The sequence below is a fragment of the Aotus nancymaae genome, unplaced genomic scaffold (genome assembly GCF_030222135.1).
Source record: "Aotus nancymaae isolate 86718 unplaced genomic scaffold, 86718_ANA_hifiasm-v0.15.2.pri h1tg000058l, whole genome shotgun sequence".
Taxonomy (NCBI): domain Eukaryota; kingdom Metazoa; phylum Chordata; class Mammalia; order Primates; family Aotidae; genus Aotus; species Aotus nancymaae.
The window spans coordinates 28,294,268-28,438,446 of record NW_026988472.1 but is presented as its reverse complement, the minus strand read 5'-3'; the positions used below and the strand labels follow the sequence as shown (position 1 = coordinate 28,438,446).

General features: G+C 38.9%; 1 protein-coding gene across 6 annotated transcripts; it reads left to right on the top strand.

Annotated features, from left to right (window-relative positions):
- The first annotated feature begins 36,187 nt into the window (after positions 1–36,187).
- On the top strand, positions 36,188–118,201 carry GK (glycerol kinase). 6 transcript variants are annotated; one of them, XM_012448865.2, is made up of 22 exons: positions 36,188–36,360; positions 47,314–47,387; positions 50,128–50,234; positions 58,627–58,704; positions 69,038–69,121; positions 72,588–72,664; positions 75,003–75,140; positions 77,124–77,233; positions 77,697–77,763; positions 78,773–78,790; positions 80,460–80,495; positions 80,886–80,953; positions 86,827–86,869; positions 87,937–88,017; positions 99,582–99,660; positions 100,425–100,521; positions 101,020–101,104; positions 101,627–101,747; positions 101,858–102,001; positions 104,774–104,854; positions 108,132–108,218; positions 110,128–118,201. In XM_012448865.2, the coding sequence occupies exons 1-22, from the start codon at positions 36,283–36,285 to the stop codon at positions 110,136–110,138; spliced, it is 1,764 nt and encodes a 587-aa protein (XP_012304288.1). In that variant the 5' UTR covers positions 36,188–36,282; the 3' UTR covers positions 110,139–118,201. The 6 variants fall into 6 exon arrangements, with proteins under 6 accessions (XP_012304288.1, XP_012304290.1, XP_012304289.1 ...); XM_012448867.2 differs by lacking the exon at positions 69,038–69,121; XM_012448866.2 differs by lacking the exon at positions 78,773–78,790.
- The last annotated feature ends 25,978 nt before the right edge of the window (positions 118,202–144,179 follow it).

Sequence of the window (144,179 nt, the reverse complement as noted above, 5' to 3'; positions counted from 1 at the left end):
CCCTCTTTCCCCTCCAGCCTGCTTTTCCCCTTTAAATATTGAAGCTTTCAAAAATCAGAAATTTTCCGCCTTTTTTTTGAGACGGAGTTTCGCTCTTGTTACCCAGTCTGGAGTGCAATGGCGCGATCTCGGCTCACCGCAACCTCCGCCTCCTGGGTTCAAGCAATTCTCCTGCCTCAGCCAAAAAAAAAAAACAAACAAACCCTACACTCCACTGAAACCGTTCCCAGTGGTTTTAATCTGAGGCAAAAACACCAACCTGTGAGGCATTTACTGTGTGTTGGGCACACTACTACACCTTTTAAATGTTTTGTTTCACTTACTCACTTCTAGGACCCTATGAGTTAGATACTAATCTCATCCCATTTTTATTTTTATGTATTTATTTAGAGACAGAGTCTTGCTCTGTCGTCCAGGCTGGAATGCAGTGACACGATCTTGGCTCACTGCAACTTCCGCCTCCATGGCTAAAATGATCCTCCTGCCTCAGCCTCTCAAAATCCTGGGATTACAGGGGTGAGCCACTGTGCCTGGCCTTTATCCCAATTTTAAAAAATGAGAAAACTGGCCGGCCAAGGTGGTTTACACCTGTAATCCCAGCACTTTGGGAGGCTGAGCAGGTGGATTGCCTAAGGTCAGGAGTTCGAGACCAGCCTGGCCAACATGTTAAAACCCCGTCTCTACTAAGAATACAAAAATTAGCAAGGTGTGGTGGCGGGTGCCTGTAATCCCAGCTACTCAGGAGGCTGAGGCAGGAGAATCACTTGAATCTGGGAGGCAGAAGTTGCAGTGAGCCAACATTGCACCACTACACTCCAGCCTGGGAAACGGAGTGAGACTCTATATCAAAAACAAAAAACAAAAACAAAAACAAAAAACGAGAAAACTGGGCCAGGCACGGTGGCTGGCACCTATAATCCCAGCACTTTGGGAGGCTGAGGCAGGAGGATCGCTTGAGTCCAGGAGTTTGAGACCAGCCTGGGCAACATAGCAAGACCTCATCTCTACAAAGAATAAACAAAATTAGCCGGGCGTGGTGGTGCATGCCTGTAGACCCAGCTGCTCAGGAGACTGAGTGGGAGAATTGCCTGAGCCCAGGAGGTAGAGGCTGCAGTGAGCCATGATAACACCACTGCACTCCAGCTTGGGTGACAGAGCGAGACCCTGTCTCCCAAAAAAAAGAGGAAACTGAGGCACAGTCCTACAGCTGATAATTAATAAAGCCAATATTTAAATTCAGTTCAATCTGATACCAGAATTTAAGATAGGCTATCTTGCTAATACCTCTTTAAATTACGTTGACATTCTTTTTGGTCTTTTGAGCAGAGAGATTTAACTGCTCCATAAATAGTTAAATTTTGAGAAAAAAATGGAAAGTGTTTTGAAAGAAAAGTTAAGTCAGATCTCAGACTGACGTGGGAAACTGTTATGTGTATGAAGTGCTGCATTAATTAATGTACTCCAGTAGCTGAGATTTTATTTTATTCAAAGAGGATGAAATCTTAAATTGGGAGATGAAATTTAAAATTTAAAAAATCATGATTGTAGCCTATACTTGGATCTATGCCTAATAAAACAATCAAGTATGACTGAAGCAAAAACAGTTTACACACCTTTTGTGATTTATTGGTTACTCAAAGGGAGCCCAGTCTGTAGTGTGAAAAGTGAATTGCTGCAGAGATGAAAAGAGGTGTGTCTAGAGGAAGCCCTTATAGCAGTGTTTTGTTCCTGCTAGGTCTGAGCCTTTGAATAGATCCTGAAACAGTGTATCAAATCCTCTCTCAAAGCACCATTATGCGAATGAACAAATAATTCATTGAAAAGTAAAACTAAACTAAATAAAGATCCCTGGGAAAAGGAAATGAATCCTCCAGAACAATGTATCCAAAGCTCAACTAGGCTAACATAATTCTTAAAGTTCTAGGTTTTAGGCCAGTTCTATTTGTCTATCAATGCAGTATTGAATTGCTGACAAATTAGGTAGACACAGTCTCCACTCACAAGCTGCTGTTTATAAACACCAGATGTTTCTGGAACCACCACTTCTGCTAAAAAGGTGTAACTTCCCTTGTAAATTAGTAAGAAATAAGAATCGCAAAAATTGGAATATATTCTCAAAGTATTCTTGAAATTGCGGGATAACTAATAACAAGTATACCTGTCTTTAAAGTTTTGCAGATAAGCAATTCTATGAATATTGAATTTTTTTTAACCTATAAGAAGATATCATTTTTGATTTATTTTCTTTTTGGAATGCCTAGGTTCAATTTAAAGGATCTCTGCATGAGATACGCCAATTGATGTCAAGGTTGTTTTTTGAAAAAATTTTAATTTCACTGCTTTGCCATTCCTCTGTGTGTGTATACACACTCGCTAGTGATTTATTTTCTTAGAATAGAAATATGAATATCATTTAAAAAAGAGTTGCTTCTGCTAACCTTACAAAATACATTTAATTTGCTGTTTAGATAAAATAGCAAACTTTCTCAAACTTGCAGATGCCTCTTGAGCCTTGGATCTCCACTTCTATTTGCTGCATTTCTGAGTCTCTGTTATTGCTATTTAGTGTGGAAACATACACGTTATTTTGGCTTATGATTCAGAAAAGACTGGATTTTTTAAATCACGATTTCTCCAGAGTGCACATTAATAATGCAACATTTGAACTTCTGCTTCTAGTCAAGATGGAGTAACAGGGACCAAATTTACAGTGACAAAACTGTAAAACAGCAGTTTTCAAGACATTGGACGTTGGGCAATGGACAATAATCCCTGAGAAACAGGAAACAAACTAAGTGAGCTCTATAATTGCCCCAGGCGATTGTATCCAATTATATATAAAATGGCTAATACATCATGAACAAGTGAGGTTCATCCCAGGAATGCAAGATTGGTTTAGCGTTCAAAACTTAATCAATAAAACTCTCAACAGACTAGGAATAGAAGAGAACCTCCTCAACCTAATAAAAGGCATTTATGAAAAACCTAGTGTGAACCTCACACTTAATGGTGAAACACTGTTTTCCCCCTAAGATCGGGAACAAGGCAAGGATCCACTCTCACCAATTCTATCCAAAACTGTTCTGGAAGCTGCAGCCAGTGAAATAGGGCAAAAATGAAAGGCATTCATATTGTAAGGGAAGAATAAAACTGGTCTTTATTCACAAATGATATTCCTGTCTCTGCAGAAAATCCTGTGAAATCTACAAGAAAGATACTAGAATAAGTGAGTTTAGCAAAGTTGTAGGATACGAGATGAATAATCAAAAAAAAATTGTGTTTTCTATATACTAGCTATGAAAAATGGGAAATTTAAATTATAAATTATAACAATATCATGTACAGTGACAACAAAAATAGAAAATACTCTCATACCTGTAATTCCAGCACTTTGAGAGGCCAAGGCAGGCAGATCGCTTGAGCCCAGGAGTTGAAGACCAGCCTGGGCAACATGGCAAAACCCCATCTCTACAAACTCATCCAAAAAAATTTAGCCTAGTGTGGCGGTGTGCACCTGTAGTCCCAGCTACTTGGGAGGCTGAGATGGGAGGATCATCTGAGCCCAGGAGGTCAAGGTTGTTGTGAGCCATGATCACACCACTGTACTCTAGCATGGGCAATAGAGTGAGAACCCATCTCAAATATATATATATGTGTGTGTGTGTGTGTGTGTGTGTGTGTGTAACTTAGGGATAAACCTGACAAAGTGTGTGTGATACCTACACACTGAAAACAAAAAACGTTGCTGAGAGAAACTAAAGAAGACCTAAATAAATGGAGAAATATACCACGTTCGTTGATTGAAAGACTCAATATTAAAAAAAAAAAAAAAAAAAAAAAGGCCGGGCATGGTGGCTCACGCCTGTAATCCAAGCACTTTGGAGGCCAAGGCGGGGGGATTACCTCAGGTTGGGAGTTCAAGACCAGCCTGATCAACGTGGTGAAACCCTGTCTTAAAAAAAAAAAAAGAATATTGTGAAGATGTCTATTTGAAGCAAACACAAATAAGATCTCAGTATGATTGTCTTTAAAGCTTAACAAAAGGATTCTAAAATTAATATGGAAATGCAAAGAACCTAGAATGCTTCAAATAACTTTGAAAAATAGGAAACAACTTGGAGGACTTATATACTTATTTGTAGGAGTTGACTTTGAATCGACTTCAGTAATACTACTCGACTTCAGTAATGACCCCTTATCTATGGTTTTGCTCTCTGTGGTTTAGTTACCTGTAGACAACCATGGTCCAAAAATATTAAACGGAAGATTTCAGAAATAAACAATTCATAAGTTTTAAATTGCACATCATTATGAGTAGCACGATAAAACCTTGTGCATTCCTGCCAGGGATGTGAATCATTTCTTTTTTCAGGGTATCCACGCTGTATACACTACCCACCTATTAGTCATTTAGTATCTATCTCAGTTACCAGATTGACTGTCATAGTATGACAGTACTTGTGTTCAAGTAACCTTTATTTTACTTAATAATGGCCCTAAAGTACAAGAGTAGTGATGCTGGCAATTCAGATATGCCAAAGAAGAAGGATGTATGCAGTACAAGAAGATATTTTGAATATACATGTATCAAAATATCACATTGTATCCCATAAATACGACTATTATGTGTCAATTAAAAATAAAATACAACTTTTAAAAAGGAATATTTTGAGAGAGACCACATTCACACAGCTTCTATTACAGAATATTGTTATAATCATCCTACTGTATTATTAGTTATTGTTATTAATTTCTTATTGTGCCTAATTTATAAATTAAACATTATCGTAGGTATATATGTATAGGTAAAACATAGTATAGATGAGGTTTGGTACTATCCATGGTTTCAGGCATTCACTGGAGGTCTTAGAACATATACCCTGAGACTAAGAGCAAAACACTCTATATAATTGTAGTTGGTATTGGTGTAAAGATTGATAAATAGGTCAGTTGATCAGAATACAGAATCCGTAAAGGGACACACATCAATATAGTCAATCAGCTTTTTACAAAGGTACAATGGCAATTCAGCAGAGAAAAGCTAGTCTACTCAACAAATTATGCTGGGACAATTGGATGTTCAACCATATTCTAAAAAGCAAACTTCAATTTACACTTTGCAATATATACAAAAATTAACTAAAATTATATCAGAGACCCAAAGGTAAAGTCTATAACTATACAATGTCCCAAAAAAAATAAGAGAAAATCTTTGTTACATTGGGTTTGGCAGTGCTTTCTTAGATATAACATCAAAATCATGATACAGAAAATAAAAGAAATGGTAAATTGGACTTCAACCAAATTAAGAGCTTCCACTCCTCAAAAAAATACTAAGAGAATACAAAGACAAACCACAGACTGGGATAATATGTATGCAAATTGCAAATCTGATAAAGAACTAATATCCAGAATATATAAAGATCCCTTAAATCTCCTTAAGAAAACAAACAATTAAAAATGGACAAAAATTTTGAATAGACACCTCACCAAAGAAGATATATGGATGTCAAATAAGCATATTAACAGAAGATTCGACATCATTAGTTAAGGGAAATTGCAAATTAAAATCACAATGAGCAACTGCTATGCACCTATTAGAATGTCTAAAATTAAAATACCAAGTGTTGGTAAGAATGTGGAACAACTGCTGGGTGCGGTGGCTCACGGCTGTAATCCAAGCACTTTGGAGGCCAAGGCGGGCAGATCACCTGAGGTCGGGAGTTCAAGACCAGCCTGACCAACATGGAGAAACCCCATCTTTAAAAAAAAAATTAAAAAAAAAAAGAATGTGGAACAACTGAAACTTTTATGCATTTCTGGTGGAAATGTAAAATGGTACAACCACTTCAGAAAACATTGTGCAGTTTATTAACTAGTTAAACATATACCTAAGTATTTGCCTAATGAAACAGAAATCAAAACATATATACACAAGTTTTGTATGCAAATGTTCACAGTAGCTTTACTAGTCAATAGCCAAAAACTGAAAACATCACAAATATCCATGAACAATTGAATGAATAAAAATTATGTAAGCCAGGAATAGTGGTATGTGCCTGTAATCCTAGCTACTCAGGAGGCTGAGGTGGGAGGACAGCTTGAGCCCAGGAGTTTGAGACCAGTCTAAGCAACACAGCGAGGCCCCCATCTCAAAAAAAAAAATTATGATGTTCATGCAATGGAATATTACTAAACCATAAAAAGGAATGGGATTCCTTGTTCCAAAATGATGGTATAGAAGCAAACTTGCTCATTCCCCTCCCCACAGAAAATAAAAAACAAATATACATTGCCAAGATTACCACCAGAAACATCCCAGATCTCACATATGAAGATGAAACCGTTTCCAGGGCAGCAGAGAAGTAAAAAAACTTTGAGCCGACGGTAAGAGAATCAAACTTCAACATCCACAGTGCCCTTGCCCCATTCTGCCTGGCACCAAGTGTATAGAAAAATTTCCCCCAACTCACTGTTACTACACTGGAAAAAGTAAGATTGAGGTGCACAATCAACTTCCCCACCATCTTAGGTTCCCAGGCAGGAGACATGCTTCTGCCTTAACCCACTGGAAGCATTGCAAGTGCCTGAAGGGAGAAATATTCCTGAGGAGAGGCTACGACAAAGGCGGGAGGCAGGACTGCCATCTCCATCCCTGAAAAGTCGTAAACAGGAGATGCAAAATCAGAGTGGCTGCTCAACTGCACCATGCTGTAGGAGGTTCATCCTACAGATCCCCTGGGCATGACCCACTAGCCAGCCTTCCCAAAATGCTGGGATATCCGCTTTGGGACCTCCGCCATTTGGGTTGGGCAGTGCTCCGATTGTTTACTAAAGCAGAGGTGAACCTGACCTTAAAGCACCACCTAGAGCTGAAAGCAGGCAGTGACCTAGCAATAAACAACTTCTAAGCAAATATTTCCAGTTTTTTAAAAAAGAACAAAAGCCAGACTAAGAAGACTGGAATAAATAATTCATCCTTCAATGCAAAGACATAGACATATAAACACCAGAAACAAAACAGGGAACCATGACTTTTCCAAATGGACAAAGCAAGGAACCAGTAACTGACTGTAATGAGATGATGATACGTGACCTCTCTGACCAAGAATTCAAAATAGTAGCTTGAAGGAAACTCAGTGATCCCTAAGATAACAGAGAAAAGCAATTCGGAAACTTATCAGGGAAATTTAGCAAAAAGGTATTGAAATAATTTAAAATAAAAACAAATCTTGGAACTGAGAAATACATTTGCTGAACTGAGAAAAGAATGGATTAGCAATGCATACAACATGGATGGATCTCAAAATAATTTTTCGGTGTGATAAAGGTTAAACAAAAACGAGTACATGCTATATGATTCAATTTCCACAAAACTCTAGAATATACTAATCAATAGCAGGAGAAAACAGATCAGTGGTTGCCTTAGAATGGAAGATGCAGGAGAGGATTACAAAGGGGTATGAATAAGCTTTTGGAAGTGAAATGTTTGTTATTTTGATTTAGGTGATAATTTCATGAGTGTACACAAATATCAAAACTCAGCAAATTGTATACTTTAGCTATATGAAGTTATATTCAAAGTGTAATTATATGGACATTATGCTTCAATAAGGCTGTTTAAAATAATATAAATTTTTGTTTTTGCAATAAATGGGTTTATTGTATTCTAAAACATAAATACTCATTGTTTTATTTTGTATTTGGCTTCAGTGCAAAACACTCATAAGTAATGAACAGAATGAGGGACACGGTCAAATAGCAGCTGCATTGTGTGTTAAAAAAATATAAAAATAACTTCAATCAAGTAAAAAGAGTACAGAAAGTGGAAGCAATTTTATAAATAAATGCTGGTCACTCTCAATTTCATAAATTATTTCTAATTGTATTTTGTTACTAGCCTGTCTTGGTTTTTGAAGTTTGAGATTATATCATTTAAAATTTACAAAACAGGGAAATATACACGCAGCATATCTTAATGAGGAAGAAGATTGCAATCATTGTGACCAGACATTACCAGATAATGTATCATGCTTTGTAATGTAAATTATGGCTGAGAGAAGGCAAAATGCTCTTTTAAAGTAATTCAGAAGGGTTCTAGCTCCCAATAAATAAAAGGACAATGGAAACAATGGATTTTTCTTAAATAACTTGGTTTTTTTTTTTTGCCTCTTGTAGATAAAGTTTTAGAAGAAAATTAATTTCTGTGAAGGCAGAATGTGTTTGCTCTCAAATTCTCTAGAAGATCAACTAGAACCCCTCTTCTTTATGTCCCCCTTCCCTATGACCCTCTTCCCATAATTTGAACTACAAGGATCTAAAACTGCCTGCCTTGGAGTAGTGGTAACTGGAAGGAGGTAAAAAAGACATTGAAATAAGGGGTACTTGAAGCTACAAAATCTGCAAAGCTCCAAAAAAGACTGATGAGTACTGTGATTTAATTATTTCTAGTGGGAGATTTGGCAAATACTTAGGGAAGGGCCTTGACTCCTTTCCCGGTGATAGTTTGGGTGTTTATCCTGGCCCAAATCTCATGCTGAAATGTAATCCTCAGTGTAGGAGGTGGGGCCTGGTGAGCTGTGTTTGGATCATGAATTGCTTGGGCCATCCCCTTGGTGATAAAACAAACTCTTGCTCTGAGTTTACAGATCTGGTCATTTAAAAGTCTGTGGCACCTCCCAGCGCTCTCTTTCTCTCTTGTTCCTGCTTTCGCCATGTGAAGTGTCTGCTCCTGCTTTATCTTCCAACATGAGTAAAAGCTCCCTGAGGCCTCTCTAGAAACCAAGCAGATACCAGCAGCATGTTTCCTGTAAAGCCTGCAGAACAATGAGCAAATTAAACCTCCTTTCGTTATAAATTACCTAGTCTCAGTTATTTGTTTATAGCAATGCAAGAACAGCCTGGTACACCACATTAAATCAAAGAGGATAAGATAAAGAAATGGGTTGAGAAGCATATCAATTTGGGTTCAATTAGGGGAAAAAACACACAAAGAAATGTTATTATAAGCAATTATTGGCCAGGCGCAGTGGTTTATGCCTGTAATCCCACCACAGGAGGTGGAGGTGGGCGGGTCACTTGAGGTCAGGAGTTCGAGACCAGCCTGGCCAACATGGTAAAGCCCTTTCTCTACTAGAAATACAAAAATTAGCCAGGGATGGTGGAGGGCACCTATAATACCAGCTACTTGGGAGACTGAGTCACAGAATCACTTGAACCTGGGAGGCAGAAGTTGCAATGAGCCAAGATTGCACCACTGCACTCCAGCCTGGGCGGCAGAGTAAGACTCCATCTCAAAAATACAAAACAAAGCAAAAAAAAAAACAAAACCGATTATTAACTATAACAGAGGATTGGAGAAATGAGAGACCACCTAGCAAAAGGTAAGGTGAACGCTACAGTTGATAAGAATAGCAAATGTAGAAGTAGACACCACCTAGTCCCAAAATAGAGTTCCCAAGGAAGATTACCTCACCCAGGGATGAGATCCAGATCTCATCAGCAAGTCATGATCATGACTCACTGACAAATAAGTTGTGATGTCTCACCAGCAGAACTTGCTGATGTTAAATAAAATTTATGGAAGGCAATTGATTTGGACAGAGCTGCTGTACTATGCCCCAAGAGACCAACCCAAAATGGAGTCACTCATGCTAAGGTTCCATGTAACCAAACTGAAATCTAAGCTGTTTACTTGTAAGATTTGACCTTCCAAGAAATCAGGAAATAAATGAGAGCCAAATCCCCAAACAGGCCAGTTTTCTAAAACAAAAACAAAAACAGGAGATTCACAACAACCAACAAAAAGGGGCCAAGGCAACCTGAGCCATCAGGATAAGAAAATCCCCTCTGCTTAACTCCTACAAAAAAAGTAACCTGTTGTTAACCAATCCACCTTTTGCACTATGCTGCTTCCTTGTTCCTGCCGAAGTTACAAAAACTGACTGTTAAGCCGGAAGCGGTGGCTCACGTCTGTAATTCCAGCACTTTGTGGGGCCGAGGTGGGTAGATCACAAGGTCAGGAGACCGAGAACATCCTGGCCAACCTGGTAAAACCCCATCTCTACTAAAAATACAAAAATTAGCCGGGCGTGGTGGTGTGTGCCTGTAGTCCCAGCTACTCAGGAGGCTGAGGCAGGACAACCACTTTAACCTGGTAGGTGGAGGTTGCAGTGAGCGGAGATCACGCCATTGCACTCCAGCCCAGGTGACAGTGCAAGACTCCGTTTCAAAAAAAAAAAAAAAAGGGCTTATATCCAAAGACAGGCAATAACAAATGCTGGTCGGGATGTGGAGAAAAGAGAACCCTCATACACCGTTGGTAGTAATAAATTAGTACAGTCACTATGGAGAACAGTTTTCAGGTTCCTCAAAAAAGTAAAAATAGAGCTACTGTATGATCCAACAATTCCACTGTATATACTCAAAAGAAAGGAAATCAGAGTATTGAAGAGATAATTGCACTCCTATGTTTCTGCAGCACTGTTCACAATGGCCAGAATTTGAAAGCAACCTAAGTGTCCATCAACAGAGGAATGAATCAAGGAAGTGTAGTACTTATACACAATGGAGTACTATTTAGCAGTAAAAAAAAATGAGATCCTGTCATTTGCAACAACATAAATGGAACTGGAGGTCATTCTGCTAAGTGAAATAAACCCAGCAAAGAAAGATAAACATTGCAAGTTCTCTCATATTTGTAGACTCTAAATATCAAAACAATGAAATTTATGGACATAGAGAATGAAAGGATGGCTACCAGAGGCTGGAAAGGATAGTCGGGGGTGGTGGGGACCAGTTACCAATGGTTAATGAGTACACAGAAAATAGAAAGAGTGAATAAAATCCAGTATTTGATAGCACAACAAGGTGTCTATAGTCAATAATTTGACTTTACATTTTAAAATCACTAGAAGAGTGTAATTGGATTGTTTGTAACACAAAGGATAAATGCTTGAGTGGATGGATACCCCATTCTCCATGATGTGATTATTACGCATTGCATGCCTGTAACAAAATATCTCATGTACCCCATAAATGTATGTACCTACTATGTACCCACCAAAATTCAAATAAAACGTTTTTAAAAAATAAAAAATTTTAAAACGTCTAAATTTAAAAATAAAGAAAGACAGTGGAAGATGGAATAGTAAAGTCAATTAATGATTGTAAATAGTGAGCTCTGACTGGGCACGGTGGCTCACACCTGTAATCCCAGCACTTGGGAGATCGAGGTGGGTGGATCATGAAGTCAGGAGTTCGAGACCAGCCTGGCCAACATGGTGAAACCCCGTCTCTACTAAAAATACAAAAAATAAGCCAGGCATGGTGACAGGCACCTGTAATCCCAGCTACTCAGGAGGCTGAGGCAGGAGAATAGCTTGAACCCAGGAGGCAGAAGTTGCAGTAAGCCAAGATTGTGGTGCCACTGCACTCCAGTCTGGGCGATAGAGTGAGACTCTGTCTCAAAAATAAATTAGTGGAGAGAGATCCAAGATGGCTGATGATTAGCAGCTCGGGCACGTACCTCCCAGTGAAAGCGCAAAGAACGAGAGGATGCCACACTTTCAGACGAATATTAGTTGCTCACGGACCAGGAGATTCCCAGTGGAAGAGCTCCACGGGTCGCCAGGGCGACTCTTGTGGCCGGCGTGGCGGTTTTGCTGGTGCCTTAGCACGCCAGTTCTTGGTGCAGAGTCCGGAGATTCCCGGGCAGAAAAGCACCATCAATCTTAACACCGCTGTTTTGGCCGGCTCAGTGGATTGCTCAGATTTCGGCGCAGGGAATCAACAAGTTGGACGTCAGAGACCCAGTTAGAAAGTCGGTAATTATAAAGACGACAGACAGACAAATATATAATGAAGGGAAGAAACCAGCGTAAAAAGGTAGAGAATACTCAAAATCAGAATGCCTCTCCCTCTACAGGGGATTGCAATTCCTCATCAGTAACGGAACAAGGCTTAATAGATTACACGTGTGTTCCAATAACAGAAGCAGGTTTCAAAACGTGGGTGATAAGAAACTTCGGTGAATTAAAAGAACTTGTTCTAACCCAATGCAAAGAAACTAAGAACCTTGAAAAAAGGTTTGATGAAATGTTAACGAGAATGGACAATTTAGAGAAGAATATAAGTGAATTGATGGAGCTGAAAAACACAACACGAGAACTTCGCGAAGCATGCACAAGTTTAAACAGTCGAATTGATCAAGCAGAAGGAAAGATATCAGAAGTCGAGGACCAGCTCAATGAAATGAAACGAGAAGACAAGAATGCAGAAAAAAGGATGAAAAGGAATGAGCAAAGTCTCCAGGAAATATGGGACTATGTGAAAAGACCTAATTTACGTTTGATAGGTGTACCTGAATGTGATGAAGAGAATGAATCCAAGTTGGAAAGTACTCTTCAGGATATCATTCAGGAAAATTTTCCCAACCTGGCAAGGCAGGGTAATATTCAACTCCAGGTAATACAGAGAACACCACAAAGATATTCTTCAAGAAGACCAACCCCAAGGCACATAATTGCCAGATTTATTAGGGTTGAAATGAAGGAGAAAATACTAAGGGCAGCCAGAGAGAAAGGTCAGGTTACCCATAAAGGGAAACCTATCAGACTTACAGCAGATCTCTCAGCAGAAACCCTACAAGCCAGAAAAGAGTGGGGACCAATATTTAACATCCTTAAAGAAAAGAACTTTCAACCCAGAATTTCCTATCCAGCCAAACTAAGCTTTATGAGTGAAGGAAAAATTAAATCTTTTGCGAACAAACAAGTACTTAGAGAGTTCACCACCACCAGGCCTGCTTTACAAGAGCTTCTGAAAGAAGCACTATACATATAAAGGAACAACCAATATCAGCCTTTCCAAAAATATATCAAAAAGCAAAGAACTTTAACACAATAAAAAATTTACATCAACTAATGGGCAAAACAGCCAGCTAGCATCAAACGCCGGTATTAAACTTATATATATTTTAATTGGATAAAAAGCCAAAACCCATCGGTATGCTGCATCCGGGCCCATTTTACATGCAACAATACACAAAGACTCAGAGAGAAGGAGGAAGATTTACCAATCAAACAGAGAGTAAAAATAAACCAGTAAACAAAAAGCAGGAGATGCAATTCTCGCCTCTGATAAAGTAGACTTTAAAGCAACAAAGATCAAAAGAGGCGAGGAATGACATTACATAATGGCAAAAGGATCAATGCAACAAGAAGAGCTAACGATTCCATAGATCAATGAGATAGAAAATTAACAAGGATATTCAGAACTTGAACTCAGACCCGGAACAAGTAAACTTAATAAACATTTATAGATCTCTCCACTTCAAATACACAAAACATACATTACCACCTCACACCTATTCCAAAGGGGACTATATAATTGGAAGTAAATCACTCCTCAGTAATCGCATAGCATTTCATAGGTTTAAATTAAATATTGGTTGGCTGTTTGTTTGTTATCTTCTTCCCTTATTCCTTCCTGACTACATCATTAAGTATAATTATCAGTATAAAAGAGGTTTTCAATACCCATTACTAAATTGCATTCTAGCCTGGGCAAGAAATCAATACTCCCATTCTCTCTCCCTCTTTCTTTTCCTTCTCCCTCCTCCCCATTCTGTCTCTCTCTTTCTCTTCCTTTTTCCTCCTCCCTATTTTCCTCTCAAAAAAAAAAAATAAATAAATAAATAAATAAATAAATAAATAAATAAATTAGTGAGCTCTGTGGGTGTAGATGGTTTTGGTTGTCATCCACAAGGGCTCTTTCTTCTTGATGATCATAAAAAAATTCAAGCATGGTATGTGGCAAATTATTCTGTACACGAACTGATCATTAACGATTTCAATATTAAGACCAATGTTAGCATATTAACTCTTATTTGGAGGTAACAGAACTTCCTATGTGTTCTTCATAGACCAGCTCACTGAATCATCATACAACTCTATGTGGTAGGTACTATTTTCGTCCACATTTTATACATAGTGAATTTACACATGAAAAGGTTGAGTAACTTGCTCTAGGTCAAATGCAGTGGGCAACTGAGCGGGAATTTGAACTCAGGCAGTCTGATTCCAGAGTGCTTGCTCAGGACCAATATACTAATTGTTCCATGTTAGGGTTTTTCAGCTACCTTTCCCTCAATTCAAGTGCAATTCCCGTAATTCAGTTCAGCAAGGTGATTTGCCCAAGGTCATTCAGTTAAGAAGTTACGGCCTTAGAACTAAGTTTTCAGACTACTTCACCCAAGTAATGTTTTCCCTGCCCTTCCCTTGGTCTTCCATAACTCTTACATTTACAAAAAACAATTCCCAAGTCCATTAAATATTGCCCAGCGAAGACAAAAATACACACAAAAAACTAGTTCTTTATTAACTTAAGTTAGAGGTCTCTGGAAGGTAGAGCACTGACTGAACTTTGATCCCTGCTATAAAATGCAAAGTGAGAAAGATGCAAAATTTTTATGTTCTCACAGCTTTGAAGTGGCTTTGCTAAACAATCTTCATTAGGAAGCAACTAAGAGTAATAATCCCTTACTTAAAACAAATATTTGACTCTTATAATAGAAATGTAAACACAGCAATGATTTGTGATTTCTCAATATGTTCTTCTTCGCTAAAGGGCATTTAACTGGTTTTGATCTGTAGTCCGGATAAATGTACTACAAACTTAAAACTTCCAAAAATAAGGATACAGACAAGAAAGATAAGCTATCAAATAAACCTCATTAGAATAAGAGAAAATAAATCATGGTACCATTAAATTTCTATTTCTAAAGTTTTCTTTCTATTAACTCAGGAAATACAGCTTTATAAAAGTCATTGGGATTGGCCTTTGGATTGTAGAAGAATAATAACACCTGTCTTTCAGTTGCTGCACCCATTTTTGTGAATTCTGAAGTTGATGGGCAAGTTGGTTTTCAACTCTGAGTAAAGGAAAAGATAGGTGTTGTAGGGTCTCGGAAAATGATACCTCAAAATGAAGGTCTCAGAGACAGTTATCTCTAACTTTCTCCTGCCCTCCTATCTCTGGCCTCTCATTCTCCCCCAAGGCTAGCCACAGAAAGTAGAATCCCTCTTCCCCAAGGTGAGTCAGAAGCCAGAACCCCTTTTTCCCAAAGACATCCATAAAACCTAAAATTATTACTCTTTCTTCCTTTCTGGTGGTAAAAACTGGCCATAAAGACAAACTATCTGATCTACCTTGTCTGATTGTCATGAGACCCCCCAGCCAATTCCAGAGAAGACCTGCCCCATACCCAGAAGGAAGAAATGCATGCTCAGAGGCCAAGAACAATCTAGACAGACAGGCCTTACTGGGTTTCTCCACCCTTTTCTGTCCAATCATATTTCTACGCAGCTATCTGTACTTTGTTGAACCTCAGCGAATGGACAGTTTCTCTTATATCTGAGTTTTCATTTTGAATGCTCCCACGTTCATGTAAAATTATGATCAAATTAATTTGTATCCATCGTTTGTCAGTGATTTTCAGCAAACCTTCAGAGGGTGAAGGGGATGTTTTCCCTTGGTCCCTACAGTGTGCAACTTATAGACAATTGCCAATGAAAGTATTGCCTTTCTTTGTTGTGCATTTCACAACCAGATTAGGTAACTTTTTCAGGGTGTGCCATCAGCAGCGACAACGTATTTAAGTAACATGCTAAGTACACAAGGATACTTGGCTTTTTGCTTACTGTGATTTGAAGTGGACTTTGTTGCTTCCTGTCTTTCCTAATGAAAAAAGAAGACAGAGAGAGGTAGGAGGTGACAGGAATGTTCTTATAGGTCTGCTTGGAGAAAGGCATGAACGTGTTCCCTATTCATCTCCCCAACCCAACAGCCACACCCACATTACATAAGAAGCTCCATTCAGATGAAAGAAGCTCTTTATATTGCCTTGAAAATGACACAATAATTGTGTGTCTCTCAGCTGCCTTTCCCTGTATTTACATGCCCAAAGCCATGCAAAATTTCCACTCCTAATCCAATCCCAAGCCCTTCCACACCTTGCACTTATTCTTTTGATGCCGTTTCCTTATGAACCAACCATTGTGGAGGTTGTCACCTAGGTCAAAACCAGGTTAAAAAAATACTATGCTGAAGAAAAAACACTTGTGAAGCAGCAAGTCAATATTTGCTGAGAGCCTGTTATGAGGCCATACCTTTACTTAATGCCAGGTAGACCAAATACAGGAAGTGCCTTGCTAAACAGGAGACTAACTCTGTCCTTTGCCAACAATGAAGGATTCTCCTACGTGAACAGCCACCTCATTCTTAAGTTTTGCCCATCCCTCCAAGATACGACAAGCCAGAATTCTGTCTCTACCTTAAAGAGTAGTATTTCTGGACTTGGAAGTTCGAAGATCTGCACTTAAGTTCTGGCTTAGTTCCCTAATAACACATATCAACTCTCTAGGTTCTCTAGGTAGGTCACTCTTATTCATTAGTAATCTTTCATTTTGATTCATATTAGCTTCACTTTGGATGATCATTTTTTCCTGATGTTTTCAAATTCTGGGTTGGATACTACTAATGCCATGAAATCAGGAGGGAAGATTAAATTTAGGAGAGAAATATATAATCGGTCACGAAAAATGTGCACGGTGGCTCACGCTTGTAATCCCAGCACTTTGGGAGACTGAGGCGGGCAGATCACGAGGTCAGAATATCAAGACCATCCTGACCAGCATGGTGAAACCCCATCTCTACTAAAAATACAAATAATTAGCCATGGTAGTACGTGCCTGTAGTCCCAGCTACCCAGGAGGCTGAGGCAGGAGATTGGCTTGAACCCGGAAGGCGGAGGTTGCACTGAGCCAAGAGAGATCACGCCATTACACTCCAGCCTGGGCAACAAAATCGAAACTCTGTCTCAAGAAAAAAAAAAAAAGATAATAATGCACAGCCCCAGAAAAGAATTTTAGATGTCTCTGATCTTTTTATGTATTTTCACATTATAATGTTTTAACTTTTTAGTTAGATGCTTCAAATAAAGTTACACCAAAATTTTAAATAAAAGGGAAATCTTCATTTAAAAATTACTTGTTATTGGCTGGGCACAGTGGCTCATGCCTGTAGTCCCAGCATTTTGGAAGGCTGAGGCAGGAGGATCACTTGAGCTCAGGAGTTTGAGACCAGCCCAGGCAACACAGTGAGAACCTGTCTCTACTTAAAAAATATGTATATATATTTGTTATTTAGCAACAGAGTCCCTTCCAACACTATTGTATATATTTTATGAAGCTGGTATGAAAGTATGTGCAGTATTGAATTTTACTTAATATTACTTTATATATTTATTTATTTATTTCTATTTATTTTCACATATTAAATGGTCCTACTTCCAACCTCCCTTTAGCTGCCATCTTTCGCCCCATGTGTGTGCACCTAATCTCAGCTGGTCCACCTGAAACCCCCTGAGCACCAACCCTAGTCCCTCCAGCGGCCCCTTATCCGCTCTGAAAAGATGAAAGAAACAATCATGAACCAGGAAAAACTCGCCAAACTGCAGGCACAAGTGCGCATAGGTGGGAAAGGAACTGCTCACAGAAAGAAGAAAGTGGTTCATAGAGCAGTCACCGCAGATGATAAAAGCACTTTGATTCTCCTTAAAGAAGTTGGGGTAAACAATATCCCTGGTATTGAAGAGGTGAATATGTTTACATACCAGGGAACAGTGATCCACTTTCACAAACCTAAAGTTCAGGCATCTCTGGCAGCGCACGCTTTCACCATTACAGGTCATGCTGAGACAAAGCAGCTGACAGAAGTGCTACCCAGCATCTTAAACCAGCTTGCTGCACACAGTCTGACTAGTTTCGGGAGACTGGCTGAGGCTTTGCCCAAACAATCTGTGGATGTTGCCATGTATGTACCTATGCAACAATCCTGCATGATCTGCACATGTACCCCAGAACCTAAAGTACAATTTTAAAAAATCAGAGAGAGAAAAAAAGAAGCACATATCAACCATATCAACCAATTAAAAAAAAAAAGAAAGAATGTAATATTCTTACTTGATAATTGCAATTCCCACCTCTTACTGAGGGTGGCAGTGCTGGTCTCTATAGAGACCAGGATTATTGGAGTTATAGCAACCTTAATATTTGTTACATTTTACAAAACCCTTATTACCGTTCTTAAATATTTTATGTGGTATGTGTTTTTTGTTTTTGTTTTTTTGAGACGGAGTCTAGCTCTGTCATCCAGGTTGGAGTGCTATGGCACAATCTCGGCTCACTGCAACCTCTGACTCCCGTGTTCAAGCAATTCTCCTGCCTCAGTCTCCAGAATAGTTGGGATTACAGGCACCCACCACCATACCCAGCTAATTTTTGTATTTTTAGTAGAGATGGGGTTTCACTATGTTGGTCAGCCTGGTCTCGAACTCCTGACCTTAGGTGATCTGGCCGCCTCAGCCTCCCAAAGTGCTGAGATTACAGGCGTGAGCCACCATGCCCAGCTGGTATGTGTATATTTTTTAAGCATAAATAAATGAAATAAAACTTTGTTTTGTATTAGAATGTGGTACTATTCATTTTTTTTTTTTTTTAGACAGAGTCTCACTGCGATGCCCAGGCTGGAGTGCAATGGCAGGATCTCAGCTCACTTCAACCTCTGCCTCCCAGGTTCAAGCAATTCTCCTGCCTTGGCCTCCCAAGTAGCTGGGATTATAGGTATGTGCCATCATGCCTCGCTAATTTTTTTGTATTTTTAGTAGAGACAGGGTTTCACCATATTGGCCAGGCTGATCTTAAACTCCTGACCTCAGATGATCCACCTGCCTCGGCCCCCCAACGTGCTGGGATTACAGGTGTGAGCCACTGCACCCGACCAATTCTTTTTTTTAAAAGGCATGTCATTGGGGTGGCAATGGTAGTGAGGTTAGAATTTCAGTCAGGTGATTTGTGCAACTCCAATTCTTTGTACTTACTTCCTATGTTATGACATTTCTGTTGGCTACCATCATTGCATCCACATTAGTTCTTTAAGTAGGTTAGAGGTTATCCTAAACCTCCCCACTCTTATTACCTATGTGAATGACGGTATCGACCATTGAAAGCAGAGAAGAGTTCACAGGAAGGGACTGAGGCACTCTAGTCTAACTACTAAACATTGGTTTCTGTATATTTTATTAAGTAGAGTTAGCCTTTGGGCAAAAACTGTGAAGTTTATATCATTTTTACTCTAGCTCCTAACATTTCTCCTGCAGCCTCTGCTTGACCTTTTGCCCAATTCTCTCCTATTGGGGAGAACCAGATCTGAGAGGCAGAATGTAGAGGAAAGAGCACTGCTTTGGCATCAGAAAACCTATGTTGTCATCTTTATTCTGCCACTTTGATTTTGATTTACTCCAGCTTAATCAGTTAAACCTTGAGCTTTGGTTTCTTCATTTATAAATTGGGGTCAATGATGGCTAATTGAACATTGCTGAAAGACATAAAGAGGAAAGTATTTATATAATTTATATATTTAGATTACTAATTTATCAAGATTTAAGCATAATGTTTAATGTATTGCTCCTAATGACAATTTGTAAGTAACTCCAGGGCCCTCGCACATGCTGCTGGCTGTGTTGGAATGACTCTGTCCTTTACCTTCAGGACTCTGACTCTGAAAGACTGCTTAGAGTTTTCTCCTTAGTGATTCCCATGGCATATATGCTTCCTTCTGTTTGCTCTTTACCATGTGTTACAATTCCTATTTACCTGTTTACATCTCCCTCTAGAGCAACCAGAGTCTTCAAGAGCAGAAACTAGCCTGTCATGGTGGCTTGTGCCTGTAATCTTAGCAAGTCGAAAGGCCTAGGTGGAAGGATTGCTTGAGCCCAGGAGTTCGAAAGCAGCCTGGGCAATGTAGTGAGACCCTGTCTCTACAAAAATAGAAAAATTAGCTGGGCCAGGTGGCTCAACCTGTAGCCCCAGCTATGCAAGGGGCTCAAGTGGAAGGATCGCTTGAGCCCAGGAGGTCTGCATTGAGCTACAATCACGCCATTGCACTCCAGTCTGGGTGACAAAGTGAGATCCTGTCTCCAAAAGCAACAAAACAAAAAAACAAAAAAAGAGACAGAATGTGCATCTTAATAGGTTTAGACAAAATACAGGATGCCCAATAGATATATAATATAGAAGGAAAGTAAGGGGAAAGGATGGAGAAAGTAAGTCCAGGTAAAATGATAATACAAGGCTGACTATGAAATGTGCTATGGGAGTTAAAATAGGAACAGGTCATACTAGCTTGGGGAATCTACTTCATAGAAGTGAAGGCTGGGTGTGGGGGTTCATGCCTGTAATCCCAGCACTTTGGGAGGCCAAGGCGAGCAGATCACCTGAGGTGAGGAGTTTGAGACCAGTCTGACCAACATGGTGAAACATCGTCTCTACCAAAAATACAAAAAAAAATAGCCAGGCCTGGTGGTGTGTGCCTGTAATCTCAGCTATTCCTCGAGAGGCTGAGATAGGAGAATTGCTTGAATCGGGAGGTGGAGGTTGTAGTGAGCTGAGATGGCACCACTGCACTCCAGCCTGGGTGACAGAGTGAGACTCCATCTCAAAAAAAATAAATAAATAAAAAAGAAGAAGTGGAAACGGAGATAGACCTTGAAGAATGAGATAATTTGATAGGCAGAAATTGGAAAGGCAGCATCCCAGATGGAGAGAACACCACAGTCAAAGGCACAGAAGGACAGAGCAGGATGTCTTTGGAAAATGGAAACTATTCTTTTCTTTTTTTTTTTTTTTTTGAGACGGACTGTTGCTCTGTCACCCCTAGGCTGGAGTGCAGTGGTGTGATCTTGGCTCACTGCAACCTCAGCCTCCCAGGTTCAAGCAATTCTCCTGCCTCAGTCTCCCTAGTAGCTCATGCCACCACACCCAGCTAATTTTTTGTATTTTTAGTAGAGACAGGGTTTCACTGTGTTAGCCAGGATGGTCTCGATCTCCTGATCTCTTGATCCACCTGCCTCAGCCTCCCAAAGTGCTGGGATTACAGGCATGAGCCACCGCCACTGACCGAAAATGGAAACCACTCTTACTGGCAGTGGGTAAAGTACAGATGGGGAAGTTGTGGGAGATGAGGCTGGAAAAATAAACAGGAGCTTACTCTGAATTCAGAAATGAGGAAGTTTAAACAGCTCACAAGCTGCTTGGTCTATATGAACTTCTCCTAAGTGCTCAGACAGAGCTCCTCTCCCGTTTCTCCTAATACAATCAGGTTATGGCCTCCTTTCCTCCATCAGTAACTTGCTTGCATCAGGAGGCTTTCCCGGAAGGAGAGTAAACCCCTGCACATGACTTACTTTTATTGCCTCTTCCTCCTACCATCAGTTTACACGTATTGGGTCTTCTGACTTTGTAACACTGATTTCTTAAATAATCAGGATCAAACAAAGAGGCATGGGCCTGATCTGAATTTTATTAAAAATAGTTACAATATCTTTCACATGATCCACACATGACAAATTAAAAGAACAGATAAGGTGTAACATAATGAATTGACAACCAAGTCATTTAGATAATAATATGGTCAACTGGGATGGGGCAGGCGATGGCAAATTTACAAGACAGAAAAGCACTGTGACCTAGCAGGATCAGTACCATTTTTCTGTCAGGTCCTGAGGACCTTCAATAACCTTGTGTCTCCGGCCTTACTGAAGCCTGACCAAAGTGCATCTTCTGGATTCTGAAGTGGTCTTTTTCTCTTGTTCTTGGACCACTGCTTGCTGTCATGCTCACACCTTGCCATGACCTCTACTGTATTGGTCTGAGCTATAGCCATGTAGCTGTGTTGCCTTCCTGATGTGCACAGCAGTTTTCTCATCCCAGTGGATACAGCTTTGCCCTGAGTTACTTGGCAGGCTAGCTCTCTGCTGTGGGCCATGTTATGCCTAGAGATTTCAGCTATGATACCATATTGGAAATCCTGGAATAATAGTATTGATCCAGAGCAAGCCCTTGAAATTCTGTAGTTTCGACTGCTTACAATCTTGAAAGCATTCTTATAGACAAATCAGTGCCTCTATCCCCTGGATCTATTTCTTCTAGCTCTTTGGCATTAGCCACTGCCACTACCATCTCTGCTGGTCAAAGGATGAACATTCAAGACCTGAAAAGAAGGTGTGCTAGGCTGCATTATTGGCCCTAATTCTTCAGCCCTACCTTCATGTAGACACTGCCATGGTCGCATCATGGATGAAGAGTATTTCCTTGCTCCTTGTCTTTGGGCCTAGCCATGTAACTTGCTTTAGATAATGATATCTGGCTGGACACAGTGGCTCACGAATGTAATCCCAGCATTTTGGGAGGTTGAGGCGGGCGGATCACCTGAGGTCATGAGTTCAAGACCAGCCTGACTAACATGGTGAAATCCTGTTTCTACTAAAAATAAAAAAAAATAGCTCGGCATAGTGGCGGGTGCCTGTAATCCCAGCTACTCAGGAGTCTGAGGCAGGCGAATCGCTTGAACTCGGGAGGCAGAGTTTGCAGTGAGCCAAGATCACGCCATTGCACTCCAGCCTGGACAACAGAGTGAGACTCCATGTCAAAAAAGCAAAAAGGAAAGAAAGAAAAAAGAGAATGATATCTGAAAGGAAGTGTCAGTGTGACAATTTCAAGCCTAGGCCTTAATACGCTTACATGTTTCCTCTTGTTCTCTTGCACTTTTGCCATCACCATGAGAAGAACATACCCCAAAACAAGCTATCTCACTGGTCCAAAGAGAAAAACACTCATAGGGCCGGGCGCGGTGGCTCACACTTATAATCCCAGCACTTTGGGAGGCCGAGGCGGGTGGATCACGAGGTCAAGAGATTGAGACCATCCTGGTCAACATGGTGAAACCCCATCTCTACTAAAAATGCAAAAAATTAGCTGGGCTTGGTGGAGTTCGCCTGTAGTCCCAGCTACTCGGGAGGCTAGGGCAGGAGAATTGCTTGAACCCAGGAGGTGGAGGTTGCTGCGAGATCGCGCCATTGCACTCCAGCCTGGGTAACAAGAGTGAAACTCCGTCTCAAAAAAAAAAAAAAGAAAAGAAAAAAACATTCATAGAGCAAGACACTCTACCCAATATGCAGCCTACAGTGAGAAAAGGGGCCATCATAGCTAGCACAGCCTGAAGCAGCAACACCCAGCTGAGCCCAGCCTGTATCAGCAGAACTCCAATCAACCAGCAGAGGTACAAGGTCTTCTTGCCCACCCCATCTGTCCCATGTCACCACTTCTCACTAGATCGGGGTGGCTACTTGACTACAGGTAGTAGGCAAATGAGTTGAGCCAGTCAGATATTCTTGAGGGTTTGTATTTGGAAACATTATAATCAATAAAGGATGGAGTCTTCTAGACTTAGAGATTGAGGTGTTATTTGGAATCCTGTACAGCTTGATGAGTAAGACAGAGAAAGCCAGACTTCAGAGGGAAGTAGGAAAACAGAAAGAGTGCTGAAAGGGTTTCAAAGGAGTCCCAGAGAGAATGAAGAATAAAAACTGGGGAGAGTACACTCAGTTCTCAGAGGCTTCCCAGCACCCGCAAACATGAAGCCTGGCTGAGCTGCAGGTCTTAAGTCTAAAAACTTTCCTGTTTTAGTATCAAAACCATCTCTTACTTCACCTGTGTGCTCATGTGCATGCAATCACACTCACACACACACACACACACACACACACAGAGAGTTCGATTTTTTTTTTTTTTTTTTTTTTTTTTGAGACAGAGTCTTGCTCTGTCACCGAGGCTGGAGTGTAGTGGCGCAATCTCGGCTCACTGTGACCTCCGCCTCCCAGGTTCAAGTGATTCTAACTGCCTCAGCCTCCTGAGTAGCTGGGATTACAGGCACACACCACCATGCCTGGCTAATTTTTGTATTTTTAGTAGAGACAGCATTTTGCCATGTTGGTCAGGCTGGTCTCAAACTCCTGACCTTGTGATCCACCTGCCTCAGCCTCTCAAAGTGCTGGGAGTCACCGCACTTAGCCCAGAGTTTGACTTTTAACTAACCTATATGAATTTTTTTTCCTTGCAACTGAAAAATTGACTAAGATATTTTCCATAATGGAAGAAGGGAAAAGATGGGCAACCAGGTGTATAATTGATATTCCCTCACATAGTGGAAAATGGAACTCACTGTGCATGTGTGACGTGTATCACTTAGCTTTTTCTGACTGGGTACATACACAAAAGAACATAAATCATTCTATTATAAAGATACACACAGGCATATTTTCATTGCAGCACTATTCACAGTAGCAAAGCCATGGAATCAACCCAAATGCCCATTAGTAGTAGACTGGATAAAGAACATGTGTTATATATGCACTGCGGAATACTGTGCAGCCATAAAAAGGAATGAGATCATGTCCTTTGCAGGGACATGGATGAAGCTGGAAGCCATCATCCTCAGCAAACTAATGCAGGAACAGAAAACCAAACACTGCATGTTCTCATTTATAAGTGGGAGCTGAACAATGAGAGCACATGGAAACAGTGAGGGAAATAGCACACACTAAGGTCTGCTGGTGGGGAAGGTGAGGGGAAGGAGAGCATCAGGAAAAATGGCTAATGCATGCTGGGTTTAATACCTAGGTGATGGGTTGATATGTTTACCTGTGTAACAAACCTGCACATCCTGTGCACACATGTACCCGGAACTTAAAAAACAACAAAAAATCTTGAAATTTAGGGGCTTAGAACAATCAAATATTTTATTTAGATCACAATTTTGTGGACTGTCTTGTGATGGATGGGATATTTGTGATGTTTGTGATGGCTCTTCTAGTCTAGGCTGGCTGAGCTGAGACTACATGTTCTAGAATGGCCTCACTCTCATGTCTGGTGATTGTCAAGCTGGTTTTTCTAGCAGGGCCTCAGTGGCAATGACTTGTCTGTGCTCCATGGGGTCTCTCATTCTCCAAAAGGCTAGCCCAAGCTTCTTCACATGGTGGTTTGAGGATTCCCAAAAGAACTAGGAGCCCTAGCCCTACTGAAGAAGCTCATTTTAACTCTCTGCTCATGTCATATTTACTACTGCCTCCTTAGCTAAAGCAAGTCACTTGGTCAAGTGTAGACTCAGAGTGGACGGGGACTAAGCAAGGACTTGGATACAGGGAGGAGTGAACACATTGGAAGCCATTAGGGCAACAATATAATGTACAGGGAGGGGAAAAAAATACTACTAAAGAATGGCCTGTGAGTAAAGGCCAAAGGCCAAGGAAGTGGTGTTTTTATAGGAGTTAGTCTATGAAAACCTTCAGTTTGTTATAAGTTGACCTTACACATCTTTGGAGGTCTATAAGATTTTAACTTGGGGACTCATGATTCTACAGCCATAAAAACATTAGTCTATATAGTTCTAAAACATATAATAAATACCTACAGTCTTTTCACTCTCATTGGAATACATAATCTGCCTTTCCTCCTTTAGAAAAATATAATTTCAGCAGAATTAACAGGAGAAATATTAAGAAAATGAAAATAAAGTTTTTCCTGTATACAATCCACATAACAAGCTCTCTTAGGCTTGATAGCAGAGAAGGATCCCAAATAATACAACATACATAGCAGGACGGTGGCCATGGAAGTTGGAATCCGCTGAGTGTGTAACAACTCACCTGCTAAAAAAAGAGAAAAAATTGAAAAAAATAAATAAAACACAGCTATGGAGTGAAAAACTATTTTGCCGCAAAACACTTCACCAGGGGATGCCACAGAAAGCACCAAACCCTTCCTTGAAATGGGGCTTGTTCCTTTAAGCTTTGGAACCACATAGCTGTGAATCATAAGTTAGAAGTGTTCACTCTTTTCCCTATTCCTGAACACATATTCCAGCCTGGGTGTCCATATCAGTGTGAAATTGGCAGACTAGAGATCTCCAGTGGTCAAAGCAATATGAACTCTATCTCCTGAAGAATATGCTAATCCCGAAGTATCTAACATAGGCACTATATCAAAGCAAGACCTCTTCAATAGGCAGAGATATCACCCCATTTAGGAGAAGAGAGAGTCATGAGAGGAGAATCATGCAAATATATGGTTTCCACATTGTACAAATACGAATTTACAAACAGAAGTTATTTCCTCTCTAACCAGGTTCCTCTTGCTATGTTGCCTAACTTCAAACCAACAGTTGTGAGATCATCATTTCCAGGCAGTCAGACACAAACTACAAAAGAGAAAAGTTCCATTTTCGTACTGTAATGTCTTTAACCAGCAATTAGGGGAAGGGATATGCAGGGAGGGATGGCTGTAGAGAAGTTAAAGTACATTTGAAAATGTAAACAGAAAATGTACTTGAAATTGTCCTGAATTGCACAGTTTTGGGGGTCAACTGTTTTTAAAAGAAAAAACATTATTCTACTTAAGTAAGTGATTTCATGTTGTGCCAATAGCTTACAAGCTACTTAAAATAGCCTTAGCTTTTAAAAATTAGTAAATTAAGGCAGGGCATGGTGGCTCACACCTGTAATCCCAGCATTCTGGGGGGCCAAGGGGGGTGGATCACCTGAGGTCAGGAATTTGAGACCAGCCTGGCCAACATGGTGAAATCCCATCTCTACCAAAAATATGAAAGTTAGCCGGGCATGGTGGCTCATTCCTATAATCTCAGCTACTCGGGAGGCTGATGCACAAGAATCGTATGAACCCAGTAGGTGGAGGTTGCAATGAGCAGAGATCATGCCACTGCAATCCAGCCTGGGCAACAGAGCAAGACTCCATCTCAAAATAATAATAATAGGCCGAGCACCATGGCTCACGCCTGTGGGGTTCTAGCACTTTGTGAGTCCAAAGCAGGCACATCACCTGAGGTTGAGAGTTTGAGATCAGCCTGACCAACATGGAGAAACCCTATCTCTACTAAAAAAAAAAAAAAAAAAAAAAAATTACAAAATCAACCAGGCATGGTGGCACATGCCTGTAATCTTAGCTACTGAGGAGGCTGAGGCGGGAGAATTGCTTGAACCCAGGAGGTGGAGGTTGCAGTGAGCAGAGATCACGCCACTGCACTCCAGCCTGGGCAACAAGAGTGAGACTGTCTCAAAATAATAATAATAATAATAATAATAGGGCCGGGTGCGGTGGTTTACGCCTGTAATCCCAGCACTTTGGGAGGCCAAGGTGGGTGGATCACGAGGTCAAGAGATCGAGATCATCCTGGTCAACATGGTGAAACCCCGTCTCTACTAAAAAGACAAAAAATTAGCTGGGCACGGTGGCGCGTGCCTGTAATCCCAGCTACTCAGGAGGCTGACGCAGGAGAATTGCCTGAACCCAGGAGGCGGAGGTTGCGGTGAGCCGAGATCAAACTATTGCACTCTAGCCTGGGTAACAAGAGCGAAACTCCGTCTCAAAAAAAAAATAAAATAAAATAAAATAATAATAATAATAAAATAAAAATTAGTAAATTAATATGATTGCTTTAATATGATTAAAATTTTTCTAATAAAATCTTTGTTATCATAAGCAAGGTAATATATCAATGCACATAATGTGACCAACAGTAAGAGAGGTCAAGACCAGGGAATGGAAGTGGCAATGGCAGGGAAACAGTGATGATATCTCAACCAAAGCAATGAACACCCAGTAACGTGCATTCAGCCGAGGAGGCTAAGTAGGCAACAGAACCATCCAAGTTTATCAAAATTATCTCTATGGTATTTTTTAGTACATTTTGTTTTTTAGAGCAGTTTAAAGTTCACAGTGCAATTGAGTGGAAAGTATAGAGATTTCTAGTGTACCCTCTGTCCCTGAACATGCATAGCCTCCTCTATTATCTTTTTTTTTTTGGAGGCGGAGTATTGCTCTGTCACCCAGGCTGGAGTGCAGTAGCACAATCTCAGCTCACTGTAACCTCCGCCTCCCGGGTTCAAGTGATTCTCCTGCCTCAGTCTCCTGAGTAGCTGAGATTACAGGCGTGCACCACCACGTCTGGCTAATTCTTGTAATTTTTAGTAGATACGGGGTTTCGCTATGTTGGCCAGGCTGGTCTCAAACTCCTGACCCCTGGTGATCCGCCCGCCTCAGCCTCCCAAAGTGCTGGGATTACAGGCCTGAGTCACCATGCCCAGCCAGCCTCCTCTATTATCAACATCTCCCACCAGCATGGTACATTTGTTGCTATCAACGAACGTATATTGATGCATCATTATCACCCAAAGTGCATAGTTTACATTAGGGTTCTCTCTTGGTGTTGCACATTGTATGAGTTTGGACAAATTCATAAAGACATGTATCCACTATGATAGAATCACACAGAATAGTTTCACTGTCCTAAAACTCATCTGTGCTCTGCCTATTTACCCCTCCCTGCCAACTCCTAGCAACTACTGATTTTTTTTTTTTTTTTTGAGACAGGGTTTCGCTCTTGTTACCCAGGCTGGGGTGCAATGGCGTGATCTTGGCTCACTGAAACCTCCACCTCCTGAGTTCAAGCAATTCTCCAGCCTCAGTCTCCCGAGTAGCTGGGACTACAGGCGTGTGCCACCATGCCCAGCTAATTTTTGTATTTTTTTAGTAGAGACAGGCTTTCACCATGTTGACCAGGATGATCTCAATCTCTTGACCTCGTGACCCACCCGTCTCGGCCTCCCAAAGTGCTGGGATTATAGGCATGAGTCACTGTGCCTGGCCCACTGATCTTTTCACTGTTTCCATAGAGTTGCCTTTTCCAGAATGTCATATAATTGGAATCATGCAGTATGTAGTCTTTTCAAACTGGCTTCTTTCACTCAATAATATGCATTTAAGCTGCAGTGAGCTGAGATCGTGCCACTGCACTCCAGCCCGGGTGACAGAGTGAGACTCCTCAAAAAAAAAAAAAAATGGCCACGTCTTTTCATGGCTTGATAGTTAATTTATTTTTGGCGTTGAATAACATCCCATTGTCTATGTGTACCAGTTTGTTTATCCATTTACCCAGTGAAGGACATCTTAGTTGCTTCCAAGTTTGTAAAATTATGAATAAGGCTACTTATAAACATCATATGCTGGTTTGTTTGTGAACACAAATTTTAAACTCATTTAGGTAAATATCAAGGAGTGTAATGGCTGGATCACATGTAAGAGTATTTTTCATTTTGCAATAAACTGCCAAACTGTCTTCCAAAATGGCTGTACCATTTTGCAACCCCACCAGCTATGAATGAGAGTTGTTATTGCTCCACATTCTTTCCAGCATTTGATGTTTCTCTACAGTCCTTAATCCTTCAACCTCTACCATAGACAAATTGATGACAGAGGTGAAGACTTGGGTTTTGTAGACACTGGTGAGGAATGGAACTCTGAGAAAGTAACATATAGAAAGCATGATAGAAAAACTCCCTGAAGAAGGCTGTAGATTTTATCAGTGATGGCTCAATTATTTACACATATAATGTTTATATGTTTACAGTGGCTTTGAGGGAAGTAGTACTGTTGATTGATTATAGGTTGGCTTATACTCCAAGTTCTTTTTTTCATGAATAATAATAAATTCATAAGAGACGTGCATCTCACCACTGGGTGAACAATATCATGCATTAAAATAACCTTGGACAACTTACCCTGATTCTTGCCCTCATTTTCTTCATCTCTAGTAAGTGGTACCCAATCCTGAAAGTTCTTTTCAATCCTTTAATTTGTAAAAATTAAATATACATATTTCTTCACAAAGAAGTATCCCCAAAGACAAATGTGACCTCAGTGGAATATTTCAAAAGGAAGTAGAGTTTCTCATTGTAAAGACAATTAATATATTTCAATTAACATCATTGTTTCTCTTTCTTTCCCTGACATTATTGAGTGATAAATGATACGTTTTCTTCCTACTCAAGTTTAAATATGAGGTATAAACAAATAAAATGTAATTGCCTTTTCTTTTCAATGGCATACATGTTTAGAGTCAACAAATGAATGATTGTAATCTCATTGAGATTAGTGAATTCCCTACATCCAGTCAACATATATTTTGTGCCTACTATGTGACTTGCCAAAGGAAGAAATAAATATTATTCTTTGTACGATTTGAAAGTGTGAATGGAGCACTTGAGAAGTCAGTATCCCACGATTATAAATGTAATAAAAATGTGGTAAATGAACTAAATTGTGGTTCCCTAAGGCTACATGTTTTTATCAGTATCCATATTTTTTTACTGTGTACATATAGTTGTAAAAGGCAGAAAATAAAAAGGAACACATATCTTTGGGCTGGGCACGTAGCTCACACCTGTAATCCCAGCACTTTGGGAGTGTAGAGGTGGGAGGATTGCTTGAGTCCAGGGGTTCAAGACCAGCCTGGGCAACATAATGAAACCTTGTCTCTACAAAAAAATCAAGAAATTAGCTGGGAGTGGTAGCTTGTGCCTGTAACCCCACTTTCTTGATGCTTGGGAGGTTGAGATGGGAGGATTGCATAAGCCTGGGACCTCGAGGCTGCAGTGAGCCATGATGGTGCCACTGCACTCCAGTCTGGGCAACAGAATGAGACACTGTCTTGAAAAAGATAAACAAACAAACAAACAAATAAAATAACATACGTTTTTGTTTTTCTTCTATTAGCCCCTGGAGGCTTAGAGGTAGACATAGATAAATGAAAGATAAACTAGCACACAAAAGAGAAAGCATGAGGAAAATGAGAAGAATGTGAAACTGGAAGACCAAAGGGATGTGGAAGAAGGAAATAAAACAGCTAAAGTTACCAACTGTCCATCTTGAGCACCACTTTTCCCTTAACAGATCCAATCATTACCTCAAAAGCATCGCAAGTACGATCCTTACCCCAAACCCTTATAAACAACAGGTTTTCAAATTGAAAGCTGCTCGTGCCAGGCATGATAGTTCATGCCTGTAATCTCAGCACTTTGAACGGTTGAGGCAGAGGATCGCTTGAGCCCAGGAGTTCAAGACCACCCTGGGCAACAAAATGAGACCCTCATCTCTACACACACACACACACACACACACACACACACACACTCTCACACAAATTAGCCAGGTGTGGTGGCACAACCTTGGCCTCCTTGATTCCAGCTACTCTGGGGACTGAAGTGGGAGGATCCCTTGAATCCAGGAAGTCAAGGTTGCAGTGAGGTATGTTCATGTCACTGCACTCCAGCCTGGGTGACAGAGCAGGACCCTGTCTCAAAAAAGAAGAAAAAGGCCAGGCGCGGTGGCTCACGCCTGTAATCCCAGCACTTTGGGAGGCCGAGGCGGGTGGATCACGAGGTCAAGAGATCGAGACCATCCTGGTCAACATGGTGAAACCCCGTCTCTACTAAAAATACAAAAAATTAGCTGGGCATGGTGGCGCGTGCCTGTAATCCCAGCTACTCAGGAGGCTGAGGCAGGAGAATTGCCTGAACCCAGGAGGCGGAGGTTGCGGTGAGCTGAGATCACGCCATTGCACTCCAGCCTGGGTAGCAAGAGCGAAACTCCATCTCAAAAAAGAAAAAAAAGAAAAAAAAGAAAACTTCTCAACTTGAACCAGTAGCAAGTTTTTCAAATGTTTTTGGAAAATGAGAAAACTTCTGGATACTCATATTTTTATTTTTCCAAAAGGCCCAGTGCCTTGGTTATAATCAGATATGACCAAGAATTAAATTGTGAGGAATGGAGATCACACCAGAATGTACCAATTGTGTCATTTATCTATTGCTGCATTAAAAAAAATGACTCCAGAACTGGGTGGCTAAAAACAAAAACCACTTGTTATTTCTCATGATTCTGTGGACTAGCTGGGCTCAGCTGTGGTTTGTTGTTGTTGTTGTTGTTGTCGTCGTTTTCCATTCTAGGTGCTATTGGCTAAGGTCATTCATTCAACTGGGACACCCAATGAGCAGCTGTAATCCGCTAAGAACTCTGACAGGGCTTAAATATGCAAGATGATTTCATTCACATATCTGGAAATTGGTGCTGGTCAGCTGCGGGGGCCTTAGTTCTACTTCACATGGCCTCTCATCTGCTAGCAGTTTAAATTATCTTTCTTACAGCATGGCAACTGAGCTCCAAGAGGGAAAGGCCCACTTTTCCACAACTCCACATAATACTTCCAATATTCATATCAATCCATATCTAAGTAATCATTAGAATAGCAAGGAGGGATTAAGGAAAGGCTAGCTTTCCAAGTAGACTAAACTAGAACAGATAAGTGCTACTTCTCAGGCAAATATGTGAAGACCAAGAAGCACTTCTGGGGGTAAAAGCGGGTGCAGAGATTCTCTAGGAAATTCTGTGTAACTTAACAAAAAACAGGAAAAACCAGAGGAAGAATAAGTGAAACCCCTATGGACTCTCCAAGAGGGAGGTTAACATTGATTTCCTGCTCTACCTGTCAGAAATCATCTCAGTGAGCTTTAGATGACTCAAACTACTTAATTTGCATGAAGGACTTTGATCTTCACCTCTGGATTTCTTTGGTGGAGACAGAACAGTGAGATTGCCTCTTGCCTTTCATGATTAACCATTCTGCTTGTACAGTGCTTTCTCAGGCATTACATCATTTAAGTCTCACTTTAACCCATCTATGTCAGTGACATTTTCCCTATTTTACAAATGAGTAACAAGAAACCATGGAAAGAAATGAGTTATTACTCAAGTTTATGACGATTAAGTGTCGAATGGCATGGCCAAGATCAAACCAATGCCCTTCCCTTCCCAATCCAGTGTTTTTTCTACTGCTTTGCCTTCAGATCTGGGGCGGGTGGTGAGAAGGTGAACCAGCATCCTATCTTTTTCCTTTTCTTTTGGTTTCCTAGCTAACTTCCTTCAGCTTCCCTTCCCTCAGCCTGCTGTAAAAGGACACTAGGTTTGATGTCAGGAGACTGAAATTCTAGTTCTGATTCTGCCACAGGAGGCTGGCTAGTCTTAAGACATGTGTGTGACTTATGCACTCGCGGCCTCAAAGGCCCCATTCTTGTTAATACTTCCAACTCTGTCTCAATGATAGTACGAAAAATGGAATCAGACTATCTGTTGGTTGATTTTTACATTTATATAAAGGTTTTGTACAATAGCAGCTGCTTGAAGGAGTGAGAAAGGTTAAGCAAAAGGAGACTGTCCCTCTGGGAATTAATTCCAGGATGACCTCACCCCATACATACTCACCCTCCCTACCCCGAGGATACCAAAATCCGAGAATGCTCAAATGTCTTATATAAAATGGCATAGTAGGGCTGGGCGCGGTGGTTCACTCCTGTAATACCAGCATTTTGAGAGGCGGAGGCAGGTGGATCACCTGTCAGTAGTTCGTGACCAGCCCGGTCAACATGATGAAACCCCTCTCTACTAAAAATACAAAAAATTAGCTGCACGAGGTGGCGGGTGCCTGTAATCCCAGCTACTTGGGAGGCTGAGGCAGGAGAATCACTTGAACCCTGGAAGGAGAGTTGCAGTAAGCTGAGATTGGGCCACTGCCCTCCAACCTGGGCAACAGAGCGAGACTCGATCTCAAAAATAAATAAATAAAATAAAATAAAATAAAATAAAATAAAATGGCATAGTATTTGCATATGACCTATGCAAGTCCTCCAGCATAATTTAAATCATCTTTAAATTAACTATAATGTTTAATACAATGTAAATGCTATGTAAATAGTTTTTATTTGTATTGTTTGTTATTGTTGTATTTACATTTTTTCAAATATTTTTGATCTGTGGCTGGCTGAATCCTTGGATAAGGGACCCACACATATGGAAGGCTGAATGTAATTCTTTTTTTTTTTTTAATTGCATTTTAGGTTTTGGAGTACATGTGGAGAACATGCAAGACTGTTGCATAGGTGGGCTGACTGTAATTCTAAAAAAATAAGACAAAGTGGACTTATAAGAGTTCACAGTAGGCGGGGCATGGTGGCTTACGCCTGTAATCCCAGCACTTTTGGAAGTCTGAGGTGGGTGGATCACCTGAGGTTGGGAGTTCAAGACCAGCCTGAGCAACATGGAGAAACCCAGCCTCTACTAAAAATACAAAATTAGCCAGGCATGGTGGCACATGCCTGTAATCCCAGCTACTCGGGAGAGAGGCTGAGGCAGGAGAATCCGTTGAACCCGGGAAGCAGAGGTTGCCGTGAACTGAGATCACGCCATTGCACTCCAGCCTGGGCAACAAGAGCGAAACTCTGTCTCAAAATAAAAAAAAAAAAAAAAAAGAGTTCACAGTAAATATTCAGGGTGTGGAGTGAGTTAAGATAGGCTGAGCTCAATCAACTCTTCCATCTAAGACCTTTCCTCTTATCTTTCCCTGGTCTCTGACAGGGTGCTTAGATGTAATTCCTGAAAGGCCAAATAATATTTTGGCTTTTCAGTTTGTTTTGGTGAAAGGAACGAGGATGTGGAATACACATTGTTATAGGAACCACAGGATCGACAAATTTAAGAATCCCTCATGTACATCTAGCCCAACTTATTCTGAAATGTCCCAATTCTGATCCCATTGTGCTGCCAAACAAGTAATTTGCTGTCCTGTTGGAATCTGAGAGTCAAAAGTGTGTGAAAGTTCAAACGTGGTCAGGGATTTTTTTTTAATGGATCGATGTGGTACGTTTGGTGGCTTTGTTTTTACTGCCTTCTAGAACCAAGAAAATCCTTTTCTATGTCATTCACTCAATTAATGCCTTTCACTGTTTTTAGAGGCAAGTTGGTCTAGTTCCTGCTTATATGCCTGTTTCCCTCTTTTCCTCTTCCAGGAAATTCAGAAATACTGACTCATCTTCACTCTTATATTAAAGCAAGCCAGTTTTTCAGTAGTTATTAAATCTAGTATGTCCATGAGCAGGCTTCATCTGGAACATTGGAATGTGAGGTCTAGACAGTGTTTAGGAAAATTTGGTTTCAGATCACGTGTGGTAAAACTACACAAACAGAGATGAAAAAGTGAGGTGGTGTAGAGCAAGGCAAGAAAGAAAAAAAAAAAAAAGAAAGAAATGAGGTTCCAAAACACAGAGATTTGGGAAAGGGATGGAAAGAAATGACAGTGGGTAGAACGGAGTGCTTTTGAAATTGATAGAGAGCATGGTGGGTTACAAAAGCAATTTAGTAATTTTCAAGCAGCATTTAAAAAAATGATATGCCATAGTATAAAAATACAGAATGCATACTGTGGAAGGACAAATATTGTTCTGTAAAGTTTTTCAATATATATATAAATATCTATTAGACGTATATAACATGTATTTACATGTGTAATAATTGTAACTACAAATGAGTTCCCCGCACAAACACACACACACACACACACTCAAGCTTGGATTTGTTTTGTAAACTGTTTCGCAGTGTGGGTCTAGGTTCCAAGTTTGAAAACCCTTAAAACACAGGATCCAGAAGGATCCGGGCAAGGTAAATTCAAGGTCAAGGGAGAGTCCCTTTTCTGTCCCCCAGCCATCCAAAGCAGTTAACGGAGGGAGAAGAAATGGCGTGGGGGGGAGGGGACCAAAGAGTGAGGCCAAACGTGGAGCAAGAGCGCGTCAGGACTGGGTGGTGCCGGGCGCCTTCTGCCTTGGTCGATTGAGGAACTTGGAAAGGTTGACTTTGGGTGCATTCCTTAAATACTAAACCGAAAGAACTTCCGTTTTTCTTGTCCCTGAAAAGCTTGCAATGGTGAAGGATTCGCGTTGCTCCTTGAGATGACCCTATAAAGGGTCAGTCCCAGCCAAAGGAATGATTACGATTATTACCAGGGGCCAGATGTAGCGCGGTGGGCGGGGCGTGGGAAGCGCGGGAAGGCCAGGCCGGGTAGGTCCACATAGCGACTCACGTCGTGCTCTGTACAGCCCACCGGAGGGAACAAGCGGTTATACACACTTTTGGGACCCCTATCGAGGCGAGACCCAGGACACGAGGGGAAGTGCGCTCTTTTCGCTGGCCAGGGGCGCCGTCTGCCAAAGAGCAGTACTCGTCTCCGCTCCAAGCCAAGTTGCTGAAAGGCTCGGCTTCTAGAAGCCGGGCCCCCACGTGACATACTGCGCGGGCCACCGCCTCCACTGCGCCCAGGCCCCGCCCCCGTGACGTATCACCGCCCTCTGCTTGTTCGAGCGTTCTGCTCTTTTGGGTTCGCTGATTGGCCGGCCCAGGTGACAACGCCCACCCCCACCCCCCCCGACACGCCCCTGGAGCCTTGGGGAACGCTGTGGGGGGCGGGGCCTGGGCCGGAGGGGCGGGGCGAGAAGGCTGCTCGCGGGTAAAGGGGCCGCCTCGAGCGCGGTCCGAGCGTTCAGCGGACGCGCGCGGCCTCGCTCACAGGACTCGTCACCCGCCCCTCCCCCTCCCGCCGCCGTCACCCGGGAAACCGGCCTCAATCGCCGGCGGACCTGAAGCTGGTTTCATGGCAGCCTCAAAGAAGGCAGTTTTGGGGCCATTGGTGGGGGCGGTGGACCAGGGCACCAGTTCGACGCGCTTTTTGGTGAGCCCGGGGTGACATTTGAAGAGGTGCTAAGCCGGGGCGGGAGTTGGGGGATGGAGGTGGTGGCTGTTGTGTCCCCATCCCGCGTCTCTTCAGCCTGGGACCCCGGCCGCTGGGCAAGCGAGGGAGGCCAGAACGGGACCTACCGTATTGGGGGTGCTCCACCCGGGCCTGGGGGACCTCGGCCTCTCGTGACCTCCACGGCCGAGTTGAACGGTCGCAGTTTTGGTAGCGAAGCTGGATCAACTACTAATGGGGTGACTCTTCCCCCAAATGGAGCAGGGACTGTCCGAGCATCCGCGCAGAGCGGCCCGCTTGCAGGAGGGGACAGGTAGCCACATTGACGGCTACCGCGGTCTTCCCCAGCAGCATTTGGCCTGCGAGACACAGGACGTCCTTGGATGGGGGGAAAGCTGTGTCACGGCTGTGGTAGCTAACACAGCGCCCTTTCCAGCAGTAGAACGAATAAAGTATTGGAGTGATGATGCGTTGTCATCCTCTCCCACAGAAATTGCAGAGGGTTGAATAGTGGGGAGGGTGGCAGAACAAATTAGGAAACAATCACACTACACTGCTTTTGCCAGAATATTTAATTCTGAAGATTTGGAAATTTCAGTTCTGAGACTGTCCATTATAAACAAATGATTGTCCTCACTGTGCTTCCCAGCATAATGTGAGACGGAAATTCTGTTTCTCCTTTTATTTATCATGTGTGACAGCACAGTTTTACCACAAAAGATTGCTATTTAAGTGACTCTGCTGATTAATTTTTGTGCAATTAGGAAACTTGCTCTTAAAGTGACCTAGCACTGAGTTCAGTAAGATAATTTAAAAGTAATTGAGGCTGGGCTCAGTGGCTCACGCCTGTGATCCCAGCACTTTGCGAGGCCGGGGCGGTTGGATTACCTGAGGTCAGGAGTTGGAGAGCAGCCTCGCCAACCTGGTGAAATCCCCTCTCTACTAAAAAATACAAAAAATTAGCTGGGCATGGTGGTGGGCGCCTGTAATCCTAGCTACTCGGGAGGCTGAGACAGGAGAATTATTTGAACCCGGGAGGCAGAGGTTGCAGTGAGCCGAGATCACACCATTGTACTCCAGCCTGGGTGACAGTGAGACTCCGCTTCAAAAAAAAAAAAAAAAAGAAAAAGAAAAGAAAAGGAAAATAAATAAATAAATACGTAAGTAACTAAATAAAAAGTAAAAGTAACTGAAATGGGACAGGGCTGGTGGCTCATGCCTGTAATCCCAACACTAGGAGGTGGAGGTGGGTGGATCACTTGAGGTCAGGAGTTCTAGACCAGCCTGGGCAACATGGCGAAACCCCATCTCTACCAAAACTACAAAAATTATCCGGGCGTGGTGTCATGTGCCTGTAGTCCCAGCTACTAGAAAGGCTGAGGCAGGAGAATCGCTTGAACCCAGGAGGCAGAGGTTTCAGTGAGCTGAGATCAGACCACTGCACTGCAGTCTGGGCAACAGAGTGAGACTCTGTCTCAAAAAATAAACAAATAATAAATAAAAGTAATTAAAATGAATGCCTGCTGATAAAAGTCCATGCTTTCAATTGATATTTGACCAACCTGGCAAGTTGATATAAATAATGATTATTTAGCTATTCACTTTACTGCAAATCATGTTTTCCTGCACTATTTTAGGAATAATGCAGGAAATATTTGTATGTATATATCTATACATATATACACATGTGTATATTTATACATATGCCTTATACATACAACATATATATATATATATTTTTGAGACGGAGTTTCGCTCTTGTTACCCAGGCTGGAGTGCAATGGCACGATCTCGGCTCACGGCAACCTCCTTCTCCTGGGTTCAGGCAATTCTCCTGCCTCAGCCTCCTGAGTAGCTGGGATTACAGGCACGTGCCACCATGCCCAGCTAATTTTTTGTATTTTTAGTAGAGACGGGGTTTCACCATGTTGGCCAGGCTGGTCTCCAACTCCTGACCTCATGATCCACCCTCCTCGGCCTCCCAAAGTGCTGGGATTAGAGGCATGAGCCACCGCGCCCGGCCACAACATATGTATTTTATTCAAAGTCCTGTCAAAGCTGGCACTTGACTAAAACTTGCATTTGTGCTTTGACCCTGACACATTTTTTTTGTTTAGAGTGAGAAGCTTTCAGTCTAATTTTGGTTTGAATCTTATTTAATTACTTATCCTGGTTTGAGCTGCTAACTCATAGTTCCACTGTCTCTTGCACTGTTTATCTTTTGATCACACAGGGCAGGTTTCACTTTGTCTTATATTCATAGAAATGTTTATAAGGTAATCCTGAATCATAAGTTAGAAAGTTTGCTTAACTAGATTTGATCAATACATAATATATACGATCATCATCTTCCCAACTTAAGAAAGACCATTAAGACATGTTTGAACTAACTGTGGGTTGATGTTTAAAGTCGTATTCAAGAATTGCCCACACAAATGCCTGCAGGGGCCAGGCAGGTAGAAGGGGGAAAGCAGACTAGAGAGATATCTAGGCCAAGGGGACAGTTAGTGGCTGCCAAGCAGGAACGCAAGCCCAGTGCTGCCAGATCTTCAGATTAAAAGCTGGTAGTCTAGAGCTTTCAATGGAATCTTTCAATTCTTAAATGTTGGCAATTAGTTTATAAAGCACTGTGGGGGCCAAACCAAGCATGGCGGGTGTTCTCAAGTTTATACAGCCTTTGCTCAATATGAAAATGGGTAAAATATTTCATAACTTTGTAGGCTTTCTTTTTAGGAGTCAGCTTGAACTGTCCGTGCCTTCTTTCCAACTCTTCATTATTGCTGTCCATGTAGCCCAGCAATCTTCTTTATCCACTGCAGGTTGTTCCTGGTCCCTCAGGTTTTGTTGCCCAAAAGACATCTTACTACATCAATGAAGAAGGAATTGATCAATTTCATATTACCACAATCAGTTGTTCAGTGTGTAACATGAACAACATGAGCCTTCAAAAATTGGCTCCTGTTTACTGGGCTCTGTGAGGTATATAAATAAGTTAGTCTTATTGCATATAAGCTAAGATGCAAATTCAGAAGACGCTCATTCTCATCTCAACTTTTATACATTACTTAGAGAGTAATGTATAATTTTTTACATTACTCTCTAAGTAATGTATAAAAGTTGAGATGAGAATGAGCGTCTTCTGAATAATGTATAAAGGTTGATCAGTAAAGTTGTCTGCTCCTTGAGAAGCAATTATGAAATAATGCTCTAGAGGCAAATCAAAAAACCTTAGAGATCCTGTGTGAAGTAGTGAAAAACTTGAAAATGGTTTAGCAAGATGTTTTTTCCTTTGTTTATAAGGAAACAGGTTGCTAAACTACTCCTTGAAAAATGCAGATAAAAGATTTGCTGAATAAGTGCTTTAATCACAAGGTGATTCCCAGGAGTTATTCCAGTCATATTGCTCCATGTTGTAATTATGACTGAAAAATAATTGCTTACCTTCTCAGGAAAGAATACAGTGGATAAGAGCTGTCATAAGGGAGCTTATAAAGTTAAAGATGTTTAAATAATTTCCTGGCTATTATTCATTAAATTTGCACATTTAACTCAACTTTCCTGAGACCTATAACCTCTAAGCTTTCTTCTTCTTTTTTCTCTGTTAGCAATATTAGCTTTCTCCCATAAGGAGAAAATGCTTTATTTGTGCTCTTTCATCCCGGGGAAATGCCTCTATCCCTATCCCCCTATCTGCTTCTCTACCTCTAAATAGTGACTCAACTGCCACCTTTTAGTGTAAGTCTTCCTCAAACCCTATTCAGAATTTCCCCCTCTTCCTATGGCACTTTTAAAAATCCTTCTATTAATAGCTCTGATTAAAAAAATAGCTCTGATTACCTTCCCCCTTGTATTATAATTGTATAACTGCTATACTTGGGAGCAGGGACCTCCTTTTAAGCTATTTGTCATGTTGACCAAGATGTTTCATGAAATACAAAGAGGAACAGCACTTAAAGACTGTTCAGTGAGTGTTTCGTGCATGTTTATTAAGTAGATTTTTATTTCTCTTTAATAAGTTAACTAAATTTTAATTCTGGGTTTCTTACCTCTTAAAACTTTCTTACTTGGGTACGCTTGGTTAGTTAATTTCTTCTTAAATTTTAGTAGTAGACATTTAATAGAACATGTTCATTTCTTCATCAGATTGTCAAATAATTAATCTTGGGACTTCATGCATATGCTTTGTACTAGCGGAAAATTTCCAACTTATCTGATAGGAAAGTGAATTGGGGTTGGCACATAGTAACTCAGACTGCAGAGTAGGAACTTCTTGGAAAGAGAATTAGTGTAACAGGTTTAAGGAGGGGCCATTTCTTTGTAAGTTGAAAGTTTCCGCTTAAAAATCAACTTCCTTCTTTAATTTGGTAACTTAATTTTTTCCCCACTGTGATGATTTTTTTTTTAAAGACTTGTAATGTGTTGTGACTTGAAATGTGTCAGGTACTATGTTGAGGAATTTTCCAGCATTATCTCATTTAATCCTCATAACTCTGAGACGTAGATAGTATTTGTAAGCTTCTTTACACAGGTGATTAAACTGTGGCTGAGGATTGTGCCCAAGGTCGCAGAGTAACTGGTGGAGCTAGGATTCAAGACCAGGTCTGTTATACTCTGAAGCCAGTCCTCCTGACTATTGCCTTGGGTTCCTTAGCTGTCTAGAGCACTGTGAAGGGGAGATGAGAGAGGCCACTTTCTCACCTATCTATCAAGTGTCAATTCTGATTATTGTCACAAATGAATGAATCTTCACCAAGAAAAACATAGTTATAAATTGGTTTTACAATCTATTAAAACTATTGCCTTTGAATGAGTACACTGGGTTATGATCATCTTGTGACTCAAATTCAGTGGGTCCTAGGCAGGGCTCAGGTGTGTCACTGTAGATGATGTTTGCATAAGCATTTCATTTCAACAGACAGTCCATGTAAAGAATGACTAGAATTATAGCTCAGTGCTTGTTTTGGCAGGAAGCATTCCCTTGGCTCCAGTTGTCCCATCAGGATTTCCTCTTCCTTCATTTATTTATTCAACTCATATTTATTAAGCACCCATTATGGGACATGGACTAATGAACAATAAATTTGGTAAAACTAATTTGGCTCACAACTGGAATGAGGCCACTTTTGTGATAACTAGAGTGATTCTTTTGTTGTTTCTTTTTTTCCCCACTACATTTGCTTGTTTCCTTGCCTGTCATTTTACACAAGTAGCATGAACACATTCTCAACAGAGAACTGCCACCCACTCTTGTCTTCTTGTCTGTCACAAGACTAAGTGGTAAGAGCTTTCAATTTTGAGCCTTTTGAGGGACAGAACCAGGTCTTTTTTCTTCCCCAAAGCCTGACACAGCATCTGACATGTGGTAGATACATGTTACACGAATCAGCATTAGCAGCAAGGGACCTACAAGGACTCAGGTGTATTGACTGGAATGCTTGGATCAGAAGAATAGAGAGTTAAAACTTGAGTTGTCTTGGAACAAGTCAAAATCAGAAACTATAGCTGTATTTGATGTATGTATGTGCCATTTACTACAATTTCATTTTTAAGAAAAACATAATTTCATTTGCTGTTTTCTTCTGTGGCTTGTTGGAAGATGCCTTTTCTGGTCAAATTTGGCATGGAACATACTTCCGGCTAATATTTTTATTTTCAGTCACTCACATTTATGTAGTATGGTGTTCTCAAGAGGGAGTTTACATTTCTGAATAATGTCTTATCACATGGTAAAGTTTAGTGTGTCATAAAAGAGTAGGCTAGTGGGGACATCACATGGGGAGGGAAATGAATGTGCACATTTATGATAGGATAGATGAATTAGTCATAGGATGAGTGAAGGAAGCCTACAGACAGTTACTTAGTAAAGAGAGCATTTTGGCTCTCCACAACTCTCCTTGTTATAAGGCAGAGAATACATACGTTGTTTCAGAAGCCTATTTTGAAACATTTTTTTGTTTTTGAGAGGAAGTCTTGCTCTGTCACTCAGGCTGGAGCACAGTGGTATGATCTCAGCTTACTGCAACCTGTCTCCTGGGTTCAAGCAATTCTCCCCCGTCAACCTCCCCAGTAGCTGGGATTATAGGTGTGCACCACCACACCCAGCTAATTTTTGTTTTTTTAGTGGAGGTGGGGTTTTACCGTGTTGGCCAGGCTCGTCTTGAACTCCTGACCTCAAGTGATCCACCTACTTCCGTCTTCCAAAGTGCCTGGATTACAGGCATGAGTCACCAGGCCTGGCTGAACATTTTTAAATAACAAATTTTCTTGTTTTTTCAGTTTTAAATTATTCTCCTTCAAATCTGGAATTGAGTCATAGTTTGGGCATAGAGCTGAATATAGACCTGGTGACTTCCAATTGTGATACTACCACTTATAGGTAATAGTAATAATAATGATGTGGCAATAGTAGCAGCAGTGACAGTAGTGGTTACATCTTTTGGGTGTATACTGTGTCTGCACTGAGCTAAATTCTCATCCTATGTGCACTTTCCTTGTTTCTTCCTTTTTAAATTGCCCTTCCCCCAAAACAAAATCTGGAATTGAGACATGATTTGGGTTTAGAGATGAAGATAAGACTGGCTTCCTATATTCATGATTCAGAATTAGTGATTTCTAATCCTTATTCTGTCTTCCATTAGTGGTAGTGGGAGTAGTAATTGTCATAATAGTAATTATAAAAATAGTAGCGGTAGTACTAACAATCTTAGTGTTAACAGCTTTTGGATGTATACTCTGCCTATTCTGTGCTAAATCCTCTTCAGAAATTACTGTATTATCCTTTTACAAATGGAAAAATAGAGGCTGAGTAAAAAAATGTCAAACAGCTGATGTGGGCAGGGCTGGCACTCAATGTCCTCTAGCTCTCTGTGCTTCTGGGGTCTGTATGTGCTCTTTGCCTCTACATCACATCAAGCATAACGTTCTCATCTACCTTTCTGGCCCACACAAAAGTCTGGGAACGGATCTTTTTCTTTAAGCTTATGACCTAAAATAGAAGCAACTGATTACTCGATATCTCCACTTCTTTGCCCAAGCAACACTTCAAACACACAATTTGTAATCTCCTATGCGTTCCTGTCCTGAAGCTATTATTGCTCTCACCCTATCCCTTGCCTGGGAAACACTGCCTACTCAATTGCGCTGACGTGTAGCTTGTTATCCCTGAGTGTTGCTCTTTCTCCTGCTTGTACCTCCTGAATTAATGTCTCTCTGCACTTGCGCTTCACTTCTCTCAACCCCATCGCAGCTGACCTCCTAGTGGCGGCCCCTGTATGTCTCACCTGGACTGCAGACACATTGCAGCTGCTCTTTCTGTCCCAGCCTGGCCTCCCTCTAATCCTTCCTCATCAGCAAGTACTATGCACCTTCGCCCACCTGTACACCCTGCACTCCTATGCCCACTGTCCCACATGGACTCCCTTCTGTTCAACCTGAAGTCTTAGTTTAGAAGTTATCACTTCTGAGACCCCTCCTCGGACCCCCATAATTCTGGATTACATGTCCTTTCTCCTCTTCATAGCTCTGACAGCCCTATGTGAGGCAGAGGTTGCAGTGAGCTAAGATTATGCCACTGTATTCCGGCCTGGGTGACAGAGCCAGACCTTGTCTCAAACAAACAAATCCACCCCCCCTAAAAAGTGATCATGCTAGACATTTTATAAAGCAAATGGTACAGCCACTGCTATCTTTAATTGACAATGATTTCTGAAATTTACTTGAAAAAAATCAAACTAGCATTCTTGCCTCTGGGCACTTTGTTCTAATGTGGAGTTAATTACTCTCCACCACAGAGTCTTGTGGAAACATCATTAGCCTTCTTTGTACATTTGTCTATCTACAGACAAACAAATGGCCAGAGGGCTTCATGTGAACCTAGATATATGAGGAAGAAAGTACTCTAGAACTTCATGTACAGTACAATAGCCTCTGGCCACATGTGACTACTGATTACTTTAAATGTGGCTAATCTGAATTGAATAGACTAAGTATAAAATATATACCAGATTTCAAAGACTTAGTAAAAAAATCATTAATATTTTATAATTATCACATGTCCAAACAATAATTTATAGATATATTGGCTTAAATGTGTCATTAAAATTCCATGTTTCTTTTTACTTTTTTAATGAGAAAATTTAAAATTAGTATATGGCTTGCATTTTTGGTTTGGGTTATATTTTTATTGGACAGACTACACTAAAAAAAATTTCAGGCCGAGTGCAATGGCTCACCCTTGTAATCCCAACACTTTGGGAGGCTGAGGTGGGTGGATCCCATGAGGTCAGGAGTTTAAGACCAGCCTGGCCAACATGGTGAAACCCCATCTCTACTAAAAATTCAAAAATTAGCCGGGCGTGGTGGTGGGCGCCTGTAGTCCTAGCTATTCAGGAGGCTGAGGCAGGAGAATTGATTGAACCCGGGAGGCAAAGGTTGTAGTGAGCTGAGATTGTACCACTGCACTCCAGCCTGGGCAACAGAGCAAGACTGTGTCTCAAAAAAATAAATATAAAAACATTGCAGATTCCAAAAAATATTAAATCCAAAACGTATCCCACAAACTTGAGAGTAGTGCACAGGGTCATATTCTAAACACCTAAAGGTAGTGTTGGTCTCCTAAGTTTCAGAGCTTTAATGAAGTAGGGAGGTCTAGGCTCCATCCTGGTATATCCTAATGTTGTTTGATTGGATAGCTTTATGGTCTAATAGAGCAAGTAGAATTTACCAAAATCTTTCCCTTTTCTTTATCTCTTCCAAAGATCTATGAATTCATTTTTAGCATAAGGGCCCTGACGTTGCCCTAGTTAAAACTAGGAGGTGATGAAAGAGGGGTCTCACTCCATTAAGAGCCCCATAGGTCTGCTATTGAGGTTTTTATGAATCCAGCCAGCAAAAAGGGACACCTTGTTTCTTTCTTTTTTTTTTTTTGAGTTGGAGTTTTACTCTTGTGTCCCAGGCTGGAGTGCAATAACATGATCTCAGCTCACTGCAACCTCCACTTCCCGGGTTCAAGCGATTCTCCTGCCTCAGCCTCCTGAGTAGCTGAGATTACAGGTGTGCACCACCACGTCCAACAAATTTTTGTATTTTTAGTAGAGCTGAGGTTTTGCCATGTTGGCCCAGTTGGTCTTGAACTGACCTCACGTGATCCACCTGCTTCAGCCTCCCAAAGTGCTGGGATTACAGGTGTGAGCCACCGCACCCGGCCAACACCTTGTTTTGTAACCTATAGTCCTTTAGGGGTTTGAGAGTAGCAGGGGAGCAACAGTAATATGAATAAAAGAAATACAGCTGGAGTTTCCTATTATAGTAGTTTTTCTACACGTTTCTCATTTTATTTGATAATTTTTGTCTGAATAAGTACATGTAATAGACCATATTTTTTGCACATTCAGCAAATACTTATTGAGTACCAACTCTGGGCCTGGAACTATTCTAGCTCCTAGAGATACTTCAGTGAATAAAACAGGGCAAATGGAACTGGCCTCCTGGGGACATACCCTAATGCTACGTTGTAAATCAGAGGGCTATCATATTGTGTATGATGTATGATGTGTCAAGTTAACCTTTGACTTGTAAGATACTTTATCTCCTCAAAGGACTTCAGAGTTTGCCCTCTTGCTTTCATTATGTTTATTTTTCCTCCGGAAAAGGGGAAAGGGGGTATGTGTGATGTAAAAGGAGGGAGGCAACAAGTCACAGACTCAATGCTTTTTCTTTTCTTAGTTTGCATTGAACAGGTGATTTTCTCCCACAGGAAACCTAGGTATGGAAACAGTTTACTAATTGGAAGTGACTTCACTGCTGTAATTACGGTGATTTTGGAAGTTAATTTTAATCAAAATATGCATCTTACTCTGTAAGATTAAGTACTTTGACACTCAAATATAGCTACTACAACATGGAAAAAATATATATGAAAAACTTGCTACATTTTAAAAAGTGTTATTTAAATTCTAGAGGATTTTTAGCACTAACAAAGAAGATAGCACTTTGTTAGTTTTCATCCATTGGTTTTAATGTTTTATATCAAGGGCCAGCAATTTATGACAAGCATGTCACAGAGATACTTAGCTGGATGGGGCCAAGTATATACTTATTCCTCTACTAACAGGATTCTTGCTCCACCCTTTTTTTTGAGACAAAGTCTCACTCTTGTTGCCCAGGCTGGAGTGCAATGGCATGATCTTGGCTCACTGCAACCTCTGCCTCCCAGGTTCAAGTGATTCTCCTGCCTCAGCCTCCCGAGTAGCTGGGATTACAGAAACGTGCCACCACGTCCAGCTAATTTTTTGTATTTTTAGTAGAGACGGGGTTCCACCAAGTTGGCCAGTCTGGTCTCAAACTCCTGACCTCAGGTGATCTGCCCGCTGTGATTTCCCAAAGCCTTGGGACTACAGGCGTGAGCCACTGCGTCTGGCTTTCTACTTCCCCTTTATAAGAGCTAGATGCATAGCCGCGCTTCCCTTCAAAGGAATCTACACAGTACCCATTTATGTGTCTGAGCATCTGTGACCCTTTCTGTCTCCACCTCCAGGATAAATGAGGAGTGGAACTTTATACCATTGCTATTATAGCACTGTATCAGCTCTCTTTTATTATTCTTGGTTCCCTATTCTGTAAAAGAAATCCATGCTATTAATTAATGTGTTAAATTTCCTACAACTAGAAAACCATTTTGGTTTTGTAAGGAATAGGGAATTGCCTCTTAATTTACCTTTGTCTTCAATAAGTTTCTTTTTACCTAAAGAGAAGTTATTTCTGATGCTGACTTATATCTTTTATGATTCCGTATGAAAAGGAAGTCGAACATCGTGTATAGCATTTCATCTCATTGGACTTTTCCCCCAGTGAACAAGAACTTTAGTTACTGAATAATTTTAAACATCTTTGATATCCGCCTGCATTTTTACATTAATATTGTAATGTCTTTTTCAGGTTTTCAATTCAAAAACAGCTGAACTACTTAGTCATCATCAAGTGGAAATAAAACAAGAGTTTCCAAGAGAAGGGTATGTTTCCTAATTTAATATGTAAAGACATTATGTTTGTTAGTCCATCTCACCCGACTTGCCCTGTGGATTTGTTAAGTAAACTTGACCAGACACCCTCCTGAAAAGATTTGAGAGGTTGTTACTAGTTAAGAAAATATGCAATAACTTGCTATATCTTACATGTGATAAATTGATGGCTTAGGAATTCAGTTACATACAAGCAAGGAATAATAAAGTAATAAAGCAAAAGTATTAACTTTGAAGTCATTTAGTTCTGTGTTCCTATTATTGCAAAAATGCTGCTTTGCTGATTTGAGTGTCAGGTTTGTTTTATAATAAAGATATCTGTACTGGACTCCAAACAGTAAAAAAGAAAAAAAAAAAGAAATAAAGGTATCTGTTTTTTAAAAAGTATTCACATATCTTATCAACTAATACTAAAATCACATTTTTGGGAATAGTATTCATATGTAATAATTGTGATTAAATATAATGTTAAGTATATTATTTTAAATTTAATGATGTTTATGATATAACCACTTTGGAAAACTGTGTTGCAGTTTCTTGCAAAGCTCACCATACACCTGCAGCATTTCACTCTTAGGAATTTACCCAAGAGGATAAAAGCATATGCCCATTGAAAGACTTGCGCATGAATGTTTATAGCTCCTTTATTAAAAGTAACCCCAAACTGGAAACAACCCAAATGTCTGTCATCAGTACAATGGATAACAATGGAATACCATTTTAGTAATTTTAAAAGAGTTAACAGATACTTGCGACAATATGAGAGAATGTCACTGGAATTATGGAAAATGAAAAAGTTGGATGCAAAAGAGTATATACTGCATGACTCCATTTATCTGAAATTTTTTTTTTTTTTTTTTTTTGAGACAGAGTCTTGCTCTGTCACCCAGGCTGGAGTGCAGTGGTGCGATCTCAGCTGACTGCAACCTATGCCTCCCAGGTTCAAGCAATTCTCCTTCCTCAGCCTCCCGAGCAGCTGCGTTTACAGGCTTACGCCACCACACCCAGCTAATTTTTGTATTTTTAGTAGAGATGGGGTTTCACCATATTGGCCAGGCTGGTCTTGAACTCCTGACCTCATGATCCACCCACCTCAGCCTCCCAAAGTGCTGGGATTACAGGTGGGACTGGCCTTATCTGAAATTTAATAATAGTCTAAACTAATCTAGGATGATAGGAATCAGAAAAGTGGTCGTCTGTGAGGTGTGTGATTCACTTGAAAGGAGCATGAAAGAACTTTCTGGGATGCTGTAAATATTTTGTATCTTGACTAGGGTGTTGGTTAGATGGGTATTTCCATTTGTCAGAACTCAGCAAATTGTGCGCTTTAGATCTGTGCTTTTCACTGTAAAGTTTACCTCAATTTAAGAAAGAGAGAAAAAAATTGACGTCTTACCAAATTGTATTGTCTTCTTCACAGGAAAAAATTTTCTATTTTATAGTTCCTTTGTTTAATAATAACAAGTTATTGATACGTTAGCAGCATTAGCATGACTGTCCACAAGCCTGAGCCCAGTGCAATTTGTAAAGAGTATACCTGAGTCTTGGCTAGGTGAAAATTATAAATACATAGAAGGAGACTGGGTTTTCAAAAAGAAGTTAGAGACTGGCCAGGTGTGGTGGCTCACGCCTGTAATCCCAGTACTTTGGGAGGCTGTGATGGGCGGATCACGAGGTCAGGAGTTCGAGACCAACCTGACCAACATGATGAAACCCCCATCTCTACTAAAAATATAAAAATTAGCTGGGCATGGTGGCACATGCCTGTAATCCCAGCTACTCAGGAGGCTGAAGCAGGGCAATCACTCGAACCCAGGACGTGGAGATTGTGGTGAGCCAATATGTCGCCACTGCACTCCAGCCTGGGCAAGAGGAAGACTCCATCTCAAAAGAAAAAAAAAAAAAAAAGAAGTTAGGGACAGAATTCAAAGCCCAGGAAAGGGAAGCATTTAGGTAGGCCTGAGAAAGAGAAGAAAGGCGGTTGGAATTCCCTTGCAACTTCCATATCCTAGGGTAGAATGATTTTAGTTTGCATTATTTCCACTTTTGGACTTCCTCAAATTACCATATTTCTCCTAGGCGTCTCACCCTTCTAATTTACAATTAGCCTTTCATCCTTCTGAGGCCCTGGTACCTTACCAAAATTGTACTGAGATTAGGTCTGAGAACTTGGACCAATCACTTATCTACATGAAATAGTTAGAAGAAGTTTTAGATTTTCCCCTAAATTCCAACAAAACATTTTGGGAAAAAAGTAGAAAAAGGAATAGTATACTTATTTGACTTTTCAGAATTCCTTTTGCTTCCCAAAAATATTATTCTCAAGAATAATAAATATATTTCTGTCTACTTAGAAATAACCAGTGATTAGTGAAACATGCAGATAGTTAATCAAAATTAATTAAATCCACAGGATATAAAGAAGGGGAACTAATTTCTTTTCTTATTGGACTTGGAAAAGTAATTTTAAAATAGGTAGATATTTGCTATTTGTGGCTTGCTATTAGTAGCCTCCTTGAAAATGATTAATTACTATGTGGAGAATAATAAAATTGTAAGGAAATAGGATTTTCTTGAAATCATTTCTTTAAAATGTGGAATGTAATTTGCTTATCTGATTTACTTTAATGTATGCAGCAGCCACACCCTCATAAGTTAACATTTCTATAGAAAAAAGTTACATTTGTGTTGCTTTCTTACTGACTAACGAAATGCCTTCTTTTGTTCAAAGATGGGTGGAACAGGACCCTAAGGAAATTCTACATTCTGTCTATGAGTGTATAGAGAAAACATGTGAGAAACTTGGACAGCTCAATATTGATATTTCCAACATAAAAGGTATTTTAATAAAATATTTTACCCACATGGTATGACTCTCTTAATCAAATTCATTTATTTATTTTTTCAGCTTATAATTGAGTACCTATTCAGTGCCAAGCATTTCTGTGAGAACTTGAGGATACAACACTGAACAGGAAGATTTAAGTTGTCCTCATGGAGCCTTTATTTGGATTGGGACAAGATAATAAGAGCAGACAAATATAATTTCAAATACTAGAAAGTTCCATCCAAAAACTAAAAACCAAGTGGTATGGTGGGTTGTGTGTAGAAGGGCTTGCTTTAGATTAGGTGGCCAGGAAAAGCCTTTCTGAGGATGTGACACTTTTGCTGAGATCTCAAAGGGCAAAAGGGGTCAGCCATGCAAGTGTCTAGAAGAGTGTTTGAGGAAAAGGATGTAGCACATGCAAAGGCTCTGAAGTGGGAATAAGCCTGGGACATTTCCGGGTTGGAAAGAAGGCCAGCATGTCAAAAGAAGACTAAAAATGTTGAGCAGTGAGAGTGGGTAGAGGGTTTCAGTAGGAGATCAAATTGGGGAAGTGGGTTGGGCCTCATCAGCCATATTTAGGATTTTGGATATTATTCTTAGTATCATAGGGAACCATGAAAAAGGTAAATAAGGTGACAAGGGATGACTTGCAGTATAAAGGCAACTTTCTGGCTGCTGTGTGGAGAGTGGATGGTAAAGGCATAAGTGTGGATATAGGGAGACCAGTGTGGAGGCTGCTATGGAAGTCCTAGAGAAGATGGTGGCTTGATCTATAATGGTAGCAGTGGAAGTGGAGAGAAAGGGCCAGAATTTGCTGATAGACTGGATGTTGGGGTATCAGAGAGAGTAGTCGGAGTGAGAGAAGAGATTGGTTAAAGGTGATGCTTGGGTTTTTGCCAGAGCTCCTGGATAGATGAGGATGCCTTTCACTAAGGAGAGAAAGACTAGAGGAAGGAGTATGTTGTGGGAAGGGGTATTTGGAATCCAAACTTTTCACTTGTAAAATTTCCCTGAAATAATTGCTTGAGGGTGTTAGATTGTTACAGATTTCTCTTGAAGTCCTAGTAGTTTTAATTGAGTATCTACATTTGGCCTTTCATCATTCATATAGGAAAAAAAAGTCTAACCACCCAAGATTGATATAAGAGCATAAAAGGTGGAAGTATAATTTAGAAGTTTGCTATCTACTTTATAGCCTAAAATTTTCAAGTTCACCATTCAAGGGCTGTTTTTTTCCTCTTTAGGTAGTTTGACTATAGATAGAGCAACCATCAGTTGGTGGTGGTGCCTTGATTACCATCATCTTGGCTTTGATACTTACCATAACTCCTGAGCCTTTCCCTTATTTGTATAAATTAAAACTCACTTTAAAAAAAGACTACAAATCCACAGAGTCCTACTATGTGCTAGATGTGCTAAGGATACAATGGAGCTAATGCTCAAGCATGGAAAACATGTTACTCTGATAATCACAAATAAATGGAAATGCATAACAGTAATAGAGTTATTTCGGTTATTGCAGATTTTTTTTTTTGAGATGGAGTCTTGCTCTGTTGCCCAGGCTGGAGTGCAGTGATGTGATCTCGGCTCACCGCAACCTCTGCCTTCCAAGTTCAGGCAATTCTCTTCCTCAGCCTCCTGAGTAGCTGGGACTACAGGCAAGCGCCACCACGCCCGGCTAACTTTCATATTTTTAGTAGAGACAGGGTTTCACCATATTGGTCAGGCTGGTCTCAAACTCCTGACCTCGTGATCCGCCCACCTCGCCCTCCCAAAGTGCTGGGATTACAGGCTTGAGCCACCGTGCCCAGCCTATTGCAGATTTTTAAAAAGTACAATTTGATATTTTATCAACAAGTTTTAATATCATGCACGTATTAAACCTTTCCTCCTTTTATCCCTACATCTAAGTGGAAGGGCTTCAAACTTGCTTTAGGGTTGCAGTACTGAACTTTAGATGAGTTGTGCATTAGTGATTGTTGTTGATCATTTCTTTGGGCTGTTCTTGCAGTTCTCACAGTCTAAGCAGTGCAAACAAATAATAGGCATTCAGTAGCACACACTTGTCAAAATTACCAAAGACGTAGGTAATCCAGGCAGCTTAAAGCCATGTTTAGAATGTAGAGTCCAGGGTGACTGACCATGGCTTTGACATCATTCTACCTCCCTTACAGGTAAGCTAGGCTGTGGTGTGTTAGCTTTCTGGACCCCATTGGGTGCTATTCCTTTTTCTCTTGTTTTTATGGTTTATGTGAAGATGACGCACAACTCCAGCCCAAGTGACTTGTCTTCCACTTGCACTACCTGGTCTAAGAATTGAACAGGCAGCTTCTCTATACTCCTCTGTGTCTGGCCAGTGTGAAGCCCACATCTGAGCCAAAGTGACCCAGCACTTCCATCTCTGCAGCTACCACCCTCTGGCCACAGAAGAGAACATCCCACGAGCTCCTCCATACCAGGCCAGTTGTGCTAATTTTTTTCCCAGAAAATTTATCTAGTTGGCAATGCCAAGGGCCAAGCTTTTGCTTGCCTGTATAGAATTCTAGATCACAGACTGTTAAAGCTGTAAAGGAGGTCGGGCATGGTGGCTCACACCTATAATCCCAGCATTTTGGGAGGCAAAGGTGGGTGGATCACCTGAGGTTAGGAGTTCAAAACCAGCCTGGCCAACATGGTGAAACCCCGTCTCTACTAAAAATACAAAAATTAGCTGGCTGTGTTGGTGGGCACCTGTAATTCCAGCTACTCAGGAGGCTGAGGCAGGAGAGTTGCTTGAACCCAGGAGGCAGAGGTTGCAGTGAGCCAAGATCATACCACTCCAGCCTGGGCAACAGAGCAAGACTCTGTCAAAAAAAAAAAAAAGAAAAGAAAAAAGAAAGAAAGGAAGAGGGGAGGGGACCTGGCATGGTGGCTTACGCCTGTAATCCCAGCACTTTGGGAGGCCAAGGCGGGCGGATCATCTGAGGTCAGCAGTTCAAGACCAGGCTGGCTAACATGGTGAAACCCTGTTTCTACTAAAAATACAAAAAATTAGCAGGGCATGGTGGCACGTACCTGTAATCCTAGCTACTCAGGAGGCTGAGGCAGGAGAATCGCTGAGATGCCTTCCTGAAACTCCATTCATGTGATAGAAGCAAAACACAACATAAACTGTTTCAAAATTAAGAACATAAAATTCTCAGAGATTAGATTATCTTATATCTAAAGCAATTATTTCCCTGTTAGAGAAAAGGGAAACCCACACATCCATTCCTGCACTGCCTTGTCCTACCCAACATATTCACATACATTTCTACCACCTCTTAGACTTATACTCTCAGGGACCTCAGGGGGTTTCAGGAAGGCACTTCATTCTCCAAAATGTTTCCAGCAGCAGCTATATCTCATTTGCAAGTTTTCTAACCTCAAGTACCCATCTTCCAGAGTCTGCTTATATATATATATAAAGATGGGGTTTCTCCATGTTGGTCAGGCTAGTCTCAAACTCCCAACCTCAGGTGATCCACCCACCTCTGCCTCCCAAAGTGCTGGAATTACAGGCGTGAGCCACTGCGCCTGGCTTCAGAGCCTGTTTTAAAAAGCTTTATCTCTCTTCCCACATGGTATTACTTTTTGTAGCCAGAGAACCTTCCTCTGAAGCTCTTATTATTTTGCTCTGTGTGTTTTTAGTTTTCTCCCAAAAACTGTGTTATAATTGTACATTATGATTTTAATTTTAAAAATGATACATCTCATCCATCATTCTACCAAGACAACAATTATTAACATCCTGGAGTATTTTCAAAGGCTCTTTTTTCTAAGGTATATTTTCTTAACTGCAATTATAACTTTTCAGAGATACTTTTAAGAAAAATTTAGCCAGAGATTTTGAGTGTAGCTTTTAACTAGTTTAATTTTACTACTGACACTCAGTGTAGAGAAAAGTGCCCCCCAAAAGAGAGTATGTGGGTAAAGTATGAAGCTGGTAAATGCAAGAGCAATACAGTGTGTGATAATGGTTATGATATCCATAAATGAAAGATTTTGAGGCCAGGTAATATATGTTTTATGCATGCAACTTTCATATTATCTGAAATGGTGCACATGAAGTAGAGTGGAGAATTATAAAACCTGAATGTGTTATTCTAAGAAAGAAGGAATTAAAATTAGGAACCATTAGGAATGGCACATGTGCTTAGACTAACAGTCGGAAATGTTTTCTTTAAAAAACAGAGGATTTTAGGGTAGGAATGACAAGACACTTGAACATTGAAAAAGTTCAGAGGTATCACGTAAGACTTGTGTGCCCTGGGGAGAAACAGATAATAAAGACATGTTTGTGGCTGGCAGAGAATCCTGGAAAGCTACTTCACTGGACTTTGTCTGCAAGCAAAGCAATTTTACTTGGCATGAAGGAATCCAATTAAGATAGAAGAGAAGGAAGGAATGCCCAGGGAGGAACCCGTGACTGAAGAATCAGATTGAAATAGGTCTAGATTAGATTCTGAAGATAAGTTAGAATGAGCCAGTAAAGATAGGTAGCACGAGAGGCATAGAATAGTGACTTAAGGTTTGTGAATAAGAAAGTAGCCAGCTTATTTATGGTAAAATTAACATAGTGAGGAGGAATAGGAGATTTTAGTTGATCATGAGTTCATTGTGATCCCATGCTGTAAAGTTGTCACATACACACACACAAAAATCACATTCACAATATGTTCCGATAGAGCTGCTGCAGAATTCCTTTATTTGCCTTGCTTAGCTCAGTCCCATTCTCTGAAACTGTTACTCCACTCTCTTCTCAATAATGATGACCATGGTAGCAGCAGTAGGTAACATTTATTGAGTGCTTACTGTATGCCAGGCATCTGTTGTAATATACATTTACTCCTCATTGTAACCCTGATTCCTCACTATAACCCTGTAAAGTTGGAACTATTATTCTCTCCCTTTCACAAGACACAAAACTGAGACCCAGAGTCACGCTGCTAGGAAGCACAGGAATTGGAATTTGAATCCCAGCTATCTGGCCTCAGAGCCTGAGCTTTACTGAATAATGCCCCAAACTCTCACCCCGTTTTGACAGATAACCTTACCTCCTGCTTCACGGAGTAAGTTGAGGCTCTGTGGCCTTAAATCTTCAACTTCCTGTTCCTGTGCTTAATATCTGGATCTCCTGCCAACTTTCCTTCATCACAAGGGCAGCAATAGCCTTCTGCCCTACTTGGAGCTCCTCCCTCCACTTGTGCTGGTAATCCATCCTCTCCTGTCACTACATCAGTCAGAACCAAGTCACCATTGATTTCCAGCCCCATCTATCCCCTATCCGTTCATACTCCTTTCTCTTCTTCTTTTTTTTTTTTTTTTTTTTTTTTTTTTTGAGATAGTCTCGCTCTGTCTCCAGGCGCCAGGCTGGAGTGCAGTGGTGTGATCTTGGCTCACTGCAACCTCCACCTCCCGGATTCAAGCAATTCTCCTGCCTCAGTCTCCCAAATAGCTGGGACTACAGGCACATGCCACCACGCCAAGCTAATTTTTGTATATTTTAGTAGAGACAGGGTTTCACCATGTTGGCCAGGATGGTTTTGATCTCTTGACCTCGTGATCTACCCGCCTTGGCCTCCCAAAGTGCTGGGATTATAGGCATGAGCCACCGCGCCCGGCCCCTTTCTCTTCTTTATTTACTTTTATAAACATTTTTGTCTTACCCAGAATCTCTTCCCTGTACTCTATGCCTCTAAATTTCTTTGGAGTAGAATCTCAATTATCTTTGGGGTACAGATACTGTCACCCAGGTAGTGAGCATACCACCCAATAGGTAGTTTTAGAAAAGATGTTAAAAAAAGTAAGTCAATCTGCATTGGATAAATAATATTAGAACAAGGGAGCTGATGGATCCCCCTCAGCCCTGTGCTGGTTAGAACATTCCTAGAGTATTGTGTTTTGTTCTGGGTGTACAATTTGAGTGATGTGGACACATAATTGCATGTTCGTAGGCGTGGTGATAAAGGGACTTTAAACCATGTCATGTTTAGGCGGGGTCAGTTGAAGGAAATTGGATTGTTTAGCCTAGACAGCAGAAGAGAAGACTTGAGGTACAAAAGAGCTGCTTCGAATTTTTGAAAGACTGGCATGTAGAAGAAGGATTACCCTTATTCTATATATCTCCAAAGAATATGGCTAAGATCCGGAGGTGGAAGTTACACAGAAAATGAGTTTTATTGATTGATTAATTTTTTTTTGAGACAGGGTCTCACTCTGTTGCCCAGACTGGAGTTTCAGTGACACCATCATAGCTCACTGCAACCCTGCACTCCTGGGCTCAAGCGGTCCTTCTAAGTAGCTGGGACTACAGGCGTGCACCACCATACCCCCCAGTTGTTTTTTTAATTTTTTTGTAGAAACAAGGTCCCATTATGTTGCCCAGGCTAGTCTTGAACTCCTGGGCTTAAGGAATCCTCCTGAGTAGGTGGGACTAAAGGAACATACCAGCACACCTGGATTTTTTTTTTTTTTTTTCTGAGATGCAGTCTCACTTTGTCACCCAGGCTGGGTGGCAGTGGCACAATCTCAGCTCACTGCAACCTCTGCCTTCTGGGTTCGAGCTATTCTCCTGCCTCAGCCTCCCAAGTAGCTGGGATTACAGGTGCATGCCACCACCCCGGCTAATTTTTTGTATTTTTAGTAGAGACTGGGTTTTACCATGTTGGCCAGGCTGGTCTTGAGCTCCTGACCTCAGGTGATCCACCCACCTCAGCCTGCCAAAGTGCTGGAGTTACAGGTGTGAGCCACCACACCATGCCTCTGACTAATTTTGAAAAATTTTTTTATAAAGACTTGGTCTCACAACATTGCCCAGGCTGGTCTTAAACTCCTGGGCTCAAGCAATCCTCCTGCCTCAGTCCCCTGAGTGGCTAATACTACAGTTGTGCACTACCACATCTGGCTAATTATTTTATTTTTTGTAGAGATGAGGTCTCGCTACATTTTCCAGTCGGGTAGATTTACAAAAAAAAGAAAAAACCCACCAAAGTTGTCCAATAGAGATTGCTCTGCCTTGAGAGATGTAGTGAGTGTCTTGTTACTAGAAGTGCTGTCTGGATGGTCATGACAGGTGATTCTAGAGAAGATTTGAGCTTAAGAAGTATTGTTGGTTATACAGACTTTAAGGTCTGTCCTAATCTTAAATTCTGGATCCTTTAGCTGGATCCTTTAGCCCAGTGTGTTCCATCCAGGATGCACATTAGAATCACCTGGGGAAATTTTAGGAACCCATACCAACACTCACATCCCATCTCCCAGGTCAGTTAAATTGGAATGTTTTGACCAGGGCTTTGACAGTGGTTTTTTTTTTTTTTTTTCTTTTGAGACAGGGTCTCACACTGTTGCCCTAGCTGGAGTGCAGTGGTGCAATCTTGGCTCAGTGCAACCTGTGCCTCCCAGGTTCAAGCAATTCTCCTGCCTCAGCCTCCCAGGTAGCTGGGATTACAGGCATCCGCCACCACATCCAGCTAATTTTTTGTATTTTTTTAGTAGAGATGGGATTTCACTATGTTGGCCAGGATGGTCTCAAACCTCTGACCTCATGATCCACCTGCCTCAGCCTCCCAAAGTCCTGAATTACAGGCATGAACCACTGTGCCTGGCTGGACATTGGTATTTTTTAAAAGCTCCTCAGTTGATTCTAAAGTACAGTCAAGTCTGAAAACCTCCGATTTAGCTCAACCAAGTTGAATTGAGTAAGATAGTGTGGGTTAGTGTTTACTTATAGTAACTTGCACTTCATACAGTACTTGTTTTATGTAAGTCAATATAATGTAAATGCCATTATGTAATATGTTTATGCCTTATTTAAATTCTTATGCATTGTGACATATTATTCAAACACATGAATAAAACTGAATTCCTAACAAACCGTCATATAAGGATGCTCAGCATGAAGGATTTTGTCCATAGCTATTTTCTTAAAATGTAGATATGCACGCACACGCGCGCGCACACACACACACAAATGCACACACACAGGGAGGGAAATTTCTTGTAGCAATTGGTAAACAAATGAATAAGTTGATTATTGGTCTGTTCAGAATAGTAAATTGGGTATTACAAATTTGCAAAGTTATTGCATTCCTTAAAGCAACCAGTGTGTCTTTTATTTGGGTATTGATCTGGGTCCATGTCATTGTGTGCTAGTAGTAAAGCTGGAAGGAGTATGTAGAAATGAAAAGAAACACTGGCATTGGGTATTGACTTTCTCTGGAGCCACTACAAGAAAATAAACTAATATAACTACAAATGTTTCAAATATTTTATTGACTTGTTATGTTTAGTTGTGTCTATAAATAAAGATGAGAGCTATTCTCCTGAAGTAGTTTTCTACTTGTTAAATTGTTGACGTCCTTCTGTTTAACTTTCTCTTTAAAGCTATTGGCGTCAGCAACCAGAGAGAAACCACTGTAGTCTGGGACAGGTTAACTGGAGAGCCTCTCTACAATGCTGTGGGTAAGCTATCGTGCATGGATCTCAAATGTAGGTCCTTTCTTCACGTTGCAAATGTGGTCATATTAAAATATCTTGCTAAAAAAGAATGCAGTCATGTTCCCTATAATCTGTTGGGATGGGCAGAAGAGTCCTCTAAGAAATTAACTGTTGTATATTTACAATTTTTGGATCATATATATTCACATATTGAATTAACTCTCCCATGCTCTCTCCTCTTGCTGATTGTCTTACAAATGGGTGAATTTTGCCAAATTATTTTATAACCCTTGCTGTTTGCGACATCTAAAAGAGATCTTACCTCCTTACCCTCAAAAAATTAAAATTACATATGTTCATAGTCATTTTTCTATAAAGTACTTGTGTGTTTATCTTTCCATCTAGGAATTTGAATTACTCTTCTAAGGTTATAAAAATAGAATATCTGAATTTTAGCTGCTTCTGCTATAAATGTGGCTATTTGAGCAGGAATTAAAAAACCCCAAATCTCAAATATACCACTTTTAGATATTATATCTTATTAGATGTAAATGATCCTGAGTATATTTTAGCATCATTATTAGCATATGACAGTTGTTGAACACTGAATGACACTACCACTTCCTAAAAGGAAAATTTTGTTCTAAATTACAATCACTAAAAGACTTCATTGTGTCAAATAGCAAAGCACAACTTTTTTTATCAATAAAATACTAGATTGTGGGGTGGGGAGTGGAATCAGAAATTATCAGAGAGGGGATAATTTTGGGGGAATAATCTTTATTAAAAGTTAAGGTATTTAATGTTTTTGTATTATAAGATAGCATTTAGTATATTTTCTGTATTTATGATAAAAAATTAAATTCTCAAAAAATTTCAAAGAATTACAACCAAAGATCCTTATAGTACATCTTTTCCTGTGGGTTTTTTTTTTTTTTTTTAATTCCTTGAGACAGAGTCTTACTGTTGCTCAGGCTGGAGTCCAATGGCACAACCTTGGCTCGCTGCAACCTCTGCCTCCTGGGTTCAAGCGATTCTCCTGCCTCAGTCTCCTGAGTAGCTGGGATTACAGGCACCCACCACCAACCCTAGCTATTTCTTTTTCTTTCTTTTTTTTTTTTAATATATATTTTTTGTAGAGATTGGTTTCACAATGTTGGCCAGGCTAGCTTGAACTCCTGACCTCAAGTGATCCACCCGTTTCAGCCTTTCAAAGGGCTGGAATTACTGGCGGGAGCCACCATGCCAGGCAAAAGCACATCTTTTAAATGTTTATTTTGTTCTCATTCTCATGAGTAGTTCATTTTGAATGTAAGTAAAACAGACTATTTAATGGCTAGTACTTAGGAGAGTATCCTTTGATAGATCACTGTTAGCTAACTTCCTGATCTAGTTAAGGTTTTACTTTCTTTTGTTTTCTCAATGAAAGGAAGAGCCTACTCAGGCAAACCAGAAAGTTCCAGTTAAATTCTGAGCTTTTTTTTTTTTTGACAGAGAGTCTTCCTGTTTCACCCAGGCTGGAGTGCAGTGGCACGATCTTGACTCACTGCACCTCCTGGGTTCAAGTGATTTTCGTGCCTTGGCCTGCTGAGTAGCTGGGATTATAGGTGTGCACCATCACGTGCGGCTAATTTTTATATTTTTAGTAGAGACGGAGTTTCCCTGGGCTGGTCTCAAACTTTTGACCTCAAGTGATCCATCCGCTTTGGCACACCCATCCAGTTCCAGTTAAATTCTAAACATTAAATTGTAAAAATAAAACTTTGGACTTTGAATTGTTATTTTTCAAATAATGCAACTAGGTAAGCTGAAGTTATGCTTACGGTAAAGATTTAAGTAAATGTTTTACTAGAAAATCTTTCTGTCCTGTGCTTATTTATTTCCTTTTCTTCTGCCTGAGTCCCTCTGTACCTCTCCCCAATTCTACGTGCTTTGCAGTATTAATTCAGATGTTCATAGGATATGAAGAACTCTTTTCTTCTATCCTGAGCCACATACATGTTTTGAAAACCTCTTATGTGTTTGATGTTATCCTGGGTACTATAAAAGATACAAATTATATTGGCTGTTTTTGTAAGCACTTTATAATCTAGTTTTGGAAAGAGAAAACTAGGGACCAATCCATAAAATAAAATTAGGGAATAGTTGATGAATCATGTGTTGAGAAGTTGAATAGGAATTAGAGCAAGTACATATCAGCATGGATTTTGAAGTTTTGGAATACTTTTCATAGTGGAGGTTGAACTTCATTTGGGCCTTGAAGCATATGTTGGATTGCATTAGGAAAAGAGAAAATTGAAGAATAATGTGAACAAGCTATGAAGGTGAAAATGTGTACAAATATTTTGCCAGAGTAAAGAAATGGATGACATAGGTTGACTCATTTTTTGTTTTATTTTTATTAGAACTAGCAGTGACAATAATGCTCAGTAAGTGCTAACTGCTATTACTTTGGGATTGTGCTAAGTATTTTACCCATATTCTTTAATCTCACTGACTCTGTGAAACAGATTATACTACCCCTATTTTACAAATTAATTGTGGAAAAGCTCTATAACTTGTCCAATGGCATGTAGTTATAAGTAAAGCCACAGTTTAAACATAAACACTCTCCAGCCTCAAAGCTTGTCTTCTAATTTGGATAGCCAGGGGTTGGTGAGGATATAGAGGGGGCTGAAAGCCATGCAGTGTAGTATAGACTTACGAGGCAGCTTGAGCCAAAACAGATGATAAAGGAGAGTTTAATTTAGCATCCCATGATGGTAGAATGGGTTGTTTCAAACACACCAGTATGCTGAGAACAGCCAAAAAACACTGGATGAAAATGAAACAGAATTCTGAAGAACTGGAAGGCTACCAAGGCAGTGAGGAGCAAAGGAAAGCCCAGAGACATAAGCCTGGCATTTGGAGTTGATTATCTCCCCTAGAGATATCTGTAGGTTCTGAAAGGAGTATCTGACAGGCTAAGCCACACTTTCACAGGTCAATAAAGATAAAGAGACAAAAGGTAGAGTCAGGGGCTACCAAGGGTGGGGATGAGTATTGGTAAAATCCCAGACTTTGGACTGGAACTGTGAAAGGTCAAATCCTGGAAGTGAGGTAAACCGAAAATAAATCAAGTCTCACAGGAATTGAAGCCCAGATTCAAATGATCTTTAATCCTGATTGGATTAAGATGGTCTGAGATTGCTAATGCTAGTAGCCTAACTTCCTTCCTTTCTTTTTTTTTATTTTTAATTTATTTTTTTTTATCTTTTTTTTTTGAGACAAAGTCTCACTCTGTCACTCAGGCTGGAGTGTAGTGGCATGATCTTGGCTCACTGCAACCTCCGCCTCCCAGGTTCGGGCAATTCTCCTGCCTCAGCCTCGGTGGGATTACAGTCAAGCACCACCACACCCAGCTAATTTTTGTACTTTTAGTGGAGATGGGGTTTCACCATGTTGGTCAAGCTGGTCTCGAACTCCTGACCTCATGATCTGCCCGTCTCGGCCTCCCAAAGTGCTGGGATTACAGGCGTGAGCCACCGTGTCCGGCCCTAACTTCCTTTCAGAAGTAAAAGTAAATCCTTTCTGGAGGAAGACAACATTATCTAGAGCCTCAAATCTCTAGAATTTTTCATATGCATTATCTAGTTTTCTATTAAAAAAAAATACATACAAAACGTGACTGAAAACCAACAGAAACAAGTGACATTAGAAACAGACTCAAGAAATTCACATACTAGAGTTTCCAGACTTTAAAATAGCCATAATTAATATGTTCAAGGAATTAATTGACAAGATTGAGATTGATTATCTTGGCAAATAATTGGAAGTCCATTTTAAAATGGAAATTCTAGAAGCGTATTGAGAACTCAATTGATGGAGTTTTACCATCAGAGTAGACATAGCTGAAGATGAATTTGTGAACTGGAAGAGAAATCAGAACTGGAAGAGAGAGTGAGTGAAATATTTAGACTGAAGCACAGAGAAACAAAAATTTAGAAAATGCAGAAAAGAATATAAGATAAATATGGGATAAGGTGAATATAAATTTTACCATTTGTAATTGGAGTTCCAGAAGGAAAGGAAAGAGAGAAAACGAGACAGAAATAACATTTGGCAGATAATGGGAGAAAGTTTTTCGAAACTGATGAAAGATAACAAGCTGCAGATTCAAGAAGCACTGCAATCCCTAGGCAAGATACATACACAGAAGACCATACTTATGCTAGAATATGAAGATATTAAGTTTTGAAGTAGGCTGAGGAAAAAAGATATATAACCTTCAACAGAGTTGACCCTGACTTTCAGCTAAGTTATCAATGGAAACAAAAGAAGTCAGAATGCAATGGAATGAAATCTTTATAGAGTACTCAAAGAAAGTAACTTCCACATACAGTTTTATATCCAGTGAAAAAATTCTTAGGAAATGAAGGTGAAATATGCTAGGAGTTGGTGAGGATATAGAGGTCACCAAAAGCTATGCAGAGTAGTGTAGACTTGATACACTAGGCAACTAACCCATTGTCTTAGTCCATTCAGGTTACTATTACAAAATACCCTAGATTGGATAATTTATAAACAACAAAAATTTTATTGTTTATACATTGGATAGGGCATAAAGAGGAGGGAAAAAATAAAGCAGGCTCATGCGATTTTCACCCTCAGAGAACAGAAGGAAATTAAATAATATTTAGCAGGTACCAACCTGGGAGAAAAAATGGCCTTGTTTTGGACAAGGTGAGTATTGGACTTGTAATGGAAGCTAATTCTGGGCAATGAGAAATTAGATGGTTCAAAATGTAGACTTGGAAGTTGATAACATAGTTGTGATAATCTCAATTTATTATAGATGAATTCACTATAGTAATTAATGTAAAATTAATTCAATAAAAGAGTAAGTGCTTTCCTGTGTTCTAGGTTTTGTGATGACCCTTGGCATATAGTGACAAGCCAGCAAGACCTTGTACTTGCCTTTGTGCTATGAAAACTAAGGATAGGAGTTTGGAAGCTAGAAGGAGAAAGGAGGAGAGAGAAGGAATAATTAGCTGAGAAGCCACTAAGAAATGACAAGGATAGATTCTATCTCCAATTTTATTTCATCCAGGAAAATACTCAAGTGTCATATCTCCATGTAGGTCTTCAGTTGAAAATACCAACATAATATTAAATCTTTAGCAGTTTTGTTCTAAAGCAACACAAGGTAGGATGGTTGGAAACAATGAGATTTTCACATATATTTGTCTTTGAACTTCTTTTGCTTCGTTTATATCACAGTCTGTGGGTTTTATACTGTTTTCTCTTTCTGTCTCAGTTCAGGCTGCTATAACAAAAATATTGTAGGCTGGGTGGCTTATACAGTAGCAATTTATTTCTCATAGTTCTGGAAGCTAGAAGTTCAAGATCAAGGTGCTCACACCCCTCTGGTGTCTAGTGAGGACCTATTTCCTGGTTTGCAGATGACTGTCTTCTCATCCTCATATGACAGAGAGTAGATAAAAAGAAAGCAAACTCTCTCCTCTTTTTATGACGGTACTGATCTCATTAATGAGGGCTCCACCCTCAAGACCTAGTTTATCTCTCCCGTCTCCTAAGACCATCATATTAGGGGTTAAGATTTTAACATATGAATTTGGAGGAGACACATATGTTCAGTCCATAGCAGTTTCTTCGTATGTTTTCTTCCTTCCTTGTCTATTTCTCTTGTAAATCTCTGTTACTCTAGGCCTGTCCTTTTCCTCTTCATGTCTCTGTCTTACTAAATTATGTAACAGAATATATAGCTGTATATAAGCATATATATTTTCAATAGAGATATGGTCTCGCTGTGTTGAGTAGGCTGGTCTTGAACTCCTGGCCTCAAGTGATCCTCCCATCTCGGCCTCCCAAAGTGCTGGGTTTATAGGCATGAGCCACTGTGCCTGGCCAGATGAGCATATTTATTACAGACAAGCATATGAGAGGAGCAGCTTATGTTTCCCTTTTTAAAAACTTCTATGTGGCCTCCTTTGTTTATGCCTCAGGGACACTTGTTAAGTAGTAATTCACTCACCCCCACTACAGTAACAGGAAAACCTAGATAGGAGAACTTCAGGATATCATTGGTGGCTATGGCATAGGCTTGGTGAGGTTAAAGAGTGATAAGAGCTATTTTGTTTTGTTTTTGTTTTTTGGGTTTTTTTTTTTTTTTTGAGACAGAGTTTCGCTTTTGTTGCACAGGCTGGAGTGCAGTGGCACGATCTTGGCTCACTGCAACCCTCTGCCTCCCGGGTTCAAGTGATTCTCCTGCCTCAGCCTCCCTCCCGAGTAGTTGGGATTACAGGAGTGCACCACCATGCCCAGCTAATTTTGTATTTTTAGTAGAGACAGGGTTTCTCCATGTTGGTCAGGCTGATCTCAAACTGCTGACCTCAGGTGATCCGCCCCCCTCAGCCTCCTGAAGTGCTGGGATTACAGGCATGAGCCACCACTCCTGGCTGCTATTTGCTTTTGCTTGCAATAAAGGTATGTTTATTGACATCTTTTCTAACAGATACAATTATAAACATAGAAAAAAGTTTAAGTGAGTCCATTGAGGAACAGATGGCCTAATTTAGAAGTTCTATATATTTTTAGAATTTATGTGTTAATTCTGTGATTAACAAGGTAAACATTAACGTGATATCTAAAATGGGGAAATATCACTTTGCATCGCTGCTTCCCAGCCACTGTGCCATGATGCAAGCATTTACAATAATGACCTCATTGGTGGATTGGCAAGAGCTTTGTGGCTCTGGATCTGAAGCAGGCCTTTGGCTTCTCTTGCCTCTCTTCAGTTATCCTAGTCCTCCTGGTACTTCTCTCTCTCCCTTTTAGCATTATCTTCAATATTCCCTTCCACAGGGTTTCCTCTACCCACCCACTTTTCTAAACCTTTTCCTTCCAAAACCAGCTTTTATTAATAGTCTACATAACTGGTTGTCTTCTAAGCATTATTGAAAAAATAAATAAGCCACATACTAAACTGGTCAAGAAGCACAAAACTACACAAGTAATTAAAATGCGAAGTGGGAGAAGGCTTGAATCAGTGATGTTTAGTATGTTTACACACACATTTTACTGATGCTACCACAAAAATGTTCTGTCCTAACTAGAATGGCCTAGCTGTATTTCCCCCTAATTGGCCAAGTTTGCTCACTCACCACTGCAATTGATTGGTATGCATGGTAAATATAGAGCAATATAACCCTCACTCTGGTAGCTTTCCATAGAGCACAATTCTTGATTTAACATAAAAATACCATTCATAGTAGGGACTAATCCAGCAAGGCAAGAGTCCCTGGTTTAACACTTTTAGTATATTAAAGAAAACCACCCACAAAAATAATTTCATTATCTCTGAAACATTTTTCTATATTTAAATGGTAGTGAAAATATTTTTTTCTAAGATGTTGGATTGAAAGTTCCCAATGGCACACATAAATCTTTATGCAGAGTGTTGCAATTTTAAAGATTGGTTATCGTTTTTACATTTTTTTTAACATACTGGTTTATACAGGGCCAATTATTATTTTTTTTTTGAGATGGAGTTTCACTCTTGTTGCCCAGGCTGGAGTGTGGTGGCAGCCTCCGCCTCTCGGGTTCAAGTGATTCTCCTGCCTCAGCCTCCCAAGTAGCTAAGATTATAGGCATGCGCCACCATGCTTGTCTAATTTTGTATTTTTAGTAGAGATGGAGTTTCTCCATGTTGATCAGGCTGGTCTCAAACTCCTGACCTCAGGTGAACCGCCTGCCTAGGCCTCCCAAAGTGCTAGGATTACAGGCTTGGGCCACCGTGCCCGGCGAATACTTGGCCAATTATTAAACCTATGTGATCATGTGTTGAGATCTGAACCTTGAACTCAATCCTTTTATCTTTTCTGGAACTGGCTTAAGTTTCAAAGAATCGGCAGGAAAGAAAACCATAGATGACAAACCACCTAAGCACACTTACCCTTAAACAATAAAAGTATGTTTTTTTTTAATTGGTTCTTTGTGGGAGAAGGTTTTTTTACTTTTGTAAAATCTAGAATTTTCAGCTTTATCAAGATCCACTTATTTTCCATTAAAAAATTCCATTATTACAGCATTCTTTGAAAATCTTACATCTCCCTCAATCCTGGGTAAAGAAATACTGTTGTATTTTGTAGTGAATGAATTCTTCAAATCTGGCCAAGTAAAAAGAAACTGACTTAGGTTTCAACTTTGTGTTCTCCAATCTTTAATATTTATTTTTATCCCATTAAGACTGTGATGTCAGCCGGGTACGGTGGCTCATGCCTGTAATCCCAGTACTTTGGGAGTCTGAGGCAGGTGGTTCACCTGAGGTCAGGAATTCAAGACCAGCCTGGCCAACATGGCAAAACCCCATCTCTACTAAAAATACAAAAATTAGCCGGGCATGGAGGTGCATACCTGTAATCCCAGCTACTAGAGGGGCTGAGGCAGGAGGATCGCTTGAACCTGGGAGGCGGAGATTTCAGTGAGCCAAGTGCTGCCTGGGTAACAGAGTGAGACTCCATCTCAAAAAAAAAAAAACACTGTGATATCATCATGGCTATACCTATGTAGAGGTTTAATTCTGGATTCAGGCTCTGGGAAAATCCTAGCTTTTCCACTTCCTACCATTCTGTGCCTGTTCCCTTGACAGTTAAACTGGGGGGATGAAAAGTGTAGACCTTATAGGCTTGAGGTGTAAATCAGTGAGTTCATCCATGTAGGATACTTAAACCAGGGCCTGACGGACTATAAAGCTTCAGTAATTGTTAGCGAGGGCCCCTGTTCTGAATTGGCTGATGGCCTTTTCATCCAGTAATGCTAGATGAAATGATTGGTCTATACATGATAGGTATTCCTAGGGGAAATGCAGAGCCTACCTGGGATCACCCACACTCAAGTCAGTCATTGAATTTTGGCATTTATATACCTAAGTGCTGAAATTGGTTTCAGCCCCCTCCTTTTGGCATATATGTAAATCAATCTTTCTTCCCCAACTCTCTGTTTTACTTTTGGCCCCACCTGTTTCTGAGAATATCATCAGGTGAGGGGCAGCCATCAATATAGTCTCTTCTACCTTGCAAATGACCACTTACCCAGTTTAATTAATAGCTTAGCTTTTGGCAAATGGTAAAATACCATAATTAAATCTGTTTTACTATCATGTCTCTTGTAGGAGAAACAACCTAATAACACTCTGTGTAACTGTCAGCAGTCTGTGCTTAGGATGTATTCCGTAACCTGGAGCCTCACCTTCACTTCACTTCCTATCACCGTAGCAGCCCGTGACAGACCATCTCAGAGATTTATTATTTGCCTTTGTTTCTAGTTAACTGGAAATCAGCTAGATGATTTTAGTGGGTTTTTTTTTACTTTATTTTGTTTTTTCTTCTATTGTTTTGACTAACAAAAAACTGCAAATTTATGCTTTTTTATTATTCTAAATATTTTAAAAATAATTTATTCCTCTGTACTGTTTGTTACTATGTCTCTTAACTCTAGTCCCTGGGGATTAAGGGAACCACATTTATCTTCACTCTTCAAACTTTTGTTTTTTTCCAGAACAAACTAAATCTACCAGACAGATTGGATGTGACTTTATTTTATACAAATAAGTTCAGATCATCCAAGTTGTTTTTACTAACTAACTTATTTGATGGTCTTGACCATTTAATTCCGCTTTACTTGGTGTAGATAAGGGGAGAGACATACCTTCTAGAAGTGGGCTGTCTAGTGTTCTGGACTCCCTGGCATCTGTTTTCCTTCTATTTTTTTCCTAATTACTTTGGAAGTTAGCAATCCCCTGTTCCCTCTAGACATGTTGTTCCCTTCTGTGGAGGTGCCCTTTACTCCCAGCTGTCTTACCAGGAAAGTGCTTTCTTGGGGGCCTCCCTTCCCAAAGCAGCCCTTTCATGTCTTAGAGCAGATGGCCACAACACAGACTGTAGCATGCTCCTTGCCATTCTTGTCTAACATCCCCTAGGAGTGTGCTCCCTCAGAATATCATGTATCATTTCAATTTAGTGGTCGAACGAGTAGTCATTTACCACCTGAGCCACTTTTCTAATTAGGATGCATATATGTTGCCAGGTAGAGAAGAGTCATCCTAAACAAGAAGCAGGTATTTACCTGGTCTTCGTCCAAATGGAAATATTATTGAATCAGAGATTCATACTGGACTTCCTTTGTTCCCTTTCTGCTCCGTGCCTCTGCCTTTTCTTTTTCTACACTCCAATGTGTAGAAAAGTGTTCATTCTGATGAACTTGCCCAAGTGATCTACCATTTCCTACATGGTCAACAAGAGACCTCGAACCTGGCCATCTCTAGCATGAATTGCCCTTATTTCTTCTAATGCTCCAGCTGCTCCAGTTTCTCCTGGCCCTTCAGTTCCAGTTGCCGTTGTTCCCTCTGGCTCTTCAGTTCCAGCTGCTGGTACTTCCTCAGGTATTGGTGCTCTGGCTATTGCTCACTTCCCAGCCTCCCAAGTCCTGTATGTTGGGGAAAATTGACTTCTGCTGCCAGATCTGGATCTGTCATTTCTTTTGATTGTTCTCAGAAATTACCTACACAAGGGGCTTAGTCCTCTAGCTTGGGGGTCTTCCTTTTGGCTTTTGGTCTCTTCTGCAAATCTAATTCTGCCATCTTAGCTTCTTTAATGAGTTTTCTAATTGTTTTGTTCTTAATTCAATTAATTTTAAGCATTTGTGAATTGCTTGGTAGTGTACCAACCACTGATATTTTTCTCTTTGGCAGTTTTACTAATGCATTCCATGTATTCTAACTGCCTTAACGTCTGACTATAAAAACAAAGTAATTATGACAGCTTTCTATGATCATGGAACAATGGAAGGAGAAAGACTTTAGAGACGATCTAGTCCAGCCTCCTTATTTTGTGTTTAGAGAATCCAGACCAAGAAGGGTAAAATGAGTTGCCTAAGTCACATAGCTTATTGGTGGCAAAGCCAAACTTTGAATTTTGGTCTCCCTGATTTCACATCCAATGTTTTGATTATTTGTGGTGAGGATTTAACTCTGTATTTACCACTATTGTCAGTCATAGCTGCAAACTTTCAAGTGAGGAATAAAGTGTCTATGTGGTCCTTGCCAAGGAGCAATAGTATCACAGGGGCAATGGGACTCAGGGAACCACCTGATTATCGGTGGGGGGGGGTTAGATTTTTTTTAACAAATAATTGAAACACACCTAGTATTTTAAAGAACATGCTCTTGAAAACAAGAATTTCTTCCAGGAGGCGGAGGCTGCAGTGAGCTGAGATTGCGTCACTGCACTCCAGACTGGGTGACAGCGCGAGACTGTCTCCAGGAAAAAAAAAATAAGAGAGAGAGGGAGAGAAAGAGAAAGAAAAGAGGTTCTCATGTTTTAGTATTCTACTGAATTACTTGAGATACTTTTAACAAAAGCATAGAGAGTATACAGGCTCAGGGCTTAGGCCTTGCCTAGACCTGCAACCAGAATCTTGCAAGGTAGGGCCTGGATTTTAAGGTTTTCTGGGTAGTTCTGGTATGCTTTATAGGAAAGAACCACTGCTGTATGTCTAGCAGTGTTTCTCAAAATGGGGCACCTATTTAAAAGTCAAGATTTCTGGGCCTCATTCCCAGAACTACTATCTTAGAATTTATGGGGATAGAACCCATCTTTAAGCTCCCTTGTGAATGTTATATCCATTAAAATATGAAAAAACACTGCTCTAGAATATTTTAAGTCATTAACCAAAAAAGCCTAGAGCAGTGGCTTTCAAATGTATTTGTTCATGTCCCTTGGTAAGAATTACGTTTTACATAATGATTCAACAAATCCACATAACTAAAACAAAAGTTTCACAAATCAATATTTATCTTACCCAGTGCAGCAAACTCTGATATTTTCCATTCTAATTCATCCTATTTCAATTTTTAAAGTAGGTAATTAAACCTCACTAAATTCATTTTTAAACTCATGGCTCACTGTAGTTTGAAACACTGAGGATTGAGATGTGCTTGTTAATTCTACCTATCAAAGATTTAAAACTTTTCTAATTCTTCTACTTTTTCTAGTTATTTCTGTAAGCCAGTAACACCTGTAAGGAAGGTCCACTTTTGTCACTGTCATACAGTACTGCCACTGTGCAAAAGTAGACTGCCTTTGTTCCCTGGACATGGGAGATCTTCCCACCTCCATGATGATGTCACTAATGGCTTTCAATCACAGTGTAAATGATAGAAAATTGAATTTCAACTAAATGAAGTTTAAAGCAGGGGGAGGTCTTTTGCCCATGGAAGCAGCAGTCCAAGGGTAGATAAGTTCAGGTGCTGTTTGATTACAGACTCAGACAGTATCATCTGCATCCCCCCAAGTCTGCCTTTTCTGGGATGACTCCTTTCATGAGGGCAGCAGGCCCACGTCACACACTGCTAAGGTCAACTGAGAGGAGGGACTCTTGCAGACTGAGCACACATTTCTTTGACCACATGTTCTCTCCTGATCCAGTCACTGGGGTCCAGACCCATTCCTGGAGCTGGGAGTCAGATCAAATCTCCAGCACACTACATGGCTGAGGATGAGGGAGGACCAATTTCCTAAAAAGAATTCGAAATACCTCTCTCCGACGGATGCAGGAGGAGAAGATACTAGGCAGCAAATGCAGATGTCATCTATTATAGGCCATCTATTTTCACGGTCTTTCTCTTTTCCCTCCTGTTTTCTTGGTTGTAATGAGTCTTTTCTTGCTGCTTTTCCCACCTACAGACACCAGTTTCTTGTCCTGAAGTTTCCAGTTTAAATCTTGTTGGAAGTAGCCACTGTCAAATGAAGTATGAGGCCCTCCAGGGAAATAACAGCATAAGTAATTAGAAAGAATTGATTAAAATTCACTACAGGAAAGAACTGTTTTTTTAATGAATAGAATGGAGTAATATAGAAGAATTAACCAAACTACACAATGATTGCTAGCATTCAAATGTGTGGCAGTGGGCAAGCTTGTCTAGTCTTCCTTGGAGTCCTTTAAATACACTATGCGACTGAGTCTTTTCAGGAAGTATCTGAGCACAGTCAGTGTCCTAAAAATACCAAATGACCACAAATAGATGAAGAGTTATCAAAGTTAAGTACAAAACTTAAATCTGGGAAATAAAGCTCAGCTGATTCTATTGGCTGCCTTTCAGAATTACTTTATATACTATTTAATGTTTCGTCTTCCTCAAGCCTTCTATCATGAAGCAAAACAGACATCCTTTCTACCAGGGGGTTAGAAAGTAGATGATAGCTACTTAGTAAAGATAATGTTGATCCATTAAAATTGAGATTTTTTTTCTACAGTCCAGCAGAGAGAAAGAATGATACCTTTAAAAGTTTCCTAATGATTCCAGGTCTACTTGGAAAAGATTTCAATGTAAATAAGCATTTCATACATAACAGACTGAATCTTTTGTTTCCTCAGTAGTAGAATCAAGTTCTCTACTTTGTCTTTGTCAAAAATCACTCCCTAGTTTGTTAAGATGCACACTTTATATATGGTATGATGATCCTGGGTTTTGCATTTTGTGCTACCAACTAGCCTGCCTAGCTTTTAGATATTCTCTGCCCTCATGTGTGCTTAGAAAATCTATATTCCAAACATTTTTTGTAGTTTTGTTCTATAAAAATAATACAAAATAAGCACTCTAAGGTTTGTATTATTCTCCTAACTTGGTCTGTAATTTTGCATAAAAGCTTTAAATCCTCTCATGAATTTATTTTTCTCTAACAATATGCCCATTCATTTCTAATTTTCTAATTTCTATCTCTTAAAAGCTATAGCATTTTAATTGCTTATAGAAACTAATCAGTCTTTTATCCTTGATGGTGATTTCATTAAGTTCTTACTTTTTAAATGAAGTTTTTCATGTTTATTAATTATATTTTGGTTTATAGTGTGGCTTGATCTAAGAACCCAGTCTACTGTTGAGAGTCTTAGTAAAAGAATTCCAGGAAATAATAACTTTGTCAAGGTAAGCATTTCTTCAAAAGTATACTTGCTATAAGAATGTTTTTTAAAAAATAAGAAGTTTTCAAATTTCAGTAGAAAGAAGCATCTTATGATATAATAGTTATTTGATACAATTTATAGAATCTTTTTCCCGGATAATTGAGGCCAACTCAAGTCTTTACCTTCCTCTGTTTCTTGCTCTGTGGTGGATTGGAACAATAATACCCCAAAATTGACAGGCTGGAGGAGATTATAATGCATCTCAGTGACTTAAGTCATACTTCCCAATGGGTGCTTTCTGTAATTGAACTATGCTTTCCAAATATATCCCTGTTGTTTTCTACTGCCCATCAAAGAATGTTCTGGATGCTTTTGAGTTTTTAAGCATCTAGATTCAGGGAGAGAGAGAAAGTAGAAGACACTAGCCCTTTATTGAACTCCTCTTCCACTTTGTTTACATGAAGAAAGCTAATAAAACTGCCTAATTTTCAGTCCTCATATAGATCCCTCTTCACATAAAGGAAGGGAGAGAGAATTTTTAAAATAGGCAAGGAATTTTCTTTTAGCAAGATCAAGGCCAAGTTCTTCTAGCATCTAAAAGGAAGTTCCCTTTTTGTGTGTGTGTGTTTTTTTTTTTTTTTTTTTTGTGTGTGTGTGTGTGTGTGTGTGTGTGTTTATCCCCTTTTGATTTGTCAGTGGGATGCTTATGTCATTTTCTTCTAAAACTATTGTTGAAATCCCATTAATTGCAGTAATCTGACCATTCCATCCCCCCACAATAACTTCAGACTTGTCCTGAATAAACCATTTTCTATTCTGTTCTCTTCATCACCCTGCCCAACCCTCACTCTCACCTCTAGCTGCACTCCACTTCAAGAGATGCATGTTTTTCTCTCCGATGTCATTTTAGGCAGCTTTTACACTTTCTACCCACATCATGAAAATAAGATATTATGTACTAACTCACTATTGACTTTGTGGGATCTTCCCGGGTCATCTTTTGGGATGACCCTGGGTCCTTCAAATCCAATAATATTTCCATAAATTATCTCCTTCTATTATTTTTATGCATTGATTTTTTTAAGAAAGCTAGAAAACCTTGAGTTACGATTTTTAATTTACAGTTTACATTAAAGTATTAAATCCTTTGGTTTGAGTTTTCTTACAAAACCATAGTCACAGGAGATAGGAGGGAAAAAGTTATCACTTTCTGTAGTTAGGTGATAAATGAGAATAGGGATGGGGAGGGGAAACATAGTTGTATTATTTTTGTGTATGTATTTTCTTGACTAGTTAACTTTAATCAGCCTTTATGTATAAATTTAGTGTTTAATATACTAACCACAAATGAGTTGGGTTTGACCCATTCTCGAGGAAGATTGGTAAGCACATATGTGTTTCATTTTTACCCGTTAACCTTTCTTCAGTTCACATTCCCTCCATTCAATATATTTCCTAAATTTAGGCAACAGCTGTTTTATATAGAGCAATTCTGTGTTGCTTTATGTTTTTTTATTTTATTTTATTTTATTTAGACAGAGTCTTGTTCTGTTGTCCAGGCTAGAGTGCAGTGGCATGATCTCAGCTTACAATCTCTGCCTCCCAGGTTCAAGCGATTCTCTTGTCTCAGCCTCCCACGTAGCTGAGATTACAGGTGTGCACCACCATGCCCAGCTAATTTTTGTATTTTTAGTAGAGATGGGGTTTCACCATGTTGGCCAGTTTGGTTTCGAACTCCTGACCTCAAGTAATCCACCCACCTTGGCTTCCCAAAGTGCTGGGATTATAGGCATGAGCCACTGCACCCAGCCCTGTGTTGCTTTAATTTGGCATGTCTTTGAGCTCTACTTTAGTGTCTACTAATTTCATGTTATTTAAATATGTGTGTGTATATATGTAAAATATATTATTAAGTCTTATGTGTTTTAAAACAGTTTTCTGGTTATAATCATTAGTTTATGATTTGGTATACTCTCTGATCTTTCATAGTTTATATGTCATTTTAATGGAATATAAAACAAACAGCATAGTTTTGGGCTAGGTTCTACATACAATACTAATTTATTGCGAAAATTAACATCTACATTGTCACTATCTAATTACAGGATGTTGTGTCATTTAATTTTCCCTTTACCTTGCTACGTGGATGCCCTTTGAACTATAAACATTTTGCCCTAATCTTTGTTCATGAACGTGCTTTCCTGTGCCATGAGACAGGAAAAGTATTTTTATTCATAATACAATGGGATTGTCTTTAAAGTCTTTGAATATTTTGTCATTTGTTGAGTTCTTTGGTTTGGTGGTTTTGTTTTAAACTGTTACACATTTCATTCGCTAACTGAAGTTCACAACTGTTTTAGTCCAAGACAGGCCTTCCACTTAGCACCTACTTCAGTGCAGTGAAACTTCGCTGGCTCCTTGACAATGTGAGAAAAGTTCAAAAGGCTGTTGAAGAAAAACGAGCTCTTTTTGGGACTATTGATTCATGGCTTATTTGGGTATGTTTAAATATAATGACTATATGGAGAATTTTTTCAGAAATTTTTCTAGACTGCCTTGCCTATTGTTTTCTACTAGCAGGTCAGGCTTTTTAATTAGTAGCATTATGAAGAAAACCCACTCAAGAAGCAACAGAACATTTCAGCTTCCATTCAAGCAGCATTTTCACCTACTTTCTCTTTATTTTTTCTTGTCTTATTTCAGTGAAAATGAAGGATAATTACCAAAACCATATCTCATATCTGTTATCTTTAGGATGAGTAATTCAGGTACCCTTTCTCTATTGTCTGTCATATACTCCTTTCCTACCAGCCATGTCTTAGAAGAAATAACTATTTAACAGGATAAAATACATAGAGTACTTGTTTTTTATTTTTGAAATGGAGTTTCACTCTCGTTGCCCAGGCTGGAGTGCAGTGTGCGATCTCGGCTCACCGCAACCTCCGCCTCCCAGGTTCAAGCGATTCTCCTGCCTCAGCCTCCCGAGTAGCTGGGATTACAGGCATGCGCCACCACACCCGGCTAATTTTTGTATTTTTAGTAGAGATGAGGTTTCTCCATGTTGGTCAGGCTGGTCTTGAAATCCTGACCTTGTAATCCACTCGCCTCAGTCTCCCAAAGTGCTGGGATTACAAGCGTGAGCCCCCGCACCTGGCCGAATACCTAGAGTACTTTTATCTTTTGCTTTCAACATTACGCAACTGTTTCTTGTATAATCAAGCCATAATATGAAACTAAATCATAGTGGAAATTTCTATTTAGAATCTTTTTGCCTATGCTGAACATGCAGCAGTTATCAACCTATGGCCAATCTTGTTTTTTCTATACTCACATATGCTTTCTCCCCACAGATAATTTTAAAACAAATGCCAGACATTTCATTTTATTTGTAAATATTTCAGTAAGTATGTGATGATCTTTTTCAACATTTGAGGGAATGTCAAGGAAATATTGTCCCCACTCTCACTTGCCAGATCCACAGAGCAGGTCTTTCAGAACCAATATCAGCAAGAGGCACCTAATTCACCTCTCCATGTGCTTGGCCAGGGCAGAATGTGCTTTGTGTTCATGGCCAGCCATTTTCACATGTGTCAGTCACAGCTGAATGAGTATCTTTGACAATTGCATCGAGCCAGAGTAAGGCAAGATGTGGGAACTGTTAGCTGCAGGAGACTCAAGGGAGCACGTTTTGGCTATATCCCCAGTGGATGTTGTTTATCAACCTTTGTTCCTTTCCTACCTCTTACTGCTTCCATGTAAAAGAAGGTAGCAGTGCCTCCAGTTCAGGCATGTGGGTATACCTGAGAAAGAAAGTTTAAAACCTGTGAGTGGAGACAGCATAATGCAAATTGTTATTTAAACAACAATAGCAACAAAGAAAAAACCAGAGATGACAACAACACAGAATTATCTAATATCCTTATGAAGCAGATATTTCAATTTATTTTATCTTGCCAAATTTAATAAGACTCTGAGTTTTCTAAACATAATAGGATGAAAACAAAACTGATTTTTTGTTTATCCATCAAGTAACTGGAATTGTGCTGATAAGGTAGCCACTAACCTCATTTGACTATTGAGCACTTGAAACATGATCAAATTGAGGTTTGCTGTAAGCATGGAATATACACCAGATTTCAAAGACTTAGTACAGAAAAAAGAAGGTAAAATGTCTCAATAATATTTACACTGATTATATGTTGAAATGATATTTTGGATATGTTGGGTTTAGTAAAATATGCAGTTTTAAGATTAATTCTACCTGTTTCTTTGTATGCTTTCAATATAGCTACTAGAAAATTTAAAATTACATATGTGGCTCACATTTTATTTCTGTTGGACACTGCTGTAAACTAGAAAACTAGATAAATGAAATGTTCCATTCTTTTGCTTTATGTGCTCTGCTGATTATAACCCTTAACAATATGTAAATTAAATTCCAAATAAGTACAAATTTAACCTGTCTTTTTTATTCTGTTTAGAGTTTGACAGGAGGAGTCAATGGAGGTGTCCACTGTACAGATGTGACAAATGCAAGTAGGACTATGCTTTTCAACATTCATTCTTTGGAATGGGATAAACAGCTCTGCGAGTGAGTTCTGTTTTGCTCTAAATATAATTTTCCCAATATATTACCTATTTATAACCAAAATCTTACTATTTTCAGATGTCAGTGGAGTACCAAAATTTAACTGTTGCTATTTCAACTACAATATGCAAATCAATGTTGTGCGTTTTTTAAAGAGAGACTATTGCTTATATAATAAACAGGCCAAATTAATTATTCTTCATGGAAGATTAGGTTCCTTTATAAAAGTACTTTGTTTTCTGTGTGCTTTCTAATTTTTATTGATTGGCTTGCATAAAGTTAGAATGCTAAATATCTAAGAATACAACTATGTTCTGTTGGCTTATGTTATTTATTAGTATCCAACTCCATGCTCAAAAACATCCATTTCTAATTGTTATTGATACTTTTTGCATTTAAATACATATAAATGTTTCTAGATGTCTATTCAAAACAGTGTTAAATACCCAATCTTATTGTTTTTTAGATTTTTTGGAATTCCAATGGAAATTCTTCCAAATGTCCGGAGTTCTTCTGAGATCTATGGCCTAATGGTAAAAAAAAAAAAACCTAATAATTAAAGTTTTTTTATTAGAAAAAAACTTGACTATTCATTATTCAAAAGTCAACTGTTTTGTTTTGTAACTTAAAAACTTTAAAGTCCTTCTTACCAATGGATTTGCCATTTATAAACTTATTTATAAACTTCAATTGGTTTTTCTTTGAGTATTGTTATTTTTAAAGAATTAATGGGATACTCTAACTTGGCATGAGCCAATTTATTCTTTGAATCCAAATAACCGTTTAGTAGTTGTGGTGTCTGCTTTTAATTTAGAGGAGAGACTGTACATTTAGTAATGTTATTTTTCCTGTTGAATCTCTTTTATAGCCAAACTATGTTATATATTAGATTCTTTGTCTACATGAGCAAAATTTAGCAAAGAAACTGAAAGCAAAGAGTATGTTTCTGATTTGGGAATACTAATTAAACTGGTTTCTGTAATGGACATTTTTACTTTTTATTTCATTGAAATCCAGTAAAAACATAGTTTCAGCAAAAAGTGTGCTTAGCATTACTAAGGGTCTGTGATTAAACATCAGGAATGAAAACCTCTAGGAGGAATTGCACTGGTGTTTGAGCACAAAAATCTGGAATTTATGATAAGACTCAGGAATAAGTCTGTGATAAATTACAAAACACATTACTTAGACATTTCGTGAAAGATATGAGAAACTTCCCTTATAAAGTGAATAATAATACAGATGAACACTAAATGCTCTGGATAAAGCTTAACAAGAATTTTTAACTGTTTCATTTATAATAAAGCTTTTTAAAGCAACATAGAATTTCTTAAGGGATGCATAGTCACTGCTTATCTTCAGCAAAAGTGCTTTGATCATTTCATAGCTGTCTGCAAACTGACTTGGGTCAAGGAAAAAGAAACTATGCTTGAGAAGTAGTTTCAGAGGATGGTTAGAAAAAAAACGTTGAACTGGCCTAGTTTTCTCTTGCATTTAAAATATTATGCTTCTATCCATCTTTTTCCCCCTTGCTGACTATAGAAAATCTCTCATAGCCTGGTGAGTAGGTTGCCCACCAATTATGTACCCATTCATTTGGAAAAGATACAGTGCACTTCCATTTATTTGTAGACACAAGCAGAAGTCCATTTTCTAAACATATATATCTGGAATGTCCATGATCTTCCAAATTATTATAAGCTCTGGTCAGATTTTAATTAAAAAAATTAATCTTGTTTCTTTTTTAAGAGTAATGTTCTAAAATAAAAGACTAAGGTAGTTTCCTGGAATGAGAGATTCTGATATTCTCATAAAGTACAACTGTGATGTGCTTTGGGCCTTAGCATAATAGGGCGATTAGATATAGTTTGAAATGTCTATTTTAAATGATATCTTGATTACCTTTCCAGACCAGTTAGGTGGAAATGCACTGTTACTTTTTCTGCATGCTTCATCAAGGATGCTCCAGGAGGAGCATCAGAAGTCCCTCCCTGTGAAGAAAAAAGAGCACTTTATGTGCCTGAACACACATAGTAGATCCTGTTGATAGTTTGTTAATTTTGAAAGCATAAGCAAAAACTTCTTGTAATATTTAAATATATCAAGATATATAGCCTCTAGGTTTCCTATAGATGTACTTTAAGCCTTTTGAGAAATTTACCCTTTACTTAATATCCAGATCCAGATTTTCAAATAATATATACAGTAAATAACGATAACGGATTTCGAATTTACTGGAAAACATGAAAGAAATAAAATGATACCAGCTATCTAGAGGACATTTTCTATTTTGTAGAGGGTTTCTACATGTATGTTATTATTTCCTCATTATCATAGCCATGTAAGGTGGATTCTGTTCTTGCCCTCACTTTAACAGACAGGATATCTAAACCTCCCAGAGCCTGGGAAACTTGCTCATACATGGCAGACCAACAAGTCAGGTCCAAAGCTTTAGTTTGGTGCTCTTCCTAGTACATCACTCCTACTTCAGGGATCATATTTCTTAGTTCTCCTAATTCCTTAATATCATTAAATATTGCTTTGAGTTAGTGTGCTTTTTTAAAAATTAAGTTTGTAAAGTCTACAATCAGCCACTTAAATCTCATTTTTCTTACTAGAAGTCTGGCCATCACGATCAAAATAAAAACCAGTATTTATGACATTAATTAACTGTTGCTTATCAAAATTTGAAGACAGATGTTTGCTATGAACAAATAATATTCAATACCTGAACACTCTTATGTTCAGAGCAGCTTGAGTAGAAAGAAAAGTTGCTAAAATATGACCTTGCAAAATAAATGTTTCATACTGGTTTGATAGCAATTTCAAGAATATATTAGTCATTTCTTAATAATGGCAATAATAGCAAAGCACTAATGAACTTGGGCAATCATGTAGCCCAATCTCCATTTTGTAGAGAAATAAAGTGACGTATTGAGAGGTTTCAGCGGCCTGCTAGTGGATTAATACTAACTAACTAACCAAGAGTAGAGCCCACATTTACTGGCTCCCAGTCTAACATTTTGTGTTCATTCTTCAGTGCCACATCTCTTCCTGTCATTCTAGGAATACTTGTAGTATCTGTCTCTGTATCATCTTTTAGTTGAAATACTTTCTTTGTCTTGTCTGCCTACATCCTCTGGCACGTTGTTATTTGTGTTCACTCTTGTTGCAGAGTAGAGCCAAAATTTTGTGATTATTCATAATCTTTTTTTAAAAATTTTCTTAGAAAGCTGGGGCCTTGGAAGGTGTGCCAATATCTGGGGTAAGTTTCATCACCAAGTATCTCCCCATCCCTACCCCTTTCCATGTTATGGCTTTCCTTCTCTTAGTTCATCAGTCTGCCCCTTTTAAACTAGGGAAAACAAGTAAAAGTAGCAAAATTGGCTAATTCTTGTTCTTATATGACATACTGTGGGCCATTGAGAATTTTTTGAATAAATTAATTTAACTCTCCCTTCCCATACTTATTCTCTTATATATTAACAAATGGTATTAACAAATGGGGAAAATGGCCAAATGGAGAAAATATAAGAAATGTAGACAGTTCATTCCTTGATAAATAAAAAAGAAAAATAAGTCCCATGGCTCTTCTAAAGAGGAAATTAATACTATTGTATTAGTCAGTGTTTTTTATTGTCATTTATACTTTCAGTGTTTAGGGGACCAGTCTGCTGCATTGGTGGGACAAATGTGCTTCCAGAATGGACAAGCCAAAAATACGTGAGTTTAAGAAACAGACTTAAAAACCAGTGCTGTTTTGTTTTTCCCACTTGGTGCTTTGAATGAGGAAAAGCTTTTGAAGTTCATCCAGGATGAAAATCAATAGTTTAATAGCTCCCATATGTATATATACATTTGCCATTTTTTAAATATCTTTAAATAAAATATATTATGCCATATATATGCACACTGATGAAGCTTATAAAGACCTTAATTTGTAAAATTAAGTTTTTTTAATCCCAAAAAGTAAATTTTGGTTCAAAGTATTCTTGCCTTTTTGGGGAGATTGGTGGGGTGGTGAGAGGGATGGGAAGAAGTGAGGAAGAGCCATAATGTAAACTATAATTTTCAGCATATTAAGTCTTTCTCACTAACTGTAAAGTTATATTTTTGTGGAATTTTCAAGGTTATTTTCCTAGCACTGTGCTTTCTCTCCATTATCTGAAGTTTCTCCTTCGACAAGAGAGATTTGGTGTATTTTTCTCTCAATCTCATCTTCTTACTACTCACACATGCAGAATCTGGGGCAAGCACCATATCTAAGAGTGATAAGAAGATGACTCTCACTTTACGATGAGAAAATGGATGTTCAAAGAGGTTATGTGCTTGCTAAGGTCATAGCCTTGACACAAAAGCAGAATCAGATCTCAAGCCCACACCTTCTGAGTCTGAATCTGGCACTCTTTCTTTCTGTTCCACCAATCACTATACTTATTTAAAGGTAATCTTTTAAATATTAAAAAAGCTACCTGCCAATTATATGTATTCATAAACAAAAATGAATATGCCCCAAAAGCTGAAATAATACTGATAATTATAACTCAAGCTCAGCCAGTGGCTATTGTGTTACATATAATGCTCCATGTGCTTTAAATACATTATATAATTTCATCCACATACAGATCCTGTCATTCCCATTTTAAAGATCAGGAAACTGAGAATTAAAGAAAATAATTTATGCAACAGCACACAACTAGTAAGTGGGAGATGCAATATTTGCACCTAGATCTATCTCATTCCTTAGCCAGGGTTCTTAACCTGTGTAGTATACTGCCTCCTGTGTGGAAAAGATTTCCATACAACTGGCAAGAGACTACATTTAATTGTTCTTTTCTTGAGGATTTCCTAAATGTCTCATCGATTTTAACTTTAGTGGTTAAGTTCTTCCTTTGTGAATAATGGAATGTGTAACATTTCTAGATGAAACGTTTTTGTAGTCTAGCAGGGTCAGGGGCTCTCATGCGAAAGTGTGACATTATTTGTGTGAATTTTTTGAGGAGGAGGAATGTGGACATTCTTTGCAGGTCATGATAATCTAAGGTTACATGACCAAGAGCATTTGAGTCAGTACAAGTCTGGAAACATTCTTGGAATCTGGGTTCCAGGCAGCTGAATCAAGAGTCAAGAGAAATAAGATAGAAAACTAGGTTATTTTTCTCTTTCTTTCCCCCTCTGCCAGGAACGCTATTGCTAGTAAATCAAATGTTATTTATATTTTAGGTGCCTAGCACAGTACAATCAATCCTCTGTGTCTGCAGGTTTCACATCTGTGGATTAAAAATATTCAGGGAAAAAACCCATAAAATTATCAATACAACAGAAAAATACAAATTTTAAAATACAGTATTACAACTATTTACATAACATTCATATTGTATTAGGTATTATAAGTAATCTAGAAATGATTTAAAATATACAGGAGAAGGATATATGTAGGTTACATGTAAATATGAAATATGACACCATTTTATACAAAGGACTTGAGGATCCTTAGATTTTGGTATCTGTTGGGGCAGTAGGGGACCCTGGAACCAATGCCCCCCACCCCCACCAGATACCAAGGGACAACTGTATGTGTAGCACATGGTAGATACCCAATACAATAGCCTGCTTTTCCTCTTCTCTACTCCCCTCCCCTCTAACATTATCAGCCAAATCCTTAAGTGATGAATTTAAGTTAGGGAGGACTTGTTTGAGTACCTCTGCAGCTACTGCAGATTGGAAGAGGGAAATAGCAAATTGTAAGAACTTTGATCTCATATTTATCTTCCTGAGGGAAAAGAACACAAGTATGCATTTAATCATATATAAATCAGAAGTTATGTGCCATGAGAAACTTTAAAGTAAAGCTGTTGGGTTTCAATGGGAGGAAAGAAAAATCATGAAAGATTATCTTAGTAATGAGATACTTTGAAAAATGAGCAGTATTGGAGGATACAGAAAACATTGAACAAGATATGTATGGGGAAATAGAAGACTTTGTTTAGAGAATGTAGAGAACATCAAAGTAGAGAAGTGACAAAAAACACAAGACTAGGATCATGTTGTGAAGCCCTATATTTCAGGCGAAGGAGCTTTTCTTGATAGGCAGTAGGAAACTTTTGATGGTTTATGAGCTGGTGTTCAGAGATGACTGGAGTTGTCAGTTTATAATACAGCAGTCTTGGGTAAAAGTGAGGAAAGACTAGAGGTCAACACGCCATGGAGGAAGCCACTATAGTATCCTGGTAATGAGCACATGGGCTCAGAAGGATGGGGACAGAGAGGGAGACCATGAGTGGATGTGCATGACACTGCAGAGGAGAAAGGGAAGGGAAGTAGGTATGTAATCTAGGTACCTGGACCCAATGGTTATGCTTAGCCAATATAAGGAAAGGGTCTGAGTAGAATTTTTGTTCAGAGCATGTTTGTGGTACTGGCAGACTGTATGTTGCACACATTTGGAAATGTGGAATAAGTTCAGTATAACAGTGGAAATTTTGGGCCAGGTGCAGTGGCTCATGCCTGTAATCCCCACACTTTGGGAGGCCGAGGCAGGTGGATCACTTGAGGTCAGGAGTTCGAGACCAGTCTGGCCAACATGGCAAAACCCCGTCTCTACTAAAAATACAAAAATTAGCTGGGTGTGGTGGCAAGTGCCTGTAATCCCAGCTACTCAGGAGGCTGAGGCACGAGAATTGCTTGAACTTGGGAGGTGGAGACTGCAGTAAGACAAGATTGTATCACTGCACTCCAACCTGGGTGAGAGAGTGAGACTGCCTCAAAAAAAAAAATGGAATTTCCCCTAGATAGAGGGGGTTTTGAAGCAACAGAAGTAGATGAAATTACCAAGAAAAAATATACAAGTAAAGGAGATATTTAGAAGTAGCAGGCACTGGGATGGGGAAGTCAGAAAAATAATGCAGTTATTCATTTTTTGTTATATATATGTGTGTGTATATATATGAGATAAGGTCTTGCTCTGTCCCCCAGGCTGGAGTGCAGTGATGAGATATCAGTATACTACAGCCTTGACCTCCTGGGCTCAAGTGATCCTCCCACCTCAGCCTCCTGAGTAGCTGGTACTACCGATGCATGCCACTACACTCAGCTAATTTTTAATTTTTTTGTAGAGATGAGATCTTACTATATTGCTCAGGCTGTCTCAAACTCCTGGGCTCAAGCAATCCTACTGCCTCAAGCCTCCCACACTACTGGGATTATAGGGATGAGCCACTGCACCTAGCCTGAAGTTACTCATTAGCGTGGAAATCCTGGGTAGAGATATTTATGAGGGAGGCATGGTCAGTTACACAAAACACTACTAAGAGGTCATGGAGGCTGAGAACCAAGAATGGACCATTATACATCGAAATTAGGTCTTCATTTGGTGAATTTCAAGAGCGCTCAAGATGGAAGCCTGTTTGCAAATGGTCAAAAGAGATGTAAGCAGGTAGAAAATCGAAGATAGGTGCTTTGCAAAAATACAGCCATACAGGAATGGTGAGAGAAGGACATAGTTTGTGAGGTTAACAGGATTATGAAACATATTGGGAATTTTGTTTGATTTTGTTTGTAAGTTATGGTAAGACCAGAGAATGTTTCTTTGGAGTCTGAGCAGAGAACAGATGAAAGTTGTAAAATAAATGGGGGATAAGTGATAGGCAAGACTAAGTCCTAAGAGGTTAGAGAGATTGGGATTGAAAATTTAGTTAATTTCACCCAACCTCAGCAGGGAGAAAATGACAGTCAGCTCAGAATTCAATGAAAAGCTCATCTCTGGTTCAGGGTGGGGGAGAAATTATGGATGATTCTGATTTTTCTTTTAGCTTAGCTGTATTTTCCAGTTTTTCTAGAACCTAAAAAAAATTGATTATTTGAACATTAAATTTTATTTTTCTGAAAGAGCACCTAAGATAGCTGTCTCATCTGTCCTGGGGTGCTGACTGAGTGTGATAAAGTTTTTGACCTCCTTCACAGTTTTATCGCGGCAAACCCCCCTGCCCCTGTGTGCCATCTTTGTCACACCTCTCTGGGCTGCTCAGTCCTGAACTGATAGTCATGAAGGAGAGCAAGCAACCTTTACCTTTGCAGAAGTTAGAAAAGTAAAACATCTTTCTGGGATGTTTGAACACAGTACAGTGTTCTGTGAGTACAGTGTATAGTGAGGAAGGCAAGGTAGATCACATAAATGCTGAAAGCTCCATATATGCTTGATGACGGGGAAGAAAGAACAACAAATTTTAAGAGGAAAATGCTTTCCTATGTACTGCTTTAAAAGCTGTGGCCTAAATGGCAAAGAAGTGTCTTCATATTTGCTAATATTCATTAATTGCTTATTAAGTATATGCACTTAAAAATTCACTTTTATTAAGTGCCTTGAGCCTTCTCATCAATTTTGCACTTTAAGACTCATATGCAACTGTTCAGTATAGTGTTTATATAGATGCTAAATTGGTACAGAATTCCTTTAAAAAGCACAAAATAGATAATTATCTTCCATTTTTATGAATATTTATCATAGTAGATTAACTTGAAATATATAGCTTTTTCAGTGTGTGGCAATAAAAATGTATAGTGATTTTGTGTTTTAGTTTGTAAATGTATTACCTGTACCTAGTGTTATTTGACAAGTGTCTTTACAAAATTAGATATTTATTAGTCCCATGCTCCTTGAATTTGTCACCTGCTCATCAAGTAGACCTAGAATATATTTGAGTGAGAAGAGCTAGACTATCCTAGGCTAATCCTTATTCAGAACAATGGTACCTGGAAAAATGTCAGAAAACAATTTCCCTTGGTTTTGTGTTTGTTGCACAATCAAAATGCAGCTGATGGGATCTGTTGAGTTAGTGCTGACCGGTAGTACCTTCTTCTGGGATCCTTTTGCCAACCCCTGGACTGAGCCCTGTCGTATCTCTCAATTGCTAGAATGTCACCTTGTTACCCCAACTCAGCCTAACTGTTCCTCTGTGACCCTTATGGGTATCAGTTTGGGCCACTTACCTGCCTGGCACAAGTCAAAACTACCTATTAATGTCCAAGGGCCAGACTTGCTGCAGAGTCCAAAGTTTATAATGGTAAGGCTGCCACAAAATAAATTCAGTTCTTCCGTATCAGCCATGTTACATTCAGGCTCTGATTATCAAAGATAGGCCTTAAATTGACTTCTCTTCCATGCTTTGGAAGCTACACACAGCTGGTCCAGCTACACCCTTTCACACTCTGCATCTAGCCTCCCAACCCTGCCAAAAGAGTGGTATTTCTCAGCTAAGCTGGCTGTCAGTCATGATGCTTCACTATGACATAACTTAGAATTTTTGTAATTCAGTGGTCTTTTATAAATACAGCCCTGGTCTATGACTGACTAAACACTAATACTATCCTGCATTTTTCCATTAAGATTGCAAGTACATTTCCTTCTAGGCTGATTTCTAAAGCATTATTCCATGAAGATATATGATTTTTGTTAACTTTAGGAACTTTTCTAAAATTATAATATAATGACTTTTTTGTACTAAATTATATGTCAGTTTTGATCATTTGTATTATTAATGTTTCATTATTTGCTTTCAATAAAATTGTCTTACTATTCATTGTCCCTTCAACTATAGGTATGGAACAGGATGTTTCTTACTATGTAATACAGGCCATAAGGTTGGTTTTTAAAATTTAAAAATTGATAAAAGTCTTTAAGTTCATATAAATAATGCTTAGACATAATTTGCTATTAAATTACTTTTAGTCATTAGTTTTTACTTAATCTTTATCAGGGTTTAATTTAGAGCTTAATACAAAATTTAAATGGTTCTAATAAGAACCATTTTAGGTTCTTTGAATCTTATATGTGTGTTTTTAATTGTGTTGGTGGGAAATCTAGACTGAGACCACGTCAAATTCTTAATGCAACTCTAATTTGAAATAAGGAATAATTTTCTTTTTTTTTGAGACAAAGTCTCACTTTGTCACTGAGGCTGAGTGCAGTGGCACAATCTAAGCTCACTGCAACGTCTGCTGCCCAGGTTCAAGCAATTCTCCTGCCTCAGCCTCTTGAGCAGCTGGGATTACAAGTGCCTGCCACCGTGCCTGGCTAATTTTTGTAGTTTTAGTAGCGATGGGATTTCACTGTGCTGGCCAGGCTGGTTTTGAACTCCTGACTTCCTGATCCACCTGCCTCAGCCTCCCAAAGTGCTGGGATTACAGGTGTGAGCCACCGTGCCCAGCCAGGAATAAACTTTTTATACAGCTTAAAAAAAATTTTTTTTTTAAGGAGTCTTGCTCTGTTGCCCAAGCTAGAGTGCAGTGGATTGATCTCAGCTCACTGCACCCTCCGCCTCCTGAGTTCAAGCGATTCTCCTGTCTCAACCTCCAGAGTAGCTGGGATTACAGGCGCCCGTTACTGCACTCAGCTAATTTTCATATTTTTAGTAGAGATGGAGTTTCATCATCTTGGTCAGGCTAGTCTTGAACTCCTGACCTCGTGATCCACCTGCCTCAGCCTCCCAAAGTGCTGGGATTACAGACATGAGCCACTGTGCCCGGCCATGTGTTTTTAATTCTGATCATTTTGCCTATAAAGATTTATTTTTAAAAATTGGTTTATTGATTGCATTATTTTTTTACCTATGTCATTTTAACCATTTTAACTTTAAAAAAAATGTTCTTATGTTATCTTTTCATTTTCTACTGCTGAAATCTTTTTTTTTTCTCTCCCTTTCCTACAGTGTGTATTTTCTGATCATGGCCTTCTCACCACAGTGGCTTACAAACTTGGCAGAGACAAACCGGTATATTATGCATTGGAAGTAAGTTCTTTTTAATCAATATGGATAATATGACAAACATTCAAAGCTAATGCAAATTTCAGTGTTTTCTAACACTTTTCTAGTAACTCTTCATACAAAGGACTCAAAAAATTCTGCTTTCTTGGCATTTGATTGAGTGGAAGGAACCTGAGACTGATCTGGGTGTCACCTTGATTATATTGGTTCCTCAGTTCTTATGCCAATTAATTGTGTCACCTTAGGCATATTGCTTGACAGCTCTACAATGTAAAGGTTTTTTTAAATCTCTATAAAGTTTAATTAGATTAAGGGGCTCTCTTACATTTCTTTCATCTTGAAAATTCTTTGTTTTTATAAATAAAATGCCTCAGTGTTCCAAAGAGAACCCCTGGGCACAAGAAGGCAGAACGACTCTCTTTACTTGTCTCCTCATAAAAATAAATTTTGTGTAACTTTTTTTTTTTTTTTTTTTTGAGACAGAGTCTTGCTCTGTCTCCCAGGCTGGAGTGCAGTGGCATGATCTCGGCTCGCTGCAATCTCCACCTCCCGGGTTCAAGCAATTCTTCTGCCTCAGCCTCCTGAGTAGCTGGGATTACAGGTGTGCGCCACCACACCCAGCTAATTTTTGTATTTTTAGTAGAGACAGGGTTTCACCATGTTGGCCAGGCTGGTCTCAAACTCCTGACCTCGTGATCCCACCTCAGCCTCCCAAAGTGCTGGAATTACAGGCATGAGCCACTGTGCCCAGCCTAACATTTTGATATAGAAAAGAAAGTGAGGAGATTTATGCCCCTTATCACTCAAAACATTTGTTTCAAATGTGTTTGTATGTTATAGTAGGAATATGCCAACCTAAGCCCATAGGATATGGTAAGTTTATATTAGAAACATTTATTTATAAAGTCAAAGAAATAGTATTCTTTTTATAAAATTAGATACATTTCTAATAAGCATTTCTATATAATTAATTTTGAATTGGCTACCTTATAATGCACAAGTATACAGTTGATCTGCACACTTATTGAGGCTCATGTTTTAGAGTGCCTGATGATAATTTGGTGACAAGTTCAAGACTTCTAGTTAGTTAAAATATTTTATTAGTCATTATGCCTAGCGCATGAAGAATATTAGTTTATTTATGTTTTTTCTCCCTTTTCCAACCCATAAGCATCATAATATCGACCCCCAGCCCCTTTTCTATGGATGGAAGCATTGTGAAAACTTAGCCTGTATATTAAAGGTATCTTAACACTTCTCAGAACTTAAAATCCTACAACCCTTCTCCCTCTCTACTTTCCCTCTGTGGAAAGTGCATAGCACAACACTATGCACATAGAATATGCACTTGGTAAGTGTTACCTATAATATAATAATAATATGATTCTGCTTTCTTTTTCTTCTTGCACAGGAAGCAATTAATGCTTTTTTTTTGAGACAGAGTCTCACTCTGTCACCCAGGCTGGAGTGCAGTGCCGCGATCTCAACTCACTGTAACATCCGCCTCCTGGGTTCAAGTGATTCTCCTGCCTCAGCCTCCTGAGTAGCTGGGGTTACAGGCATGTGCCACCACGCCCAGCTAATTTTTGTATTTTTAGTAGAGACAGGGTTTCACCATGTTGGTCACCCTGGTCTTGATCTCCTGACCTCGTGATCCGCCCGCCTCGGCCTCCCAAAGTGCTGGGATTACAGGCGTGAGCCACTGCACCCAGCTAATTAGTGCTTTAGAATTACAGATGCCTTAGACCTAGGACAGGCTTCAGGGACAATGGTTACCCGGTCTTAACTCTCCACCCAATATGAAAAGCCTTCTCCTGTCTCCTTACCAGTAGCCATCCAACTTCTGTCTAAAGACAGCACCCAAAATTGCTTCTTAATAACATCTCTAGCTTTGGACCTACATTGGTTGTCAAAAGTGTTCCAACATTAGAAGGCTGTGGTCAGTTTCTCTGGGTCTTCCTCCTCCAGGGTAAACTGACCCAATACCTTGATCTCACGTGGTTTCTGGATGCTTTATAGTTTTGAGCTCCTTTCATTGGGTGCATTGCAATTCATGTCATCCAGAATGAAGTATAATATTCTACATCTAATCTGACCTGCACTCAATCAATAGGGTGATTTGTGCCTCTCCTACCATAAGCACTGCTTTTGCTCCTCTAGCCTGAGAGTTCATTAATTTAGACAAATAACCCCTTCATATTATTGGCCCTGGGAGCATATGCTAAAAAACCTAGCTCATTTTCAAATGAGTCATTGTCAAACCAAGTCTGCTCTGTTCTGTATTTGTGTAGTTTTTTTGTTAAATCTAAATTCAGGTCTTTGTTTTTTCCTGTTTAATTTCATAATAGTGATTTTAGCCTATTCCTATATAGTCTGAATTCATTTTCACTCTTTACTGTTACTCTTTCAGTTGTGTCTCATCTAGAGATTTAATAAGCATATGCTTTATGATTTTGTTTCAATTTATGTAATGCTTTTAGATGCTTAGAATTGTAAAAGCTGAGAGGGACACTAGATCATCTGACAACATACTTAGTTATACCCTCGTATCCCCTTGTTTTACACATGAGGAAACTGAGATTAGAAAAGTGAAATTGGAGTCCCTTGGCCAAGTAACTTTTTATAGCATTAAGTAGCAAATCCAGGATGCAGATCCAGATGCTTGGACATGAAAGCCTTGATGCCTAGGTCACTCTGCTGTACCATTTCCTTTCTTGTAAGTCTGGAAGTTCTGAGCTCCAGTCTCCCAAGTCCAGTGTTGTTGTCACTGCATCTAGCTTATGTCCCTTCCTTCATCTGCTAATCTAGCAGTCTCAGCACAACAACAACACACATACACATACTAATATGAATTTTTTTCTCTATGTTTTCTTAATTGTTTTTACAATCAACAAACATTAAAAAATTTAAATTAAACCAAACCAAAAAACAAGGGTAGGGAATAATGCTAGACTGGTAAAACTTTTTATCAGTTAAATCATGCTAATTTCACTTGGTCATACTAATTCCTTTTTTTTTTTGTAAATGTTTACATAGTATATATTTAATAATATTGTCTTTCATCTGATGGATTGTTGTTAGGCTTAGAGGTTGGAGATATGAAAATTTTAGTCTTTATGCTCTTTAAAACCTAAAACTATAGCTACCCATCTTCAGTCTTTTAGTCTTTTTTCATTCTTCCTCTGCTGATTTGGGAGCAATAAGATGCATTTCTATGTTTTTATTTTGGTGATTTGTTTTCTTTTGTGTGTAGCCTTAGGTTGTTTGTTTGTTTATTTGTTTGTTTGTTTGAGACAGAGCTTTGCTCTTGTTGCCCAGGTTGGAGTAGTGCAATGGTACAATCTCAACTCACCACAACCTCCGCCTCCCAGGTTCAAGTGATTCTCTAGCCTCAGCCTCCTGAGTAGCTGGGATCACAGGCGTGCACCACCACGCCCATTTGATTTTGTATTTTTAGTAGAGACGGAGTTTCTCCATGTTGGTCTGGCTGGTCTCAAACTCCTGACCTCAGGTGATTCGCCGTCCTTGGTCTCCCAAAGTGCTGGGATTACAGGCATCAGCCACCGTACCCGGCATGATTTTTAAGATATTGTTTAACTGTATATTTTTCTAAGAGTATATGTCATTGTTTGATATTTTTAATCTCCCAACCATGATGAGGACCTCTAATATTTTACCCTACCACCTCCATCACCAATTGTGTTATTTTGCTAAAGCTTTCATTTCCCCCATTTTCTTAAACATACAATAATTACTACTGTTTTCTTTGCAGTCCACAGTAAATTGTATTTATTGACTTATTTTATCTATTTCTGTGTCCAGTATCATTTCTTTGGTCTCACATCTTTTTTATTCCCACCTACTTTTTTTTTCTTTTTTAATTCTTTTTTTTTTTTTTTTTTTGCTGAGGGGCATCCTTCTTCTATAGTTCTTTTACTGACAGTGTAGGATAGTAAGCCTATTCTTTTTAGGTTTGTCTTTATTTTGCCCTCACTCTGAGGATGAGTATAAAAGCCTACATTAACAATTATTTTTCCCACATCCCTTTTGGCCATTTTCGATGCTGATGAGACCTCTGCTGTCAATGTGTGGTTCATTTGCAGATAATCTAGTTTATTGTCTGGGAGTTTCTAACATTATCTCTTTATCATTGATGTTCTGTAGTTTTACTGTGATATGCCTGGGTTTGGATTTATTTTTATTTATCCTGTTAGGTACTTGGATCCAAGTCTGTCATCAGATCTGGAAAATTCTCAGCAATTACCTCTTCAAATATTGCTCCTCTACCATTACCTCCATCCTCTTCTGGAATTGATATTGGATGAATATTGGAACCTTTCAACCCATCATCCATGTCTCTTAACTGCCCTTTTATATTTTTTTAATCTCTTTGTTTCTCTGTGCTGCGTCCCTGGTGAGTTTCTCAGTATCTATCTTCCATTTCCAAATTATCTCTTCAAAACAAACAAGACAAAACATAAAAGCTTTTTTTGTATTGTGAAATAGAAGACACATACAGACAAATGCATTAAATATCAATGTACAACTCAAAAAATTATTATAAAGACTCATATAACTTGTTCCTAGAACGCTACCAATCCCAAGAACCTCTATTTGCCCTGAGATCACAACCTCCTTCCTCTCCCTGAGATAAACATAAACTGACTTTTATCATAATCACTTCTTTACTTTTCTTTGTAGATTTAACACTTAAATGTACAACCCTGATCACCAGAGTTTAGTTTTGCATGTGTTTAATGTTTTAAATATTAAAAATATAAAATATAAAAGATAAAAGAGAGAGAGAGCACGTGCTTGTATATCTGATTCACTTAGTATGTATTTTTTGATCTGGCTTCTTTTAACATGATTTTTGTGAGATTCATCCACAGTATTAGATATAGCTGTTGTTTTCATTCCTTCTTGTTGCCATATGAAATTATTGAAAATTAGAATTTATTCAGCTATTGATGACATTCGAGTTGTTTTCAGTATTTGGCTATTATGAAAAATGCTATGAACATTTTTGTATATGTCTCCTGGTGTAAATGTATTCACCTTTCTGTAGCAGTAGAATTTCTAGCCCATAGATTGTGTGTATCTTCACTTTGAGTAGATAATGCAAACCATTTTTCATGGTAGATGTAGCAAGTTATACTCCTACCATCAGTGTTGGGGAGTGCTAATGTACTCATCATCTCTATCTTGTCTAGCATTTACCGCATCTATCGCATTTTTCATCTTATTTAATATTTTCATTTATTTTATTTATTTATTTATTTATTTTTTTTTTGAGACTGAGTTTTGTTCTTGTTGCCCAGGCTGGAGTAGAATGGTGTGATCTCAGCTCACTGCAACCTCCGCCTCCTGGGTTCAAGCGATTTTCCTGCCTCAGCATCCTGAGTAACTGGGATTACAGGCATAAGCCACTACACCTGGCTAATTTTGTATTTTTAGTAGAGACAGGGTTTCTGCATGTTGGTCAGGCTGGTCTTGAACTCCCAACCTCAGATGATCCGCCTGCCTCGGCCTCCCAAAGTGCTGGGATTGCAGGCGTGAGCCACTGTGCCTGGCTAATATTTTCATTTATATGATTTTTGTTTGGTTATTTTTCACATCTACCTGATTTTGTTTCAGTTCTCTTTTCTTTTGATTCATAGTTTCATGTTTGTTTTTAAAATGGAAGTTATTTTCTAATTTATCTCTGAATACTTAAAGCATACGTCTTTTAAAATATGTGTTAGACGGGAATGAACCCTAATCCAGCTATTAAGTTTTGTTGGATTTCTTAATATAGGATTTCTTCATATAGATTAGAATTGTCACTTCCAGCCTTGTCTTGCATTAAGCCATAACCTCAGTCAGCAAATACACAGTTGCTTTTTTTTTTCTAGCATCTCTACACAAGTAAGAGAGCGCCACCTAGCCCCTGGCTTCAAGCATTGACCCAAATTCTATTTCCTTTGTCTTGCACAAAGCATTTTGGACCCCTTTCTTCTTTCTGTAGGAACCAGTTCCCAGCCACCACTTCCACTCCCTGACACATATAGAAAAATAAATCAGAAGCCATCATGCTTGTGGCTTCAGTCCTGTTTGGTTATGTATTTCCGTGTCTGTCCACATAGATGTTATTCTGTATTTGAGTCAGCATGTATTGTTTCAGTTTTCTCTTTTATATTGTGTCAGTTATCCTCTGTGGTTAGACCAAAGGGGATTTTTGCAGTAGAAACTCATTATTTCGGCTCATTTAAGCATCTGCGTCTTCTTTTTCATCACCAAGAGAACTCTTTTTCTCTCCCTGAAGCCCCTGGCAGGTGATACTAAAGCCTGACATGCTTCTCCTTTCCCTTGTTCCTCTTCTTTTTCCAAATATTGTTTCACAAAACAAAAATCCTTTTGGGAAATTTTAATATGATTATGAAATTGAGCTTACTTATCACTTGTCTATCTTGTTTACCACTCTATCCCAGCAGGCTGGCAGATAATATATACCAATTAAATATTGTTTAAATACTGAATCCTATGTTATACCATTTTTCTTCTTTTTAAATATGAGCTTCAAAGAGGGTTCCCTATATCACCTCATTGGTTTCTTTAAATGTCTCTTCCCCTATCTCTTCTTTGGTATGGCTTATGATTATGGCATTAAGATTTCCTTTTTAGAGTTTTTCATCCTTCTTGAGCTAAATACCAATTTTAGGTATAAGCCTATGTAGTGGATAACTATTGCTGTGTAACAGGATTACAACAAACTTAAGTAGCGTAAACAACACATTTATTGTTTCTCAGTTCCCATGGGTTCAGAATCCAGGCACAGCTTAGCTGGATACCCTGCTCACAGTCTCACAGGGCTGCAGTCAAGGTGTGGACTGAGGCTGTGCTGTCATCTGAGGTTTAATCTGCTTCCAGGCTCATTCAGGTTATTGGCAAAATTCAGTTCCTTGTGGTTATAGGACTGAGGACTTCAGTTTCTTGTTACCTGTCAGATGGAAGCCACTCTCAGCTCCTAGGGCTACCTGCAGTTCCCTGCTACATGAGGGACCCCCAATGCCCCTCTGCTTCCTTAAAGTCAGGAAGGGAGGGAATATATCCAGCAAGACAGGCAAAATAAATCATGTAATGTAAGCACGTACACATCACCACAAATATCCTATCACTTTTGACATGTACTGTTGGGTGGAAGAAAGTCACAGATATCACCACACTCAAGAGGAGGGGATTACACAAGGGTGTGAACATCAGGAGGCAGGGATCATGGGAGCCACCTTAACTACAAGTCTATCTGCCACAGCATGTAAACATTGTTTATGAACTTTTATAATGTTCTTTCTTGAAAAGTATACTTTCTGAACAATAAATGCTTTTTATTTTATTTAATTTTATTTATTTATTTGATGGAGTTTTGCTCTTGTTGCCCAGGCTGGAGTGCAGTGATCTTGGCTCATCGCAACCTCTACCTCCCAAGTTCAAGCGATTCTCCTGCCTCAGCCTCCTGAGTAGCTGGGATTACAGGCATGCGCCACCACACCTGGCTAATTTTGTAATTTTAGTAGAGATGGGGTTTCTCCATATTTGTCAGGCTGGTCTCAAACTCCGGACCTCAGGTGATCTGCCCGGCTCGGCCTCCCAAAGTGCTGGGATTACAGGCGTGAGCCACCAAGCCCAGCCAAATGCTTTTAATTTTAATTCCCCAACTTACTACTGAAGTATTAATGAAATCTATTACATTTCAAAATAATGTTGCCTCAATTCAACTCTGTTCCCTTTCTCTATGAGATTAAAAATGCTATAGAGTTAGACACTGCATTTGTAATCTAATATATACAAATTAGTTACACTATAAATTATATACATATAGATACATAGTACTGTAGTATACAGAAAACTCTGTTTGCTATGCCTGATAGATGATTGTAAGCAATTTAGGGTAATCTTTATTTTACATGATTTTTCTTCATACTTACCAATTTTCACCCTAACTGCCTTGTAAGCTACAATTCTACTGCATCCTGAAATATCCTGCTTTATTTTTATACTGTTTGTGGCAGTGGCATTCATGTTAAGGAGCTTTTGAAGAAAAGTGTGCCTGCTGTGACATTACATCAGATCTACTTGATTATTTTTAATTCAATCTTCCTATAGCCTATTTCTTAGCCTTGTACTTTCTAGGCTACATGTCTAGTTTTAAAATAATTTATTCCTCTTGCCCTGTTATAATTTATTATTCTTTACACCCTCTTGCTTTCATTGCATCTCCCTTAGTGGACAACTATTAGGCTTGCATGCATCTTTTCCAGGGAGTCATAACATAGAACAAGGGCTGATTCAAATTTGTAGATGATGCACTGAAGTACTGGATCTTCACACTTGGGATGTAATTTATGGTAACTTAATTGATAACAAGTAGACAGTCACCTTCTATTTATCAATGTAGTTTTTTGTTGCTATACTCTTTTCCTGTCCAGTTTTGAAGCATTATACCATCTTCCATTTTATTTCCTACCTCTGAATTCAGAAGACCACATGTCTTTTGTGAATTTAGAGGTGTCTCTCATTTTTATTAATTTCCTTAAAAGCTAAATCATACCATGTATTATATCCTGACAGCAAAATTATTTACTTCTTTCAGATAAGTGTTTTTATCTAACTTTTATTGTGTTATATTGAATCTATATTTTCAATCACAACAAAACGCTTCCATATATTCCTGATGACAAAAATTAAAACAGTTATCTCCTGGAGCTTTAACAGTGACTATGTATTTTTTTTCTTTTGTTTTAATCTAAATAATATTCTCAACCAGTTATCTCTAATCAAAACCTTGATTTTCATTTTGCTAAAATCATATTGCTTCCTCTTAAAAATATGGTGTAAGCATGTAACATCCTATCTTTTTCAATGGAAATGAGGCATATCAGCATTTGGTTTCCTGGAGTATAAAGTCCCACCAGTTGAGCCCCAAAATCACTTTACTAGACTTCTAGCACAGTGGCTTCTAAAAATTCGTAGTTTAACTCTACTTGCCTAAAACTAGTATGTATGCATTTCTTGGTTAGATGCCGTTTAAGGACAGTGTCTTCGAGAGTAAAAGGAGGAGGGACACCTGTTTTTGTTTTTGTTTTTCAATTAGGTCTAGAATTATGCTGCCCATGGCAGCCGTGGCTACATGCAGCTACTGAGCACTGGAAATGTGCCTAGTCTGAATTGAGATGTGCTTGAAGTGTGCAGTACATACTAGATTTCAAAGATAGCGCAAAAAAAACAAAATATCTCAATAATTTAATATTGATTTCATGTTGAAATTATATTTTTAATATATTGGGTTAAAGAAAATCTTAATTTTACCTTCCTTTTACCTCTTTAATGTGGCAAAAATGTAAATTACATACGTTACTCACTTTCTTTTTCTATTGGATGGCATTGGTCTAGAAAATCTTACATATTTACTAGTATTTGGCAGGTGCTGTCTCTGAATTATCTGTTTCCAAAGAAAATTTGAGAGTCTCTTTAAATCAAAATTTTACTTAGTTCTCTTGATGATCCCACTAAGTACTTAAATATGTAAATGTATCAAACTTAAGAAGTACAAAACTTTTTAAGGCAGGGAATGAGGTGTGTTAGAATCCCTTGTAAGGTATTCGTTGAATTGTTTTTGTCCCATTTTTAAAGCCTTGTCATATTTACACAGCTATGTCAGATCTGTTCCTCAAATACTTTTTATGGTTAAAAAGCCATTTTATATATGTAGAGTTACAGAGTACTATATGTATCTCTACATATATAATATAAACAGAACAATTTTGTCATTATACAGCTTTGCAGCAACATAGTATCTTTTCATAGAAGCTGTGAATGATGGAATATATCAGCATATTCATCCTGTAGTTTACTTACATCTTGACAACTGACAACAAGAAGGTGTGACCATTTGTAATTCAGTTAATAGAACTGGGTACAGGTCCCTACATTTAATATCACTGACATTTGGTTTGGAGTGACTCTGTGGAAGTAATTTACATTAATAATCTAGATGAATGAAATATCAGAGCTAAAAAAATTTTCTTGGAATTCCTCATGGTTTGCGCTGATACTTTTTTTTTGCCTTCAGGACCTTTTTATAATAGCTTTATTGAGATATAATTCATACTCCACACAATTTACCCTTTTGAAGTATACAGTCCAATGGTTTATAGTAATACTATATTTACAGATTTTTACCACCATCATCACAATCTGACTTTAGAACATTGCCATCACCTCAAAAAGAACCCCATAACCACCCCCTATCTCCCAGCCCTAGGCAACCACTGAGCTACTTTCTGTCTCGATGGATTTGTCTGTTATAGACACTTCATATGAATGGAATCATACAATATATGGTCTCTTGTGCCTGGCTTCTTTCACTTTGCATAATTTTTTCAATGCTCATCCATGTTGTAGCATGTATTAGGACATCATTCCTTTTCATAGTCCAATAGTACTCCATTGTGTAGACATACTGTGTTTTATCTCTTCATCAGTAAGTGGTATTTGGCTGATACCTTTTTAATATTAAAAAAATTAATGAAGTCAATGTTTACATTTATTAAGACCCTTCACATATATTTTCATATTGAGCTTCACAGTAGTTAGTTAAGTGTTGTCATAGTCATCCTTTTATAGGTGAAGAAATGGAGGTTCAGAAAGCCTAAGTAACTTGCCTAAGATTACACAGCAATTAAGAACTAGAACTGGTATTCAAAGCCAGTTTATCCAATTCTGAAATATGTTTTTATCCTTATTGCCATAGCTCCTAGGCAATTTTGTTTTAAAGAAAAATTATGGTCAGGTGTGGTGGCTCACACCTGTAATCCCAGTACTTTGGGAGGCCAAGACAGGCAGATCGTGAGGTCAGGAGTTCAAGACCAGCCTGACCAACATGCTGAAACCCCGCCTCTACCAAAAATATAAAAATTTGCTGGGTGTAGTAGCTCATGCCTGTAATTCCAACTACTCAGGAGGCTGAGGCAGGAGAATCGCTTGCACCTGTGAGGCGGAGGTTGCAGTGAGCTGAGATCGCGCCGCTGCACTCCAGAGACAAGAGCAAAACTCCATTTCAAAAAAAAAAAAAGAAGAAGAAGAAAAGAAAAATTACTTACTAGCTAGCTTCTTTGTTTTTTTTTCTTGATTTCCTGTACTGTTAGATATGGGAAACAGACTTGAAAAAACTTTTAATGTGGCCTTTCCCAATAATTTTATGGATAATATGGCAATATATTCTAAGTGATAACATACCTCAGTAGCTTAGCAATAGATAGAAAATTGTTCAAGATGCAAACTGATCAACAGATCCATGTCCATCTATGGGGACAAATCCAAGGGTGTGCTGAAGGGCTCACTTCTTTTCCCACATCCCATGAAAAACATTTATTAGTGACTTAGACAAAACTATGTTTGTATTAGAAGACCAAGTTTATCATATCTGTGGGAGTCCCAAAATGGAAACTGAATTCAGTCCTTCTGATTGTGTCATAAACAGAAAATAAGCTCAATAAAAACCTTTGGTACTAATAAAATATATTCTGTCTTGGATTCCTTTTTTTCTTTAGGGTTCTGTAGCTATAGCTGGTGCTGTTATTCGCTGGCTAAGAGACAATCTTGGAATTATAAAGACCTCAGAAGAAATTGGTAAGTGTGTTCTAACAAAAGGTTAGAAAAATCTAAAAAATGACACATTTCAGTGTTTTATCTCTGCAATCTGTAAATACTTATGCTTTGCCCCAAATGTAATCCATAAATTATATGGATCCCTATTATGAGTTTGACTTATACAAAAGACTATTTTGTGAAGATTTATAAAACAAGGAATTGACATAATTAGTGGTGGTTATTAATAAACTGGCAATGTAGGGCATAAAATTATCCAAGTATAAAATCGAACACTGGAGATTGCCAGAACCTGTAGATAGAGAAGTTGAGTTAAATTTATCTGATGAGAAAGAGCTTTAACTTAAGTATTATTATGGCTATTTTCAGTCTATAGCTAATTAGTTTGAACTTACCTACTCACTCTTTCATCCACTTGTTTAATTTTGCCTGAAGGTGAGACAATCAGAAATACATTTCAGATTAGGGACACACTAGAGGCCACTTTTTCATCTCCTATTCAGCAACCTTAAAAATAGTGGAAATGAGCTAGAATACCTTAAAGAAATGAATGCGGTTCCTTGATTTCTTGAGCTAGGCTACATTTTAGTGGGGGGTATTTAACGTGGGATAAATTCATGTTTGTTGATCCTACCCTACTACTGTAGTTAGCAACATTTTGCTCTACCAATAAATTGGAAACCAAAATCCCTGTTCTAATTTTTCTAATTTTTAAAATAGTTATGCTTATTTAATAATACAGAATATTTGTGTAATTTTTGTTTTTCCTTTTTTTCTAATGTTAGAAAAACTTGCTAAAGAAGTAGGTACTTCTTATGGCTGCTACTTTGTCCCAGCATTTTCAGGGTTATATGCACCTTATTGGGAGCCCAGTGCAAGAGGGTAAGTATTGAAAATATGGTGTGCTTTGGGGGATCTTGATATATTTACTAAAGCAGTTAATAACTAATTAGTTTCTTATCTATTTTCAAATGATTTTAATGTGTTGGAGAAAACCTTTTGTTTTTGGAGAGTATAATTTCAGAAGCTTTAAGCTCCAAGAAGTTATGAATTAGCTGACAGTAACCCCTGCCATATCCATATTCATGTTATTATCTTTTATCTTCAAGGTGTCTGCAAGTTGTATAGTGAAGGGACATCATCATAATGAATATTGATTCAGTTTTATGATGCCATCATCTCTTCAAATGCATCATGAACTTTTTCATATATGAATGCAGAATTGTGAAATATAAGGACTTTTGAGTTAATGATTATGTCCAGTTTTCTCTTCCTGAACATTTCTGTCTACCAAATTTGACCTTTTCATATTTGAGATATTTCAAGTTGATTGATTTGTTTATACCATTCTAATCTGAAAATCTTTTTATGTATTTTTAGGATAATCTGTGGACTCACTCAGTTCACCAATAAATGCCATATTGCTTTTGCTGCATTAGAAGCTGTTTGTTTCCAAACTCGAGAGGTAACGAATATGGGCCTCTTTTCTTGTACTTAGTTCACTTTTATCACTCTTAAGTTATATGTTATTGCCCAAGATTATTTAGTACTGAAAATGTAGTTAATAAATATTAAGCCTGCCTAAATACTAATCTAAATATAAGTAGGTGTTTCCCCCTTTTCCAGCTGTTATTACCTTCTAAATTACTGTTCCCTGTCAAGCACTGGGAATTTTGTGGTTGTGGAGAGGTTGAGTGATACACATTAGGCAAAGGACACAGCACAAACATAGGCATCAAGACAGAAAAACAGTGTGCAATATAGAGTTGTATAGCTTAGCTGAATATCAGGGTGAATACAGAGGTGTGGTGAGAGAAAAGGTTGGCTGTGACCAGATCAAAGAGGGCCTGGAAGACCAGTATAAGAAGTCTCAGTTTATTCCATAGGCTCTTGGAAGCTCTTGAGACTTTTTGAGTGGAGGATTGCCATTTTCAGAGATGTTACTATGAAATAGAGTTATAGCATTAATTGCATTGGTTTATTTAAGATTTTGGATGCCATGAATCGGGACTGTGGAATTCCACTCAGTCATTTGCAGGTAGATGGAGGAATGACCAGCAACAAAATTCTTATGCAGCTACAAGCAGACATTCTGTATATTCCAGTAGGTTAGTAAGTCTTCATTCCTTTAAACTCCTGGAGTAATGTTTCTTGTGGAAGAACTAGTTCTTTGGGCATATGTAACCACAAAGGTGTTGATGGAACTCTCTCCCCTCAGTGAAGCCCTCGATGCCTGAAACCACTGCACTGGGTGCTGCCATGGCAGCAGGGGCTGCAGAAGGAGTCGGCGTATGGAGTCTTGAACCCGAGGATTTGTCTGCTGTCACAATGGAGCGGTTTGAACCTCAGATTAATGCTGAGGGTACATTTAAAGAATGAAAGTTTTAGTGGTATACTGTGAAAACGACGTTAGTGCAAGGGAGTTTTGTTTTTCTGTTTAGTTAAAAGTTAAGGAACCAAGTAAAATTGTAAATGTTATCATTGCAGATTCAGCTACTAAGCATATTGGGCTTTACTGAATAAATGTGAATGACAGAAATTGCTTCTTATCAAAAGAACTTCTAAAATCACTTTTTAAAAACTATTCACTTTTACTGTTTATGGTCCTTTAGTGTAGGAGAATGATACTGCCACACTGTCGGGTGTAGCTAGTTAGAATGGCGTTTTTTAAAGTGAGATGGAAGATATATCATCCACTCACCCCTAATGTCTACACCAGATCATCTTTGGTGCCAGTGGCCCAGCTTTAGGACAAAATTAGCTGGGTTAAGAGACATTCTGGTAATTTTTAAGCACAGCAGGACTAACCTGATGAAGGCAGCAACAATTTAAGTAAGTGAACATTAGATAATGTGATTCACTGTGCTAACTATGCTAAGCCACAAGCTATGGTCAACACTTTTACTAAAATGCAGTGATGCATCTCTTAAAGTAAGTGTGATTAGAAAAATAAGGTTTTATATATTAGAATTGGTTTTATAACTTTTTAGAAACCTATGCATAAAATAGTATCAGCCGGGAATGGTGATATGTGTCTACAGTCCAAGCTACTCAGGAGGATCTCTTGGGCCCAGAAGTTCAAGTCCAGCCTAGGCAACATAATGAGACCCCTGTCTCTTACCAAAAAAAAAAAAGCATCAAAGTGGATTTTGAGATATTGGGAATAAGGATTTTTGTTTGGTTTTCCGGGAGACTGTGCCAGTGTTTCTCAATTTTATTCATTTTTTAATATATATGAAAATGATTTAAAATACTAGTAATTTTATAGTTAGAGTATATCATATACCTTGATTTAGAAATGCATTTCAACATCTGATATTCTGTCATTTTTAACTTTTGCAATACTGGATAAAATATGAAGTTCAAAAATTTTTCTACTTTTCAAAAAAAATCAACTTTATAATAAGCAAATAATGTCCAGAGCGATATATGGCCTCTAAATGCTAATCTTATTCTTGAAGCAAGGAAGTTCTATGCCAAGAGAGCCATCTCTACTCTTAGGAGAGCCATCTTTGCTGGTGTTGAAGGCCTTAGCCTGGAGTGGATCAGGCATACCCTATTGTCCTCCCTCTCACCAGCCCTCATTCCTCCCCATAAACGAATGGGCACCTAGATATAGATAGTCCATTTTTCCAGCAAACAGTTGTTTATAGCCAACCATAGGCCAGAGACTGTATTGATGTGGGGATATAGAGATGAACAAGACCTGATCTTCTTTTCTTTTTTCTTTTCTTTATTTTTTTTTCTTTTTTTGAGATAGAGTTTTGCTCTTGTTGCCCAAACTGGAGTGCAATGGCGCGATCTCGGCTCACTGCAACTTCCGCCTCCTGGTTTTGAATGGTTCTCCTGCCTCAGCCTCCCAAGTAGCTGGGATTACAGGCGCGTGCCACCACGCCCAGCTAATTTTTTTGTATTTTTAGTAGAGATAGGATTTCACCATGTTAGCCAGGCTGGTCTTGAACTGCTGACCTCAGGTGATCAGCCCGCCTTGGCCTCCCAAAGTACTGGGATTATAGGCATGAGTCACCATGCCCAAGTAAGGCCTTATCCTCTTATCTTCTTTTGCCCTTCAGAAGATTAAAGTATATTAGAAGCAGTAGACAAAACCATAAAAATTCACTGTGGTGGCTGACATCCTGGAGTATGTGTGAAAAGAGAGAGGGGGGATAGAAATGGGGCACTGGAAAACTTTCTGAACTGAGTGATTCTTGAGCCTTGTCTCCTGGGTAATGCAGGGTTCAGGTGCTATGGAAAGTCTGGGAGGCTTGAGAGAAAGGTAGCCCCTTATGTGGTTCAGCATCCTTAGAAGTACAGTGTCAAGCTCATCTTTGTTTAGTCTTTATGTTGTGGATTTCCACCTTTAAAAAATCTTGCTTTAAGATGCTGGGGTTGGGGGTAATGGGGCTGTGTCAGTAATCAACTCAAATCTTATGAGAAATCAGTATTTGTTAAATCCTCTGACTAAAATAAAAACATCTCCTTCTAATCTTCCCACATTATAGCATACCCTTTCCCCAAAAAAGAAGAGAAAACATATCAAATGGGATTCCCCTTTCTAATTCATTACCACTTGTTTGTGAGTGGCCTAGTCTGCATAGCACGCAGTCTGTCTGCCAGTCTCCCTTTACCCTGCTGAATTTCCCCTATCCTGTTTTTGTCTGTTTGTTTGTTTGTTTTTGAGATCTAGTCTTACTCTGTCACCCAAGCTAGAGTGCAATGGTGTGATCTCAGCTCACCCTAACCTCCGCATCCCAGGCTCAAATTATCCTCCTGCTTCAGCCTCCCAGGTAGCTGGTTCTACAGGCAGGGTTTTACATTGCTCAGGCTGGTCTTGAACTTTTGAGCTCAAGCAATTCTCCCTCTTCACCCTCCCAAAGTGCTGAGATTATAGGCATGAGCCACCACACCCAGCCTCCCCGTGTCCTGTTTCACTCCAACTTCCAAGCAAGCATCTCTTCCAGTCACTAGCAGTCACCAGCAACCATGTGCTTTCAAATCTGAGTCCTGGTAAAGCCCCACTGCAGTTTAATGTGTGCAATAATTTGTCAAGAATGTTGAGTGACCATAAGTATGGTATTTAGGATATCTCAGCAAATTACTTCTCATATGTGTTTTTTCTACCTTCTAATTCTAGAAAGTGAAATTCGTTATTCTACGTGGAAGAAAGCTGTGATGAAGTCAATGGGTTGGGTTACAACCCAATCTCCAGAAAGTGGTAAAAATGTTTTTGTTTATTATTACCACATTTTCTTAGTATGTTAGTTATTTAAGTATCTAGCCATTTATATAGCCAGGCTACTCTGAAGAAAAGCATTATCATATGTCCAGAGATTCTAACATTTTGAAGACACTTTAAAGTTCTAAACACAAAATGTAAATTTTCAGGTTGATATATATACTTTGACTCTATCCTGCCATATCTTTTCTTATTAGGTTATTCCTGGTACTTCAATTGACAACTTAGTCTTCCAAGAGTAAAATTATTTCTAGTTTCTTCTTAATGGAAAAAAAATCAAGTAGAGTCTTCATTTTTTTCTCACTCTCCTCTTACTTAACCTTTTTGGGGGGCTGTCTTTATGACCTGAACCAACTGAAACCTGTATTAATTTCAGAAAATATTCTGCTACTTCCTAGGCTGATTTCAAGTACATGATGGGAATTCCTTTGGAATCAGAGAGGAAGAAAGAAATATATCAAACGTAGTAAATTAGAACTCTTGTAAATATATTGGGAAATGCTCTTAGCAGAAAAAATAGTGGACTATTCTACCTTTCAACACTTAGGAAGGTGACGAGCTTAAGTAAACCATTTAGATTTAAACAGCCTAAAGATGCATAATATTATTATTTTTTGCTAAATGCAAGATGTGGAGCATAATGAATGGAACAATGGCAAATACTATATTGAAGCATATACTTTTTTTTTTGAGACAGACTTTCACTCTGTCACTGAGGCTAGAGTGCAGTGGTATGATCTTGGCTCACTGCAACCTCTGCCTCCCAGATTCAAATGATTTTCCTGCCTCAGCCTCCCAAATAGCTGGGATTACAGGTGCCCACCAACATGCCCAGCTAATTTTTTTGTATTTTTAGTAGAGACAGGGTTTCACCATGTTGGCCAGGCTGGTCTGGAACTCCTGACCTCAAGTGATCCATCTGCCTCGGCCTCCCAACTCCCAAAGTGCTGGGATTACAGGTGTGAGCCATCACACCTGGCTTAAGCGTATACTTTAATGGAGAAGAGTTGACAAATAAAATAATACCTGCCTTCTAACCCCAAAGTTAATGTATCTGGTTTTTTTTTTAATGTATCTGTTTTTTAGGAGAAGCTTCCAGAACCATCTACTACCACAGATCACTGTGGTCTGTATTTTTAGTCCTGGATGTTTTTCTCCTAAGTAAGCTTAGTATCTTTTGTTGTGAGACTTAGCTTCCTTTTCCAAGATGGTGGCAAAGTTTTTCTTGCTAAGACTGTAATTTTGAGAGCCCCTTTACAATTAAACTTCTCAATCATAAGTACTTTTCTAGCACAGTACTACTTGCTGTGTGAGATATAACAGATGTAAGCCCTGACTTCTTTTCTAGTTGCCCTTAATTATTTGCTTCTAAGAAATTGAGTTACATGATTTCTTTAACTAGTTGGATGTTTTAAAATGGCACAATCCTCCTGTCTTCCTCTCTCCAACCCCATGCCTTACACACACATACGAAGTTTTCCTCACTAGCAGTTGAGGATGTAATTTTCACTGCAAAATTCCCACAAAATCAACTGATCATTTTCCCCTTGTTTGTGTACCTTACTATCAGTGAATTTAAAATGCCACGAAAAAATTGATAAAACAAGCAGAAAAAAAAAAGAGATGATTGCTCCAATTTCTGCTATCAGCATTGATGATAAAAGTAATTTGATTTTTTGAGAATTTTATTTATTTTGTTTGTTTGTTTGTTGAGACAGAGTCTTGCTCTGTTGCCCAGGCTAGAGTGCAATTCGATCTTGGTTCACTGCAACCTCCGCCTCCTGGGTTCAAATGATTCTCTTGCCTCCCAAGTAGCTGGGATTATAGGCACCCGCCACCTTGCCCAGCTAATTTTTGTATTTTTAGTAGAGACAGGGTTTCAACATCTTGGCCAGGCTGGTCTTGAATTTCTGACCTTGTGATCCACCCACCTTGGCCTCCGAAAGTGCTGGGATTATAGGCATGAGCCACAGCGCCTGGCCAGAGAGTTTTATATTTTTTTTAAGAATTTTGTTTTTGTTTCAGTTAGGCTGCAGTGGATTTAGGCCAGTTTGAAAATGTTTTTTAAATAGATTTATGAAAAACACTCAAAAATGTAATATTTTGGGGGTTTCTAAGCTGTATAATAATCTTGGAATAGTAATCATCAGTTAATAAAATGCTAGTTGTATTCCTTTAAGTATCCTTAAACAGTATAACTGTTTAATAAGTTATATGATAATAGCAGTACAGATAGAATCCTATTTCAATATACTTGAAAGGATATTAGAATTGCTACCTGTATCTTATCTCATGGGAAGAATATTAGGCTTCCTTAAGTTCCAAAGCAGTTTGCCAATTTTGAAGCAATCATATTTATTTTCTTGTTTGTGACTATATTTGAATTCTTTGTAAACAATTTTTAACATTTCATATGTGTTTAAAATGTATTGTCAGAGGCTGGGCGTGGTGGCTCATGCCTGTAATCCCAGCACTGTGGGAGGCCGAGGCAGTGGATCACAAGGTCAAGAGATCGAGACCATCCTGACCAACATGGTGAAACCCCTGTCTCTACTAAAAATACAAAAATTAGCTGGGCTTGGTGGCACATGCCTGTAGTCCCAGCTACTCGGGAGGCTGAGGCAGAAGAATTCCTTGAACCCAGGAGGCTGAAATTCATTGAACTAAGATTGCACTCCAGCCTGGTGACAGAGTGAGACTCTGTCTCAAAAAAAAATAAAAAAAAAAGAAAAAGAAAAAAGTAAATATATTGTCAGATGCATTTTGTTATATACCACATTCTATTTAAAAAATAAAACTAATATTTTAGCAAAAATAGGGTTTTAAATTCATCTTAGGACACTAATATAACTCTTCTCTCATAGCCAAAGGACCTAGAATTTGAACTTGGACAGAATTATATAGATCATTTAGTATCTTTTGGGGAAGAATCAAGAAAGCTAAAATTAACAGCCTCCCAAAAAGTTATCCATAGGCTCTCTCTGGCTTTGCCAGTGGAAGGCTAATGTTGGTCTATATGTATTATGTTCTTGGCTGTGTGGCATGCTATCTGTATTGTTTGTTAACTGTCATAAGCCTTCAATACTGATTATATTTTTGATTTGAAGTAGTAACTCTTTGCTAGCTTTTATGAATATACTATTTTTTATAGCTTATTTTGTTTTGCTATCTTGTGATTCTTAACACAAATATTGTAATTATGTGTCTCTCTTTTGGTTTGCTTGACTGGAATTCTCTTCTGCTTGGATGACCACAGGTGACCCTAGTATCTTCTGTAGTCTGCCTTTGGGCTTTTTTATAGTGAGTAGCATGGTAATGTTAATCGGAGCAAGGTACATCTCAGGTTAGTTACTCTTTAAATTAGACAATTATATTAGTTAGCTTTAATGTTTTCATGTATAACTTGGCAGAAATTTTTCAGTGTTTTTTATTCTTTCTATGTCTAGGAAGCTGGAAAATCAACTAAAGGTCTAACTAGTTAGACTAATCTTTGGGGGCAGTTAGAAGTAAGAACTATGACTCTGCTTAACCTTTTTAAATTTTTAATGCGATGATTTCTTTGAGAGGGACTACGTTCTGCTGTCAGCTGCAGTAATAAGCAAAAGTGAAAATACTAATGTTTAAATTGAAAGGACTTCCAAATTGACTGCTGAAAGTTAAAGTATAATTTTGACATTAATTAAATTGTCTTTCAAATATAGATAAATTATTTTTCATACTCCTAAAAATTTGCTAAGCAAGTCTTAACATTGAATTCTGGCAAGACTTTCAGCCAGAGCATGTCAGCAGAGTTCCTGTAAAACTCTAAAACCAGGGAAGATTTATAGTTACTTTTATTTCAGTTAAAAGAATATATTTTGTGAACTGAAGGTTTAAAAATTATTGCTTAAATAAATTGGGGTTGAAATGAAAACAGAATTATTTTTCCACATTAACTTCTACTGAATACTCTTTTTTTAATAAAAGTAAAATGGCTCGGCATGTTATGAAATATATTGCATAATCTTAATTAATTTATAATAGCCATTTTTGGAAGCCACTCCTGATGATAGCTCAGTTTTTCTTAAAATTACTGGCTTAAATAGAAATGATGTTTCTTTTTCTGTATGTTCCCATAAAATTGAAGCTTTAAAAAAAAACTTCATGATTAGGGAAAGAGTTAAATTCTCTCTCTTATTTACTAAGGTAATGACCTGAGTTTAAGACGTAAAATTTAAACTTTAGTGATACGAGAGGGAACATCTGTTTGTGAAGATCTGACAAACATTTATTTGGCTTGGCATTATCAGTTTAGTGCTATATATAAATGTGGAATGAAAATTATTTACAGAAAATTATTTGCAGAACATTAGATTATCTTTTAATGAGAAAATTTTGGTTACTTGCATGAGAATTTAAAACTAGATTATATTACTTTTTTCCATATTCTGAATGTTCAAGCATATTCAGAATAAATTTGTTCAAATTGCCTGCTTCTGTACTAACAATACCTTACTTTGGTATCAGTAAAAGAAGAAAACACTATGGAATACTACAGAAAATATTGTAAATATTGTTTCCAAAAATAGAAGCACTAGTCCAAATAAACTTATTTTTTCTTTGAATTACCTTACAAAGGGCCTCTGTATACATAAATCCATATGGAATCTGTTCTTTCTGCTTCTCAGGAATGTTTGGTGGAAGACTGTAAACATTCCCATGAAAACTGTAATTTAAATCTATAAAGAAACATATACATCGTTTTAGAAAAAGTTCTGTTACTTTTCATTATCCTGAGTATTTTGGGCTGCGTAATGATGGTCTGGAAAAATAAAGAAAAAAAATATGGCAGCTGAAAATTTTGATTTTTTGGTTTGTTTCTCCCTTGGTGCTATGACATCATGAAAAGGCCTTGTCTCTATGAAAATTGAGACATGTGGCATCTCTCTGAGCTAAAAGATGCGCTAAGTGTCCAGATTCTTAGGCTTCTAAAATGCATGTGGTCACTATATTTAGGTTCTCTCTTTGGTGACATACACTGCAATTTGAGAGGGCTGGAAATTGTTTGCCTTGGTAAACAATTAGCAACAATGGCAATATTTGCTAATTTTGGAATTGGCCCTGTTATATTTGTTGCATTTTAATTGTGAGGCATGGTTTAGAAATCATATGGACTTTCTAGCTTAATAAATGATTGAATACTCTTCATTGCTTTAACTCCTGAATTGTATGCACGTATTATTGACATATATGGTTTTTGTTCCCCATTTCAGGTATTCCATAAATACTACCAACTCATGGATTCCCAGGATTCAAGCTTTTTACATAATGAGATAATCCAGCAATTCTGTCTCTTAATGCGATGACACTATTCATAGACTTTGATTTTATTTATAAGCCACTTGCTGCATGACCTCCAAGTAGACCTGTGGCTTAAAATAAAGAAAATGCAGCAAAAAGAATGCTATGGAAACATTTGGTGGCTTTTTTTTTTTAACATCCACAGTTAAGGTTGGGCCAGCTACCTTTGGGGCTGACCCCCTCCATTGCCATAACATCCTGCTCCATTCCCACTAAAATCTTGGAAAAATTCAGATCCTCACCATTGGAACCTTCCATCAAACATACTCAAACACTACTGGACCAGGATTTGAGTCTCTGCATGACATATATTTGATTAAAAGGTTATTACTAACCTGTTAAAATGAGCAGCTTTTTGCATTTAACAGACACCCCCAAAGTCTTCTTTTCTATTTAGTAGAAGACTGCAACATGTTTACTGAATGTTTGAATAGAAACCTCTACTAAATTACTAAAATAGACATTTAGTGTTCTCACAGCTTGGATATTTTTCTGAAAAGTATTTGCCAAAACTGAAATTCTTCAGATATTTTCCATGGTCCCACTAATTAAAATGACTTTCTGTCTGGATCTTATAGGAAAGGATACTTTCTTTTGTCTTCCGTCTTTCCTTTTTATATTTTTTACTTTGTATGTATAACATACATGCCTATATATTTTATATACTGAGGGTAGCCCGTTTTTAAATTAAGAGCACATTATATTCAGAAGGTTCTAACAGGGCTGGTCTTAAGTAAACCACGATGTATATAAAATGTTGGAAAACAGCTGTATACATTTTTGGGCAACGGTTATGCATAATATTTACCAGGAGAATTTTTTTCTTAAAGAGCCAACATTTGAAATTTGTGTTTTATGTCAATAAAAGAAAATATACCTCATTGTGACTTCAACTATATTTCTTATCCCTTACATTTTTATTTAATTGTCTTAGCTTAAAAAAAGAAGAAACTGTAGAATACTATAGTAAATATTGTTTTCAAATACAAGCACTAATTCAAATAGTTATCTTTCCTTTTAATTAATTTTAGGTGTATTTTGGGTCCTATTGAGGGGATGAGAGAATGTCAAAAAAGTTAAATACCTAAGTAGAAAAAAGTTTAGAAATAAAGCCAAGAATCTCTTTCATTTCAAATGTTATCAATTGTTAATAAGAAATTGCTATCTGGGATGACAGAATTATCTCTGCTTAATATCATAACTGAAAAAAAGGTTTATCATTACAAATGCCTTCCAATGAAACCAAGAATTTCTCAAAATATTTAATGTCACATATTATAAGAAGTTACCTAATGTAGCTTCTTAACGTCAATTTTTAAAAGTATCTTAAAATCACTTTGTTTTGTAGTAAATAGTGAAGAAAAGATTGCCTCCTAATTATTTTCTTCAATGAGTACTGAATGGGAAAATATTTATATCTTACTATAAAAGGTTCTGTTTTGTTTAGAATTAATGGTAGCTTTATTAACTGTTCTGATTGTGCTGTTTCTAAATTACTGAATCGGCTAGGTTTTATTGATGCACCTGTCATTTAACTGACATAAATACTATATAGAAGGGTACTGTGAAATGATCACTTTGTGGCAGGGGTACTTTTAAACATGAATGTTTCTACAAAAGTAGGTTGAGTTCATCGTAAATAATTGTGAAAACTACCAAATAATTTTAAGATTACATTAATTTTTCTATAAATTGCAAGATTTATAAATGTTTGAAATTGTACACATTGATATCTAACGACAAATTTACTTAAAATAAATTGACCCCTCGTTCTTATTTGCATTTCTCATTTACAGACTAGAACTTAGATGAAAGTTAAGAAAGATGTTTCAGGAAATGTGAAACTCAGCTGTTAGCACTTGATATGGCCCACTCTGAAGAGTTAACCAACGGCCAAAGAAGCAATTTCTGTAATGATGAACACCTTAAACATTCTATTAGAACAGACTGCACTGTCCCATCTCGGCATTTGCAGAAAATACGTTGGTAAGGTCAGCAGCCATTATCGATAGGGTCTTGCTTGGCTAACCATGACCACCATTGTTCTCTCAACCTGTTAGCCAACACCTCAATCCTTTGTTCTCCAACTAATCAGTAAAATAAGGAATGTATCTCTGCTTTTGTAATGATATCTTAGAATTTTTAGTATGTTTCTTTTGAAGTACCCAAAGTCCAATTCTTTGGGATATCTTTTGGGTATCTGGTATCATGTGGGAGTGAAGAATGAAAGTTATTTTGGAGAAACCAACGAAGTTGTGATAGCACAGAAGCTAACGGCGTAGACAGTGGAATGGGTAGTATTTCCTCTCTAGTGTTTACCTAACAGTAGATAGAAGTACCAGTTTTTTTTAACTGTAACTCTTTAATAGCTTGTTTTGTCTAGTAATAAATAATGAAGTTTCCTTGATTCTTTGCTTTTGCAACCTAACAACTAAGTTCACATAATAAACACATAATAACTAATAAATTCCCATAACTAATAATAAGTTTACATAATAAACAATTAGTAGAAAACTGAGTGAATTTGTAAACTAATCTGATTTGTACTTTGTGTATACTTCATAGGTACATATCTTAACTCTGGCCTTATAATTAAATATAAGATGTGTCAAGTACTGTAGACAAACAAAAAAATCTCACAGGTATTTCCTGAGATTTCCCTGTCATCAGATTTAATGAAAATGGCTCATTAAACTAAATTTGAGGACTATAAAGATAAATATTCTGAGAAGGAAAAGTTAGGTTAAAAACAAGTTTCTCAACTAGGCCAGTATCTTTGAGAGTTTTCATTCTATTTCAAATGACTAGTTCTACCTGACAGCATAACAGTTGAGAGGATGACAATATTTTATTTTAAAAAGCAGCCTCAGGCCTCTTTCAATTTTCCTGTTTAGTATTAAAATTAAGTAGCTTCTTTTATTCCTTATTATTGAACTTGATAATATCTATCTCATAGGTTTCTTATTATTGTATGACTAGTTTACAAGTGGATTTCATAAATATCAAATCATTTAAGTAATCACCAAAATATCCATCAAGGAGAAACTTGTTAAATTAGTTCTGGTACAGCCATAACAAATAAAATGTGTAGCTTTAGAAAAGAATGAGGACACTGTCTAGAAAGACATGGCATTCAGGGTAAGTGAAAAAGCCAGGTGCAGAGTAGCATGTTAAGTGTGCTACCCTTCTATTAGAGACAGAGAGAGAAACTAGAATGTTTGCTATGCCAGAAGGACAGAAAAGCTGTTAATAGTGCTTATCTACTGGGACAGAAAGGGATGATAATTAGGTATTTGGGAGATAGGGGTGGGAAAAAACTTCACTATATATACATATGTGTGTGTGTGTGTGTTTGTATGTGTGTGTCTGTCTCTCTCTCTATATATAGACATATATATATACACTTTTTTTTTTGAGACAGAGTCCCACTCTATTGCCCAGGCTGGAGTGCAGCGTTATGATCTGGGCTCACTGCAACCTCCGCCTCCCAGGTTCAAGTGATTCTCCTGCCTCGGCCTCCTGAGTAGCTGGGACTACAGGTGGACGCCACCACACCCAGCTAATTTTTGTATTTTTAGTAGAGACGGGGTTTCTACTGAAACCCGGCTGGTCTTGAACTCCTGACCTCAAGTGATCTGCCCACCTTGGCTTCCAAAGTGCTGGGATTACAGGTGTGAGCCATTGCTCCTGGTCACTATATATATATATGTGTATATATATATATATATATATATATTTGAACCATCTTATTAGTATGTATAATATTAAACCATATTAATGTATTAACTATTTAAAAACTAGATTTTTAAACTCTAAGTTCCAAAATCTAATTTTTATCTTTAATGCTGCTATGAATATTTATATACAGTAACCTCTGAATTTAAGTTCAAAGGTTCATTCAGAGGTTATTGTATATAAATATTTAGACAGCATTATTCATAATAGCCAAAAAAAGGAAACCACCAAAATGTCTGTCAATTGATGAATAGATAAACAAAAGCAGTATATCCTTGTAATGGACTATTATTCAGCAATAAAAAGAAAGTACTGATACATGCTGTATGAATGGACCTTGGAAATACTATGAAAAGTGACACAGAAAGCCACATATTGTATTGATTTCAGTCATAAGAAATGTGCAGAACAGACAAATCCATAGAGACAGAAAGTACATTAGAGATTGCCATGGGCTGGAGGATGGGGAAATGGGAAAATGACTGCTAATGAGTATGGGGTTTCCTTTGCGGTGATGAAAATGTTCTGAAACTAGATGTGGTGGTTGTACTTTGTGAATATACTAAAAGCCACTGACTTGTTTATACTTTAAAGGGGTGAACTTTATGGTATATAAATTCTACCGCAATAAAAATGTAATAAGAAATTTCAGAGGTCATGAGTTAGTGACCCATAGGCCAAATTCTGCCCACAGATTTGTTTAAAACAACAAAATTGTTTTAAATTTTTATTTATGTAAAATAAACATAAATGCCCAGTCCCTAATGACACATGGGTTTCTGATCCCTGAAATGAGCCCCTTGAAGAAAATGAATTTTATTTACTCTTTGAAAAAGGGAGGGTAAGAAATTTAACTCCTTTTTATTTTTCACTTTTTCTCAAGCATTTATTACTGAAAGTAAGAAAACTGCTTTAGGCACTAATACATAAATACAATGATAAACAGAAGGTCCGCCTTTCCACTCACCTTCTCAAGGGTGTTCCAGGTCTGTCCAGTAGAATATACTCATACAACTTGGCCAGGAGTGGTGGCTCACACGTGTAATCCCAGCCCTTTGGGAGGCCTAGGCGAGTGGATCACCTGAGGTCAGGAGTTCGAGACCAGCCTGGCCAACATGGTGAAAGCCCGTCTTTACTAAAAATACAAAAAATTATCTGGGAATGGTGGGGGACGCCTGTAGTCCCAGCTATTTGGGAGGCTGAGGCAGGAGAATCGCTTGAACCGGGAAGGCGGAGGTTGCGGTGAGCCAAGATCGCACCATTGGACTCCAGCCTGGGCATCAAGAAGGAAACTCCGTCTCAAAAAAAAAAAAAAAAAGAAAAGAAAAGCTGGTCTCTTGTAAGAACCAAATTCGGCCGCTAGGTGGCGCTACTTTCCACAGTCGGGCTTCTCTGTCTTAGCCATCCTTTCTATCAGCATGTGCTACAGAAGTTGCTACTGTACTGGTTTTTGGTAATCATAGTAAAGTGAAAGCATTGTAGCGACTGTGGGAGACGTACAGAATACTTTCATGCTAGGATCGTAAAAAAGAGGCTTAACTGAATCCAACAATCTGTTTACGCTCCTGCATCTTTGATTTTCCTTAGACTTTCAGCTTATCATAAAAGTAAGGTTTATAGATATTTCTCTTTATAATTTCACACTTGAAATATCTCTGCTAATTACACATATACTCTGCTAAATCTATTCAATCACAAATATATTCTTAGTTATAGCCTGTTCTATTTAAAAAGCGGTAAAAAAAACCACATCTGTTTATACTTGAGTCTTGGAATGACATACTAGAATCAGCCAATTCCAAGGCAAAATTCTTCCTCCATTATTTTCCCAATACGAACCCAATTTTTTCTTACTCTTTTTTTTTTTGTTTTTGCCTTTCACCAAATGGTTCTAGAAAAATATACAGAAAAAAATCTCTTTTTATATAACAATCTATAAACATGACCCAATTAAGACAAAATTGTGTTAATAGTCCCTTATGTTGATAGCATCATTATTTTTGTCAATACCAGGCAAATCTTTATTATCATTGTCATTAGCTTTTTACATGTTGAGCTTTACAAAGTTATTAAGAAAGTATTCTTTATTACTACAATCCATCAGTATTTTGATCATATGTTATAAGCACCATAGCATCCAAGTATAATAAAACTGCCAGGCAAGGTGGCTCACACTTGTAACCTCATCACTTTCGGAGGCCAAGGTGAGAGGATCATTTGAGGCCAGGAGTTTGAGACCAGCCTGGGCAACACAATGAGACCCCATCTTCACACAAAAATAATTTTAAAAAGAAAAATTGTCCAGGCATGGTGGTACATGCTGGTGGTCCTAGCTAACATGCAACATACAGTTTTAAAAGACAAATGATATACTTCTAAAATAAATCACAATAGATTCATAGCAATGATAATAAGCTACATATAAGATTAAATTTATTTAATCATAAAATTAAAATTTATTTAGTCTTTAAGCCAAATATATATATATATGTATATATAAATATATATATTGAGACAGGGGACACGGTCTCACTCTATCACCCAGGCTGGAGAGGAGTGGCATGATCATGGCTCACTGCGCCCTCGACCTTCCTAGGCTCAGGAGATCCTCGCAGCTCAGCCTCTCGAGTAAGAGTACCTGGGACTATAGGTGCCTGCTACCGCACCCAGCTAATTTTTGTATTTTTTGTAGAGACAGGGTTTCACCATGTTTCCCAGACTGGTCTCAAACTCCTGGGCTCAAGAGATCCATCCACCTTGGCCTACCAAAGTGTTGAGATTACAGGTGTGATCCACCATCCCCAGCCTAAAGCAGCAATTTTAACACCATAATCCCTTGGACATCTTTTGGATAAAGTTTTTTCAAATTGAATTATTTTATTTTTATTTTTATTTTTTTCTTTTTTTTTTTTTAAGATGGGTTTCATCATGTTGGTCAGGCTGGTCTCGAACTCCCGACTCAGGTGATCCACCCGCCTTGGCCTCCAAAGTGCTTGGATTACAGGCGTGAGCCACTGCACTCGGCCCGAATTATTTTATTTAAAATAAGAAAAGAAATTATCATATTACTCTAAAAACACTATTTTGGAACTGAGTAATCCAAATCTAAAAGAAGTAAAGGCATTTTGCTTTGCATTCTACTATTAGTGCAAAATTTAGTTGTAGATTTATAGACGCTAAAATTGTACAACAATGAAAGTACAGACAAGGAAAGTAGGCAAATAAATTGTCTTGCTCACAAAACTATTTTTAGAGCTAGCTCTCTTATAGAAAATCATCAAAAAGGGTTTTATCCAAAATGTTTTAGTAGGATGTTAACTTGAAATAAAGTGAATGGCCTTAGGGTTATGCTAGTCCTTCCTGTCCTCTCAGGTTTCTAGGTTAAGAAATAATGAATTTCGTTTGTAAATGTTGCTTTAGCAGAGATAATTGTAGTCCCCTTAGGTGAAGAGATTGGAGAAAGGACAATAAAGTTTTTCTTACCCTGCTTCAGTACTCAATTGACTTTGGTATACCCAAGTGGACTTGGCCATTTTAACTGTGTATGCTTAAAGATTTCTCTAAAGTCAAAAGGAAAAAAAAATAAAATTCTACCATCAAATATTTAATGATTATAGTAAAACATATTTACATTCTTAACACATTTTTCATAAATATGTAGAAAGTAAAAAGTTCTTCAAAGTTTCCCTTCTTGCTAAAGAATAATAATAGTTAAAATAATAGTTTCTTTTAAAGACTAACTTTCTTCAAAGCCTTCTTGCTTTTTGCTAGTAACCCTTTGTTAAGCCCTATCCTATGTAGCTCTTAGATAGAAGGGAATAAGTACATTCTATGTCATTGTACTTTAACCAAGATATTTGTGCTGGACATGCTCATAGGCACATAGTACATTCTATGTCCTTGTACTTTAACCATGCTTAGACATGCTCACAGGCACATCCCAGCTCACAGTCTGTGCCCATTCCTTATTTGGGAATGTTATTACTTTTCTAAGGCCTTTCACAATCAGCTCCCTCTTTTCCTTTGTTCTCCATTGCCTTTACCTATTCAGGAAAGTTTTAAATTATTAGCCAGTTGGGTTTAGCTTAGACTGTGAGGTCCAGCTCCAACCAACGGAGATAGGACACAGCAGTAAGGACCCAATGCATAAGGAATAAATATTTCTGACTTTACTTTGTTCAGTGTGCTTTCATGGAAAGATTGCTGACAGACAGCACCCCTTCTGCAGAAAGTAAAATTGCCTTGCTGAGAGATCCTTTGTCTCAGTGTCGATTTTTCTTTGCGGCACCGAGCATCTGTTTCCAACATCTTCTCAAAATAATGAATAACAAGCATTATGTTAGTAATGTTTTAGGCATTAAAATTTCAGTTTAAGGTAATTGTGGTTTTTAATAAATAGTGAGCTAGGTGTATCAGTTATCTATTGCTATATAAGAGACCACCCCACAACTTAGTGGCTTAAAACCACCACTATTTTATTGGTCACTATTCTGTAGAGCATTGATTTATCTGTTCTTCTGAGGACAGTTCTGTTGATTTTGCTTAGATTACTGCTGGGCGAGTAATCCAAGTCAGATGGCCCATTGGCTGGAGGCTGGATGGCCCTGTTTGATCTCATTTATACATCTGGCAATCAGCTGGGGCTATTAGCCAGAGCCCTGCAGTTTTCCACATTGCTTATCCAGTTGGATAGGTCAGACATCTTCTCATGGTGGCTGGGTTCCAAAAGGGCAAGAGTGGAAGTTGTAAGGCCTGGTGGGGCCTTGGCTTGGAAAGTCCCACAGTGTCACTTCTGCCACTTTTTTTTTTTAGACAGGGTCTCACTCTGTCACCCAGGATGGATGCAGTGGCATGATCACAGCAGTGGCTCATTGCAGCCTCTACCTCCTGGGCTCAGGCAATCCTCCCACCTCAGTCTCCCGAGTAGCTGGGGTCACAGGTACTCGCCACCATGTTTGGCTAATTTTTGTATTTTTTGTAGAGATGATGTTTTGCCATGTTGCCCAGGCTGCTCCTGAACTCCTGGACTCAAGCAATCTTCCTGCCTCAGCCTCCCAACATGCTGGGATTACAGGCATGAGCCACCACGCCAAGCCTACTTCCACTGCTTTCTATTGGTCAAAGCAAATCATAAGACTGCCTAGATTCAAGGGAAGGGAAAACAGACCTCTTTTTATTTTTAGTTTTTGAGGTGGAGCCTCGCTCTGTCACACAGGCTGGAGTGCACTGGTGTGATGTCAGCTCACTGCAGCCTCTGCCTTCCGGGTTCCAGCGATTTTTCTGCAGCAGCTTCCCAGGTAGCTGGGATTACAGACATGTGCCACTACGCATGGCTAATTTTTGTATTTTTGGTAGAGACAGGTTTTCACCATGTTAGCCAGGCTAGTCTCAACCTCCTGACCTCAGGTGATCCGCCCACCTCAGCCTCCCAAAGTGTTAGGATTACAGGCGTGAGCCACCACGAGACCTCTTGATAGGAAGAGCTGCAAATAGTTTGTGGCTTTATTTATCTCTCACAGTAGGTTATTCAGATTAACTATCACACTGAAAATGTCAAAATAATACCTTAAAAGTATTGAAGAGGCCAGGTGTGGTGGCTTACACCTGTAATCCCAGTACTTTGGGAGGCTAAGGTAGGTGGATCACTTGAGCTCAGGAGTTCGAGACCAACCTGGCCAACATGGCAAAAACCCATCTCTACTAAAAATACAAAAATTAGCCAGGCTTGGTGGCACACACCTGTAATCCCAGCTACTTGGGAGGCTGAGACAGGAGAATTGCTTGAACCTGGGAAACAGAGGCTGGCTTAGCGAAACAATAGGGCAGAGGAAGTGGATCTCAGGAGCCTCAGAGGGATGCTGTCTGTCTGTCCTTTGTCCACAAGGAATTTCCTTTTGAGTGAATTGTTTGGGAGGTCTGTAGTTGTTTTATCTTTGTAGCTATGTTATTTAGAAATAAAATGGAAGGCAGGTTTGCCTGATGCAGTTCCCAGCTTGAGTTTTTCCTTGATTTACTGATTTGGGGGTACTGAAATTAATTTTCCTTTCACAATATATTGAATGGATCAGACAGATCTTATTAAATCTCTCAGTTTAATTACTAAACTGTTTTTGGTTTTGTTTTGTTTTTTAAAGATTGAGTCTCACTCTCGCCCAGGCTGGAGTGCAATGGTGTGATCTTAGCTCACTGCAGGTGAACTCCACCTCCCAGGTTCAAGTGATTCTCTTGCCACAGCCTCCTGAGGCTGAGATGGGATTTCACCATGTTGGCCAGGCTGGTCTCGAATTACTGATTCTGACTTCAAGTGATCCACCTGCCTTGGCCTACCAGTGCTGGGATTACAGATGTGAGCCACCACTCCCAGCCATTAATTAGCAAACTGAAAAGCACATCAGGACAAATTACCTGATATTGAGCAAAGAAAGAAAAGAAGGTGAAAGAAAATCTCTGCTAGCCTGACTGGGCTAAGTTCTGGAGTGGTGATTAACTGTTAAAGAAGTCCCACACTGGGCAGAAGTGGCCAGGTCCAAGTTCCACCTCATGCTCAGTTATTGGCTGGGGGCCACCCCCAGAAAAACATAATTTCTGTTCAAAAGCTGACATGGGCCCTGCAGGAGCTAATGGCTGGAGGCATGTATTGGTAGTAAAACTATTAAAAAATGCAAAGGAGGCTGGTCATGGTAGCACAGGCCTGTAATCCCAGTACTTTGGGAGGTGAAGACAGGTGGATCACTTGAGGTCAGGAGTTTGAGACCAACCTGGGCAACATGGTGAAACCCTGTATCTACAGAAAATACAAAAATTAGCCTGGTGTGGTGGCAGACACCTCTAGTCCCAGCTATTTGGGAGGCTGAGGTAGGAGAATTGCTTGAACCCAGGAGGCAGAGGTTGCAGTGAGTCAAGATCATGGGACTGCATTCTAGCTTGGGTAACACAGTGAGACCCTGTCTCCAAAAAACAAAAAAAAAAAGCAAAGGACACTGAGAGTCAACCCCAAGTGTCAGACTCCAAAGCCAAACCTCTTAACCACTCCCCTGAGTTTCTTAGCATCATTGACCCTCTTCTGAACATGATCAACTATTGTTTTGCCATATGCATTTCTGGGCCAAAAGTTCAGGGACGCATATATTCAAAAATGTTACCAAGAAATGGTAGTGGGACACTATATGGTCAGGTGCAATTCAGCCACTCACCTTGACATCCTACTAGGATAGCTTAGATGATGAATTCTAGTCTATGACACACACAGACTTTCTTTTTGAAACGTGCGCCACTTCCACTCAATAAAGTTGCCATGATGAATATTTGCGGGTATATTTACTTCCAAGCCTTTATTTTCTACTTCAATAGCTTCTGCTATTAATGTTTATTATTAATCCATAAAGCCTACATGATTGTACCTAAGTAGGTGACCTTAAATTAGTAAATTTCTATCCTATCAACCACACAAGATTTATTCATTCCAGGAGTAATTCATTTTGTAATCACTGATTCTCTGGGGGTGGGGGAGTGGATTTCAGAGCTTCTTTTCATGTCCATTGCTTCTCACCTCACTGGAAAAATAGACTGAGTAGCCTTTGAGCAGCCTTTGGCAGTGCTGGATGTTTGATAAATGTCTATAACTTTTATTTAAAGATAAGGATGGAAGGTGATCCTTCCTCTGATAACTCAGTTTAATGAACAAACTTTTTACCTATCTGTTCTGGCAATATATACGTGTAGAAATAATAGACAAATTAAAATGTTTGTATATGTTTTATAAATAAAATAAAAGAGAAAGCATCTCAGATAAATTTAACCATCATTTAGGGAAGAAATTGGAAATAAAAGGTCAAGGAAATAATCTTCCATGTTTTAAAACCACATTTTAAATATGAGGTGAAGGAGGGTGAAGAGGTGGAACAGAGGAAGATAGGAGAAAGAGGAGAGGGGGAGAAAGAAGCAAATTAAAAACACAAATGGACAGGCATGGTGGATCCCAGCACTCTGGGAAGCCAAGGCAAGAGGATTGCTTGATCTCAGGAGTTCAAAACCAGCCTAGGTAATATACCGAGACCTCATCTCTACAAAAAATTTTAAAAATAGCTGGGTGTGGTTATGTATGCTTGTGGTCCCAGCTACTTGGGAGACTGAGGCTGGAGGATCTCTTGAGCCCAGGAGGTTGAGGCTGCAGTGAGATGTGATCATGCCATTACACTCTAGCCTGGGTGACAGAGTGAGACCCCATCTTGAAAAAAGAAAAACAAAACAAGAAAACCAATCAACCCAGGAACTCAGTGTGACCAGTGGATTGAAAAGGTAAGTCATTATTGAAAAACCCTTATTAGGTCACTGTCAAAGTCAATATGAAAAGTTATTGTTCAAAAATACTCCCTCCCTTTCCTCTAATTCTGTGGAAGGACTCTATTTCATCACATCTTAACTTCAAACTAGGCTACATGTTGGGCCATGTGGAATGTTAACAGATGTGCCACAAGTAGAGACTTCAAAAATGCCTGTGCCTTTGAGCGTGTGTTCTTGTGCTGAGGAAGAGAAGTGCCTTGGCTAACCTTCTGAGTCAAGGATGACGAGAGACACGTGGAGCTAATGCAGCTCCAGCTTAAACCATTGGACCCCCCAGCTGACCCACAGACACGTAACAAAAATCAACTTTTATTGCTGTATGCCATAGAAACGTTGCATTTTGTTATTACTTACCAAGAGCTAACTGACACAATAATTATATCTGTTGTAAAGAAAGAATTTTTTTTTTTTTTTTTAAAAAGGAAAAGCTTACGTAAGCAAATGTATAGTGGTTTGTGAAATATTTTGAGTCAAATAGAAGACATGGGACAGACCAAAATATAATTCAAAGTTTTCTCATTAGAAGCACAAAACCCACAAGAAGTGATACTGCAGTGGCTGGAGAACCTGCTAGGGAATCAATGCATCAAAGCCATGAAATGACTGAGTGTCAGTCAATTCTATACTTTGGTCTTGACTACCCAGGACACAAATTAAGTCAACATAGCTAGACTCCAGGTCAAGAACACTAGGTCAAATCATTGTTGTGCAAATGCTAATGTATTGACTCTACATAAATGTGAATGAATCACTGTGATTGTAGAAAATTCTCCCACAAGTTTTGAAGTCATTCAAACAACAAAACCATATATGGCACATTGTTTCAGTAATTATCTCTAATTTGTTCACAGCTCTCTATATCCATGTCCCTGAGTGATCCTCTTGTACAATGATTATGGACTTCAATATGTGACTTTTGTCCAATGGGACAACAGTGAATGAGATGCAAACGAAATCAGGGAAACTGACGGCACTTTGGGGCTAGCTCGTCTTTGGAGCTCTGATATCATCATGTGAAAGAGAGCAGGTACATTAGTCTGTTCTCACACTGCTAATAAAGACATACCCCAAACTGGGTAATTTACAAAGGAAAGAGGTTTAATGAATTTGCATTTCCACATGGCTGGGGGGCCTCACAATCACGGTGGAAGGCAAAGGAGGAGTAAAGGCACATCTCACATGGTGGCAGGCAAAAGAGAGCGTGTGCAAGGTAACTGCCCTTTGTAAAACCATCTAGATCTCATGAGACTTATTCACTAACACAAGAACAGTATGGGGCAAACTGACCCCATGATTTAATTATCTCCACCTGGCCCCACCCTTGACGTGTGGGGATTATTACAATTCTAGGTGAGATTTGAGTGGAGACACAGCCAAACCGTATCAGCAGGCTAGCCTTCTGGAAGATGAGCAGATCATATGGAGCAGACTACTCATCTCAGCACAGCCCCAATTGGCAAGCCTCAGAATTGTGAGCGAATAGGTTATTGTTGTTTTAAACTATTACATCTTGGGGCTGATTATACAGTAAACTCTACCTGATATACCGTGTGAGTGACCTCATGTGAATGCCTTTGCAATTCTTATCCAAAAGAAAGTATGGCTTGTTTTTCCTTTAACAAGTTGGTAGAAACCTTAATAAAGGTAATATTGAAATTTAGGGGGATATGTGAGTCAACTTTGACACCTTCCTCAGCCTGCATACACCCATCACCAAAGTCTGTTGTTCTTATCTCCTATACATCTGAATTCCTTTTCTCCATTTCCACTGGCACCATCCTAGTCCAGGCTCCCAGCCGGAGTAGTAACCAGGGATTCTTCTCAACCCATCTTCCTGCACCCACCCTGCCCCCACTCTGAAGATCTGTTCTCCATGCAACAGTCAGAATAATCATTTTTAAAAGCAAATCTGACCATGCCCTCTCCCCCATCTTAAAGTCTTTCATTCACTCTCCTTTATCTTAGGATAAAAACCTCTGTATTTCCTTGGATCTGCAGCCCTTCCCAGCATATGCTGCTCCCCATCTCCAGCCTCGAGCCTTTCCTTCAGTTCTGCCGAAGGGTGGTAGCTCCTCCTGCCACAGAACCTTTTTGCGTGCTGTTGTTTTTGCCTTGGACTCTGTACCTCTTGCTCCCCACTCTCCTTCCCAACTTCTCATTTCATCTCAGGCATCACTTACTCAGGGAAGCCTTTTCTGGCCCCCAGGTCCAGGTTAAATTCTTCTCCTTTAATTGTACTTTTATCTCATTTTTTTTGATTGGGTATACTTACATTTGTATAATCCTAAGATTGATTTCTGTATTCTCAACTACACTATAAACTCTAGAAAGCAAAGAATGCTGAATTTTGCTCACCCGTAGAGTCCTAATATCAGGCATTGCACCTGCCAAGCATAGTGCCTGACACAAAACTGACACTCAGTATATATTTGTTGATGGAATGGATGGTTTGATATGCAGAGTTGCAATTGTAGTACTTGGTATACAAATTATACTCAATAGATATTTGCTGAATGAATGAATAAGCCTGGAATGAAGAGGGGCTGGCAAATGAAAAAGCATATCTTACATGACAAGTAGCATTGCTCCTTGCACATAATAAGCCAAATAAGTATTTTCATAATGAACAACTAGGAAATTTTGAAGGGATAAATAGGAATATGGACAACAAGAGAACAATAATTTGTTTCCTTTATACTTGAAATAATCATGAATTAAGTGGCCTCCTTTGTGTAGATATGAAACTAATCTGCAAACAAAAAGTAAATTGAAATGGGTACCTCTGTGGATGTAGAGCTGGAAACAGTGATGAGTTTCTATAGGGCAATACCTTATAATCATAATTACCTAACATTTCTATACAGCCTAAAGGATGAATTTTCTAGGTTTGTACAACACTTACCATCTTCCCATTAGAGAAACGAGCACAAACTATAGTCAACTTTTCCCAAACATAAATAGAAATCAAAATAGAACATACGTATTAGCCTGTCCCCCTAATTGTCCCCCTTATCAACCTGTTCAAAGCCTCATCAGCTCTCGAATGTACACAGATGTTTAAAAAGTCATTAGAGCTGCAGAAAATCTGCCCACAAATTTTGAAGTAACCCACGGGTGATACAATGAAACCCCCTGCTATAGATTGCTGCAATGATGGGCCTCAATTTTGTCTGTCTCTCTCAGAAGAAAAGTCAAGATTCATTCAGGAATTTGGTAAGGGGTGTGTGTGTTTGTCTGTATGTGTGTGTGTGTACATGTTTGGGCAGAGAAAGTGTCAGTGTCTATGAAATTACATATGTTTCTGTATAATCTAATCTAGTGGAAAGTTTTAACCTTATTTTGAAAACTCAAAAAGACTTTTAGGTATTTTTATTTTTATTTTTATTTTTTTCCATACATGACATTGACAGAGTTCTAAGTCTTAGGGAAAGAGAAATGTTTGTAGTCATTCTCTCCTTGATTTTTTTTTTTTTGATGCATACTTAGCATCTAGTTCAATACCCTGGTTAGGATGTAACCCCCTTCACATTGTTAAATAGTGAAAAATAGGTCCAGATGTTTTACTTTAAAAGGACATTTTAGCTAATGTTCCTTGAGGAGAAGCAATAGTAAACAATGTTGCCCATTTCTCTGGTCATTTTGGGCTCCAGATGGCTTCATCAATGCTTGAAGCAATAGGAATGTTTTATTGAGCTGGGAGATTAAATATGTGTGGAGCCATTTCTACCGCTTTGGGAGGAGTTTTAAGTTTAAGCCCACAGCATTTCTGGTAAAACTCACATGAACTGTGACAAAGTAATCAGAACCACTTGCTATTGCAACAGGGAGCTGTTACTGTCTTTTCCACAACTGAGAATTTATAGAACTGTCCCTCAGCCTACTAGCAGAAAAGCACTTTGGAGTATTACCAGCCAGATTTGCAAAGGATGCAGTTTCAGGACAAAGAAGAAATATATACAATGTGAGCCTCTGAGATCATTAATTAAATATCCTATCCAAAGTCCTTAAAAATGGGATTACCCAGCTAAAATGCCAGTAGGGGATTGCTTTGAAGTTACTGTTGGTTTAAAGACTTGAAATAAATGTCTCGTAAAGTTTGCCGATTAGTTGTAAGTGATAGCTTTGGCAATGATATATGATTGTAAACATCATTCCACACTAACATTTAAATAATTTTTTTTTTTTGGAGACGGAGTTTCACTCTTTCGCCCAGGCTGGAGTGTAATGGTGCGATCTCGGCTCACTGCAACCTTTGCCTTCCAGTTTCAAGAGATTCTCCTGCCTCAGCCTTTCGAGTAGCTGGGATTACAGGTGCCTGCCATTCCGCCCGGCTAATTTTTGTATTTTTAGTAGAGACGGGGTTTCACCATGTTGGCCAGGCTAGTCTCAAACTCCTGACCTTAAGTGATCTGCCTGCTTTGGCCTCCCATAGTGCTGAGATTACAGACATGAGACACCGCGCCAGGCCCACTTTAACAATTTTTAAATAGCTTCTATCAGTAGTTGATCAAGTGACAGAAATCCAAATTGAACCAGCTATAGTAGATTGCAAGCTACCAAAATTCTTTTCCTCCCTTTCCAAGGCCTAGTCTGTTTCTCCAACCCTTGCACTTGGATTGACTGTGTGGCTGGCTTTGGCCAATGGGCCATTAAAAAATGTGATGAATTCAGAAGCCTGAAAAGTGCTTGGACATTGAGGCTTGCCCTCTCTAGCAATAAACAGAATCCTGCAATTGCTGCCTGGAGAAGCTGAACTGGCCTACTGAGAACAAGAAATAACATGGCCTGGTCACCACCACAGCACCTCAGCCAATAGCCAACCACCTGTCAGCCCATAAGTGAAGTCATCCTCTGGATAACCCAGCTGCCAGCTAACCACAAATGCATGAGTTAGCACAGGTGAGATCAACCAAGGCAGCCCCGCCCAGAGTCCTCTAGCGGACCCACATTATCAGGAGCTACATATAAACGCTGCTTTTACGCCACTGTTTTAAAGGAGGAAGTTATCCCGTAAAAGCTGACTGCTTAGCTCTTTTTTAAAAAAGCTTAAAGAAAATTTGTTGAACGACCCTGCGTGTTCTGAGACTGAGCCAAGTAGAAGAAGGGATGGGATGTACTTGGGCCCCAGGAACAACCAGAAGCACAAGATAAAAGATGAAGATATTTTAAAGGCTCATATAGCTGGTAAGCAAGTAAAAACTCAAATGTTGACCAAAACAGGACTTCAAATCCGCTATTTTTTTTTACCCTTTGAACTACTTCCTCCCATTTTTTTTACATGCTCCCTGCAGCTGCCATTTTGCCCTCAGTTTCATTTCTTTTCTTTTCTTTTTTTCTTTTTTTTTTTTTTTGAGAAAGAGTCTCACTCTGTCGCCCAGGCTGGAATGCAGTGGCGTGATCTCGGCTCACTGCAACTTCTGCCGCCTGGGTTCAAGCGATTTCCCTGCCTCAGCCTCCCAAGTAGCAGGGACTACAGGCACACACCACCATGCCTGGCTTATTTTTTGTATTTTTAGTAGAGATGGGGTTTCACCGTGTTGGCTGGGCTGGTCTTGAACTCCTGCTCTCAAGTGATCCTCCTGCCTTGGCTTCCCAAGATGCTGGGATTACAGGCGTGAGCCACCGTGCCTGGCCCACCCTCCGTTTCTATGTATTCAACTTTTTCTTTTTAATTCCACACATAAGATTATCCAGTATCTTTTTTTTTCTGTATTTGGTTTATTTCATTTATCATAATGTTCTCCAGGTTCATCCATGTTGTCACAAATGGTAGGATTTTCTTCTTTTATAAGGCTGAACAATATTGTACCAAAATATTCCTTTATATCAAAATTTTGTTATCCATCTTTCAACGGATATTTGTTTTGATATTTGGCTGTTGTGAATAATCCTGCAATGAACATGGGATTGCAGATATCCGTTCGCCTTACTGATTTCAGTTCCTTTGATATATACCCAGAAGTGGGATTGCTAGGTTATATGGTACTTCTTTGTTTTTTTTGATACAGGGTCTTGCTCTGTTGCCCACATTGTAGTGCAGTAGCACGATCGTGGTTTACTGTGGCCTTGACGTCCTGGGTTCAGGTGGCCCTCAGCCTTCCAAGAGTAGCTGGGACCACAGGTGTGCCCCACTTTGCCTGGCTAACTTTTTTACTTTTTGTAGAGATGGGCTCTCCAGCTGGGTGCAATGGCTTACACCTGTAATCCCAGCACTTTGGGAGGTCGAGGTGGTCAGATCACCTGAGGTAAGGAGTTCCAGACCAGCCTCATCAACAAGGTGAAACCCTGTCTCTACATATAGTATGCACCTAAAGTAAAATAAATAAATTAGAAAAAATTTAAAAAAAGATTATATCATCTGCAAAAAAAAAAAAAAAAAAAAATTAGCTGGGCATGGTGGCAGGCCTCTGTAATCCCAGCTACTCAGAAGGCTGAGACAGGAGAATCTCTTGAACCCGGGAGGTGGAGGTTGCAGTGAGTCCAGATTGCACCATTGCATTCCAGCCTGGGTGACAAGTGAAACTACGTCGCAAAAAAAAACAAAAAGAGAGAACAATGGAGTATCCCTACGTTGCCCAGGCTGGGCTCGAATTCCTGGGCACAAGAGACCCTTCCACCTCAGCCTCCCAAAGTGCTGTGATTACAGGTGTGAGCCACTGTGCCTGGCCAGTTCTACTTTTAATTTATTTAGAAACCTCCCTATTGTTTTCCACAGTGGCTTCACTAATCTACATTCCCATAAACAGTGTATTAGTGTTCCCTTTTCTCCACACCCTTGTTAACATTTGTAATTTCTTGTCTTTTTGATAAAGGTCATCCTAACAGATGTGACATGATCTCATAATTTTGTTTTGCATTTCCCTGAAAAGTAGCATACTGGTCATTTTTATGTCCTCTTTGGAGAAATGTTTATTGAGATCCTTTGCCCATTTTTAAATCGGTGTATCCCTTTTTTTGCTATTGAGTTAGGTGAGCTCTTTATATATTTTGGTTGATAACCACTTACTATGTTATATGTAGCTTGCAAATATTTTCTCCCAACCCATAAATTGCCTTCTCATTTTGTTAACTGTTTCCTTTGCTGTTTGGAAGCCTTTTTGTTTGATGTGATCCCATGTGGGAAGTAGAAAAGTTCCTCTTCAAAATTTCCTTTCTTGTTAAAGAATAAATTACAAGTATTAGAAATAACAGTTTGTTTTAAAGACTTTATTCAAAGCCTCTTTGTTTTTTGCTAATAACTCTTTGTTAAGCCCTATCCTATGTAGCCGTTAGTATGCTCACAGGCATGTATTACATTCTACATCCTTGTACTTGAATCAATATATTTGTGTAGATATGCTCACAGGCACGTAGTACAATCTATGTCCTTGTACTTTAACCAAGATATTTATGCTATTACTTTTCTAAGTCCTTTTGCAAGCAACTTCCTGTCCCTTCCTCATTTGGACTTTCTCTATTCCTTTTATTCTCCATTGCCTTTACCTATTCAAGGAAGTTTTAAGTTATTACCAATCAGGTTCAGTTTTAGATTGTGAAGTCTGGCTCGAACAAATGGAGATCAGACACAGCAGTAAGGACAACCCCAAATGCTTAAAGGATAAAGATGTCTGCTTTTCCTTTGTTCACTGTACTCTTGTAGCAAGACTGCTAGCAAGTGTACCCTTTATGCAGAAAGTAAAATTGCTTTGCTGAGAGAGCCTTTGTCTCAGCACTGATTTTTCTTTGCAACATCAAGCATCTGTTTCCAACATCCCACTTGTTTAGATTTTTGTTGCCTGTGCTTTTGATGTCATAACCAAAAAAAAAATCATTGCTATGACCCATGCCAAGAGACTCTTTTCCTATGTGTTGTTTTATGGTTTCAGGTTTTATGTTTGGGTTTTTAACACATTTTGGGTTGTGTTTTCTCATGTGTGTGTGGCATAAAATAAGGGTGCAGTTTCATTCTTTTATACGTGCATATCCAGTTTTTCTTGCTCTATTTAATGAAAAGACTATTGTTTCCCCATGGTGTCATCTTGGTACCCTTATCAAAAGTTAGTTGAACATATATGCTGGGTTTACTGCTGGGTTTTCTATTCTGTTCCATTGATCTATGTATCTGTTTATGCTAGTGCCATAATGTTGTGATTGAAATAGCTTTGTAGTAGATTTTGAAATCAGGTAGTGTGATACCTCTAGCTTTATTCTTTTTGCTCAGGGTTTCTTTGGCTGTTTGGGGTCTTCATGGTTCCCTATGAATTTTACAATTTCTATTTTTGTGAAAAAGACTTTGTAGTTTTTATAGGAATACAAATTAAAAGCTCAACTCCTATCTGATTCAATGCAAATTGCATTGAATCTATAGATTGTTTTGGGTAGTACAGGCATCTTAACTGTTTTTCCAATCCGTGAAAAATATTCTATTTATTTGTGTCTTCAATTTTTTTCCTTTTTGAGACAGGGTCTTGCTCTGTTGCCCAGGCTGGAGAGTAGTGACACAATCATGATTTACTGAAGCCTCCAACTCCTGGGCTTAAGCAGGTGTGGCTACAGGCATGCACCATCACACCTGGCTAGTGGTTTTTATTTAATTTTCTTTTGGTAGAAACAGGTCTCACTGTGTTTCCCAGGCTGGTCTCAAACTTCTGGCTTCAGGTGATCCTCCCACTTCAGCCTCCAAAAGTGGTGGGATTACAGGCATGAGTCACCATGCCTGGCTTCTTTCAACGTTTTATAGTTGTCTCTGTACAGACCTTTGACCTTTGGTTTAATATAGTCCCAACTATTTTTTAATGCTATTGTAACTGGAATTATCTTGATTTCTTTTTTTCGTCCTCTTTATTATTATTATTATACTTTAAGTTCTGGGGTACATGAGCAGAATGTGCAGGTTTGTTACATAGGTATACACATGCCATGGTTGTTTGCTGAACCCATCACCCTGTCATCTACATTTGGTATTTCTCTTAATGCTATCCCTCCCCTATCCTCCCACCCCCTGCTATCCCTCCTCTAGCTCCCCACTGCATGACAGGCCCATGTGTGTGATGTTCCCCTTCTGTGTCCAGGTGTTCTCATTGTTCAACACCCACTTATAAGTGAGAACATATGGTGCTTGGTTTTCTGTTCTTGTGTCAGTTTGCTGAGAATGATGGTTTCTAGCTTCATCCATCTCCCTGCAAAGGACATGAACTCATCCTTTTTTATGGCTGTATAGTATTCCATGGTGTATATGTGCCACATTTTCTTAATCCAGTCTATCAATGATGGGCATTTGGGTTGGATCCAAGTCTTTGCTATTGTGAACGGTGCTGCAATATACATACACGTGCATGTGTCTTTATAGCAGAATGATTTATAATCCTTTGGGTATATACCCAGTAGTGGGATTGCTGGGTCAAATGGTATTTCTAGTTCTAGATCCTTGAGGAATCACCACACTGTCTTCCACAATGGTTGAACTAAATTACGCTCCCATCAACAGTATAAAAGCATTCCTATTTCTCTACATCCTCTCCAGCATCTGTTGTCTCCTGATTTTTTATTGATTAACATTCTAACTGGTGTGAGATGGTATCTCAATGTGGTTTTGGTTTGCATTTCTCTAATGACCAGTGATGATGAGCTTCTTTTCATATGTTTGTTGGCCACATAAATGTCTTCTTTTGCAAAGTGTCTGTTCATATCCTTTGCCCACTTTTTGATGCAATTGTTTTTTTCTTGTAAATTTGTATACGTTCTTTGTAGATTCTGGATATTAGCCCTCAGGCAGATGGGTAGATTGCAAAAATCTTTTCCCATTCTGTTGGTTGCTGGTTCACTCTAATGACTGTTTCTATTGCAGTGCAGAAGTTCTTAAGTTTAATTAGGTCCCATTTGTCTATTTTGGCTTTTGTTGCCATTGCTTTTGGTGTTTTAGTCATGAAGTCCTTGCCTATGCCTATGTCCTGGAAGGTGTTACCGAGGTTTTCTTCCAGGGTTTTTATGGTGTTAGTTCTTATGTTTAAATCTTTAATCCATCTGGAGTTAATTTTTATATAAGGTGTAAGGAAGGGGTCCAGTTTTAGCTTTCTGCGTATGGCTAGCCAGTTTTCCCAACACAATTTATTAAACAGGGACTCCTTTCCACATTGCTTGTTTTTGTCAGGTTTGTCAAAGATCAAATGGTTGTAGATGTGTGGCATTGCCTCTGAGGCTTCTGTTCTGTTCCATTAGTCTATATCTCTGTTTTGGTACCAGTACCATGCTGTTTTCATTACTGAAGCCTTGTAGTATAGTTTGAAGTCAGGTAGTGTGATGCCTCCCACTTTTTTTTTCTTTTTTTTTTTTTGTTTTTTTTTGTTTTTTTTTGCTTAGGATTGTCTTGATTATGTGGGCTCCTTTTTGGTTCCATATGAAATTCAAGGTGACTTTTTCCAATTCTGTGAAGAAAGTCAATTGTAGCTTGATGGGGATAGCATTGAATCTATGAATAACTTTTGGCAGTATGGCCATTTTCACGATATTGAGTTCCTAACCATGAGCATGGAATGTTTCTCCATCTGTTTGTGTCCTCTCTTATTTCCTTGAGCAGTGGTTTGTAGTTCTCCTTGAAGAGGTCTTTCACATCCCTTGTTAGTTGTATTCCTAGGTATTTTACTCTCTTTGTAACAATTGTGAATGGGAGTTCACTCATGATTTGGCTTTCTTGTTTGTTACTGGTGTATAGCAATGCTTGTGATTTTTGCACATTGATTTTTGTGTCCTGAGACTTTGCTGAAGTTGCTTATCAGCTTAAGGAGATTTTGGGCTGAGACAATGGGGTTTTCTAAACATACAGTCATGTCATCTGCAAATAGAGATATACTGGCTTCCTATTTTCCTAATTGAATACCCTTTATTTCTTTTTCTTGCCTGATTGCTCTGGCTAGAACTTCCAGTACTATATTGAATAGGAGTGGTGAGAGATGGCATCCTTGTCTAGTGCCAGATTTCAAAGGGAATGCTTCCAGTTTTTGCCCATTCAGTATGATATTGGCTGTCGGTTTGTCATAAATAGCTTTTATTATTTTGAGATACGTTCCGTCGATACCTAGTTTATTGAGAGTTTTTAGCATAAAGGGCTGTTGAATTTTGTTGAAGGTCTTCTCTGCATCTATTGAGATAATCATGTGGTTTTTGTCTTTGGTTCTGTTTATGTTTACAGATTTGTGTATGTTGAACCAGTCTTGCATCACAGGGATGAAGCCAATTTGATCATGATGGATAAGCTTGTTGATGTGCTGTTGGATTCGGTTTGCCAGTATTTTATTGAGGATTTCCGCATCAATGTTCATCATGGATATTGGCCTGAAATTTTCCTTTTTAGTTGTGTCTCTGCCAGGTTTTGGTATCAGGATGATGTTGGTCTCATAAAATGAGTTAGGGAGGATTTCCTCTTTTTGTATTGTTTGCAATAGTTTTTGAAGGAATGGTACCAGCTCCTCTTTGTATGTCTGGTAGAATTTGGCTGTGAATCCATCTGGTCCCGGGCCTTTTTTTGATTGGTAGACTATTAATTACTGCCTGAATTTCAGACCTTGTTATCGGTCTATTCAGGGATTAAACTTCTTCCCTGTTTAGTCTTGGGAGGGGTAAGTGTCCAGGAATTTATCTATTTCTTCTAGATTTACAAGTTTATTTGCATAGAGGTGCTTGTAGTAATCTCTGATGGTAGTTTGTATTTCTGTGGGATCAGTGATGGTATTCCCTTTAACATTTTTTATTGCATCTATTTGATTCTTCTCTCTTTTCTTTACTAGTTTGGCCAGTAGTCTATTTTGTTGATCTTTTCAAAAAGCCAGCTCCTGGATTTATTGATTTTTTAAAAAATAATTTTTATTTTATTTTATTTTATATATATATATTTTATTGCACTTTAGGTTCTGGGGTACATGTGCAGGACATGCAGGATTGTTGCATAGGTACATACATGGCAATGTGATTTGCTGTCTCCAGCCCTCTATCACCTATCTGGCATTTCTCCCCATGTTATCCCTCTCCAACTCCCCACCCTCCACTTCCCTACCCTAGTCCCCCACAGCAGACCCCAGTGTGTGATGCTCCCCTCCTTGTGTCCATGTGTTCTTATTGTTCAATGCCCGCCTATGAATGAGAACATTTGGTGCTTGATTTTCTGTTCCTGTGTCAGTTTGCTGAGAATGATGGTTTCCAGATTCACCCATGTCCCTACAAAGGACAGGAACTCATTGTTTTTATGGCTGCATAGTATTCCATGTTGTATATGTGCCACATTTTCCTTGTCCAGTCTATCATCGATAGGCATTTGGGTTGCTTCAAGGTCTTTGTTATTGTTAACAGTGCCACAATGAACATATGTGTGCATGTATCTTTATAACAGAACGATTTATAATCCTTTGGATATATACCCTGTAATGGGATTGCTAGGTCAAATGGAATTTCTATTTCTAGGTCCTTGAGGAATTGCCACAATGTCTTCCACAATGGGGATGAACTAATTTACACTCCCACCAACAGTGTAAAAGTGTTCCTATTTCTCCACATCCTCTCCAGCATCTGTTGTCTCCAGATTTTTTAATGATCATCATTCTAACTGGGGTGAGATGGTATCTCAATGTGGTTTTGATTTGCATTTCTCTAATGACTAGTGATGATGAGCATTTTTTCATGTTTGTTGGTCTCATATATGTCTTCTTTTGTAAAGTGTCTGTTCATATCCTTTGCCCACTTTTGGATGGGTTTGTTTTTCTCTTGTAAATCCGTTTTAGTTGTTTGTACATTCTGGATATTAGTCCTTTCTCAGATGAGTAGCTTGCAAAAATTTATTCCCATTCTGTTGGTTGCCAGTTCACTCTAACGATTGTTTCTTTTGCTGTGCAGAAGCTCTGGAGTTTAATTAGATCCCATTTGTCTAATTTAGCTTTTCTTGCCAATGCTTTTGGTGTTTTAGTCATGAAGTCCTTGCCTATGCCTATGTCCTGAATGGTTTTGCCTAGGTTTTCTTCTAGGGTTTTTATGGTGTTAGGTCTTATGTTTAAGTCTTTAATCTATCTGGAGTTAATTTTAGTGTAAGGTGTCAGGAAGGGGTCCAGTTTTTGCTTTCTGCACATGGCTAGCCAGTTTTCCCAACACAATTTATTAAACAGGGACTCCTTTCCCCATTGCTTGTTTTTGTCAGGTTTGTCAAAGATCAGATGGTTGTAGATGTGTGGCATTGCCCCTGAGGCCTCTGTTCTATTCCATTAGTCTATATCTCTGTTTTGGTACCAGTACCATGCTGTTTTGATTACTGTAGCCTTATAGTATAGTTTAAATCAGGTAGCATGATGCCTCCAGCTTTGTTCTTTTTGCTTAGAATTGCCTTGGCTATGCAGACTCTCTTTTGGTTCCATATGAAGTTTAAGGTGTTTTTTTCCAGTTCTGTGAAGAGGGTCATAGGTAGTTTGATGGGGATAATGTTGAATCTATAAATTACTTTTGGCAGTATGGCCATTTTCACGATATTGAATGTTCCTAACCATGAGCATGGAATGTTTCTCCATCTGTTTGTGTCCTCTCTTATTTCCTTGAGCAGTGGTTTGTAGTTCTCCTTGAAGAGATCCTTTATATCCTTTGTTAGTTATATTCCTAGGTATTTTATTCTCTTTGTAGCACTTGTGAATGGCAGTTCATTCTTGATTTGGCTCTCTTTAAGTCTGTTATTCGTGTATAGGAATGCCTGTGATTTCTGCACATTGATTTTGTATGCTGAGACTTTGCTGAAGTTGCTTATCAGTTTCAGGAGATTTGGGGCTGAGACAATGGGGTCTTCTAAATATACAATCATGTCATCTGCAAATAGAGACAATTTGACTTCCTCCTTTCCTAATTGAATACCCTTTATTTCTTTTCCTGCCTCACTGCTCTGGCTAGAACTTCCAATACTATATTGAATAGGAGTTGTGAGAGAAGGCATCCTTGTCTAGTGTCTGATTTCAAAGGGAATGCTTAAAGTTTTTGCCCATTCAGTATGATATTGGCTGTGGGTTTGTCATAAATAGCTTTTATTATTTTGAGATATGTTCCTTCAACACCTAGTTCATTGAGAGTTTTTAGCATAAAGGGCTGTTGAATTTTTTCGAAGGCCTTCTCTGCATCTATTGAGATAATCATGTGGTTTTTGTCTTTGGTTCTGTTTATGTGGTGAATTACGTTTATAGACTTGCGTATGTTGAACCAGCCTTGCATCCCTGGGATAAAGCCTACTTGATCATGATGGATATGCTTTTTGATGTGCTGTTGCAATCGGTTTACCAGTATTTTATTGAAGATTTTTGCATCTATGTTCATTATGGATATTGGCCTGAAGTTTTCTTTTCTTGTTGAGTCTCTGCCGGGTTTTGGTATAGGATGATGTTGGTCTCATAAAATGATTTAGGAAGGATTCCCTCTTTTGGGATTGTTTGGAATAGTTTCACAAGGAGTGGTACCAACTCCTCTTTGTATGTCTGGTAGAATTCTGCTGTGAACCAATCTGGACCTGGGCTTTTTTTGGTTGGTAGGCTATTAATTGCTGCCTCAACTTCAGCCATTGTTATTGGTCTATTTAGGGTTTTGACTTCTTCCTGGTTTAGGCTTGGGAGTATGCGAGTGTCCAGGAATTTATCCATTTCTTCCAGGTTTACTGGTTTATGTGCATAGTTGTTTGTAGTAATCTCTGGTGGTAGTTTGTATTTCTGCGGAATTGGTGGTGATATCCCCTTTATCGTTTTTTATTGCATCGATTTGATTCTTCTCTCTTTTCTTTTTTACTAATCTGGCTAGTGGTCTGTCTATTTTGTTGATCTTTTCAAAAAACCAGCTCCCGTATTTACTGATTTTTTTGAAGGGTTTTTTTGTGTCTCTATCTCCTTTAGTTTTGCTCTGATCTTAGTTATTTCTTGTCTTCTGCTAGCTTTTGAGTTTTTTTTTTTTTTTTTTTTTTTGATCTTGCTTTTCTAGCTCTTTCAATTTTGATTATAGGGTGTCAATTTTAGATCTTTCCTTGCGTCTCATGTGGGCATTTATTGCTATTAATTTCCCTCTAGACACTGCTTTAAATGAGTCCCAGAGATTCTGGTATGTTGTGTCTTTGTTCTCATTGGTTCTGAAGAACATCTTTATGTCTGCCTTCATTTCATTGTTTATCCAGTCAACATTCAAGAGCCAGTTGTTCAGTTTCCATGAAGTTGTGCGGTTCTGAGTGAGTTTCTTAATCCTGAGTTCTAATTTGATTGCACTGTGGTCTGAGAGACTGTTATGATTTCCATTCTTTTGCATTTGCTGAGGAGTGATTTACTTCCAATTATATGGTCAATTTTAGAGTAGGTGTGATGTGGTCCTGAGAAGAATGTATATTTTGTGGATTTGGGGTGGAAAGTTCTGTAGATGTCTATTAGGTCTGCTTAGTCCAGATCTGAGTTCAAGTGCCGGATATCCTTGTTAACTTTCTGTCTTGCTGATCTGTCTAATGTTGACAGTAAAGTGTTAAAGTCTCCCACTGTTATTGTGTGGGAGTCTAAGTCTTTTTGTAGGTCATTAAGAACTTTCTTTATGTAAAAAGAAAGAGGTGCCCCTATATTGGGTGCATATATATTTAGGATGGTTGGCTCTTCTTATTGCATTGATCCTTTTACCATTATGTAATGCCCTTCTTTGTCTCTTTTGTTCTTTGTTGTTTTAAAGTCTATTTTATCAGAGACTAGGATTGCAACTCCTGCTTTTTATTGCTCTCCATTTGCTTGGTAAATCCTCCTTCATCCCTTTATTTTGAACCTATGTCTATCCTTGCATACGATATGGGTTTCCTGGATACAGTCAAAAACTGATGCATTTTAACTTTTTATCCAATTTGCCAGTCTGTGTCTTTTGATTGGGGCATTTAGCCCATTTACATTTAAGGTTAATATTGCTATGTGTGAATTTGATCCTGCCATTTTGATGCTAGCTCGTTGTTTTGCATATTAGTTGATGCAGTTTCTTCATTGTGTCGGTGGTCTTTGCCATTTGGTACGTTTTTAGAGTGGCTGGTACTGGTTGTTCCATTCTATGTTTAGTACTTCTTTCAGGAGCTCTTGTAAGGCAGGCCTGGTGGTGATGAAATCTCTGAGCAATTGCTTGTTCCTAAAGGATTTTATTTCTCCTTTGCTTATGAAGCTTAGTTTGGCTGGATATGAATTTCTAGGTTGAAAGTTCTTTTCTTTAAGGATGTTGAATATTGGCCCCCATTCTCTTCTGGCTTGTAGGGTTTCTGATGAGAGATCTACTGTGTGTCTAATGGGCTTCCCTTTGTGGGTAACTTGACCTTACTCTGGCTGCCCTTAGCAATTTTTACTTCATTTCAACCCTGGTGAATCTGACGATTATGTGCCTTGTGGTTGCTTTCCTTAAGGAATATCTCTGTGGTGTTCTCTGTATTTCCTGGACTTGAATATTGGCCTGTCTTGCTAGGTTGGGGAAGTTCTCCTGGATAATATCCTGAAGAGTGTTTTCCAGCTTTGATTCATTTTTTCCGTCACATTCAGGTATACCTATCAAACATAGATTAGGTCTTTTCACATAATCCCATATTTCCTGGAGGATTTGTTCATTTCTTTTTACTCTTTTTTCTCTAATCTTGCCTTCTCATTTTATTTCATTGAGTTGATCTTCAGTCTCTGAAATCCATTCTTCTGCTTGGTTGATTCAGCTATTGAAATGTGTATGCTTCACGAAGTTCTCTTGTTGTGTTTTTCAGCTCCATCAATTCATTAATTTTCTTCTCTAAGCTGTTCATTCTCATTAGCATTTCGTTAAACCTTTTTTCAAGGTTCTTAGTTTCTTTGCATTGGGTTAGAACATGTTCTTTTAGCTCAGAGAAGTTTGTTATTACCCACTTTCTGAAGACTGTTTCTGTGAATTCATCTGACTCATTCTCGATCCAGCATTGTTCCCTTGCTGGTGAGGACTTGTGATCCCTTTGAGGAGGAGAGGTGTTCTGGTTTGGATGTTTTCATCATTTTTGCACTGGTTTCTCCCCACCTTTGTGGATTTATCTACCTGTGGTCTTTGTAGTTGGTGACTTTTGGATGAGGTCTCTGAGTGGACATCCTTTTTGTTGATGATGATGTTATTTCTTTCCGTTTTTTAGTTTTCCTTCTAACAGTCAGCCCCCTCTGCTGTAGGACTGCTGGAGGTCCACTCCAGACCCTGCTTGCCTGCGGATCATCTGTGGCAGCTGTAAAACAGTAAGGGTTGCTGCTAGTTTTTTCTTTTGTTATCTTCATCCCAGAAGGATACCCACCAGATATCAGCCTGAGCTGTCCTTTATGAGGTGACTCTTTTGATACATGGGGGTTGGGAGCTGCTTGAGAAGACAGTCTGTCCCTTATAGGACCTCAATTACTAAGCTGTGAGTTCTGTTGTTCCATTCTGAGCTGCTGGGCAGGTATGTTTAACTCTGCTACAGCGGAACTCATAACCACCTTTTGTTCCTAGGTGCTCTGTCCTGGGAAGGTGGGGCTTTAATTATAAGTTCCTGAGGTGCTGCTGCCTTTTTTCAGAGATGCCCTGCCCAGCAAGGAGGTAGCCTAGTCACAGTCTGCCAGCAGAGGTGTTGCTGAGCTGCCATGGGCTCTGCCCAGCTGCTGTGTGAACTTCCTTGAGATTTTGTTTACAGAGGTATAGTTAGAACTGCCTTGGTAATGATGGACTGCCTCAGTAATGGTGGACTGCCACAGTAGTTGTGGACTGCCTTGGTAATGGTGGATGCCCTTCCCCCAACAGAGCTGGACCATCCCAGGTCCAGCTGTGCTTGCTGTGAAACTCAATCCAGAGCGTTTCCGATTGCTGGTCATTGTTGGTGTGGGACCTGCTGAGCCAGATCACCAGGCTTCCTGTTTCAGCCCCCTTTTTTTCAGTTGAATGGGTGACTGTGTCTCACAGACATTCCAGGCACCAGTTGAAACAGCCACCCAGATTTGTGTGAGTTTTTGTGCAGAGACCTGCTGCGCTAGCTGAAACAGCCATGCTGGAGACTCGTGGCACTTCTCTGCCTGGGAATCTCCTGGTCTGTGGGCAGTAAAAACATGTTTGAAAATGCGGTGATCACTCACCTTCTACATTCTTGCCGGGAACTGCACTCCAGGGCTGTTCCTATTCAGCCATCTTGGATCAAGGATCTTACTGATTTTTTTTTAAGGGTTTTTTGTGCCTCTATCTCCTTCAGTTCCACTCTGAACTGAATAATCTTAATTATTTCTCATCTTATGCTAGCTTTTGAATTTGTTTGATCTTGTTCCTCTAGTTCTTTTAATCGTGACATTAAGATGTCTATTTTAGATCTTTCCTTGCTTCTCTTGTGGGCATTTAGTGCTATAAATTTCCTAGACACTGCTTTAAATGTGTCCCAGAGTTTTTGGTACATTGTGTCTTCATTCTCTTGTTTTTTTTTTTTTTTTTTTTTTTTTTTTTTTATCATCCCCCAATTCACTAAAGCTAAAACTTGTGCACTCTTCGCTGTTCTCCGTGGTTTTGAAGAACATCTTTATTTCTGCCTTCATTTCATTCTTTATCCAGAAGTCATTCAGGAGCACATTGTTCGGTTTCCATGTAGTTGTGTGGTTTTGAGTGAGTTTCTTAATCCTGAGCTCTAATTTGATTGCACTCTGGTCTGAGAGAATGTTTGCTATGATTTCTGTTCTTTTGCATTTGCTGAGGAGTGACTTACTCCCAATTATGTGGTCAATTTTAGAATAAGTGTGATGTGGTGCTGATAAGAATGTATATTCTGTGGATTTGGGGTGGAGAGTTCTGTTGATGTCTATTATGTCTGCTTGGTCCAGATCTGAGTTCAAGTCAGAGATCCTTAATTTTGTTTTGTTGATCTAATATGGACAGTGTGGTGTTAAAGTCTCCCACTATTATTGTGTGGGAGTCTAAGTCTCTTTGTAGGTCATTAAGAACTTGGTTTATGTATGTGGGTGCTCCTGTATTGGGTGTATATATATTTAGGATAGTTAGCTCTTCTTGTTGCATTTATCCCTTTAGCATTACATAATGCCCTTCTTTGTCTCTTTTGAACCTTGTTGGTTTATAGTTCGTTTTATCAGAAACTAGGATTGCAACCACTGCTTTTTTTCTCTCTCTCTCTTAATTTGCTTGGTAAATCTTTCTTCATCCCCTTTATTTTGAGCCTATATGTGTCTTTGCCCATGAGATGAGTTTCCTGAATACAGTACACCAATGGATCTTGACTCAATCCAATTTGCCAGTGCATGGGGAAGAACTTTGGCCCAACTGGAGCCTCGTGGGGACGGGGGTGTGCTGGGGGCCTCCCACTTATTCTACACCTCTCATGTCACTGTGCCAGACTGGAGTCAGGCTCAACAGGGTCATCTTTCCCTGCTGATTCCGGCAAACCTGTTCTCTTGGCCGTGGTTTCGCTGGGTAGTAGGTAGGAACAGTGGGAATCTCATTCATCCATTTGTGCATGTCACTAATTACATGATGAGGCGTTTGGCTACCTTAAGAGAGTCATAGTTACTGCCACCATTTACCCGTCCTTCATTGAATTTCTTCACTTTGACATTCAGAGCACTGTGCAGAAGTCACATTGTGTCACCACCCTGGCGGGCCTTCGCAATTTTTTTTTTTTTTTTTTTTGAGACAGAATCTGGCTCTGCTGCCTAGGCTGGAGTGCAGTAGAGTGATCTCGGCTCACTGCAACTTCTGCCTCCTGGGTTCAAGTGATTCTCCTGCCTCAGCCTCCTGAGTAGCTGGGCCTACAGGCATGCACCACCACACCCAGCTAATTTTTGTATTTTTAGTAGAGATGGGGTTTCACCATGTTGGCCAGGATGGTCTTGAACTCCTAACCTTGTGATCTGCCTGCCTCAGCCTCCGAAAGTGCTGGGATTACAGGCATGAGCCACTGCGCCTGGCCTACTTCTTGATTTCTTTTTCAGATAATTCATTGTTAGTATATAGAATCACTGCCTATTTTTCTATGTTGTTAGGCTTTTTAAATAAATACCCTGCAACTTTACCAAACTCATTTATCAGTTCTGACTGTTCTTTGGAGTCTTTGGGGTTTTCTATATATAAAATGATGTTGTCTTTAAACAGGGACAATTTAAATTCCTTTCTAATTTGAATGCCTTCTATTTCTTGACTAGACTTCCAGTCAGGAAGAGTAGAACAGAAGTGACAAGAGTGGGCATCATTTTCTTGTGCCTGATTTATTTATTTTTATTTATTTTTACAGAAAAAGCTTTCAACTTTTCCATATTCAGTATGCTCACTCTGGACTTGTCATATATGGTCTTTATTATGTTGAATTACATTCCTTCTTTTATATTTTGGCAAATTACAGTTGTATATATTTATAGAGTAATAAGCTGATAGTATGATTTTAAAAAAATACAACGTGGAATAATTAAGTCAAGCTAACCTGCCTATCGCCTTAAGTATTTGACATTTTTTGTGATGAGAACATTTGAGATTTACTGTTAGTGACATTGAAATGTTTAGTACTCAGTCGTTAGCTATAATTACCACACTGTGCGGTAGCTCTCAAAAAAAATCAAACTTATTTCTCCAATCTGATTGAGGCTTTTTGCCCTTTGACTATCATCTCCCCATTCTTCCAACCCCTAGCCTCTGGTAAACTGTCCCTCCCCTCCTAGTTTAAAAATGGTCTTCTTGGTTAAATATATTTAAGTCATTGCCCAGTGTATTACAAAAGAACCAATTATGTATATTCATATATTTAAAATATTATGTTCTAGTAAGCATACTCTTGTTAACAAACAGGAAAGCACTATCTTCCTTTCCAAATAACATTTTAGAAAATTATAATGATGAGGATAGCTATTGGCTAATATACTACCTTCTGTGACCAAAATTCCAGAGCACCATTTAAAGTACTTAATGAATATTTATCTTATTTTCTGGTGAGAACATTTATATCCTCTTAAAAACATGTTATTTAGGGTATTGCAAAGGATAGATCAAACCACCTTAAAGGGAGAAAACGTGGAACAGAACTTTCTCATGTAACTTAGCAGTAGGGCTAGATTCATAGATGCAAAGGCAACCGTGATGTTTCTCACAGCAGACAGAATCAGAGAGAATCCTACCCAGAGAAGGGTATCTGACCTAAAAACTCTGGGTGCCCATCTCTACATGGCCAATGAAGAAGGAAGACTTCCTTTCCAACTGCAATCCAGAAAGGTCTGGGGAAGAACTTAGGCCGAACTGGAGTCATGTGCCCACCCCTCAGATTTACTGTGACAATGGGATGAAGGAGCTACAGTTAGCAGTTCCAGAAGCACATGGATGAAGTGAGGTAGCAGCAGCTTCCTAAAGATCGTTCTGTCAAGATAACAAATATTCTCTGAATAAAGCCTGTAATCCAGTTGTGAGCCAAGCTATCTAAACACATCAGAATATGATGCAAAAAGCCTTACCAAAGACTCTTTTTTCAAATGGCCATTGTAAGTTCCAGTTTTCTAAGGAGTTGTAGTAAACTCATATGCACTGAATAACAGACCCTGAAATATTTAGAGCTAAAATTGACAGAAATATGAGGATAGAAAAACCCACAATTATAGTGGGAGGTACTACCCTACTTGCTCAGTTTAATATATCAAGAAGATAAGAAAATGGCCAGCGAAACACAGCCAGGTCAAACAGCTGCCACCAAGAGACCAGGACAACTGGTTTATTCCTAGCTGATCTTCAGAGGGAAGGCACTGAGACTGGACAGACGGAAGATACAGAAGCTGGGCTGAAGTGGGAGGAAGCTGGGAACCCTGCACTGAGCTATGTGCACTGGGATTCATACCTGGCCCCCAGTGACTCTGGAGGAATGGGTGAGTTGAACAGGCAAGTAGAAACCTGATCTCGC

Bases quoted from the DNA above. Each gene is read 5' to 3' on its own strand.
- GK (XM_012448865.2), top strand. From the start codon at position 36,283: ATGGCAGCCTCAAAGAAGGCAGTTTTGGGGCCATTGGTGGGGGCGGTG. The intron at 50,235-58,626 runs GTATTTTAATAA...TTCTCTTTAAAG, and splicing joins TGATATTTCCAACATAAAAG to CTATTGGCGTCAGCAACCAG. The intron at 102,002-104,773 runs GTACATTTAAAG...TTCTAATTCTAG, and splicing joins ACCTCAGATTAATGCTGAGG to AAAGTGAAATTCGTTATTCT.